General features: G+C 42.1%; 1 protein-coding gene across 1 annotated transcript; it reads left to right on the forward strand.

The window, feature by feature from the left end:
- The first annotated feature begins 67,620 nt into the window (after positions 1-67,620).
- OPRD1 (opioid receptor delta 1) lies at positions 67,621-107,755 on the forward strand. The gene is made up of 3 exons (XM_014063890.2): positions 67,621-68,153; positions 102,237-102,586; positions 105,515-107,755. The coding sequence occupies exons 1-3, from the start codon at positions 67,939-67,941 to the stop codon at positions 106,045-106,047; spliced, it is 1,098 nt and encodes a 365-aa protein (XP_013919365.1). The 5' UTR covers positions 67,621-67,938; the 3' UTR covers positions 106,048-107,755.
- Positions 107,756-144,179: the final 36,424 nt, after the last annotated feature.

Raw genomic sequence — 144,179 nt, forward strand, 5'->3', positions numbered from 1 at the left:
AAGAAGAAGGGGATGGCAGAGAATGAGGTGGCTAGATGGAGTCACTGAAGCAGTCAGCCTGAGTTTGAATGGACTCCAGAGGATGGTAGAGGACAGGAAGGCCTGGAGGAACATTGTCCATGGGGTCATGATGTGTTTGACATGACTTTGCAACTAACAACGACAAAGTTTAACAGGTCCAAATATTTCAGGAGTTCTTCAGGCATTGCACGAAGAACTCTAATTCCAGTAGATATAATAACCAATCTCTCCCCGCCTCCATCATCCATCATTTGTAAATCACAAATTGTTAAGCATATTGATGCAGTTGTTAAGTGAATCATTTGGTCGTTAAGCAAATCTGGCTTTTCCATTGACTTTGCTTGCTGGAAGCTGTCTGGAAGGTTTCAAATGGGGATCACATGACCCCAGTGATACAACCATTCTAAATACATCTGGGTTCTCAAGCAACCACATTTTGACCATGTCAAGGGATGCTACAACAACCATAAATGCGAGTGTCAGTGTCAGTGTCAGTGTCACTTCAAATGGCCACTAAACAAATGGTTGTAAGTTGAGGGCTACCTCTATCCACTAAAAGAGCTAGACTTTCATCCTTAATTGTACCTAGATAGCATTTGACACTGCTGAAAATATGTTCAGTTTTGCTTTGATGATATTGGTTTGCAGAATTTATTCTTGGTTCTTCCTTTAGTTTCTTTTTTAGGTATTCTAGATTTAAATCCCAATCTTGTTAGATGATTAAGAGAAGGAGGAGCAGGAAGAGGAGTGATTATACTTTACTTATTTTTATCTTCTCCGAACAGATGTAGTTTTTAGATGGGTTGGGATGTTCCCAAATTGCACACGATTCTAATCTTAGTCTTCTAGGGCAGTTTATATTTTGTTAAGTTCAACACTCTGTTCTGTTATTCATTGGTAACAATATTTAGTAGCTATAGTTTCTCCATATAATCAAGGAGGATTGAGAAAATCCTTTACATATTCTGCATCTTACTTGATTCCTTTCAATAGGGTTTCTGCCCAGCCCCAAGGATAGATGGATAGATGGATAGAAAGACAGATGGATAGATGGATGGATAGATGGATGGATGGATGGATAGATGGATGGATGGATAGATGGATAGATGGATAGATGGATAGATGGATAGATGGATAGATGGATAGATGGATAGATGGATAGATGGATAGATGGATAGATGGATAGATGGATAGATGGATAGATGGATAGATGGATAGATGGATAGATGGATAGATGGATAATCGATAGATAGATGGATTGATTGATGGATGGATGGATAGATAGATAGATAGATGGATGGATGAATAGATGGATGAATTGATAGAGGGATAGATGGATAGATGGATGGATAAATGGATAAATAGATAGAGGGCTAGATAGATAGATAGATGGATGAATAGATGGATAGATGGATAGATGGATAGATGGATAGATGGATAGATGGATAGATGGATAGATGGATAGATGGATAGATGGATAGATGGATAGATCGATAGATGGATGAATAGATGGATTGATATATGGATGGATGGATGGATGGATAGCTGGATAGATGGATAGATGGATAGATGATGGATAGATGGATAGATGGATAGATGATTGATAGATGGATAGATAGATAGATGGATAGATGGATAATTACTCTTGCTTGCTGATGGGATGGGGTCCTTCAGGCACTTAGCTTATCTGCCTGTTTAGTAGATCCAGCCCTTCCTTCCCTCCCTCCCTGGGAGTCCATGGCCTCTTCAGTCAGCGGTGCAGGGAACTTCAGCCAGGCTCCTTGAAAGACAGAATTTGCAGGGGGGTGGTCTAGCGCCCGGGCTGGCTACAAGACAAGCATTCATTCTTGACCGTATTTGAGATTCCTAAGCTGCAATGGACAACAAAACTAGGGTTGACCCCCAGTGCTTCTCTCCACTAACAGGTGGCCAAGCTAAGTGCCTGAAGGACCCCACCCCATCACTAATTCATATTAGTGGTCCATGAGATTTAAAATTATGAATTTAGTGGTCCCTGAGGTCCGAAAGGTTGATGACCCCTGGATTAGAGAATGGCTTGCAAATCAAGTAGAATCAAGAGTTTCACGCACCATTTATTCAATCATGTGACAATTTCATCAGCGTCTCTTCTCTTGGCAGGGAGAAACAGAGAAAAGCCTTGCCATATAGATATTTCACGGAATCAGGAATGTGCAGAAAAAAATATCTATTTTAGAAATTCCTTGTGGAAATAATGCATGCTAGACGCATAAATGAAATGTCATTTCTGAGTGTACGTTGGAAATAGATTAGATTAACATAATAATCACCCAGTCTCCTGCATCTGTAGTCTTTGAGGGCAGTGAAGGTTTTCTGTCATCCTTCACGCAATCAATGATGTTTCTCTTGAACTGAGCTGGAAGATTTCAATTCAAGGAAACAAATCTCAGGAGAGGCAGTTCCGTGTCTCTGTCTCTTTCTGCGTTGCATCAGATAATGTAATTCCACAATGCTTTCCTAAAGGATTACAGCACACGTTTATCCTTCTTTGGACTGTTTTCTTTTGAAAACAGCCTTCATTGCTGGTTTCTGGTTTCCTACTGACATCCCTTCCTTTCACACATGCACACAGAGAATTGTAAGGTTCCAGCCGTTTCCCAGAGGCACTGAAATGCCAAAGAGAGTGAGACTTGAGATGAGGCTTGCAAAAAATATCAGCTTTTATTTATGGCCGTAGCAAAACCTGGGTGACAAAACTATATCCAAAACATACAAACAAATGCATGTAAGGAATAGCCACCCCCTGCAAGAGTGTCTCAGAGTATTATATACATTTTAGGCAGATAGAAACAAAGTTTACCCCATCAGAGACAAATATTCATTACCAACTGGATCTTTAAAGCATTCTTTTGTTCAAGCTCCTGTCTCTGACTACCGTATTTTTGGAGTATTCCTATAGCCTTGTGGAGGGGGTGGCAGCCCCTGATTGCCAAGTTTTTTTTTTTTTTGGCAGAATGGGGATTTATGAGCCAAGAAAACTCCCTAATTTGGTTCCTTTATCTATGGGGCCTCATATTCCCATGTAACAATTTCTTCTACTAGCTTTCAAGAATGTGCCTAGCTTTGAAGCCAAGAATAGAAGCCAGACGCAGCAGTGAGATAACATTTGCAGTAATGCCATCCAGTATTAAGGTTACAATTTGCTAGGCTAGAAAACAACTAATTTTTGACAGTATACAATATTATAAGCAGAAGCTAATAACAAAGCTTAATTCTTAATAAATGATTTCTAGCAGTATATCATATCAAAAGCAAACAGCAAATATTGGTTTAATCAGTAACAATTGTATAGTAACATAGGAGTTCATAATAAAAATAGCCAATATTGATTCATATTGATTCATATACTCCTTCAGAATGGAACGGGACTCATGTATACATTATTGCATGGCATCCTGGTCACATAATTCATGTATGCTCAATTCAGCACAAACGGCCTATAGAGGTAGTTCCTGACTTACAACAGTTCATTTAGTGGCCGTTCAAAGTTACAACAGCACGGAAAAACGTGGCTTAGGATCGTTTTTCACAATTAACGACTTTTGCAGCATCCCCATCATCACGTCGTCAAAATTCAGATGCTTGGCCATTGGTTCGTATTAATCACCATTGCTGTGTCCCCAGGTCATGTGATTGCCTTTTGTAACCTTCTGACAAGCAAAGTCAATGGGGAAGCCAGATTCTCAGCCATGATGGTGCAGTGGTTAAAGTACAGTTCTGCAGGCTACTTTTGCTAACTGCCAGCTGTCTACAATTTGGCAGTTCAAATCCCACCGGGCTCCAGGTTGACTTTGACTTGGCCTTCCATTTTTCCATGGTGAGTAAAATGAGGACCCAGATTGTTGGGGAAATTAGGCTGATTCTGTAAGCCTCTTAGAAAGGGCTATAAAGCCCTGTGAAGTGGTATATAAGTCTAAGCGCTGTTGCTATTCACTTAACAACCAGGTTACTAACTTATCAACTGCAGTAAGTCACTTAACTGTGGCAAGAAAGGTCATACAATGGGGCAAAACTCACTTAACAAATTTCTCACTTAATAACAGAAATGTCAGGCTCAATTGTGGGCATAATTCGAGGGCTGCCTATAGATGTGTATTGAAGACTGGGGGCCCTGCAGTATTCCAACACATCTTGGAGATGAATGAGTTACTAGGTTTTTTCCTCTTGTAGTTGTGATTTTTGTTTACAGTTTTTTTCCCCAGAATGGAACCAACTGCATTGCTTACTAATTTGAAAAGGAATGCTGCATTTTCATTATGCACCTGCCTTAGGGACATTCAGAGGGCTGCTAGCTTTTCCTAAGGTGTTAAAGACCTCACTTTTCCCCCCAGGCATTTGAGACAGGTAAGTAGTTGTAGACAGGTAAGTAGTTTCCTAGGCTCCAAGATCACTGCAGATGGGGACTGCAGCCAAGAACTTAAAAGACACTTGTTCCTGGGGAGGAAAGCTATGGCAAAGCTAGACAGCAGACTAAAAACCAGAGATAACACCCTGCCAACAAAAGTGTGTATAGTCAAGGCTATGATTTTTCCAGTTGCAATGGATGGCTGTGAAGGTTGGACCATAAGGAAGGCTGAGCGCCAAAGAATGGAGGCCTTTGAACTATGGTGCTGGAGAAGACTCTTGCGAGTCCCTTGGACTGCAAGGTGATCCAACCGGTCAGTCCTAGAGGAGAATCAGCCCTGACTGCTCTTTAGAAGGCCAGATCCTGAAGAGGAAACTCAAATACTTTGGTCACCTAATGAGAAGGAAGGACTCACTGGAGAAAAGCCTCACGCTGGGAACAATTGAGGGCAAAAGAAGGGGACAACAGAGAATGAGGTGGCTGTATGGAATCACCGAAGCAGTAGGGTGAGCTTAAATGGATTCCAGAGGATGGTAGAGGACAGGAAGGCCTGGGGGAACATTGTCCATGGGGTTGGGATGGGTCGGACAAAACTTATCAACTAACAACAACAAAAGTAGTTGCATTCTGTTATTACTGATGATGAACGGATCATGGTTTATCCTTGGACACCAGGGAGTTATGTCTGGTGGATTTGGGTTTGCTTTAATCTTGAAAGCTGTCCAGAGTCACATGTTTGAGATGGGTGCAATATAAATCACATAAATACATAAAAGAGGGAGGGAAGGTTCCTTGAAATATGGAAGGAACTGATAAATCTAACCCCCATGATGAATAAAAATGACAGAAGACAGTTGCATGGTAAAACAAGAGAAAAAATTTCTCCTGATTCACATTTAATGAATCATCTTTGCTGACAAGAAGTCATAATGGCCATGTAACACTTCTCTTGAAAAGGTGTGGAAATAATTCACCATTGTAACCTGGATTTTTTTTTCAGTCTATAGGTGTTAGATTCCTTGATGGTTACTCATTCAAATGTTAACTATGTTCAATGCAACGTTGGCTAGATAAGGCACCTAGGTGGGCATTTCAAAATAAGACATATGAAGAGCTCCTTGTAGAAAGGAGACGACAGGATCTTCACTTCATCATTCCATATAACATCTTGTTTATAAGTTTAATCCAATGGGCGTTATCTTCTAATAAAGCCAATGCACCATTCATTCGGTGACAGATTTTATTTTCCTGGGCTCCAAGATCACCGCAGATGAGGACTGCAGCCAAGAAATTAAAAGATGCTTGCTCCTGGGGAGGAAAACTATAGAAAATCTAAGCATTCTAAAAAGCAGAGAATGGGTCAAGTCAAGGCTATGGTTTCCTCAGTTGCAATGGATGGTTGTGAAAGTTGAGCTGAGCGCCAAGGAATGGAGGCATTTGAACTATGATGCTGGAGAAAATTCCTGCGAGTCCCTTGGACTGCAAGGTGATCAAACCTGTCAGTCCTAGAGGAGCTCAACCCTGACTGCTCTTTAGAAGGCCAGATCCTGAAGATGAACCTCAAATACTTTGGCCACCTAATGGCCAAAGTGGCCATATATATGATTTTTACAACCCCTGGAAAGACTCCCTGGAGAAGAGCCTCATGCTGGGAACGATTGAGGGCAAAAGAAGAAGGGGACGACAGAGAATGAGGTGGCTGGATGGAGTTACTGAAACAGTCAGCATGATGCTGAGGGATGGTAGAGGACCGGAAGGCCTGGGGAAACTTTGTCCACGGGGTTGCGATGGATCAGACATGACTTCACAACTAACAACAACCACCCGTTCATTCCCATTAGTGCTTTTTGCTTTGAGCTTCCACCAATTCTATCCGCAGGAATATTAAAGTCTCCCCCATTTTCCCCTGTAGCATTTTCTCTCTCATTCTCACTTTCATATTTTATTATGAACACACACACACACACACACACACACACACACACACAAACACACACGGTGCAGGTTTTCCACCCATACTAATTCCAGCACAAGAGAAGCCATGACTGGCAGGGTTGATTATTGGAGAGAAGAAGAAACGGAGAAAGATTTCCACTCCAGAGTTCTGCCTCATTTGTTGAGATGTCCAAAACAGCAGAATGCAATCACAGCTAAGATCTCCCTTGGCTCAGGTGGTGATCACAGGGGGCGCATTAAATCTGAGAGCAAGGCTTGGAAGTCAGCCTCTTCAGCAACCTCTTTCTACTGTCAGCAGTTTGAAGCCTCCTTGGAGTAAGTGTTTTATTTGTTTGCTTTAGCTTCTCCGCTCATTCAGATGAAGCGGGAGGGTTCAGTTCATCAGAAGGAGAAAGAAAGCCTTCAGCAGAACTGGTGTGGCAGGACTTGAAAGGCAAGCCACAAACTTGCCAACTGCCTTATGCCAACCCAACCTATGCAGTTGGTTTATGGTTCAGTGACATGTGAATCAGGAAAAGTTCACCATAAGGAGATCCTTGAAACATTCTTCCCTCTTTTCCTAAGCAACTGGCATAGATAGATAGATGATATATAGATGATAGATAGATGATAGATAGGTAGGTAGGTAGGTAGGTAGGTAGGTAGGTAGGTAGGTAGGTAGGTAGATAGATAGATAGATAGATAGATAGATAGATAGATGATAGATAGAAGATAGGTGATCGGTAGGTAGATACATGATAGGTAGGTAGGTAGGTAGATAGATGATAGATGATAGAGAGATAGAGAGATGAGATAGATAGATAGATAGATAGATAGATAGATAGATAGATAGATAGATAGATAGATATCCCTTACAGTACTCTTAATTAGTAATTTTTAAATTTAATATTGTAATCTCATTGACGAACCTCCTTTTTGATTAGGAGAATAATTCACATAGGTTGGTTATATGCTGTTTAGCAAAATAAGAGTAATGTCACTAGAGAGTTATTTTATTGATGGCCAAAGTGTTTGAGCTTCAGCCTCAGTGTCTATCTTTCCAAGGAACAGTCAGGATTGATTTCCTTTAGGATCGACTGATCCGATCTCCCTGTGGTCCAAGAGACTCTCAAGAGCCTCCTCCAACCTCACAATTTGAGAGAATCAATTCTGCTGTGCTCATCCTTCTTTAGGCCCAACTCTCACAGCCATGCATTACTACTGGGAAGAAACCCATAGCTTTGACTATACCAACATTTGTCACCAAGGTGATCTCTCTGCTTTTTAATATGCTTTCTTAATTTACTATAGATTTCCTCCCAAGGAGCAAGCTTCTTTTCATTTCATGGCTGGAGTCACCGTCTGCAGGGATCTTAGAGCCCAATAAAATAAAACCTGTCATTTCTTCGGCTAGTCTAGCGAAGAGAAGGACCAGGGGAGACATGATAGCAGTGTTCCAATATTTGAGGGGCTGCCACAGAGAGGAGAGGGTCAAGCTGTTTTCCAAGGCACCTGAAGGTCAGACAAGGAATAATGGATGGAAACTGATCAAGGAGAGATTCAACCTGGAAATAAGGAGGAATTTTCTGACAGTGAGAACAATCAATCCATGGAACAGAAGTTGTCTTCAGAAGCTGTGGGAGCTTCATTATTGGAAGCTTTCAAGAAGAGACTGGACTGTCATCTGTCAGAAATGGTGTAGGGCCTCCTGTTTGGACAGGGGGTCGGACTACATGACCTACAAGGTTTCTTCCAACTCTATTAATCTGTTTAATCTGTTTATTCGCTTGGAAGTGATAGGCCCAGATGCCGTAATCTTAGTGAACTCACTATAGCAATAGCACTTTGACTTATATACCACTTCATAGTGCTTTACAGCCCTTTCTAAGTAGTTTACAGAGTCAGCGTATTGCCCCCGACCCACAATCTGGGTCCTTATTTTACTGACCTTGGAAGGATGGAAGGTTGAGTCAACCTTGAGCCAGATGAGAATCGAATCCTGCCATACTGCATTCTAACCACTGTGCCACCATGGCTCATATGAAAGAGGGTTGGGAATTCCTCTTGCAACTTCTGTGATTTATCTCAAGAGTAGCATTAAAGACAGGTTACTGAAGTCTACATAGTTGCTGCAGCCTTGATTTTTCCTAGCTGCGTTGGACTGGATGGTTCTATACAGAGAGAGCAAAATCACAAGCTTCACAAGACCCATCTACTTTTGTGATATAGATTGACACGTGTCCCCGCCCTTTCCACCCATGGTACAATTAGATTCTTCATACTTTGAACATTAAACTGCATGATCTGATCTCAGAGATTTAGAGCTGGAACTTTCCTGCAAAAAAAGATTCAAAAGAGGAAAAAGAATGCATTTTTTCTTCTTACCACTCATAATTAACCTGTGGAATCCATTAGCATAAGACCTGGTTATTACAAAGCCTTTGGGAAGCTTTGAAGAAGAGTTGCATGAATCATAGAGGACAAATTCTGCCGAGGGTGAGTAGACGCCTCCAAATAAGAACTGCAAGAGAAGATAAGGGGTGGAATATGGGATATATACATACATACTTACATACATACATACATACATACATACATACATACATACATACGTGTGTGTGTGTGTGTGTGTGTGTGGTATTTGTGCTGATAAATAAATAAAGGGAGACTAGTATAGATCTACTTCAAGCTATTTAGCTCTCATCAGCTAGCCATACCCTTACTGGGATTAGAACCTGTGCTGTATTGCATCTTAGGCAGATGTGTTAGGCAGATGCAATACAGCACAGGTTCTAATCCCAGTAAGGGTATGGCTAGCTGATGAGCGCTAAATAGCTTGAAATAGATCTATACTAGTCTCCCTTTATTTATTTATCAGCACAAATACAACACAAATGTAACAAAGGCAACAGTAAAAATATTGGGTTTCTGTCTGGATGGTCTCTTATGACGAGCCGATGGACAGAGAATGGAAGCAGTGAATTTCCTCCCATATTTGGGCATACCAGGGGTTGTGACTTACACACAAACACACACACAAACACACACACACACATATATGAGTGCATGGAAGGAGAGGAAATATCTGGTTGATATCTGAGCCATTTTTTCTTCTGGAAAAGATACTGATCAGTGAATGTCTTGTTATCTTCATCCCAATATTTGAAGGTACGAAAGAGTCAGACATTGTATCCTCTGGATATTTGGAAGATCAGAAGGGATGCCTTTCCTTTTTTTGGAGAGAACAAAGAGCTTTTTACTTTTTACTTCCAAACAGTGGCATAAAGAGGATTTTGAAAATGAACCTTGATCAACTGGACAGATCTGATCTTCTCACTACCCTATATTTGCTTAGCCAGCCTAATAGGAGAGAGAGAAAGAGGGAGTGAGTGAGAGAGGGGGGAGGGAGAGGGAGAAAGAGAAGGAGAGAGATGGAGGGAGGGAGAGATGGAGGGAGGGAGAGGGGAGTTCAATTTTATTTTAATATGAAAAAGTTGATTTGATTTAAATTCCTGTCTAAAGTCTGAGTTTGAAGTCTGTGATGGGCAATTTCAGCTATAACAGATGCATAAAGTCTAAATGATGGCATATCTCCTGTTTCTGAATACCCCAAAGCATCTGGCTGACCAAAAGAAAATACTGGATTATTATTAAACCTCAGTCTAATTAGGAGGCTCTTCTCTTGTATTCTCAAATCTGGAAACAGTTTAGCAGTACTTTGAAGATGTAGGAAGAGAAGATAGATACCTGTGTTTTTTATAATCTACACTAATGTCCTATTTTCTTCTGAGGAGGAGGAGCTCAAGATGCTGAAGAAACAATTCTCTATTCTCACAGTCCTGTGAGAGAGGTTTTGCTCAGAAATAATGATTTAACCCAGGGGTCTCCAAACTTGGCCACTTTAAGACTTGTGGACTTCAACTCCCAGAATTTAGGGAGTTGAAGTCCACAAGTCTTAAATTGGCCAAGTTGGGAGATCCCTGATTTAACTGGTAAGAAGGGATTTGCAAGTAGGTGTCCCACAACTGAGCCCAGGATCCAAACACCCATGCTTGTTTGTGATTCATAGGGATGGGAAAATCGATTCTCTAGCCCCAAATTACTGTAACTGCCTACCGTAAGTGTCTTTATGGTGCTTGCGACACAGAGAGGCATCTGCATGTCACAACTTCCTGCCTTCTACGCTCCATTGCTTTTCTAAATTACTAAAAAACAGTTTAATGCTGTGAGATGTTTGCTGTTTCAGCAGGATTGGGATTAGGCCTGGGAAATGCCGAAAATTGTGCCAGCACATCAGGGGAATCATTATCAAATGCCACCCTTTAAATATTTCATTCAATCTTTTTCCTACAATCTCCAATGGATATTTCTCACTGGTTTTTAATCTCAGTTTTCCTCCAATCTAGATGAAGATACTTCTTGAGATGGAGAAGGTAGCCTTCATTTTGATGGTTCAGAATAAGCTTTCCTTACAGTACATAGAAATCTCAAGGAGAAATATTTAAATCAAATATGCAACTGCAGAGCTGCAGAACCGAAGGTTTCAATTTTCGCACATGATTTTACAGTGGTAGAGACTAACTTGATTCTGCAGCTAATAACGGCAGCAAGACTGTTGGTGGCGCAATACTGGAAGAAGGAAGACTTGCCTACAATCCAAGAATGGACATTGAAAGTCACAAACTTAGCTGAGATGGCTAAAATATCTGCATATCTTAAAGATCACTCAAATGAGAGATATAAATGAGACTGGAAAAAATGGATTGACTATATACAAAATAAATACGGGACCAAGAAATTCCAGTTAGCCTATGCTTAAGATCAGAAATGATTTAAATTGTTTAAAGTTAGTTCAGCAAGAAGAAGCTAAGCTCAATGCAGAATGTCATTAATTTCTTTATTTCTTTTTTCCCCCCCCAATAGATTTTAGACTGTGTTTGTTAAAAATCCATACCGTGTACGGGTTCTGGGAAGTCGGGGGGGGGGGGGAGGAGGGCGGGGAGGGGGGGAGGGAGGGGCACAAAGAAAAAAAAAGTACTTCGATGTTTTAATGATTGACGAATGATGAAATATTTGTGTTTTAAAAGAAATAAAACCTTTGAATTTTCGCACATGGAGTATTGGTGTTTCATTTCAGAATAACATAGTTGGAAGGGACCTTGGAGGTCTTCTAGTCCAAACCTCTGCTTAGGCAGGAAAACCTACAACACTTCAGACAAATGGTTATCCAACATCTCCTTAAAAACTTCCAGGGTGCACAACTTCTCGAGGCAAGTTGTTCCACTGGTTAATTGTTCTAACTATCAGGAAATTTCTCCTTAGTTCTAAGCTGCTACTCTCCTTGATTTGTTTCCACCCATTGCTTCTTGTCCTGCCCTCAGGTGCTTTGGAAAATAGCTTGACTCCCTCTTCTTTGTGACAGTTCCTGAGATATTGGAAGACTGCTATCATGTCTCCACTAGTCCTTCCTTTCATTAAACAAGACATACCAAATTCCAGCAACCATTCTTTATATGTTTTAGCCTCTAGTCCCCTAATCATCTTGGTTGCTCTTCTCTGCACTCTTTATAGAGTCTCCACATCTTTGTTTACATCGCGTCAACCAAAAGTGGATGCAATATTCCAAGTGTGGCCTTACCAAGACATTATAAATATGAACACTTCAGATGATCTTGATTCTAGCACTCTGTTTAAGAAGCCTAGAATTGTGTTGGCTTTTTTTGGCAGCTGCAGCACATTGCTGGCTCATATTTAAATAGTTTTCCACTTGAACTCCAAGATCCCTCTCGCAGTTACTACTATTGAGCAAGGTAATTGTAATTAATAATTGTAATTTAATAAATTTATATGCCGCCCAATCCCGTAGGACTCCGGGCGGCTTACAAAAACAAGACTAAAACATAAAAAGATAAAAATAGAAAGAGAGGAAAACAAATTTAAAAGCAACACACCATACACTCAATCTTGGTGGGGGCGGACCTCGTTCATGTGGTCAACAGCCCCAGGCCTGCCGGAATAGTCAGGTTTTAGTGGCTTTTCGGAAGGCCGAGAGACTGGGAAGGGTCCGGCTCTCTACAGGTAGATCGTTCCACAGAGCCGGAGCAGCTACAGAGAAGGCCCTCCCCCGAGGGGTCGCCAGCCGGCATTGTCCGGTTGATGGCACCCGGAGAAGGGCCAGCCTGTGAGATCTTATCGGCCGTTGGGAGGTATGTGGCAGGAGGCGGTCTCGCAGACAACCATACAACCACATCCTATACTGTACCTGTGCATTTTGTTTTTCTTGCCTAAATGTAGAACCTTATTTTCTCTACAATTCTCCAAGCATTGACATTGCTCTAGAGCAGTGTTTCTCAACCTTGGCAACTTGAAGATGTCCGGACTTCAACTCCCAGAATTCCCCAGCCAGCGAATGCTGGCTGGGGAATTCTGGCAGTTGAAGTCCGGACATCTTCAAGTTGCCAAGGTTGAGAAACACTGCTCTAGAGAAGGATTCAAATTAGACTGGAATTGTTTCAGTAGAGTTATATCTCTTGAACCCATCTGTATCAGAAAGATTTGCCTGGAATTATGATCACCGTGTTCCAATTCACAAATTAGTTGAAAATAAATTCTTCTCTGATCCTACTGAAGTCTGGTGAGACCCAGCCTTTGCAGCAAACGTCTCATTCCAGAAGGAAATCAAATCTGTGGTCTCACCAGAATAGGTCAATCTGTTACATGGTATGTTCTACTAGCTCTCACTGCTGCTACTGAGTCCAATTATACCCACAGAAGCCAATTATGTGAGGCTTATGCTAAGAAAGTAAATATCAAGGACACAAATTAATTAATCAAAAGATCAGCATTCCATTGGGTAAATAGCTACCAGTCTATGGTGGGGAACCGGACTTCCGGGTGGCAGAGGAAAAAGGACGCCGTGCTAGGAGGAGACTCTATGATGGGGGAACTCTCAGCACTCATCCATTGAATAATTAGGAAAGAAAACCACAAGACTCCATTGATAGAAATCAAGTGTACTTTTACTAATTATAAATGATCAGAAGCGGAGCAAAGCGAAGACTGATTATTTAGGCGCGAAAGCAGATGATATATAGAATAACCCATTCCCCACCCCTTGGCATCCCAGTTACAGTCCAATCATAATTCTCCCAAGTGTCAGGTGCGAGATAGCTTCGAAAGGCATCACCAAGATGGAATGTCGGTGCCATTGGCCTTGGCGGGGAACCTCCTCCACATGCGCAGTAAGACAGGCAGCAGAAACTCCAGAATCTTCCTCCAGCACAATCAGTAATCCCCTCCCAAATACCATGCCCTCCCTCCCCGTTTCAATGGCAGCCAAAGCAGCAGCAAAGCAGAGGCTGACAGGAACTGAACTTCCAGTTGGCTCAAGAATTAAATGGGGAGGGGGGTTTGTGGTTAGGACCTTTGTGGCTCTTTGAGTGTTTAAGGTACCCAACTCCTGGACTAATTAGACCAGTGGGAATAGAGTTGCACTATTCCAGATTATTTTACATGCCAAGTTATGGTAAAGAATGGGGAAAAAAACTCTCTGGGAGTGAAGTGTTCCAACATTTGCCTCATGGATTCATAAACCATTTTTCTGAAGGAGACATTTAGTAGTTTCACACAAGAGATAGACCTTGTGACTGAGTGAAGAGGATGCTTTTGATGAAAGGGCTTCATCCTGACTTTAATCTTGGCTACAATAAGATAGGACAGCCAGTTGTACGAACCAGGCCATCATGATGTAGCTGATTTGTTAACATTTTTTTTTTTAGACATTTTATTAAGATTTATAGGCCGCCCTTCTCCCTGAGGGGACTCAGGGCGGCTTACAATCATAGGGAAAGGAGTGCAATACCAAAAGACAAACAGTGAGTGAGCAAAATAAAATAATAAAACACAACTTGCATTCAACAGTCAACACTCGGGCGGGTAAATTAAGAACCTATCCCCAGGCCTGCTGGGAGAGCCAGATCTTAAGGGCCGTGCGGAAGGTCTGGATGGTGGTGAGGGTACGAATCTCGACGGGGAGATCGTTCCACAGGGTCGGAGCTGCAACAGAAAAGGCTCTCCTCCGTGTAGTCGCCAGTCGACATTGACTGGCAGATGGGATCCGGAGGAGGCCCAGTCTGTGCGATCTAATCGGTCGAAGGGAGGTAATCGGCAGAAGGCGGTCTCTCAAGTACCCAGATCCACTACCATGGAGTGCTTTAAAGGTGGTCATCAATACCCTGAAGCGCACCCAGAGATCGACAGGTAGCCAGTGCAGCTCGCGGAGGATGGGTGTAATGTGGGCGAACCGCGGTGCGCCCACTATCACTCGCGCGGCCGCATTCTGGACTAACTGCAGTCGCCGGATGCACTTCAAGGGCAACCCCATGTAGAGCCCACATGATGTGATATAACAGAATAACAGAGTTGGAAGAGACCGTGGATGTCTTCTAACTCCCTGCACAAACAGAAGACCCTACCATTCTGGGCGAACGGCTGTCCAATCTCTTCTTAAAAACCTCCAGAGGTCCATAACTTCTGGAGACAGGTGTTCCACCAGTTGATTTTTCTCATTCTCAGGAAATTTCTCCTTAATTCTCCCCTTGATTAGTTTCCATCCATTGCTTCTTGTCCTGTTTACTTAATTATTTCACTAAAGCATTTACATACTTGAGCAAAGTATGCAAGAAAAGCAATTGTATTTTCTCAACCTGGGATGAACTGGCTAAGTAACACAGTCATAAGGTAATTGGGTTGTTTGTTTTCTGAGAATCACCATTGCTGTGTAGAAAGTTAGCACCCGGCCCTCTGTTAGAAGAATGAAATAGTTGAGGAAATATTTAAAAAGCAGAATATTATATTTTTCTAAAGGAGAAATAGAGAAACATGCTCTTGGAGACAAATAGCAGCCCCCTAGTCTTTGTTAATAGCCCCCAACCGATTGAGAAAGATTGGGCCAGCCTATCTACAAAACAAAAGACCTCCAGCTCCAGGATGATGGGATTAAGACATGACCCTCCAGGACATAATAGGATTAGTCCTCTGCCCATCTAGTAGCAGAGCTCACCACATTGCACAATCTCCTGAGGACATTGCATCAGCAGCCCAAACTTCAACCAAGTTTAGCTCAGACAAACTTCTAGGATTTGTACCTGACACCATGGGAGTCTGACAACAACCAATATAATATATGTTCTTGCACAGGAACAGGAAGCTCAAGTTCAAAGGCCAAGAGAACGTATAAAAACCCCTCACTCTCGACTTCATGTGGTCAGCTGCACCAGAACCACCCATGTGGTTCTGTTTCATCATTAAACCCTCTTTCCAATCAGCCTTCATGTTTCCGGTGTCTTTCTCCTGGCTTGGAACTGAACCAGATGGATATCTCTTCCAACATCTGCCTTCATCCTTAAACTGAATATCAAATAAAGCAAGGTGATTAAAGCTAGAACATGAATGCAGTAAATGGCAATGAAGGAAGTGATTAATCTTGTGAGTTTGGATGTCAGCCTCTGCTTCGCTACTTGCTTTCGGCTGCCATTGAAATGGGGAGGGGGGTATGGTATTTGGGAGTGGAAGCTTTCAGTACAGGAGTGATTGTAAAAAGGGAGTTTGTTCTCACAGTCTACTGTGCATGCTGCAGATAGTCGATTTGCTGCCAAGGCCAACTGTCCGGCATACCAACCTGATGATGATTTTTGAAGATGTCCCCCACATGACACCTGTGGGGTGTTCGGATTGGACTATGGGATGGGGTTACCAAGGGGAGGGAGTTGGTTCACATATTGAAATCTATGATTACACGTGCTTTTGCCTCAGATCTTTCTTTGCCTAGCTGCTATCTACTCATAACCAGTAAAAGTACTCTTAATTCTGCAAAATGGAGTTGAGTGGTTTCTTTCTTGGATACTGAGGGAGGTTGCCCTGACATTAATCTTGCAGGGTTTGCTGAATTGCCAAGGAAGAGGGTAACAAAAAACCAAACCCAACAGTAAATTAATTTGCTTTGTTGCCTACAAATTCAGACGATGAAAAGTCTTCGAGCAAAACAGGATGAGCACAAATTTCTTTTCCCAACTTAAAGACGATCGAAAGTACAATATTGCATGTTTGCTAATTGTTTGATGGTTGCAGAGTCCTTGCATCAATTTTTAAAAAACAGACTTCTGGGTAAAGAATACCGTAGCAAACTAGCATGATTCGGATGAGCAGAGATGTTGTCATCACAACTGAAGGACTGGAAATGAGAGTATCCCACAAAACCTCTCCAAATAGAGGAAGGAGATCACCCACTTTTGTTCCGGACAGCTGCTCCCCATGAGGACATGATTCAACTTATTGTGCAAATGTGCGTGTAAGAGAATTAATTTTATCAAATGCAGAAAGTCGCAGATATGCTTCCCATCCTCGCTGCTGAAAAACACTAGGAGCATTTGACAGGAGAGTCTTCCTCCTGAAATACAAAGGACATTTTCATCTCTATCAATGCTTGATTTATTTTCACTTCCTTGAAGGAGTGAAGAATTAGGAAGACTTTCCAGCTAGCTAGCTAGCTGGAGGGTATTGATGTCAAGCTCCATTTCTTCATCCATCCCAATAGTCACAGGGGACATGAGTCATTGTTCCCCAGGGCACCACGCAAACTTGGCAGGATCAAACCACAGAGATAGAAGCACAACCTGCTAATGAGATGCCTTGTCATGCGGAGGTGCCCACAACCCATCCCAAATTTTGAATAGAAGTATTGTCAAGTTACACTGCTGAAATCCAAACGCTATAAGAAAAGTAAAGTTTTCTTGAAGTTGAGTTTCAATCCTGGTGGCTTCTTGGCATAGCTACGCAGTTTCCTTGGCAATAATATGGAGTTGAACTATTTTTGCCTTTCAATGTTTTAAAAAAAAATCTCTCAAAAGTCAGATCTCCAAAGCTACAGCCCTGGAGTTTGCCAGGTCTCCCATACAAGTGCTAAGTTGGATTCATAGTCCACATCCACCAAATTGCTTCTCTAATGGTGCAGAATAGAGGAAGGACGCTGGAATCATCTCTCTTTGAAGATGTTCCTGCTGATGCTTGCAGTCTATTTTCCATGGATGGATGGGTGAATGGATGGATGGATAGATGATAGAGCAAGCTAGGCTGATTGGCATGTGTGTTTGCATTGATTCGGATATAGGGAATGACTAGCAGCATGCTGGTACAAATTAAAATCAGCCTCAATAATTAATTGTCCAGCCCTAAGGTAAAGGTAAAGGTTTCCCTGTCAAGTCATGCCCAACTTTAGGGCACAATGCTCATCTCTGTTTCTTGGCTGAGGGAACCAGCCAACTTTTATTATTCTGTTATCTTTATCCAACTTCCTTCACCTGAAGTTTGAGGTTTCCACATCAGATCAAGCCAAACTTATTCATTCAAGCCTGCATATTGGGTGATGGAGTTCAGTGAAGAATATTGGAGCAAAATATTACTTTGTGATAGGACATAACAAGACACAAGTTGGGTGGTCTCAAAAAGATATTCTGCCTTTTCAGAGTCCTAAAAAACACCAGAACAACTAGACACAAGGACATTTTTTTCCTGAACGCCATCACTCTGCTAAACAAATAATTCCCTCAACACTGTGAAACTAATCACTAAGGCTGCATTACTATTACTATTAATCTTCTCATCGTTCCTATCACCCATCTCCTCCCACTTATGACTGTAACTTTGTTGCTTGTATCCTTATGATTTATATTGATTGTTTCCTAATATGATTTGATTGCTTATTTGTACTCTATGACTATCATTAAGTGTTGTACCTTATGGTTCATGGCAAATTATCTTTTCTTTTATGTACACTGAGAGCATATGCACCAAAGACAAATTCCTTGTGTGTCCAATCACACTTGGACAATAAAAAATTCTATTCTATTCTATTCTATTCTATTCTGTTCTGTTCTGTTCTGTTCTATTCTATTCTATTCTATTCTATTCTATTCAGAAATCATCATAGTTGGTTTCTCCAATTATGAGACATGTGCCACAGTGGTTAGAATGCAGTATGGAAAGCTAACCCTGCCCACTGCTAGAAGTTCAATCTTGACTGGCTCAAGGTTGACTCAGCCTTCCATCCTGCCACAGTCAGTAAAATGATAACCCAGATTATTGGGGGCAATATGCTAACTCTGCAAACCACTTAGAGAGGGTAGTAAAGCACCGTGAAGCGGTATATAAGTCTAAGTGCTATTGCTATTGCTCCATTCTATTCCCAGGATTGGCTTTGAAAAGAATAAAAATATTTGAAACCATGAAAAGATCACTTCCAAAATATTTGAAACAACTTTAGTAATACTTTGACACGAAATCTTAATTATACATCCCACTTATTCATCATTAGTTTTTTTTTTTTTTAAATTTCTACAATAAAAAAATAAAAAAAATATTTAGGTATGTCTAGTCTAATGAAAAGAAGGACTAGAGGAGACATGATAGCAGTATTCCAATGTTTGAGGAGCTCCTACAAAGAGGGGGAGTGTCAAATTATTTTCCAAAGCACCTGAAAGCAGGACAGGAAGCAACGGATGGAAACCAACCAAGGAGAGAAGCAACCTAGAACTAAGGTGGAAATTCCTAATGGTTAGAGTAATCAACCAATAGAACAGCTTGCCTTCAGAGGTTGTGGATGCTCCATCACTGAAGGCTTTCAAAAAGAGACTGCATAGCCACTTCTCTGAAATGGTTATAAGGTCTCCTGCTTTAGCAAGGGGTTGGATTACCTCTAAGATCCCTTCCGACTCTTATTATTCTATTCTCTGTATCTATTTTGTTATCCATTCCCAACTTTTTTTTTTTAAAAAAGAGATGATTTCCCAATGAATTGTCAGCAACATATCATTGCAAATGAGGAAACATCATGGGTGCCCCCCAGTGACGTGCAGTCAGGGGAGGCAGGGCCTCACCACTGTCATCATGAAAAGAAAAAAATGTAAAAGGAAAAAGGCTGAAGTAGTTGATGCCAGAGTCACAGTGGATGACTCTGCTTAGTGCTTAACTGTTTAAAAAAGCCTCTAAAAAGTGCCCTCTACAGGAGGAGGCGGGAGAACCACATGCCTCATTTAGTCTATCTTTATGATCACTTGAGCAGAGTTAAGCAAGGGTTAAAAGCCAAACAATTCCTTATGTAGATGAGGCACTTGGTTCTCTTGCCTCCTCCTGTAGAGGGCGTTTTTTTTAGAGGCTTTTTTAAACACTTAAGCAGCGTCATCCATTGGAGATTCTGGCAGCAGCTAACTCAGCCTGACCTCAGCAGCTCTTGCCTTTTTCCTTTTACATTTTTACATTTTCATCATGGCAGACAAGAGCAGAGTTGAAATCCCCTGTGAAACAGCTGGAAAAGGTATGTGGGTCAGAGGGAGGGGGAGGAATTCAAAATTAATGTAATTTGTAAGTAATTGTATTATTGTAAGTAATTTGTGTGTGTGTGTGTGTGTGTGTGTGTGTTTTCCCCGCCTCTGCTGGTGCGTGGGCTGGCACTTTTTTATGTCGGACATAGCGGCAGGGCTTTTGGATGCCCTGGTGCTATGTCCGACATAGCGGAGTCCCGCCTCTATGTCAGACATAGTGGCAGGGCTTTTGGCGTCCCGCCTGTATGTCGGACATAGTGGCAGGGTGCCTTTTGCCGCTTTTTTTTTTGCCCCACCAGCCATAAACCTCACCACACATCACTGGTGTCCCCCACACACACATACATGCACATGTTGTTCTAACATAATTTGTAGGCAACTTCAATTTCTTCTACTGAAACACATTCTATTTGTCTTTGAATCCCACTTATTTTAACTGCTTGTGATATCAGAGGTTAGTGTTACCATGCCTCTGGAAATGTATTTTGACTGGAGGATCTCATTTTGAAATTGAAGAATTTTTTATTCTGATGGATGGGATTCATTTGGATTGATTTAAGCTGAAAATTTATTCTGTTCTGAGGGATGGGATTTGTTTAGATTGATTTAGGCTGAGCATTTATTTTATTCTGATGGATGGGATTTGCTTAGATTGATTTATGCAGAGAATTAATCTTATTTTGATTGACGGGGTTTATTTAGGTTGATTTACACCGATGTCTTCTCGTTGGATTGCAATTTTCTGTTGATAAGAGTTTACTCTGGAAATTGAAATGCTGTTAAACACATTTCTTCTTTGTTGTTTTATTCTTTTAGATTTGGGTTTTCCAACTTTAGCAACTTTAAGATGTGTGGACTTCATCTCCCAGAATTCCTCAGCCAGCCATGGGGAGTTCTGGGAATTGAAGTCCACACATCTTAAAGTTAATTCGAGTCACCTTCACATTGCCACATTTTCAACAAAATCATTTCCCAACCCTTTTACTTTTTACAGCCCTCTGTTGTTACAATTCTTTCTTCTGAGAATATAAAAGAACAAATTTTAAAGGCTCTGGAAATATAAAAGGAATTGAAAAAGAAAATTAAGCCCATTGATTCCCACATTTATCTTCCAGGGGGATTTTTGTTTTCTTTCATCTGGTTCTTCTGAACTTTATTTAGTATGAGTTTTATTGGGGAAAAAAGGTGAAAAAACAATGATGCCTCCTAGGAGGCCATGAAAATCAAGAATAAAGCCATTTTTAAATTATTTTTTTAAGCAGAGAGCAAGATGGGAATCTCTGAAGAGAACCAGGTGGTGGAAAGGATAGAGATGCTGACTTCTTTTGATTATCTTTCTTCCCTAGAACCGGTTTTTAAAAGTTGCAATTTGAGTTATTGAGCCAATCTTTCCATCAAGACCATCAAAGGTGCTTTTCAAAAGGCAACTGGACTTTATTGGAGCCCCCCCCTGAAAATGATTGACTTATCATCCAAGAAGCTTCTTCAGTTTGTGCATGAGAAGCAAAATGTTTTCATGGGGAAGAAAACTCAAGAAAGTCCAGTTGCCTTTTGAAAAGCACCTTTGGGATAATCATGATTGAGAATCTCTCAATTAATCAGAATAGAGCTGGAAGGGACCTTGGAGGTCTTCTAGTCCAGCCCCTTGCTCAAGCAGGAGATCCTGTATCATTTCAGACAAGTGACTGTCCAGTCTCTTCTTAAAGTCCTCCAGTAATGAAGCACCCACAACATCTGAAGGCAAAGCTTTTCCATGGGTTAATTGTCCTCACTCTCAGGAAGGTTCTCCTTAATTCCGGGTTGATTCTCTCCTTGATTAGTTTCCATTCATTGTTTCTTGTCTTGCCTTCTGGTGCTTTGGAAAATAAGTTGATCCCATTGTCTATAGACATCATTCCATTCAAGACTGAGTGAAGCTGTTGATTTACTGACAGGAGCTTGCCCTTATGGCATTTTCACTTCTAACAGTAGTAGCTTCATGTGCCAAAATGCTTGGCAGACTTTGTCAATATGGATTGAACACCTAGCTGGGGAGTGATATTGGCCTAGATATCTTGGAGTGATTCCAGCAGCCAAAAGGTGAAGAGATAATCTGATAATTGTACCTTCAAAATGACACTAAAGTTTCTTTAGTTTGTCCCATTGCTTAGACAAGACATTCTCCATTAGAACATCCTTGATTTAACTTCTTGTTAACAAATGTTGAGTTGAGATCCAAGAAGGTATGAATGAGCTGTTAAAGTGGCAGTGTGTGTGTATGTGTGTTGTGTTGCAAAAACCTTTATATCCCAAAGGTGCTTTTTCAAGAGGCAATTCTGATTTTTCTTTGAAGACATTTCGCTTCTCATCCAACAACCTTCTTCATCTCTTCTTGGATGAAAAGCAAAATGTCTTCAAAGAAAAATCAGAAGTCCAGTTGCCTCTTGAAAAAGCCCTTTTGGGACAATCATGGCCTGGATGACTGAGAATCTCCGTGGACAATTTGTTGTTGTTGTTTTACCATCCTGAGAAAGGGACTCGTGAGCAAAAAAGACTCAAAAGAACCTCACCTTAGTTTTATTTAGGACAGATGAGATTGAAATCTAGCCAAGTTTTCAACATTCTGCTAGTCTAATATAATGCAATAAAACATTTCCTAGAATCGAGATGCCAGTACTTTGAAGGCCAGGTCAAGAAGCAAGTATGGCAAAGTTAGAGTTACTTAATAATAAACTGTTCCTACTGGAAAAACAGCTGAGGTTGTAATAAGTTCTGCCAAAAATTTGCCCTAGTTTTTACAAGGATTTGTATTGATTGCCTCAAATGATTCCCCTTTGAGCTATAGAGTTGGTGCGTAAGTGCACCAGCATGCCAATGTCCCCATTTATTTGTACCTGTTTCCTGTGTTCTTATTCATGTTTATTCTTATTCCTGTTATCTTGTACGTGAGTGACAAACTAAATAAAATAATAAATAAACAAATCACAGGGCCAGAAGGGACCTTGGAGGTCTTCCAGCCCAACCCTCTGTCCAAGTGAAGAATCCAATTTCAATAGCCCCTTACCCCCAGGGGCACAGTCTCGATTTATGCCCAACCTTTATTTATTTATTTTGCTGCAATTGAGTGCAGGAATCTTGAACCCCAGATCTATTTATTGTTTCATTTGAAACCCTCTTATCCATCTCCATTATCCTGACAAAGAACTATGGACCTTCACCGGCCAATTAATATGGGAGAGCTATTGCTTTGGAACAAGTGTATCCAGCTGTGTGTACAGATAAGGGTCAGTATGACACTGGAAGTCCTTTACTCCCATTTTACAGCTCCAAGAGTATTTTTCAGAATGCTTCATCCAAATTTGATACTAAACCTACTCCTTTGTATTAGTAGTAAATGTAAAAGTTCCCCTCGCACATATGTGCTGGTTGTTCCCAACTCTAGGGGACAATGCTCATCTCTGTTTCAAAGCCGAAGAGCCAGCGCTGTCCGAAGACGTCTCTGTGGTCGTGTGGCCGGCATGACTAAATGCCGAAGGCGCATGGAACGCTGTTACCTTCCCACCAAAGGTGGCCCCTATTTTTCTGCTTGCATTTTTACATGCTTTCAAACTGCTAGGTTGGCAGAAGCTGGGACAAGTAACGGGAGTTCACTCCATTATATGGCACTAGGGATTCGAACCGCTGAGCTGCCGACCTTTCTGATTGACAAGCTCAGCGTCTTAGCCACTGAGCCACCACGTACCATTTGTATTAGTATCTGGTTTTAATTTTTTCAGGGAAAAGGTGCAGGTTAGGCCTATCAAGTCTTAACGTTGCACTTAAACCTAATGAGACTAGTCTATCAGAGCAACCTGTTCTACCTAGATATGGGATGGAGCATTTGTCAGAAATGGTGTAGGGTCTCCTACTTGCGTGGGGGGTTGGACTAGATGACCTACAAGGTCCCATCCAACTCTGTTTATCTAATATTGCTTCCACTTTCGCCTTTCAACCCCAATCCAGGAGCCTCGACAGGCAGTCGCTTCCGTGACTATTTTGTGTTAAATTTAAATTTACCAACAATTTATTTCTTTGTCAGTAAATGTAAATTTGAGGTCGTACTGTTATTATCTCCTACTGTGCCATAAAACTTGGAAGTCAATGCCTTTTTTCCCCTCTTTTCACCCCAAGCTTTCTGTTCTTCTCTTTTTCCTTCCCCTAGGTTTCCATTACTTTTTACTTTTTTTTGTAATTTATATTTTGATAAAATTAATAAAAATTTGATGTGGCAGAAGTCCAAGGGCTGCCAAGAGAAGGCCATCTGGTGCAGGCAACATAGATTTTTATCACTGTGACTTTTTGGGAAGTTTTTAATACAGTATCTCAGTCAGTGGTGGGTTTCAAAAATTGTTCGAATCTACTCTGTGGGTGTGGCCTCCTTTGTGGGAGTGGCTTGCCACCCATGTGACCGGATGGAAGTGGCTTGCCCCCCATGTGACCGGATATGAAGATGCCAATGACACTTGTCAGAACCACCTTAAATTACCTCACACACAGCACTGGCCTGCATAAGAATATGATGTACACCTGTTTTATAAAAGGCATCTTTGGTTTGCGTTAAAACAACTTCAACACATGCAATGTTCTGATTGCACCACAAACGCAGTAGTCGTCCTTACCTTTCACAGAGGCACTGAGTTTTATAAATATGAGCATGACAGTGTAGAATAATCATATCCAAGGACCAGTGGTGGGTTTCAAAAAAATTTGGAACCTCTTCAGTAGGTGTGGCCTGCTTTCCGGGTCCACTGGTGGAACCTCTTCTAACCGGTTCGGTAGATTTGACGAACCGGTTCTACCGAATAGGTGCAAACTGGTAGGAACCCACCTCTGATCTCAGTGGTTAGAAAGTGCTAAGGTGTTTTTTTTTTCTTTCCCTCGACAGAATACAGAAGATGGCACAGACAAAAGAGAGTTGTGTATAGAGCTTGCTTTTAGAAGCTTACCAAATGGGCAAAGAGAGCTCTGACCCAGTCAGATACCTACTTATCCTACTATCAAAAAATAATAGAATACTTAGCTCAGCAGATACATTCACTTCCATCCTCTGAACTGTGAAAAGCAAGAGAGAAAGGCATTGAACTCTGTCTGAGAAATGAATACCTGTTTCACTCCATCTAGAAAACATAGCAACACAAATGGGACGAGGTAGAAATTGAGGTGGTTATCAAAGAATAAAAGAATATTAGTTTGGCACAGTGGAAATGCCTTGCTATTTGGCTTTGGAAAAATTCTTCCTTTTTTTTTTCTTTTAATTTTTTATTTCCATTTTCATAACATACAATGACATGTATACTATACATAGCCAGTATCATATAGTATTAAATAATGATTACATCAGTTCCTCTTGTCATCAACGTCCCAAAAAAAGTTAACACCCATTATTAGCTCTTCTACTCTCCATACACCTCTTTCTTCTACCTCTCTCCTACTTCCTATCTTCCCTCCCTCATCCTTTCCTACTCTACTTCCCCTTCCTTTCTCCTTCTCCTCTCTCTACACTCCACTCCTCCTTATCATCATCCTCCTCATCTTCCCCCCTTACCCTCTCTCCTATCCCTCTCTTCCCATCTTTCTTCTCCCTTCTGCTTCCCACTCTTCCTCTCATTGGTGTATTTCCGCTTCCATATCAATATACGTAACATATCCTAGTTTTAAAGAGAAAAAAAAAAAGAGAAGACAGTATACATGTGGAATCAAATTACATTAAAATCTAACACCTCTCGTCAAACCTGATATATATCCCTCCCTCCCCCCCTCCCCCACCTAGCCTTCCCTCACCTGACTTCCCAGAACCCATAGACGGTATAAATCTTTAACAAAAACAGTCTAAAATATATTGGAAAAAAGAATAGAAAATTGATAACATCTTTACATTGAACTTAGCTCCTCCTTGCTAAGCTAACTTTAAACAATGTATATCATTCCTGATCTTAATCGTAAGCTATCTGGAATTTCTTAGTCCCGTATTTATTTTGTATATAATCAATCCATTTTTTCCAGTCTCGTTTGTATCTCTCATTCTTCCTGAAGTAGAGGCAGGGATGGGCTGCTGGGGGCTTGCACAAGTTCGGGTGATCCTCTAGCTAGGATTCTGCCCAGTTTGGTGAACCCCTGATGCCACCCCTGACTGGCCATGCTTATGGCTGTTTTTCTCAATTATGACCTTTGTAGCATCCCCATGGGGATATGATCAAAATTCAGATGCTTGCAACTGACTCATATTTATGATGGTTGCAGTGTCCCGGAGTCACCTTTGGCTAATACTACTGTTGGAAGAAATGTCCATCTGGGTTCAGTTCCAAGTGGGGAGAAAGACACTGGAAACATGGAGGCGGTTTGGAAGGATGGTTTCATGGTCAATAGGACCACATGGGTTTGGTGTCCTGGGCAGCTGACCACATGGAGTGGAGAGTGAGTGTTATTTATACTCTCTCTTGGACCTTGCCCTAGAGCTTCCTATACCTGTGCAAGAACTTTATCCTATTGGTTGCTGTAGGGGTCATGTGCAAGTCCTAGTCTGAGATAAGCCTGGTTGAACTGTGCTGGGTGATGTAATATCCCCAGGTGCTAGATGGCCAGAGGCAGCCAGTTCTGACAGGTTCTGGAAAACCGGTAGCGGAAATTTTGAGTAGTTTGGAGAACCGGCAAATAGCCAGCTGCCTCCCAGCCTCCCATCTTCTTTTGTTGCCCTGAACAGGAGAACGGAGCTGGAAAGCAGGTTAGTGGGGAATGGGGATTTTGCCATAACCTTCCCCCAGGAGTGGGGAGGGAATGGGGATTTTGCAGTATCCTTTCCCTGTCACATCCACAAAGCCACTCCACACCCACAAAGCCACACCCACAGAAGGGGTATTGAAAATTTGTGAATCCCACCACTGGGCAGAGGGCTAATCCTATTATGTCCTGGAGGGTCATGTCTAAATCCCATCACCCTGGATCTGGAGGCCTTCTGTCTTGTAGATAGGTTAGCACCAGTCTTTCTGGGGCTATTAACAAACGTGGGGGCTGCTTTCCAAGAGCATGTTTCTCCTTTTCTCATCCAGGGAAGTATAATATTCTGCTTTTTAAATATTTCCTAAAATATTTCATTCTTCTAGGAGAGGGCGGGGGTGATAACGTTCTAGACTACCATCTGGCAAGACTCCAGTACAGGGAATTACCTGGGAACTGTCAGGTACAAAGAATCGGGAGCACACCTGATATTCCAGTTAAGCTAATTTATTGTTCTTGCCTACACCCAAGAATCTAGTTATGGCCAGTGCTAAATGGCACTAGATAAGAGTTAATGGAATTCAAGAGGGATTGGACTTTTGATCATTTATGGGAATGTAAAGACTCTAGGCTGATTGCTCTTTTGATTCTGCCCCTGTTTTTCTCTTACAGGAATAGCAAATTTTAGGCTGCTGTTTTCAATTCAGTTTTTATTACAGTCACAAACCAGCATTTTATGCTGGTATTTTCTGGTCATTTGACGTAGGTGGAGAACCTGGCAATGTGCCAAGGTTAGAAAAAAGAAAGAAGGAAGGAAGGAAGGAAGATTGCTGCATAATCAGCACATGAAATTACATAGAATGTCCTTGTAACCATTTCAAGGAATGATTTCTAATAAGACTTGTTTTTTTTTTTTTAAAGCAGATACCCGAACATTCATTCTTGGCCAATGAAAAAAGATTCTGTTCCCCAGTTCACAGAACAGCCATTAGACGGAAATGATTCCTTGCTAACTTCTATCTTAGGAGATAAATTGTTTGTAAACGGGAAAGAGTTCAGTTACTGGAATTCTTGTAACCCTCTCTCTCTTTCATTTCAGTAAATCATGTTAAGAAGACTCTGTCTGAGCTCAACCTTGGAAAAGAATTGCTGACAGTGCTTTGGGTAGGAAAAGAGAGAGGGGAATAATGAAAGGAAAGGAAGAGTACAAAAGCGTGCTTGAGAATTTAGCAGATTGCTAAGGCTAAAGTTATCTCAAATTATCTCAAGTCTCAGTAATTAATCCCAATAACTGTGGAGCTGTAACAGAAAAGAAGGGGTCAACCTGTTCTCCAAAGCACCTGAAGGCAGGACAAGAAGTAATGGGATGCAATCCATATGTGGTACCTTGCTCAATAGTAGTAACTGTGAGAGGGATCTTGGAGTCCTAGTGGACAATCATTTAAACACGAGCCAGCTGTGTGCAGCAGCTGCCAAAAAACCCCAACACAGCTCTAGGCTGCATCAACAGAGGGATAGAATCAAGATCACGGGAAATGTTAATACCACTTTATAATGCCTTGGAATGGCCACACTTGGAATACTGCATTTGGTTTTGGTCGCCATGATGTAAAAAAGATGTTGAGAATCTAGAAAGATTGCAGAGAAGAGCAACAAAGATGATTAGGGGACTGGAGGCTAAAACATATGAAGAACGGTTTGCAAGAACTGGATATGTCTAGTCTGATGAAAAGAAGGACCAGGGGTGACATGACAGCAGTCTTCTAATATCTTAGGGGTTTCCACAAAGAAGAGGGAGTCAAGCTATTCTCCAAAGCACCTGAGCGCAGGACAAGAAGCAATGGGTGGAAACTAACCAAGGAGAGAAGTAACTTAGAACAACGGAGAAATTTCCTAACTGTTATGAACAATGAATCAGTGGAACAATTTGCCTTCATAAGTGTGAATGCTCCAACACTGGAGATTTTAAAGAAGATGTTGGATAACCATTTGTCTGAAGTGGTGTAGGGTTTCCTGCCTAAGCAGGAGGTTGGATTAGAAGACCTCCAAGGTGCCTTCCAACTCTGTTATTCTGTATTCACCAGGTGACAGCAGGAGCCACTAAATTGGTAGGCAACTTCTTACCAAACCTGGAAATGGTCCCATTTATCTCTTCAGACCTCCTAAATAAAAAGTAATACAAAAAGCCTTCCTATTGTCTGGCTGAAGCACCAGGATCTCGATCTCTCTCTTCCCATGTGTTTTCTAGTTTGGAGCAAAAGGTTTTTATTTTTCCCACACTATTCATTCATTGAATTTTATTATTTTACTGACAATTTTTTCATATGTTGGTGCATTTGTGATTACAATATCACAAGTAACTCTGTAGTCTACCCAGAAAACTTTGCACTGGTGTAATATCTTGGTGGGTGTTTGTATTTTTTTTGTTTATGGTTTTATGGTGTTACTTTTTGAAATCATTTTAATTGCTTTACAATTTTAGAATTTATTTTTATTTATTTATTAAATTCATTAAATGTATTTGTTGCCAGAGTCCTTTGGTTGAATTAGCAGCTATGGACAATGAATGAATGAATGAATGAATGAATGAATGAATGAATGAATGAATGAATTAAAGAAAATGCAATAATAATTCTTAAAACATAGAATAATTGAATTGGAAGGGACCTTGGAGGTCTTCCGGTCCAACCCTCTGCTCAAGCAGGAGACCCTATCATATCAGACAAATGTTGACCAGTCTCTCCCTCCCTCCCTCCCTTCCATCTCTCTCTCTTGAAAGTCTCCAATGATGGAGCACCTGCAACTTCTGAAGGCAACCTATTCTATTGGTTGATTGCTCTAAGCATTAGGAATTTTCTCCTTAGTTTTAGGTTGCTTCTCTCCTTGGCTTTTTCCCACCCATTATTTCTTGTGTTGCCTTTTGATGCTTTCAAAAATTTGTTGTTGTTAGTTGCAAAGTCATGTCCGACCCATCGAGACCCCATGGACAAGGTTCCTCCAGGCCTTCTGGTCCTCTACCATCCCCGGAATCCATTTAAGCTCATGCCGATTGCTTCAGTGACTCCATCCAGCCACTGCATTCTCTGTTGTCCCCTTCTTCTTTTGCTCTTCATCATTCCCAGCATGAGGCTCTTCTCCAGTGAGTCCTTCCTTCTCATTAGGTGGCCAAAGTATTTGAGTTTCCTCTTCAGGATCTGGCCTTCTAAAGAGCAGTCAGGGTTGATCTCCTCTAGGACTGACTGGTTTGATCGCCATGCAGGAGTCTTCTCCAGCACCAGAATTCAAAGGCCTCCATTCTTTGGTGTTCAGCCTTTCTTATGGTCCAACTTTCACAGCCATGCATTGCAACTGGGAAAACCATAGCCTTGACTATGCGCAATTTGTTGGCAGGGTCGAAAATTCTTTGATTCTTTTTTTGCATTTTGTTCCTAATAATTTTCTCTCCAGTCTAATTGGCTTCCATTATGAATGGGGTTACACAATCCTTTTCTCACCTGGTCCCCCCCCCCCAGTTTTCTTTTCCTCCAAGGCTGATTTTTCTGGCTCACATTTATCAGAAAACTAAAAATTACAGCTTCTGAAGGCAGTCAGCCAATGACCACCCACTGCGTGTACCTCCTCCAATAAAGGGTCGATGGATTACAGACGGATCCATTCTTAGCCCTTCATTCCTCCTGACATTTGTGTTTGGACTGAATGCAAATGAATTTTGGGGATTCATTTCTCATTTGTTCTGAAATGCATGCATACCTCGACTGAAAATAGCAGCTGTCAGGATTTTCCTAACATAACTCTGAGGATAATGTGCTGTTATGCTTGAGGAACGGCTGCTCATAAAGCTGAAAGTTTTGTGGCTTTTTGTTGAAATATTATCAGGCCAAAATTTACCAGTTTTAACATTTGCATGTGAACTTTTCCCAAATACAAAGGTGTTATATATATATATATTAAGTTTATACACTTAAAGTCACAACCCCTGGTATGCCCAAGTATGGGAGGAAGGTCACACTTCCACTCTCTGTCATTAGGCTTGTCACAAGAGACCATCCAGACAGAAACCCAATATTTTTTACTGTTGCCTTTTTGTTACATTTGTTATATTTATGCTGATATATATATTCTCCACCCTTTCCATTTTCCCTGTTTCCAGATTTATTATACTCTAGTGTAGCGGATGGAGCTTTTTATGATAGCCCTCAATTAATCCTCTTTCTCTTTGCCTGTGTTAATAAAATGCTATCCATACTGAGTTTCAAGCACTTTATTAGGGGGGAAAAAAGCTGAGAGAAGAAGTAACATATTTGTGATAGATGGGAAATCTTCCACGGCATTCACAGTTCTGAATTAAGCAGCATGGAATCCCATTTTAAATGCACAGGGGGGGGGGGGGATCAGTCATGGTGAACATTTGCAAAGGACACCTGGACAGATGTTAATCCTGCTGAAAAACCCACCATAGGATTCTTGCCACTTATTTCTGAAGAAGAAAGAAGGAAGGAAGAAGGAGGGAGAGGAGGGAGAGGAGGAGGAGGAAGAAAGGAAAGAAAGAAAGAAAAAAGAAAGAAGAAAAAAAGAAGGAAGGGAGGAAGGAAGAAAGAAAAAAGAAAGAGAAAGAAAAAGAAAAAAGGAGAAAGAAAGAAGAAAGAAAGAAAGAAAGGAAAGGAAAGGAAGGAAGGAAGGAAGGAAGGAAGAAAAAAGAAAGAGAAAGAAAAAGAAAGAAAGAAAGGAGAAAGAAAGAAGAAAGAAAGAAAGAAAGAAAGAAAGGAAAGAAGGAAGAAAGGAAGAAAGAAAGAGAAAGAAGGAAGGAAGAAAGAAAGAAAGGGAAGGAAGGAAAGGGAAGGAAAGGGAAAAAAACTACAGGCTTAGTATAGTTAAATAAAATACAACTTCTAATATTAATCACCATCTAGATTCTAGAGGCTGTCAGGAGTAGACCTGGCCTAGAAATGCAGCAAAACAAATAAAAGCAAATCCATAATTCAGCTACTTAATTCTGCTTTTCCTGAGACGTTCCACAGAAGACAAAACAAAATACAGCCCATCAAAGCCTCCTATTCCATTAGCGCCGTAGCACCAGAATCATGGCTCCCGGTATGTCAAAAATATAAAAACTTAACAGGACGCCGGATTGCTTCAGGTTAACTCGGCTCTGATTTAATTTGCTTTCAGATTGTGTAGGGAAAAGAAAGCCCAGTGCTCAGCCTCATTCAAAAGCTCTTTTTCCCCCCTTCTTCTTCTTTTCTATTTCTGGCAAGCCCACACGGATTTTTACCCTTTGAGTTCCATCCTTCTATTCAACGCTCCCCCGCCGTCCCAGGTCTCTCAGCCAGCAGACGGATGAATCTGGGAAGTGGGTTTCTCAGTTGCCATGTTACCCTGGGTCTGATGGGGAAAACGTTCTTGGCTATAGCTGAAATCTCACCGGGCACAGCAGGGGAGTAGCTGGTGGATTTGATTGCCAAGGAACAGGTTGTAACTGGGGAGAAGAGAGAAAAAGGAAAGAGAAGGGCTGGGGAATGGAGGCACCACAGATGTCAAGGTGAGTTGCTTGGAGGAATGGACCCCGCCAGTAAGTGCTACACATGCTCCCAGGTTCAGCTGACAGCTTACTCACACAACATACGGGTAGTCCTCAACTTATGAGCCCAGTTGAGCCTGTTGCTAAGCGAGATGTGGGTTAAGCGAGTTTTACCCCCATTTTACGACTTTTCTTGCCACATTTGTTCAGTGAATCCCTGCAGTTGTTAAGTGAGTAACAGGCTTGTTAAGTAAGTGACTTTGGTTTCCCCATTTGCTTTGCTTGTCTGAAGGTCATAAAAGGTGAACACGTGACACCCCCACCCCCCCAGGACGCTGCAGCTGTCATAAATATGGAAAGAAAGAAAGAAAAAAGAAAGAGAAAGAAAGAAAAATGGAGGAAAGAGAGAAAGAAAGAAAGAAAGAAAAAGGGAGGAAAGAGAGAGAGAGAAAGAAAGAAAGAAAAAAGAAAAAGAAAGAAAGAAAAAGGGAGGAAAGAGAGAGAGAGAGAAAGTAAGAAAGAAAGAAAAAGGGAGGAAAGAGAGAGAGAGAAAGAAAGAAAGAAAAGAGAGAGAGAGAGAGAGAGAGAGAGAGAGAAAGAAAGAAAGAAAGAAAGAAAGAAAGAAAGAAAGAAAGAAAGAAAGAAGCATCATTTTGAGGGTAGAAGTTGAAACAATTTATGTCCAGGATGTGAGGGGTCTGTAAATATTTTCACAGCCCTCTTTTCTTTTTTTGTTCCATTGACTTAGAATGGTCTTTATACAAACTGTCACAAGTCAAGGACTATTTTTATATGTGTAAAATATTTCTGTGGTTACACTTTGAGGCATCTTGTGATGAGTCAACCCTCCTCAGTTCTCTTAATTTGATCAGGGTTGTCTAAACCAACCAAACAAATGAGATTTTGTCTGCCTCAGTCATGCAATTATTGAACCAAATGCTCTGATCATTTCCCTCATATGTGAGTTAAACAGAAGTTAAGACCAGATTTAAAATTACGTACTTACACTGGCTTTCAAAACAAATATGTTGCAGGCCAGCATTAACATAAGCTTTATTATGGTCTTCGACCGTACATAAAATTGATAAAAAATACATCAAAATTAATGAAACATAAAAAGGGGGGAGAGGAAGAGGAAAAGATACATTTTTAGGAGCATAAAATACATAGCTTTTCTATGCGACTTAAATTCAACAGAAGATTTTTTAAGGCACAGGTAGATACTACAACACCCATGTTACATGGCAATGGGCCATTCTGATTGCAGATGGGAACTGGAGTTTCCCTATTCCTCATTCTTGCATACACAGGCAACTTCTCACCACAAAAGGAATTGAACATTCTCATTCAACTTGAAAGATTAGATCAATTTTCATGGGAAATGCCCCCATGAAAAATATTGTGACATTGTTGTGGTTCGGAGACCTATCCCCATAATAAGATGGCCAAGAAGGTCTGGTTTGTATGGATGTGCTTTTTGTCATCTAATAGAATAACAGAGTTGCAATAGACCTTGGGGTCTTCTAGTCCAACCCCCTGATCAAGCAGAAGACCCTATACCAGTTCAGACAAATGGTTGTCCAGTCTCTTCTTGAAAGCCTCCAGTGATGGAGCACCCACAACCTCTGGAGGCAAATCATTCCACTGATTAATTGTTCTAACTATCAGGAAACATCTTCATTCTAGGTTGGCTCCCTCCTTGATTAGTTTTCATCCATTTGCTTCTTGTCTTACCTTCTGGTGCTTTTGAAAATAGGTTGACCAGTTTCTTCTTTGTGGCGTCCCCTCAAATACTGAAATACTGCTATTATGTCACCCCTAGTTCTTCTTTTCACTAGATTAAACATACCAAATCCCTGAAACCATTCATTCTTCATGTGTTTTAGCCTCCAGCCTAATCATCTTTGTTGCTTTTCTCTGCACTCTTTCTAGAGTCTCAACATCTTTTTATATCATGATGACCAAGACTGGATGCAATATTCCAAGTGTGGTCTTATATTATAAAGTGGTATTAACACATCACATGATCTTGATCAGTGGTGGGTTTCAAATTTTTTTAGAACCTCTTCTATAGGTGTGGCCTGCTTTGTGGGAGTGGCTTGCCAGCCATGTGACTGGGCGGGCGTGGTCAACTTGTAAAATGTGGTGAAACTCACTTAACAACGCTCTTGCTTAGCAACCTAAATGTTGTCTCAGGAACTCTGGCATTTGAAGCACGCAACTCTTAAAGCTGTCAAGTTACAAGACCCTTGCACCCCTAATCCTTTAGAAAAAAAAACCTCAGGGTGTTCAAACTGGACAGCTTTAAGACTTGTGGACTTCAATTCCCAGAATTCCTCCTCTCGCTCTTCATCTTAACGATGTGGTGAAGGGTGGGGGGGGGGAAGGAGCTGGAACCGGTTCTAAATGGCACTGTAGATTTGTGGAACCTCTTCTATAGAAGAGCTTAGAACTGGCAGGAACCCATCCCTGATCTTGATTCTATCCATCTGTTAATACCACCTAGAACTGTGTTAGCTTTTTTTTTTGAAGCTGCAGCACACTGCTGGCTCATATTTCAGTGATTGTCCACTAGGACTCCAAGATCCCTCTAAGCAGTTACAACTATTGAGCCAGATACTGCCTAGTCTATATCTGTGCATTTGGTTTTGCTTGCTCCAACAGATTGCCTAGCTTCCTCTGCTTCAATGCAAAGTCCAAAGAAAATGGCAGGTTTTAACTTTCCTCCAAGTGATTTTGAAATCTGTGAAGTCAAATTGGAGACTAACGGAGCGAGGTGGAAGACAAGGAAGAAGAAACAAATGTAGTGTATCTCGACCATTCTATTTCTGGGCAGTTCAGCCATGCAACCTTCTCCCTGTTATTTCTTGGAGTCTTGTTTCTCGGGGCATCTTGAGCTGGTGGCAGACTCGGACGATGAGGAGGTTGAGGAGGAACGTGGGCCAGCTCTGGAGTCTGGGGAAGGCTCTGGGTCGGAAGCAGAGATAGAGGCAGGGCTGTCCAACATTTCCCAGCCACTGGAGAGGCATCTGCCTTCGGAGGCTGAGATAAGTGGGGAGGAAGAACAGCTGGGTCCTGTTCCAGATGCATGTATGCGCAGAGCTGTTAGGAGAGGAGAACAACTGAGGACAAGGAGTTGACTCGGGAAGAAAGGCACACGTGGATGCTGAATGCCCTCTCCATGAATGGGGAATAAATAGAAGGAAAGGGGAGTGGTGGTTGTAGGAGACAACAGTTCGGATTTCTGAAGATTTGGCTCATCCTGTGTCACGCCTCAGAGACTGCTTGCCAGAACTTAATTTATGGCTTTGTGGCTGGGAGCTCACACCAATTATCACATGGAACTGATAAAGTCTGTTACTGTCATTAACTCTTGGAAGGACTATTACCTGGACTTTTCAGTGTGTGGATGCCATTAATTCACAGGAGATAAATAAAGAGAGGTTTTCTGGGACAAGGAGTCTCTTTCTTGTTTCTGCTAAGCTGGGTCAGAACAGTTTGCTGCCAGACAAGAGGACTGCTCTGTAGGCACCAGGCTTGCAAATTAGAAACTGGAGTAGAAACCTCTTCTTGATAAAGTCTAAGCCATTGTCATCCAATGAATCTGAAACTTACGACCTACAGCAATTGGTCTCCCGGACCAGCTAGCAAGACCGAAGTGTTTCTAAGAGTCAAGTTGTCTGTCTACTTGAACTGCTCAAAGAGTTAACTCCACAACTTCTGGGGCATTCGGAGAATGAAGCCACGGAACAGAAAATTTCTTTGGCAGAGGAAGAAACTTTCTGAAAATTGGAAGGTACAGACATAACAACATAACGGTCTTTGACGTTGCTGGCAGATGGCTTTCACATAAAGGAAGCTCAATTCAGCAAATGTAAATTCAATCTTTGGTTGTGTTTTGATGCTCGAATTCCAAGCTTGACATTCATGTTTTTCAAGCAGACCTGTCAGCACCGGGAGGCAAAATGTGAAAACTGTCCTAGATAGTCAATTTGAAGTGTTTTGAAAGGTCAGCAAAATGATCCTTTCAGTCCAAGCATTATTATCCTTTTCAACTAGAAATGATAATTTCTTTGGAAGCAGCTGCTCAGTCGGGACCTTAGTTGCTTTTGTTTTCCAAGACAATTCTATCTTGGTCTAGGGAAAAAAAAGAATCTGGGAAGAGCGTCACTAATTTCAAGGAAATGTTTGGCAATGTTGAGATTTAATGGCACCAAGGCAGAAGTTAAATAGCAAGTATTTGACTTAGCCTATTCAAAAGAGGGTGGCTCGGTGACTAAGATGCTGAGCTTGAGGATCAGAAAGGTCGTCAGCTTGGCGGTTCGAATCTCTAGCATCATGTAACAGAGTGAGCTCCCGTTACTTGTCCCAGCTTCTGCCAACCTAGCAGTTCAAAAACCCGTAAAAATGCAAGTAGAAAAATAGGAACCACTTTTGGTGGGAAGGTAACCGCGTTCTGTGTGTCTTTGGTGTTGAGTCATGCCAGCCACATAACCATGGAGATGTCTTTGGACAGCGCTGGCTCTTCAGTTTTGAAACAGAGATGAGCACTGCCACCTAGAGTCGGGAACGACTAGCACATATGTGCGAGGGGAACCTTTACCTTATTGAAAAGGCTCATTTATAAGCCAGGCTTTATGTAGGTTGGAGAGTGATGAGTTCTTCATTTCTGCAAAACACATGGGAGTTCATACATATTTGTATTTGTATTTGTATTTATTAATATTTGTATGCTGCCCTTTTCCCCAAGGGGACTCAGGGCGGCTCACAATTCAAGGGGAGGGGGAGACAAACCGAGTTACATATAGGACAATACATCATTAAAAGCACAACATTCATACAATTCGGGTACGGTGAAGGTCTTTAGCCCCAGGCTGTCGGGACAGCCAGGTTTTAAGTGCTATGCGGAAGGTCTGGAGGGTGGTGAGGGTACGAATCTCCACGGGGAGTTCGTTCCATAGGGTCGGAGCTGCCACAGAGAAAACTCTCCTCCGCGTAGTTGCCAGTCGACATTGACTGGCTGATGGAACTCATATGCCTCATATGAAGTATTTTCTCTTTGACCTTACTCAACATCCTACTTTTAATGCCCTTGGAAAATCTGGTAACATCTCAAAATCTGAAGGAATCTCTTTCTGTGAGTTGGAGGACCTGATTCGATGACACGATGTAGGAGAAGAGCAGAAGTGCTGGCCATTAGTTGGATAGATTCTTTTGCATAAGCTTTAATTAATTGTTTATGCTGCAGCTTACACAAATAATCTTGATTTTACACACACACTCAAGAGTTTGGCTGCTCCGTTCACTTTGAACATCACATGCTGTAGATCTCATAATTCCTCTTCTAAATAGAGATGAAATGTAGGAGAATTGTACCCCATCAAATTAATACTCTGGGAATTGATATTCTGCTTTGTTTTGTTATTCTTATCGTGAGATATGAAATGCCAAAGGTTGGGCAACAATAAAGTAGTTTGCTTATGAATAATGCTATAAGCATGATTTTTAATCATGTTGATTTTTTTTTATTTTTTATTTTTTACTGCGGGAAGAGTTTTGATCAACAATCAAAATAAATTATGACTAACAAACTTTTGGTATTTTTCAACCAAATAAAAAAACCAAGAAAAAGAAACGATTGTTTCTTTTTCCTTTAGAAGGACTATCACTATGGTCAACCAAAAAGAAGTCATAAAATATCCATTTATTTTGTTTTATATCACACTGTCCTTCTGCCCAAGCTTCAGGAAAGAAATCAATAAAACAGCTTTGCTCTTAAAAATAAGATTGGCTTTATTATTTTAATAGACTCTGAATATATTCACTCTCTTTGACGATGGGGAGAAAGCTATTGTTGGAGTAGTCCAGTTTGCCTTACACTTGCCAAACACTTTAAACATTTTAAAGAAGATATTGCACCACGTTACTTTCTTGGAGACAAATTATTTATCACCAGATGGAGAATGAAGATGCTGAATGAATAACTAAGACCCCCTCCCTTGGTGTAGACCACCTGGCATCCAATCTAAATAAATCCCATGTGTGTAATGAACTAATGAACTGTTTCTATGGACAGCTTGCTATCCACATAGAGGGCATTTTTTAGAATAAACAAACATTAAGGGACATGTTCCCCAGATGTTAAAAGTTTAAAAGCAGGCAAAAATAGATCAGAGTCTGTAGAAGTTTTCTCATGAATTGCTTCAACTTGGAGCAGACTTGACAATTGTTGACATTGACTTAAGACACACCATGGCAAAGGTTTTCTATCAAGAGATTATGGAGAAACTTCATTGTTTCAACATTTATCCAGAAGAGGCCAGGTGTTGCCTTTGGGTTCTGTTGCCATGAACATCTGTTAAGAGTTGAACTCAAATGCCAATGTTTTTGGAAGTCAAGAAAAAGTACAGGTCTAAATTTGAGAGTGTTGATTGATTAGGGCAATTTTCAAATACTGTACTATTCTCTAAATGCATGACTATTAATTCAAGGTTAATTCAAATACTTTTGTAGCTTTTGATGGCCCTATATATGATTTTTACAACCCCTGGTAAGCCCCAATTATGGGAGGAAGCTAACTGCTTCCATCATCTGTCAATCGGCTCGTCACAAGAGTCCATCACGACAGAAACCCAACATTTTTACTGTTGCCTTTGTTATATTTGTGGTTTTTTTATTTATACTAGTCTCCCTTTATTTATTTATCAGCACAAATAAAAAAAACACACACACACAGACACAGACACACACACACACACACACACACACACACACACACACACACACACACACACACACACACACACACACATATATATATATATATATATATATATATATATATATATATATATATATATATATGTTATATTTATGCTGTAACAAAATGTAACAAAAAAGGCAACAGTAAAAAATATTGGGTTTCTGTCTGGATGGACTCTTGTGACGAGCCTAATGACAGAGAGTGGAAGTGTGACCTTCCTCCCATACTTGGGCATACCAGGGGTTGTGACTTTAAGTATATATATGTATGTATGTATGTATGTATGTATGTATGTATGTATGTATGTATGTATGTATGTATGTATATATATATATATATATATATATATATATATATATATTCATATATATATTCATATATATATATATATTTCTGAGGTTTTCGCGGGTGTTAGTATGTAGGTCTTTGGTTATTCGGGTTTTCTCCCGCGTAAAATTGGAGGTGTCTTGGCGACGTTTTGACGAAGTCTCATTCGTCATTTTCAGGCTTCATGCTTCCAGGAGCAATGTGAGCTCTCGGCTGTTTCTTCCTTTTTACTGCCAGTCAGGGTTTGAGCTGATTGGGTGGGATCTTGGCTGTGTTCTGATTGGGTGGAGGTGTTTTCTGATTGGTTGGGGGTTTGTGTTTCATGTAACGATAGGAGGGGTTTACAGTGGCTAATGGTGCAGTTGCAGTCTGGCTTCTGGTCCTTCTGAGTGTGGGCCTGGTGTCATTCATCATGTTAGGGACTCATTTATCAATAAGGGCAGGCTTCCAAATGGCTGGCAGGCGGGAGGTATCGTCCTGCCTATTCATGCTGTGTGAGCGTTTTTCTATCTCGATGGCTTCTCTGATTATTCTGTTGTTAAAATGTTCAGCCTTGGCAATAGTTCTGGTCCAACACCTTAAAGCCACAGGACATAAAATTGACTTTCAAGACCAGACCATCAGCTGAGCATAATTACCTTCTGTAATTATGTAGTTGTTCTTGACGCCGAGTAGCCCTTCGACAGCGTGCATCCCGGAACAACTCACTGTTGATTTCTGGATCACTCTCACTTGTCTCCTCCGCACTGATCTAAGGCTCAGGCTCCACCTGGTGGCCAACCAGTCTCTCTGCGCCCTGCTCAGAGTCGGAACCCTGTTCAGGGTCCCCCACATCCTCCAGGGCCGACTCATAGGGCCCCTCGCTGTCGGAGTCTGGTGGCAGCTCCAACAGCTCCTGCCGGGCCACAACATACATACATACATACGTACATACATATATTTCTATGGTACTATTTAAAAAAAGTGGTGTTATTAGCCATCAAACTTCAAAAATTCAAAAACCATCAAAAATTCTGTACACTTTCCCTTAAAGGTTTCCACAATTTTGGCCACTACTGTACATCATGTGCAGAGAGAGAGAGAGAGGGTGGTGGTGGTCCTTTTAAACTTTATTTTAAAAGCACACATAGAAGGGTGAACAATGTGACTGACATCCCCTCTGTGGTTGGTTGGCCTGAACTCAATCAGCTGCAAGTAATTATATCAGCTTGATCAGTAGGTGCAAATCCCCCGTGTATGACGAAGAGGCAGCTACCAGCCGCAACTCCACTGGTATGTCAGAATAGTGTGGAAGGTCTGATGGGACCGGTCAAAAGCCTAGAGCTGGGGCAGAATTTGTCTAGGAGTTCCACGTTCTGCTCACAAACTGCCAGAGGTGCTTGTCGTCATTGTTGGCCCTGCAAATCTCTAAGCTGCAATGACAATGATGAGACAGAAGTGGGAAGAGCTTTTCTCCTCTCCAAATTATCGCTGCTGCTGCGCGTGGTGCCTCACCCCACTTGACCTTTAAAATAAATGTTCCTCTTTTTCAGCATCTTTGGCAGCTTCGGGGGTCAATGGAAAGCAAAGAGTTGCATTGAAAACACATCTTCCCCATTGCTCTTCTGTTATCACTAGCTCAGTAGTTGCGTTTCAGGCAAGGTTTTGTTGTATTCCTCTACTGTGGCTTGACTGGAAGCATATTTGCTCCTTTCCAACAGCAATGGTCTTTTAAAAAAATAATAGATCCATGGATGCCGGTTACTAAGATGTGCTCTGTTGCTATAACTCTCCATATTTATTTATGACTTGTTTATGAATTAAATTTAGATATGCAGATCTGCAAACGTAGATGCGTAGTTATAGAAGAGAATGTGCTGACAGAATCCCATTTTTAAAAAGGCAGAAAACTCTTTGCAAACTCCATCCAGTCTCTTCGATTCATAACTTGTCACAACATGGAGAAATACTTCGAGGAAGGGGACGTTCCATGAATTTCATCCATGCACAATGATGATAAGCGCACGTGCGCACACACACACACACACACACACACACACACACACACACAAAAGGATAAAGAGGAATCGGTGTACTTCAAGACATGGGGAAGATTTTATGATTGGTTAGAGAAAGACATACAGAAAAAAAGCAAGGGGAAGATATGGAACCCAGACGATATGCCATTAAGTAGAAAAGTGGGGGGAAAGGGTAGAAAATAGAAAAGAAAATAATAGTATATAAACATATATTCAAAGGTAAGATATAAAGGGGGGGAAACATAATCAGGATAGATTTCAGAAGGAAAGGGAACAAGAAATGATACCCAGCTATTTTTGGGTTTGCGGAAATGCCACCCCAAGAAAATAAAAATTAAGAGTTGGAAGAGACACCTACAACAATAGAAAAAAGAAAGGAAGAGAGGAGGAGAGGAGAGGAAGAGGAGGGAAGGAAGATAGAGGGAAGGAGAGGAAGGTGGAAGGGAGAGAGAGAAAAGTAGAGAAAGTAGGAAGGGGAAGAGGAAGAGTAGGAGTAGGGGAGAGGTAAGGAAGAAGGAAGGGAAAGGAGAGAGGAAGAAAGAAAGTAGAGAAGGGAGGGAGGGAGAAAAGAAAGAGAAAATAAGGTGGTGTCAAAACAGGCGAGGGATGGTAAATAATGCAACCTAAATGGTATATTATAATCCTGTAAATGGAATGACAAATGCATAAGAATGATGAATGTAAAAAAGAATAATAAGTATGTGTCCTACTAGCAAGAATATTATCTATCTATCTATCTATCTATCAATCATCTCTCTCTCTCTCTCTCTCTCTCTCTCTCTCTCTCTCTCTCTCTCTCTCTCTCTCTCTCTCTCTCTCTCTATCTATCTATCTATCATCTATCTATCTATCTATCTATTTATCTATCTATCTATTTATCTATCTATCATCTATCTATCTATTTCTCTATCTATCTATGTATCTATCTATCTATCTATCTATCTATCTATCTATCTATCTATCTATCTATCTATCTATCTATCTATCTTCCTGTAATGTGTTTTTTTTAATGCTCAGCAAGACGTAGAAAGGGAAAGAAAGGGAAATGGGATTTGTGAAAGCAACTCAAAAGAGAGTTTTATTTTATAGTCTCCATCTTTTTCTAAAAGACCAAAACCTAGAATGGACTTTGAAGAGAGCAGAAGGAATAATTACTAAGACGTTGTAAATGAGATACTCATTGTGTTGATTTTGTATTGCTGGGATCAATATCCGGTGCCAACAAATGGAATGATTAATTCCATTTGTGAAAAACAAAAATGATTTGGCTGTTTTTTTAATACTACGGGCAAAATAACACATATTTACTCCAGTTGACTTTTATTACGGAAGCAGAATGAGAACAGGAATATGAAAAGGGGAAGAAAAAGGCCAGTCCATAAATTCTGCTGGAAGGTCAGCTGCAAGCTCCTCCTTTGACTTAGCAACTCCAACAGTAGAGAATATATTGGGTTCTTGGTGTTCTCTGAGCTGGCCTGTTGTTCTGCAGAGGCTTCATTGCTAGGTTAGGTAACCCCGTCAGAGCCCAGGAGAATGGAATTGCCTGCTTATGGTTGGTAATCAAACATCTGCAGAGGAATAACCAAACTCAGGGAATACCAAGGATCCAAGTATTAGGAAGTACTTAGTGTTCATTATGTAAGATCTAGTGACTGATTCATTCCTTCCTTCCTTCCTTCCTTCCTTCCTTCCTTCCCTTCCTTCCTTCCTTCCTTTTCTTTCCTTCCTTCTTCCCTTCCCTTCCCCATCCTGTCCTGTCCTATCCTTGCCCTGCTCTCCTTTCTTCCTTCCTTTCTGTCCCTCCCTTCCTCCTTCCCTTCCCTATCCTCCCCTCCCCTATCTTATTGTATCCTATCCTATCCTTTGCCCTATTCTCCTCCCTTCCCTCTCTCCTTCTTTCCTTTCCTGCTCTGCTCTGCTCTTCCCCTCCCTTCCCTTCCCTATCTGATCCTATCCTATCCTATCCTATCCTATCCTATCCTATCCTATCCTGTCCTGTCCTGTCCTGTCCTGTCCTGTCCTGTCCTGTCCTGTCCTGTCCTGTCCTATCCTGTCCTATCCTTGCTCTGGTCTCCTTCCTTCCTTCTTTTCTGCCCCCCTCCTTCCCTCCTTCTCTCCCTCCTTCTCCTTCCCTTCCCTTCCCTACCCTTCCCTATCCTATCCTATCCTATCATTCCCCTGCTCTTCTCCTTCCCTCCCATCCTTCCTTCCCTCCCTCCTTCCTTTCTTGCCCTGCCTTTCCCCTCCTTCCCTTCTCTTCCCTTCCCTTCTCATTTCCCTTCCCTTCTCCTTTCCCTTCCCTATCTGATCCTATCTAACCCTATCTGATCCTATCCTATGCCCTGGTCTTCTCGCTCCCTCCCTTCCCTCCTTCCCTCCCTCCTTCCTTTCTTTCTTGCCCTGCCCTGCCCTGCCCTTCCCCAACCCTCCTCCCCTTCCCCTCCTCCCCTTCCCTATCTGATCCTGTCCTGTCTTATTCTTGCCCTGCTCTCCTTCCTTCCTTTTTTTCCACCCATCCATCTCTCCTTCCCTTCCCCTCTCCTCCCTCCCCTCCTTCTCTCCTTCTCTCCCTCCCTCCTTTCCTGCCCTTCTCCTCCTTCCCTTCCCTTCCCTATCTGATCTGATCCTATCCTATCCTACCCTACCCTATCTTTGCCCTGCTCCTTCATTCCTCCCTCCCTCCCTCCCTTCTTTCCTTCCCATCCTTTCCCTTCTCATCCTTTCCCCTGTCACATTTCAAATTGATTTTTTAAGCTGCCCTTGAGACATGGTGGACTATAATTCCCATCACTACGAATGGCCATGGATGTCAAAAATTTTAATCCGATATACAGAGAGGCCGCTGAGCTGAGGAATGATGCTCTCTGCTATCCCTCGTTCCCTTCCTTGTTTTTCCTTGGCTTTCTTTCTACTGTGCCTAAATCAGCTTTGATGATTTCTATTACATACCCAGATTTTCTTGTTTTGCTGGCCTCCTGCTATTTATAGCCCCTCCCTGCGGACCCAAAGAATCGCATTAAGCAGCCCATATGGAGCAATGAGATTATTTCAAAGCAAAGGGGATTCTGGGCTTTATCCTACAGCTTTGCAGTGGCATTTATTTTTTTTATTTTTGGGGTACCATAAACTTCAGCCTATGATGGGGGAAAAAGTTTGGTTCCCCCCCCCCGAAAGACGGAGCGGCATTCAAATGCAACTTCCTTTATGTTGAGCTGGCAAATGAAATCCAGCCAATTTGACTGTGAGCAGCCTAGTTTTTAATTTTCTGTGTTTGCTGACAACAAAGTCGGCATGGTGCTTATTTTCCCATTGCTGTGCTGAAATGAACCCGTTATTAGAATGCAAATGCTACCTTTGGAGACGGAGGTGGGGGTGGGGGGGACGTTTTGTGAGGGTAGCAGAGGTGATTACAAGCAGGATATCAGATTCTGCAAAATGGATCCCCCCCCCCCCCCAGGTAGCAGCTTTGAGGCCTTGGGATCCTTGAAGCTGCTTGCCTGCTAAAGGCCCTTCGATGGCTGTAGGCAATTCTGCAACCTTGCCCAGGAAACGCTTTCTTGAAGAGGCTTCTGAGAATAGTTGTTCTTTCCACGCATGTTGAAGGCAAGAGAGAAGAAGAAGGGGGAAAAGATATGGAGACCGAAAGAAACAACTGTTCGGTCAAGAGAATGGGGTGGCAACCTCGGAAAGACCAAGATACTGTTTGTTCCAGGGATGAAATTCAGCAGGTTCTGGAGAACCGGCAGCGGAAATATTTCTACCCCATCCATCACTTTCTTCTCCCTTTCTCCTCCTCCTCCCTATCTTCCCTCTGTCACCCTTGTCTTCTCTACCCCTTCCTCTCTCCTTCTCCTCTCTCCCCTTTCCTCTTCTTCTTTTTCTCCTCCTCTTCGCACCACCACCCTTTCTCCAATCCCTCTCTTCTTCCCTTACCTCTCTTCTACTCCACACTCTTCATCTCATTTACTTGGTGTATTTCAGCCTCTGAGCAGGCTCCATTTTATGTTGATGGTATTTATAATTTCATTTCAATAAACATCTTTAATGTTAACATACAAAATATAATTGCTATATCTATCTATATCTATCTATATCTATCTATATCTATCTATATCTATCTATATCTATCTACATCTATCTACATCTATCTACATCTATCTACATCTATCTACATCTATCTACATCTATCATCTATCATCTATCATCTATCATCTATCAATCATCTATCATCTATCATCTATCATCTATCATCTATCATCTATCATCTATCATCTATCATCTATCATCTATCATCTATCATCTATCATCTATCATCTATCATCTATCATCTATCATCTATCATCATCTATCATCTATCTATCCATCATCCATCATCCATCATCCATCATCCATCATCCATCATCCATCATCCATCATCCATCATCCATCATCCATCATCCATCATCCATCATCCATCATCCATCATCCATCATCCATCATCCATCATCCATCCATCCATCCATCCATCCATCCATCCATCCATCCATCCATCCATCCATCCATCCATCTATCCATCTATCTATCTATCTATCTATCTATCTATCTATCGTCTTTCTTTCTGTTCCTCTTTCTTGAGTATGAAAGGAAAGGAAGTCCAGGAAGGAGTCTTCTTGATAGCATCCCACTTGGTAGCAGTCTAATAAACTCCCTCCAATTTAGAATAGTCTCCTCCCTGTTGAAAGAAGTTAAGTTTTTACTTTTCCAGCAAGCCTTCAGGATGGAATGTACAGTTCAACTGGAAACAGCTGAATCAGTCTATTATAGTTTGCTTGAATTTAGAAACCATGTAGAGATTACATGGGTTGTTTCGCTGAATATATGTTATTGTAGGTTTTAATCACTATTACGAGCTGCCTAGCATTAGAGTAGGAGACATGTAAAATCCATTCATGGTGTAGACAAACTCCAAACCCCATATTAGCTCAATACTAGTATTAGGTTAATGTAGAGTTGCAAAACTTTGTGCATAGCTAGAAGGGCTCCAGAGTCTTCAAAAGATAAGAGGATCACTAAAGAAGAGGATCAGTAAAGAAGAGAAGCATTGAATCAAGGAGAGAACCAATCTAGAACCAAGGAGAAATTTCCTGACAGGTAGAACAATTAACCAGTGGAATGGTTTGCCTCCAGAAGTTGTGGGTGATCCAACAATGGGGGTTTTTAAGAAGAGATTGGACAACCATTTGTCTGAAATGGTATTAGGCTTTCCTGCTTAGAGTAGAAGACCTCCAAGGTCCCTTCCAACTCCGTTATTCTGTTGTCATCTATATGAATGATGGCAAACATCGAGTGCTGAAAAGGGAGTACGCTCGTGCGCTCGTCTGGGAACCCAGAAGAGGAGCTGCCCAGGGCGCATGCATGCACCAGAACATGATCTTCCAGTATTCTCCATGCACATGCGTACCGGCCAGCTAGTCTTCCAGTTACTGGCATGCATGTGCGCGGGATGATCAGCTGGCTGGGGCGCATGCTCACACCGGAAAACAGAACACCAGCTCTTCCAGTTTACAGCACTGCATGCGCGCCAAAAACCCAAAAGAGGAATGGACGATGCCACATGTGCCAGGCGACATAGCTCCACATGCCACTTTGGGCATGTATGCCACAGGTTCGCCATCAGAGATCTATATCAACATCCAGGCCTTGGCTGTCCATTGGTTCCTTTTCTTAGGCAGGAAGGAACATTAGAGCAGGGGTCTCCAACCTTGGCAACTTTGGCAAAGCTGGCTGAGGAATTCTGGGAGGTGAAGTCCACAAGTGTTAAAGTTGCCAAGGTTGGTGGCCCCTGCTGTAGACCTTCAAACCAAACAACGAAGTCAATAGAAATTTCTATTGACTTCGTTGTTTGGTTTGAAGGTCTACAGCATTGGGTCTTCATTTCTTCTCTTGTTCTGCCTTGTAAAGCTGGTTGTTCCGTCAGTTTGACTTCTCAACATTACAGGTAGTTGCTGGACAATGCAGCCTCCTTTGAAAATTTCATCTGAATGGGAGAGCAGAAAAGCACAAATGTAAGGAAGGCTCCTTCATCAAAGGACTCCTTGCAGGCATGAGATAAGAGGAAATACAAGGCATTGCTGTAAAGAGGAAGGCACTGTGGGAAAGCATGAAAGGTTTAATATCTGACTGGATATAAATTCTTAATTACCATTCTGACTTGCTCAGAAGCTGTCGACCGTCTATTATATGTTACCATTTCCTGGAATACAATACATATACGGTTTCAGGCCATGTTCTTCCTTGACTCTGGGGAGTCTCTGGGGAACCATGGGTTCTGGTTTCTGATTTCCAGCTCACTCTGGATAATTGTCCTCATGGCCTGAGTCTTGACAGATGCAGTCTATCGTAGACTATTAGTTTTGTCCTTTCCGTAGCTAAGGCTATATTAGCTATCTTATGTCCTTGAAATATCTTGGGAGTGCAATTCCCTAAGTCCCTAACAGTTGGCTATCCTGGCTTGGGTTTTAGTTCAAAACATCTGGAATGTGCCTTTTTGCTCTCCTATCCAACACTTAAGCCACATTCTGTAGTCTGGTGATACAAGATTCATTGTCTTGGGATATGCTTCTGCTGTGGATGAAATATTAAAGGACAAAGGTGATAATTTGCAAAGTATAAACATTTCACTATCTTTCGGGCCGTGATGAGTATCTAAAGCATCCTACAAAAATCACAACTGCAGTTTTCCACAGAGGTATTAAATCATCCTCTCCTCTTGCATGAAAAGTCTTTTCCATCAAGGACAATAAATTATTTTCTAGGTAATATACCCTGGCGATTAATAGCCACACACTTAATCGTTCCAGTGATATGAAAATGCTTTGTCAACAAAGGCCTTTTCAAAAAATCTGTATTAATGATGGAGTTCAATCCAGAACTGAGAGGTCATATTTCAAAGTTTTTTTCAAGCCTATAAGAAGAGCTAGTTTGATATAGTGATTATGGCACCAGACTGGAAACTGGCGTCTAATCTTGCTTCAAGCACAAAATCAGCTGGGTGACCTTGGGTCTTTGAAGAGATGACCAGGCTGATGTGTTTGACTCTGCCAGAAGGCAGAGTCAAACACACCATCAGTTTGGAGTCTCTGCAAAGTAGAGGCCTCGGTCCAACCCACCCTTGAAGTCCAATGACTTTTATTCAGTGCCAAATTGCCTTGACCGTTAGTAGATCAGATTCTTGTGTGTAGGTAGCATGAAATAAACTTGTAGTACTTTTGAACTCTATCCTGGTTCCTGACTTCTTGCACCTGACATCAGCCCTGGGAAGAAGGCAAGGGCAAAGTACTTCTGTATGCTGGCTGGAAAATTCTGGAGTTGAAGTCCATACAGGTTAATAGCAATAGCGCTTAGACTTATATACCGCTTCACAGGGTTTCACAGTCCTCTCTAAGCGGTTTACAAAGTCAGCCTATTTCCGCAACAATCTGGGTTCTCATTTTACCAACCTCAGAAGGACGGAAGGCTGAGTCAACCTTGAGCCCATCAGGATCGAACTGCCAAACTGTTGGCAGTCAGCAGGATTAGCCTGCAATGCTGCGTTCTAACCCCTGCACTACCATGGCTGTAAAGTTATTAAGGTTGAGAAAAACAGCTATTGTCTACATTGGTCCTAGTTTGGTGACGTTTTAAAGCAGAGGCCAACAGCAGCTTTCAATCTTTTAACAGATTAACAGACTTGGAAGGGACCTTGTAGGTCATCTAATCCAACCCCCTGCCCCAGCAGGAGACCCTACATGTTTTCTGATAGAGGGCAGTCCAATCTCTTCTTGAAAGCCTCCAGTGATGAAGCTCCCACAACTTCCGGGCAACTTCTGTTCCATTGGTTGATTGTTACTGTCAGAAACTTTATCTTTATTTCTAGGTTGAATCTCTCCTTGATCAGTTTCCATCCTTGTCTGGCCTTTCAGGTGCTTGGAAAATAGCTTGACCCTTCCTCTCTATGGCAGCCCCTCAAATATTGGAAGACTGCTATCATGTCTCCCCTGGTCCTTCTCTTCACTACACTAGCCATGCCCAGTTCCTGCAACCGTTCATCGTATGTTTTAGCCTCCAGTCCCCTCATCATCCTGGTTGCTCTTCTCTGCACTTTTTCTAGAGTCTCCATATCTTTTTTATAGTGTGGTGACCAAAACTGGATGTAGGATTCTTCAGCAGACAGCATAGCATCACATGAAGCAAGGAACTTTGGAGGACAATCATTTTGGCAGTCAAGGATCCCAGCTGACCCCCCAAAAAGAATTCTTGCAAGCTGTGAAAAAATACAGAGGAGGAAACTCTCATTTGCAACTTCACCACTTAGAAACAGCTGTTTCCATTTCACAGGTAAAACAGACGAGACTGTTTCCAGATGCCCCAATGAAAACACCCAGATTGCAAAAGTCTGGCTCCAGAGAGCCTTCTCAATTATAAATTAGCTGAAGAAAGTTTTGAGGGGGGGAAAAAATCGAAGGGAGAAAAACACATTTGCAAACAAACAAATGGAAGTGCAAACATCTGAATAGCTAACGACTTTCCTTTCTTGCACTAAGAGGAAAGTTTCCTCCCAAAGGAGCGAATTTGAAGCTTTCTGACTATGAGCTACATCTTATGCAATAGTTGTCAAGGCGGCTTTTGCCACCCCTTGAGCTGTGCACAATGAGGCAGCAATTTTACATCCCATGATGAGATTTTTTTTAAAAACTCCTGTATGCTTCCAAGCAAGCCAACAAAATTAAAGGACCAGCTATGTCACACCTGAAGGCCAAGAACATTCCTGGGGAATTCGGTGACCTGATTTTACTTTTTTCCCCTCTTTCAATTTCTTGAGAAATCCTAGAACTTTGTGTCTTACACTGTTCTTTAGGTGTGGGGGGGAAAATCATATTGTGAGGGGAAAAACACGATCCAGGAATAAATGTCTTTCGCCCTACATTATCGACAGTGGCCAGAAATACAAATAATTAATTTGCTTTCCCAGCCATTGCCCTATTTTCTGTTAGTGCTTTTTTTTTTTTTACTCCGCTCTCATTTGACAGACATGCGTCCTCGTTGCTTTTTGGCTTCAGATGTGTTTAAATAAATTGCTGCTCTCGGAAAGCAATCCTGTGGGGTCTCTAGAAGAAATCCCATGGTCAAAAAAAAAAAAAAGCAATAGACATATACTGCTTCATAGTGCTTTTACAGCCCTCCCTAAGTGGTTTTACAGTCAGTCTATTGCCCCCCAACAATCTGGATCCTCATTTTACCCATCTCAGAAGGATGGAAGGCTGAGTCAACCTTGAGCCAGTAAGAATTGAACTGCCGAACTGCGGCTAGCAGTCAGGTGAAGTAGCCTGCAGTACTGCAACTCTAACCACTGCACCATCTCAGCTCTAAAGCTTCTTATCCTAGGCCCACTTGAACTTAAATCAAGAGAGCCAGAAGAAGGGATGGTTAAACATCTGTGGAGATTCTCAGTCATTCAGTTGTCTCACAGGTGTGTTTTTTGAAAAGGCAATTGGACCGTTTTCCCTTAAGGAAGAAGGAGAAAATATATTGTTTCTCACCCAAGAAATCTCATCAGTTGTTATTTGCGGGAGGGGGGTTGGAAGGACAGGTACTGACAGTGGAGCCTGGATGGTGAGGAGATGGAGGGGTAGGTTCTGAACCCATCTTTCCATTTCCCCACCATTCTTCCATCTCCCCTCCATCCAGTCTCCACTTTCAGTACCTGTCGCCTGCCACCATATGCATGCTTGCGCTGCACTACCTTATGGTGACAGAACTCTGCCATGAACTCTGGGGAGGGAGGGCGGGAGGGGGAATGCTTGGGGGAAATGAAAGTAAATTCTGTATCTCACCGAGATGCTGCTTCAAGGTCACCCAGCTGGGGAAAGAAGGCAACTGCGTACCAACCTAAGCTCGAAGTGACCTTTCTGAAAATTGAAATGTGTTTGAATATTAGTAGCTTGGGTTGGCAGTTAGGCTGTTAGTTTGAGCAATTTGGTTGCAAATGTTTCATCACCGTTGGAGGAGACATCATCAGTGTGCTTTGAGTTGTGCTCGTCTGTCAGAACAACACTGGTATTTAAATACCTTTTTATGATATGCAAATTAGTCTGAATGTTGTTTGTTCGGCTATTTCTGAGTCAAGGTCTGATTTGTAGATTTGTAGATTTATTTATTTATAGGCCGCCCTTTTCCCTGAGGGGACTCAGGGCGGCTTACAATCAAAAAAGGAAGGGGAGTGTAGGACAATACCAAAAAGAAATGTGCACAAAGTAAATTAGACAATAAAACTCAACATTCACTCAGCATTCGGGAGGGGCGAAAATAAGATTATCCCCAGGCCTGACGGGCTAGCCAGTTCTTGAGGGCTGTGCGGAAGGCCTGGACGGTGGTGAGGGTACGAATCTCCACGGGGAGATTGTTCCATAGTGTCGGAGCCGCAACAGAGAAGGCTCTCCTCCGAGTAGTCGCCAGTCGGCACTGACTGGCAGATGGAATACGGAGGAGGCCAACTCTATGCGATCTGATGGGACGCAGGGAGGTAATTGGCAGAAGGCGGTCTCTCAAATAGCCAGATCCACTACCATGGAGCGCTTTATAGGTGGTGAGTAGGACCTTGAAGTGCTTGATTGACTCAGTTCTGAAGTCAGTCAGTTCTGAAGAAGTTCTGAAAAGTTCTTGCTTGAACCTGATTGGACATGGTGGGGGCTGCAATGGGAGGCAGTTAAGATGGGAAAAGTTGAACTTATGGATTTTGGTGCACGATTCTCAGTTCTGCCTACACATTACTGCACTTGACTTCTGATAATATCCTACCTAGCAAATGGAGCCAAAGACCATTCCTACTTAGAGGTTAAGGGGCAGCAGGTCTCACAGTACCAATCCTTCCATCTCCCCCATCTTCCAGTCATAATTGATGAAGTTTCTTGGATGAGAAATGAAATGTTTTGTTCTAATTCCTCAAGGGAAAAAAAACAGTCCAGTTACAATAAAGTAGAATTAGTCTATCTGGCTGAATTCCCTGCCTGGTCCACCTGTTAATGTCAGCAGGTAGCTAAGCATAGGGCCTTCTCAGTGGCAACCCCTTGATAATGAAATGCACTTCCTAGGAAACACCATCAGTTCTACTATGTCATGTTGTAAACATCAACCGAAGACGTCATTGTTCATTTGTTGGCAAACTACAGGATTTTAAATGAATTCTTTATTAAGACCACACCTAGAGTACTGTATCCAGTTTTGGTCACCACACTATAAAAAAAGATGTTGAGACTCTAGAAAAAGTACAGAGAAGAACAACCAAGAAGATTAGGGGACTGGAGGCTAAAGCGTACGATGAACGGTTGCAGGAACTGGGCATGGCTAGTCTAGTGAAGAGAAGGACCAGGGGAGACATGATAGCAGTCTTCCAATATTTGAGGGGCTGCCACAGAGAGGAGGGGGTCAAGCTATTTTCCAAAGCACCTGGAGGCCAGACAAGGAATAATGAATGGAAACTGAACAAGGAGAGATTCAACCTAGAAATAAGCAGACATTTTCTGACAATGAGAGCAATCAACCCATGGAGCAGCTTGCCTTCGCAAATTGTGGCAGCTTCATACCTGGAAACTTTCAAGAAGAGACTGGACTGCCATCTGTCAGAAATGGTGTAGGGTCTACTTGGGCAGGAGGTTGGATTAGATGACCCAAGCTTCCTTCCAAGTCTGTTAATCTGTATCTGTATCTGTATCTAACTTGTCAACCTTCCCTTGTTACATCATACCTTTCTATAGGGGCTCACTTTTCTTGTTGATTGTTTTTATCAAATTGTTTTTGTGGGAAAGGCTTGGGTGTGAGTCCTTTTCTTGCATATCATTCTGGAGTCCTCCAGAAGAGATAGCAGTATAACAATAACATAATCCTTACTTAGTGTGGGAGGAGGTGTAGCACCACTGCCTGGCTCCTGACTCGCAACTCCCAAGAACCGAAATGTTCTCCTCATTATCAGGGACAAGATCTGCTGTGCACAGAGGATTTCGAGCTTAAGATGGCAAGTCAATTATTATTAGCACAAAATGTATCCGTGTGTACAGAATTTCAGCACGAACTGTGCGTGGGCGGGACATTCATCTTCTCCCCCCCCCCAGTTTATCTGCATCCTTGTGTCTTGTCTTCCTTAGCATGTGCAAGCTTTGATTTCACGCCACTCAGAGGATGCCACAAACACATTCAATCCTGATATGGTTATACAAGGATTACATCAAGATAGTCTCCCTTTTTTTTTGCACTGGAGAGTACTTAGCAACCTTGGCTGATCACAAGAGCCTAGTAGTGATGAACCCATGGTTAGCATTGGGCTGGGACTACAAGGCAGTGAGACCTGTACATATCTGTACATTGGAGAAACAAAACAGCCACTTCACAGATGCAAGGCAGGAGATAGGAGAATAAGCCCATCCGGACAACAGCAATCCATCAGCTTTTGAAAGACAAGTCACTCTTTTGAAGACACCAATGCCCACATTCTGGACAGAGAGGACCAGTGGTTGGAAAGAGGGAATGAAAGACACCATCTACGTTAAAATTGAACAGCCCTCTCTCAACAGAGGGGGGAGGGATAGGGCACCACCTATAAGTCCTGTTTACAACACAGACCTTTCAGTAGTTCCAAGAAGGTTCCACACCCATTTGCACTATTCAGGTCAGTGTGGGATTCAGCCAGTTCGCACCTATTCGGGAGAACCAGTTGGTATCTTTCTAAGTAGTTCAGAGAACCAGTTGTTGGAAGAAATCTCATTTTGTTTTTTTCCTCTTTACAGGGCTAATCCTGTAAGGAAGGCAGGAAGGAAACACACTGGTGTTGTTTCTAGCCTAATCTTTATTGTCCTTGCTTACAGAAACTGCCTCTCCGGTTAACCCTTATTACATTGTCACAGCTAAGGTGAAGCGCCCATTGACCTGAGTGACCTTGAGTTGGCCAAGCCCACCCAGTCACATGACCACCGAGCCCCACCTACCCAGATAGTCATTAGGGCAGAGAACCGGTTGTTAAATTATTTGAATCCCACCACTGATTCAGGTGACCCTGAGGGCACAGATAAAACTCCAAATGGCCTCAGCAACTTTCATAAAGAATTTATTTATTTATTTATTTATTTATTTATTTATTTATTTATTTATTTATTTATTTTTGTTTATTTATTTATTTATTTATGCCATTTGTATGCCGCCCACTCCCTAGGGACTCTGGGCGGCTTACACACAAAATAGGAGACATATAAAAATTAAAAATAAGAATACAGTTAATTAAAAAATTCACATCATGCATACGCTTAGCGTGGGGCTGGATACTCATCAACAGCCCCAGGCCTGCCAGAACAGCCAGGTCTTGACAGCTTTGCGGAAGGCCGGGAGAGTAGTGAGGGTCCGGAGCTCTATGGGGAGATTGTTCCACAGGGCCGGGGCAGCAACAGAGAAGGCCCTCCCCCAAGGATTCGCCAACTGACATTGACCAGCCGATGGCACCTGGAGGAGGCCCAATCTGTGCGATCTTATCAGTCTTTGGGAGGTAAATGGCAGGAGGCGGTCTCTCAGGTAGCCAGGTCCTAAACCATGTAGGGCTTTAAAAGTAATGACTAGCACCTTGAAGCGTGTCCGGAGACCAATGGGGAGCCAGTGCAGCTCGCGGAGGATAGGTGTAACGTGGGTGTATCTAGGTACACCCACAATCGCTTGCGCGGCTGCATTCTGGACCAACTGCAGTCTTCGGATGCTCTTCAAGGGCAGCCCCATGTAGAGCGCGTTACAGAATAATAATGACCAGATGACTGCAAGGAAGACAAATCCTTCCATCCTCCATCATTCAGTCAGAACTGTAGCAGCTTGAGAAACGAAACATCTTCAAGGAAAAACAAAGTCCAGTTGCCTTTGAAAATGCATTTTTGAGATTGGGAGGTCACCACGGGTATAAGCCAGACTGTGGATACAGAATAGGAGGAGACAATGCAAAGCCGTATTGTGGCCAAGAGATCCATTTTAAAGGGAAGTAGTTTTATTGGAAGAGTAGTTCCTCCAGCTTTTACATTTTGATACATGATTCTGGAATTTACCTGATGCTATCACATCTCGTAGAGGACAATGTCCCAGTGATGGGTTTCTCTCCTGAGGATGAAACTTTCTTCTGGCACCATCAATGAAGGACTCCATCTCCAAGGTGCTACAGAAAGGTGTGTCTCAGGAGGAGAGGGGAGATAGGAAGGTGGGAGAAAGGGAAGGAGGTAAAACTTTCTCTAGGGAGCTGTAGTAAGAAAGTAGAAGTAGAAGAAAGAAGCATGCAGAGGAACTGAGCTTTTTTCTGAGTTCTCCTGGGACCCGAAGCAGATTTGGCAGCTGTGCAAGCTACTGATTGGCAAGGTTTTTGCTTTCATTGTGTTCTGTTTTATAAGTTGATATGTACAAAGAAAATATTGATTGCCAGTTCTTGAGCGTGAAACAGTTTATATGACCAACAGGCTACCTTAGAAACTTTTTCCTGCTTGGAGAAGAGAAACAGATGGTGAAATAGATAGGGACAAAATCAGCAAGACGTTAGCTGTATACGTGAAGGTCATAGCAAGCTTTTATTTGGACAAAAAGTCTTCCTCAACCAAAGGGAATGCAACTTTGCATGAAATTCAAATATGTTATTGCCTCATAACGATAAGCATAGCTTACCTGCACTTTTCTATGGAGATTCTCAACCATCCAGACCATGGTTGTTCCAAAGGTGCTTTTTCAAGAGGCAACTGAACTTTCTGGTTTTTCTTTCAGTGCTCAGAGCTGGAGAGGTTTCTTGGATCAGAATTGAAATGTCTTCGAAGAAAAACCAGAAAGTCCAGTTGCCTTTTGGAAAAGTACCTTTGGGACTTATCTGGACTTCAAAATCAGATGACCATTAGATGGCAGCAAGGTGATTTTTTTGGGGGGGGGGTAACCCTTTGCTGCCATCTAATGGTTTTCTGAGTTTTTGCAGTCCAGCTACATACTACCCTATATACCTAACAATGTATAAGAGACACATGAATTCACAGCAGCTAAAACTACAGAATTTTGTGATTATGTCATGCCTAACAAATTTATGGCAGTATAGGCTTTTGTGGTTCTGCAAATCTAGTTCTGCAGATGCATGCAAAAGTATCCTGAGCGAGTAATTGAAATATACCCACAATTTGATTAATTGGAGGATTATATACCAAGAAATTAATACATAGCAGGAATTTAATGGGCTGTGAGAATAACCTTGGGAGACAGGAGATAGAGTTGCAGCCTAGGCAATGGTCAGGCAAAAGCTATTTAGCCCACAGAAGGAATGGGAGTGTGGAAAGCATGCCAGAAGGGACTCATCCTAATTCTCTGGAAAGTAAAGATAAAGGAGAGAAGTGTTTTCAGAGCTTGCAACATTCTATTATTGTAACTTACAATAAAGTCTTAGTACGGATGGTTTTGGTTTCTTCTGGGCTATCTGAAAGAATTGACATCAATCTTGCAAGCAATTCTCCTTTTTCTTGCTTCTACTTTCCAGAGAACTAGGGAAGGTTCAGAAGTGGTATTCAGCAGGTTCTGACCAGTTCTGGAGAACTGGTAGCAGAAATTTTCAATAGTTTGAAGAACTGATAAATACCACCTCTAACTGGCCCCACCCCCATCTATTCTCTGCCTCCCGAGTCCCAGCTGATCGGGAGGAAATGTGGATTTTGCAGTAACCTTCCCCTGCAATGTCCACCAAGCCACCAAGTCATGCCATACCCACCAAGCCACACCCACAGAAACAGTAGTAAAAAAATTTTTAATCTCACCACTGGGAAGATCCCTTCTGAGGTACTTCCCAGCACTGATGATGTTATCTAGTTTGGCTAATGAAATGTCTGTAAGAAAACAAGCAAGCTCAGAGAGTACCAAAGACCCCCTCATGTCATCCTTGAGCCAGGGGTGAAATTCAATTTTTTTTGCTACCGGTTCTGTGGGTATGGCTGGGTGGGTGTGGCAGGGGTAGGATACTGCAAAATCCCCATTCCTACCCGACTCTGGGGCCAGCCGGAGGTGGTATTTACCTGTTCTCCGAACTACTCAAAGTTTCAACTACCGGTTCTCCAGAACCTGTCAAAACCTGCTGAATTTCATCCCTACCTTAAGCTACTAATATTCTCCTTTATTAGTACTTCCCACACCTCTCTTCTTTCTATGGGCTGAGAAATCTCTTGTTATTTTCTTTCTCTTTTTTTGGTTATTGTTATTATCTAGGCTGTGGCTCTTCCTCCTCTCTTCCATGGTTTCTCACAGCCCCTTATGAAGAAGTACGGGCTGTGATAATTGCCTACTGATCATACTTAGAAATTATTTTCTGAACAGCCACATCAATAACTATTATTTTTGGCAGCACCGTCCTAAACATGCTTCCTTATAGGGAGCCAACTGAATTTTTAAGTACCTGGGGGTGAGACTGAATACTGTATTACCTTAACTACTGAGAAAATACACAGAGGCAACTGACAATTGGCAAATTTTGTAGAATTGCAGCTTTTGTTGGCACTGGGGGCTGATTTGATACAGATGACTGCATAGGACTCTCAGAGAAAATGCAATATATAAAGCACAAATATACTTTGTGGGAAAAGGGGATTATCTTTACAAAAACAAACCCCTTATTAACTTTGGAACTTTCTGCAAAAAAGCAGCTGTGTTTCTCCGATGCGGCAAACACATACACAAATTTATATAGCTGTTTGAAAGGTAATATATTTGTTATGGCACAGGCTTTTCTCCATTGGGAACAACTATCAGATAGAAGAAACAGGCCTCTGGGTAACAGCTATGTATCTTTATGACAAGAAGAGATATAAATGCTAAAGGATCAGTATCAAGTGCTTTTTTAATTGTCGCATTTGCAGAGGTTGTCAGGTCACAAAGCTGATAGGAGATAATTGTATTTTGTTCATTCCTTTTCTCTCTGTCCGTGATTTCTCACTCAAGTATGCATGTTCTTAACACTTGAAACACAGCACTTCATCGAGATAATAAACTAGTCCATGAATTATCATTATCCATTAAGGAAAAATGTGTATAATCAAGGCTATGTTTTCCCCAGTTGCAATGTATGGCTGTGAAAGTTGGACCATAAAGAAGGCTGAGCGCCAAAGAATGGAGGCCTTTGAATTCTGGTGCTGGAGAAGACTCCTGCGAGTCCCTTGGACTGCAAGGTGATCCAACTGGTCAGTCCTAGAGGAGATCAACCCTGACTGCTCTTTAGAAGGCCAGATCCTGAAGAGGAAACTCAAATACTTTGGCCACCTAATGAGAAGGAAGGACTCACTGGAGAAGAGCCTCATGTTGGGAAAGATGGAGGACAAAAGAAGAAGGGGATGACAGAGAATGAGGTGGCTGGCTGGAGTTACTGAAGCAATCAGCATGAGTTTAAATGGATTCCGGGGGATGGTGGAGGACAGGAAGGCCTGGAGGAACCTTGTCCATGGGGTCGCGATGGGTCAGGCACTACTTCGCAACTAACAAAAACAATTAAGGAAATGTAAGGCTCTGATTGTTTTGAAGGCAAATACATGAGTCCCAGAGTAACGTTGCAGGATCCAATCTGGGTGGATCACTGGGACCAGAGGTTTAGTCTTCTGGATGGGCTGCAGCATGAGTCCAAAACCTTGGGAAACTAAACCTCTGGTCCCGGTGATCCAGCCAGGTTGGCTCCTGTAACTCTGATTATTTTGGTTGAAAATAGAAATATTGAACTTGGAGAATTAACCCAGGATTGGAATCTCTACCAACATCAATGATAAGGAGGTGGCACTGACCATTCTCTTGGTCCACATTCTCATCTTTATATTAATATTGTTGTGCAGAACTAGCTAAATGGCAGCAATTATGCGATAGAAATTATACATTAACAATGTCAACCACCTATAATGAGAATTTATATAAGATGTTTTACAGATGGCATTTGCCACCAGCAAGATTGGTGAAGATGCTCAAGGACAAATCAGTTAAATGTTGAAAATGTCACCAGACACCTGGCTCATGCTATCATGTGTGGTGGACATGTGTAAAAGCAAAAATAATAATAATACTGGATTAAAATACATACGTGGTTGGAAAGGTTGATACAACAACATATAGACTTAAAACCTGAAATATTCCTATTGGGGATTTTACCAAAAACTTATAGTAAAGAAAATGTATATTTGATCATTCATATTATAGCAGCAGATAGAATTGTACAATTGATTTGCACAAAATTGGAAAAGTGAAGAGATTCCCATAGAGGAAAATGTGATTAGGAAAATATTAGAATATGCAGAAATTAACAGATTAACACTGGCAATTAAAGAGAAAGAACAAACTGATTATTATATTATATGGTTAGAGAATAAATATAAGAATTAGAAGTAAAATTAGCTGTTTAAAAATTCATCAATAGTTAACATAATTAATAGAGTTAAATAAATTAAGAAGAGGGTTGTTATAGTATTAGATATTTAAAGTATTGGTATTAAACTGGAATAGATAAATAATGAATATGATTGTAAATTTGAATTGTTATCGCACAAAATATTTGTACCCCGATGACACACTGTTTAATAGATGATGGATTGTTTATATTATAGCAAAATAAAAATGTAAATTAAAAAAATATTAATATTGTTGTGGAATATTTTACCCAACCTGGAAGAAATTGAACAAGCAACGTTTTTCTCTCTTCAGACTGTTTTGTTTTCATGCCATGATTTCGAAAAGAAAAAAAAAAGTGATAATGAAATTCTTTTGTGCTGCATAACATTTGCAACTCACATAGTCCCAAGTTCAGGTCTTCGCTCCTGGGAACTGGGGAAAAATTCCCTGATGAGTCTGTGGAGAGCAGCTTCCAATCAAAAGGAAATTGAGGTAGGGAATTAGACATCCCGAAGCGTGGACTTCAGAGGCTTCTGAAAATGTTTATCAAAGTGTTATATCTAATGTGAGAAGAAGAGGAAACACAGAAAATTATGAAGGAATGGGTTATATTTGACTTTGAGAAGAGACATTCCAACCGAATAAGGTGTTCTGACTTAGGCTCCCCCAAAAAGCATGAGGCAGAGTCCTAGTCCCGACAAAACCCCTTTTATTAAACGAATGTGAATTTCTCTCATTCACATTCAGCAAGGCCTGGCAAACAGTCTTTCAAAGGAATATTTATAACTACAGACCTCATCTATTTTGAAAAGTTGCCATGTGAATATTTTCCAAATGAGGTGCTGTGCAAGGAAAGACTGGGCACAGAGTCTCTGAGATTCACGGACAGATCTTCACACTCCTGAAGTGAATCTAATGACTGAATGAACAAATTGTTTCCACTCCCCTTTCGCTCCTCTTTTGTTTCCTATGGGAGGGGCCAATCACCTTCCACCTGTGACTTTACTCCAAAGTCTACCCTGATTTCTGAGTTGTTCTTTTCTTCTGGCAGCTCTGCTCATGCGCACACTGGGAACAGGCTCCAGATGTTCCTCTGCCTCACTACTGTCTAACTCCGTAGGTACCTGATCACTGTCAGATGGCCTTGGCCCCGTCTTTGCCTCCGATGCAGAGCCCTCGTCCAAGCCTTCCCCAGCCTCCAGGATTGGCCCATGCTCCTCCCCAACCTCCTCACTGTCTGACTCTGCTGTCGGCTCCACTGGCCACTGGCGGGCCACAACACAAGGTAGCCCTGTTCAGGTACCTCACAAAATGTCATAAAGAAGAATGTCAAAACCTGCTCATCTCAATGCACAGAATATTGGATTTAAATTACTGGAAGAAAGTTTCCAGCAGAATATTTTTGAAAATCTTCCTATTAGTAAGAATAGTTTGAACCATGTATTCAGAGAGCTGATATGCTTTCCTTCATGGGATTTATGTAAAGGTAGTCCTTGAATTAGTACTACAATTGAGCACTATATTTTGTTGCTAAGTGAGATGTTTAAGTGAGTTTCACCCCATTTTATGAATTTTTTGCCACAGTGTTAGATGAATCACTGCGATGCTTAAATTAGTAATGTGGTTAAGTCAGTCGGGTTTCCCCATTGACTTTGCTTGTCAGAAAGTTGCAAAAGGGACATTACAACCGTCATAAATATGAGTCAGTTACCAAATATCTGAATTTTGATCATGTGACCATGGGGATTCTGTAATGGCCACATGTATGAAAAATGTTCATGTCACTTTTTTCAGTTCTGTTCTATCTTTGAACAGACACTAAATGAAGTGTTGTAAGTTGAGGACTTTCTGTATTTTCTTATCTCTTTATGTCTTCTTTTTATGGTATTAAGTGACGAAGTGATTTAAGTTTCTAGAAGACTCAAAGTTGTCTGTTCAAACAGAAGATAGTTATCGACAGTGGTGGGATTCAACCGGCTCGCACCTATTCGGGAGAACCGGTTGTTAACTTTCTAAACAGTTTGGAGAACTGGTTGTTGGAAGAAATCTCATTTTGTGTTTTTTTTCACTTTGCAGGGCTAATCCTGTAAGGAAGGCAGGAAGGAAACTTTCTGGTGTTGTTTCTAGCCTAATCTTTATTGCCCTGCTTGTCAGCGTTCTAAATATCATCCAGAATTAAATCAGAGTCCAAGGCATAGCTTTCATCAAGATTCCAATTTAATAAGAGAGACATGTTGGTACAATCTGTGGAAACCGAATCTGAAAGCTTCCGGGGTTTCTCGCCCAGTTGAAAATTCATGATCTTGCTCCCACACACCCAAGTCCATCACATGGTCCAATCTTCCACTGCCATGCTGGCATTTCCACCCATCTAGTTCCAGTCAGGTGCAGAGGTGTGGAGACAAAGAATCACCTTGGGCTTCTAGGAAGGAATGTTTTATTTTGACAACAACACATTCTACAATTTTACTCCTTACTATTCCCCCTCCCAATTCCCCCACTAATGAAACAGCATAGTAAAGAAAGAGAGAGAGTGTGTGGCAGGCCAAAGATCCTCAAAGGAATATGACTGCAGGCCTGACACTGCTTACAGAAACTGCCTCTCTGGTTAACCCTTATTACATTGTAACAGCTAAGGCAAAGCACCCCTCAATCTGAGTGATGTTGAGTTGGCCACGCCCACACAGTCACATGACCACTGAGTCACACCTACTCAGCTGATCATTAGAGTAGAGAACTGATTGTTAAATTATTTGAATTCTACCACTGGTTATTGACTGTATCGATCCAGAAAGTTTGTGATTCCTACAGGGGAAGAGGGTTCAATTCAAGAGTTTCAGTGGAGCTCTTAAACCATAGAATTTTACCCTCCCTCTTTTTTCTCTCTTTCCAACCCATGGCAAAGTGGGATGATTGCCACAAATCCCCTTGGGAGAGCCCCTTGGGAGAGAGTGATGCAACAGGTGGATAACGACTACAAAACTTGGAGAGGTGGAAAAGTGGAAGGCGAGAGGATTACGATGAGACAAGCAGATAAATAGTCAGAGGTTTCTTTTATTGAATCAACACACAAGAGAACAATCATGCCTTGTTCTTGGTTTAAATGAAAGCAGAGGATAGTTTTGTGCCTGACGTTGCGATATAATGAACAGCTTCACATAAATTGGTTTTAGAGTTTCAACTTTATTTTATTTTAGTTTGTCTTTGACTGTCTCCGACGATCATATCGGTAGCTTAAACAGGTTTGCTTCTGTAGCAGAGGGACGCCCCAAGGAGAAGCTGAAGAATGAGAGGGAGGGAAGGGAAGCACTTCCCCTCCTATTTGTTCACTGCTTTTATCTTATTCAATATTGCAATGGTGGTCTCTGGGCTAATAAGTAAAGATCTTTTGCGCTCCTCTTAGGTGAGAAGACGTGTTCAGTTATATAACTTGGCTAGAATGAGAAAGCAAAACTCTGAGTAAACAAGCTCTAAGAGTTCCCTTTGGCCAGAATTGTCTCCTGTTCCAAATACAATGGATTTTGGAGTGAAAGAGAATATTTGAAAAACCCCGGATTTTACGATTGGAGAGACCTAACTTCAAATCAACAGAAGAACGAATGAGATGTTCTCGGAATTATTATGCCTGTGGGTCTAAACCACCTGGATGGATTGTCATGGGGACAAAGTGATAGTGTAATGACTACCATAGAGTCAAAGATCATGGGGATTCTAGCTTGTCATGAGCTAGGAAAGGTAGGATGTTTAAACTTCTTAAAAGTGCCAGAAAAGAAAAGCCTCTGTCAGAGGAAGTTAAAACTTCGGGGTTCTGACCTAGGCTTCCCAAGATCACGAAGCAGACTCCTTGTCCCGATAAAACCTCTTTTATTTAGGATAAAGGGAATTCCTCTCCAGCAAAGTCCTGGCCAACAGTCTTTCATGAGATTTCACAACTACAGGTCTTTATCAGGCTTCGAGAGTTGCCAGCCGATATCTTCCAAATGCCACGCTGTAGCAGCAATTCCTTGGCAAGAAGTCAGGAACAGATCTTCACCCTAATGAACTGAATTAATTGTCTCCCGCAAACTCCCCTCCCCTTTTGCTCCTCTTTATTCTCTATGGGAGGGGCCATTCACTGCGGACCTGTGCCTTTACTCCCGAGTCAGCCCTTGTTCCTTAATTGTTCTCTTCTCCTGGCAGCTATGTGCATGCGCACATAGGGAACAGGCTCCAATTGTTCTTAAGTTTAAGTTTAAGTTTTATTTTATTTATATGCCGCCCTATTCCCAAAAAGGGACTTAGGGCAGCGAACAACTTAAACGGGAAAGGGAAACATACAAGTACAAAATAGACATTTAAAATGACCAACAACCACACTTGTCGAGAGGGGAAGGGAGCTCATCAACCCCAGGCCTGCCAACACAGCCAGGTTTTAACGGTTTTTCGGAAAGCAGGGAGAGAGGTGAGGGTCCAAATCTCTGTGGGGAGTTCGTTCCAAAGGGCTGGAGCTGCAACAGAGAAGGCCCTCCCCCGGGTCGTAGCCAGATGGCATTGGCTAGTGGATGGAACCCGGAGGAGGCCGACCCTGTGTGATCTAATGGGTCTTTGGGAGGTAATTGGCAGCAGGCGGTCTCTCAAGTACCAAGGTCCAATACCATGAAGGGCTTTATTAGTGATAACTAGCACCTCTTCTGCCCCACTGATCTCCAACTCCAGTGACAGCTGATAACTGTTGGACAACCCTGTCCCCATTTCTGCCTCCAACACAGAGCACTCATCAGAGCCTTCCCCAGACTCCAGGGCTGTCCCATGTTCCTCCCCAACCTCCTCACTATCTGTGTCTGCCACCAGCTTCTCTGGCTGCTGGCGGGCCACAACATTCAGTTTGCCATCTGCTAGGAATGGAGAACCACGAACCTTCGAGAGGCAGCCTTCTCACAAACTGATTTTGCCTATCCTAGTTGGCCTCTGCTTCCTTTGGGACAGAAAATTGGATCGTATCAGATTGTGATGAATAGAAATGCCAGCTGAGCATTTCCGCAGAGCAGAAGATGACATGAAGAAAAGGTAGAAATTTATCTGAATATAAATACAAGAGGATTAGGTTAGGCAGACATGTAAGGCAGAGAGGTAGGAAACTTCTGGTATTCAGGATAATGCCTGAACATTGACAAGATATGTTGACAGTTGCATTTAGCATCCTCTGGGGTGGGTTAGTGTTACTCAACCTCTAAGATGTGTGGCCTTTAACTCCCAGAATTCCCCAGCCAGCCATCTTAGAGTTGTCAATGTTGAGAAAGACTGCCCTGGAGTGTCATTGGCTGCCCACTCAGTGTAAACCTTTCCTCCAATTTCTCTGTTTTCTTAGTCTCCTGACAAAGCTTTATTCCTTCAGTACAATGTTCTAAAATACTTACAAGCCTCTAGAGTTTGTGATGCTCTCTGAGCTTGGTTTTTTGCTTGCAGATGTGTCCTCACTGAAGTTGGTAACATCAGTGGGAGTAAATGTGAGCTTTGCTGCCTGTTTATATGCAGTGGCTCGCCCTGCCAGTTTTGGTGGAGGTGTAATTTCCTCCTTGTGGTTCCTTGATTAGAGCATTATTTCCTTCCTGATTGTTTGTCTGGTGCTCATTTCTGATCATCTGCATGTAGGCTGCTAGAGGGGTGGTGGTGGTACTGTAATCCTTTTGTTTCCTCTTAGGTTTTGTATAGACTCTTTTGAATGATGTGTAAATGTAGTTTATCTCTATCTATCTATTGATGGCAGTTGTATGTATGCCCACCTGAGAATAGCCTCGTTCTAGGGATCAGAGCTGATTAGTCCCAGCTATATTTAGGAAGAGAGGGGAGCTCCTGGAAATTAAATCACATATTGCTCAAGCCCTGTATGGCCTGAATCTTGTGGACTTTGTACATTTGTGTTGAAGGTTTTTGGATACTGTTCATGAAACAGATCATGCTTTCTCTCTGGCCTTGAACCCTGGATGTCAATAAGGGCTTATGCCCCGAAGACTGTAGTTGGGACTATAGCTTAGTCTGGTGCCTTTAACTGATTCACAATCTAATAATGCCAGAAGGGGCAGGAAAATAATTATGTAAGACAAAGTCTTCCCAAATTTTAATGTGCAACAACATCATTTGATGCTTCCTTTTCTTTAGTTTTGCAGCCCTGACTATGTTGTTGTTGTTAGTTGAGAAGTCATGTCTGACCCATCGCAACCCTATGGACAACGTTCCTCCAGGCCTTCCTGTCCTCTACCATCCCCCAGAGTCCATTTAAGTTCATGCTGACTGCCTTGGTGACTCCATCCAGCCACCTCATCCTCTGTCATCCCTTTCTTCTTTTGCCCTCAATCGTTCCCAGCATTAGGCTCTTCTCCAGTGAGTCCTTCCTTCTCCTTAGGTGGCCGAAGTATTTGAGTCTCACCTTCAGGATCTGGCCTTCTAAAGAGCAATCAGGGTTGATCTCCACTAGGACTGATAGGTTGGATTGCCTTGCAGTCCAAGGGGACTCACAGGCATCTTTTCCAGCACCATAGTTCAAAGGCCTCCGTTCTTTGGCGCTCAGCCTTCCTTATGGTCCAACTTTCACAGCCATACATTGCAACTGGGAAAACCATAGACTTGATTATACACACTTTTGTTGGCAGGTTGTGCTAATGAGCTTGTGCTAAATTATTGTATTCCTTGCCCATTTCAGCCGTAGTCCAGCCTTGCCCCTCTGAAAACACTCCACTGCATAAATTATACCAGGAAGCAAAATAATTTAGATTCAATAGACAAAGTTGGAATTTTGGGAACATATTATGGACACTATCACCACCATGGATTTGCCTTATCACAAAATGATGGCTTAGATGGGGTGTTTTCAGGCACAAATCACCTGTTTATCAGAAGCCAAGCAAGTGAAGGATGTCTTTTTTTAACTTCAATGGAAGGGGAAAATGGCTTTCAAGGCCTTGAAAATGGCTTCAAGGGATGCTTCACTTCAATAAAGGTTCAAAGGAGAACCAGCTCAAACCACTTCTTCAGAAGACAATGTGTCTACATGGCTTTCCTTGTTCCCCTGGCTTTGCTGGGAGAGATTATGAATTGAGGCAAGTCACATTGTGTCTCCGCTTCAATAAGGCATATTACATCACCTTCACAACATGAAGCTACTGATAGAAGCCTGATCGTTTCCAGTAACAATTTCTTTCTCAAAGAAAGTCCTCATAAATTCATGTCAGTAAGAACAAAGTAGGAACTTCTCTCTTAATGAAAATGAAAGTAACGACTGTTACTGCAAATGTAATAACTACAATTTGTTCAACGAGTTATCATTTAGGAAAATCCTGATACTGTATAGAACATTAAAAGCCCATCCAGGGAGTAACATCAGACCTCCAAAACTTCAGTAAGGGCAGGATCATTCCCTACTTTTCCTGAGGTTGCAAGAATGATGCTGAACTATGGCCTTTTCATACCATTTTTCAAGAAGCAACCATGCTACTTCTCTTAGACATCAGCTAAAGTGTTGTCACGTCTTCAGAATCAAAAAATTATGACAGAGATGAATGATGCCTTTTGAGTTGTTTGTGATCTTGATACCTGTGAGGTGATGCTAGCAAGCTCTCTACTTTTCTAGGAACAGGTTACCTATGTATCTTTGATTCACACTAGGTTATCTATGTATCCGTGATTCATGGGTAGCCTGGAAAAAAAGAAAGAAAAAAATGAAAGCTATCCGATGTTATTGGGTTATGCCATGATCAATTATTGGAACGTTTCTCTCTCCCTCTGTCTTCTCATCTCTTACCTCCATTTAAACACAATTAACAATCTTTAATAGCTGTCTCCACCGGCAACAATATTGTGTGCGTGTGTGTGCGTAGAGACCCACTTCCATAATAGCATCAATAGCTCCCTAAAAACACATTAGCCAAGGAGACAGCATTTAAACGATGGAAGCAAGCAATGGGAAGAATTCTCTCCATAACAACCCTTAAAGACTGTGATTGACTGCTTCCTTCCTTTCATCTGCATCTTGTACATTGTTTCCAGTGTCCAAGAGAGATGTCAGATTCCCCCCCACATCTTTTTTTTAAAATAAGAAATCACCATCATTAGGAGAGCTTGCGAATTCAGTTTCCTGTGCTCAGCTGCTTGGCAGCAGATAAAGGAGGGAGGCAGTGTGTTGCTGGGTATATACAGAAGAACTGCTAGAATAGATGTCAGATTCCACCGGCTAGTGCAACTGCTTTTGAGTGCTCCTACTTCTGCCTTGGCTGCCCAGTACCCCCTTTCTCTCTGATTTGAAGTTTTGGGTTTATTTGAATGTGCTTTGCAAGGGAAAGAGTGAGCCTATCCAAGAGGAGAAGAGCTGGTTCTTTTCAGCACCACCAAAAGGGGACAGCTCCCACGAAGTCTTTGGACTGCAAGCCTTCCGATCCTTTCGTCCTACCACAAACTGGACTCTGGAGCCACCTGGTATCATGGAGCTGTCCACCATACCCGGTGCTGAAATATTTTACAACAGTACCTTCCAGGACTTTAGCTCAAGTTCTCTCACAACTTCTAATGCCACAAATCAATTGCCAATGAAAAATACTACTTCAATCGTCATCGCTATTGCTATCACCGCCCTGTATTCCGTCGTATGTGTGGTGGGACTTTTGGGGAATATCCTGGTAATGTACGGCATTGTCAGGTAAGAAAAAAGGTTCCAAAATAACAAGCCCAGCTTGTTCTTTGACTAGATGAGAGGAAGTTTTGCATCTATGTGGCTTGGCTGGATGCCATAAGGGTCATTGGAAATAAAGAAGGCATGAAGTAGATGCTTAGGGAGATTGGGAGAACTATGTGCAGCATGAACTTGTGACATAAACTTGTAATGTAATGTAGTCTGTGTGAAAGAATGAAAGAAATATCACTTGCATGCCAAATGAATGAATAACCGGGATTAAAAAGAATGCTGGTTCTGCATTGAGTGGAAATAGAGGGATTGTTTGAAGTTGAAGGAAATTTAGAGACATCTGTGCATTCAGCAGTGCACTGCCATGTGGAAGTTAGGCTAGAAATGGAACATTAAAAATGTGGCTTTTGTGACTCAAGAAATGATGTCCTTGACTGCATGCATTTTAAACTGAAAAATGAAGGTGCATCCTATGTTGCTATTATTATGGTTTTAGAAAATTGCCGTGGCTGATACATCTCTGGAACAATGTAGATTTTACAGTGCTAAGAATTCTGCTACAAAAATGCAATGACTTTTCAAACAGAGGTATCTTATCAGGCAGAATAAACTCTAAGATACATTCACTGTCAGTTTGTGAAGATAAAAAACATCATTTTCTTTCCATTCCTCTATCAAGAGAGACATGTATGTGCCTGTATGTGAGATACCAATTTTTCTGGAAACGCAAGACGGGTTCAACATGTCAAATAAACAGATACCGTGAGCATAAACATCAATGCGTCTCAAACAATATGTGCTTTGTTAGCATGTCAGCATAGCTTCCTTCAAATATGTTGGACTACAAGTCCAAGAATTTTAGGCTGCCTCGAAATTATGGAAACTGTAGTCCCTCATACCTGGTTGGGGGAGCGGGAAAGAATATTTAATAACTTGGCTTATGAGAGGTCATTTTTTATTGTACAGATAAATTTCCAAGATGCCTGATATATCTTTGTTGGAGGTAGTAGTGTGAGTAGAATAGAGAACAGTGACATGGAATCTTATCAAATAAATTCAGATCCCTGGGGGGGGGGTCATTAAAAACTTCTTCAATCACTTTGGTTTAGGTCTAGTGAAACTGCATTCCAGCCATTGGTCCCAATAGAGAAATATTTTTAATCCTGACAATTACCAACTACGAGTCTACCATCAAGTCTCTTTTCGTTCTAGAAATGCAGAGTTTAAATCTGGGAATCCTTCACAGAGTGTTAGCCCCTTTATTTTTGTGCCCAGAATTGCAACCAGAAAGTTGCTCAGGAATTGCATTTCCACTTCTTTCCTTCCACCCCTTTTTATTTTTTTTTAACTCAAATGCTGTAACCTCTGGTTAGGTCTAGCCGAGCAAAGCACTGACCTCTCAGAGCATCGTTTTATTTCAAATGGGCATATTATGCAAACAAACAGGCCCCATTTTGTGAACTGGGCTGCTCACTTCAGAGGCTGTGTGAGTCAGCATTCACACATTAATTTGAGGAAAAAGTGCCAATGTGGGTTTTTTTGCCCCCCCTTCTTCCTTTGTTGTTTCTGAGTCATGCAAAGCAGAGAAATGGTTTGCTTTCATGCAAGCAATTCAAAAACCCATCAACAGATTCCTGCCTCCTCCTTCTACTTGGCAAAGACAAAGCAATGGCAAAGTCATCACTCATATGCAGTGCCCCTGAACCCAGGAGACTCGGAAGTTGGCACGCCAAGGAAATTGTATTTTGGGTTCAGGATACCAAAAACCTGTTTCTGGAGTAGAATACTGCAAGAGTGTAATTGTGCCTATCAACCCCCCCCCCACATTTTCTCATTTCGCTTCCCAATGGTTGACTGAAGTGATACAATAGAATAGGAAAGTAGTTTATGTAAGTATAATAACGTGGAGCAATCACAAAGAACATTTAGGTTGACTGAATGAAAATATTCCATCTGTTAGCATTGGCAAACCCTCCCCAGAAAATTCCTTCACTGTTTGCCAGCCTTTATACAATTTCCAATGTTGTCCTAAACTTATGAGATCTGATAGCTCGATGCTGATTTTCGCCAATGGGAGCCGCAGAATCAAATATTCTGGGGGAAAAAACTCTTGGTGCGAATTGGTCATGAAGTGCAAAAGAATCATACGTAACTATTGTAATTTCTAGCAGATTTGGTATAATTGATTTCAAGATTTGCAACCTGCATCTCCTTGATTAAGACCAAAATACTAGCCTCTCCTAGTAGGGCTTAGTTATTTCAGAAGATGGAAGATTTCTGCAGAAATCTGGATGACAATTAGATAGCTTCAAAAAGATGCTGAAAAAAAGATTGCAGCTCAGGATTGAACTATTGGTGCTCTCTGAACCTGATTGTTTTCTTGCAGATGTTTGATTGCTCAACTAGTGGTTCCTTGATTAGGCTATTGTTTCATTGTCTTTAGACTGGAATACAAAAAGTAAACAATACTCCAGTCAAGGAGCTACCAACTCAGATAAACTATCAAACAACATCTTATGAACCACCAAGTCCATTCCCACCTAATACAATACAATAATACAATAGCAGAGTTGGAAGGGATCTTGGAGGTCTTCTAGTCCAACTCCCTGCTTAGGCAGGAAACCCTATACCATTTCAGACAAATGGCTATCCAACATCTTCTTAAAGACTTCCAGTGTTGGAGCATTGACAACTTCTGGAGGCAAGCCGTTCCACTGATTAATTGTTCTTACTGTAAGGAAATTTCTCTTCAGTTCTAAGTTGCTTCTCTCCTTGATTAGTTTCCACCCATTGCTTCTTGTTCTACCCTCAGGTACTTTGGAGAATAGCTTGACTCCCTCTTCTTTGTGGCAACCCCTGACATATTGGAAGACTGCTATCATGTCTCCCCTAGTCCTTCTTTAATCAAATTAGACATACCCAGTTCCTGCAACCGTTCTTCATATGTTTTAGCCTCCAGTCCCCTAATCATTTTTGTTGCTCTTCTCTGCACTCTTTCTAGACTCTCAACCTTCTTTTCTCCATCGTGGCGACCAAAACTGAATGCAATATTCCAAGTGTAGCCTTACCAAGGCATTATAAAGTGGTATTAACACTTCACATGATCTTGATTCTATCCCTCTGTTGATGCAGCCTAGAACTACACTGACAGAGCAATACACTACTATATAAAATAATAGCAAACTCCACTCCCTCCTAACAGTGATGATGTTATCTAGTCTGGTATTGAAACATCTGCAAGAAAACAACCAAATTCAGAGCACCAAGGGTGGAGAGGCAGAAAAGCTAACTCTTTGCTGTCATCTGGATTGTTGCCGCCCAGAGCTGGTAGCCTTGCTGAATGTCTATGCAAGAGTTTGCCTAAATTATTAACCACATTACTCTAACTGCTGTGCCTGATGCGGTTTATAAAAGTTTACAAACCTTGGTTTGTTCATTTGGCTGTGAAATGCCAAGAGATTAAGAACTCGTGTTGTCATTTTCTTTTCCAAGCTGAACTGCTACTCTTGATCTTCATAGTTAATTTGGAGCCAAATTATCTTACAAACTTTGTTTCCCCTCCTGACAAAATTACCATGTTCTTTAAGTCAGCCACAGAAACATACACATATTACTGCTTGGAACAATTGATTTGGAAGGCAAAATAAGACTTGGAGCACGGCTGGATGTGCACGTAGCACCCATCAGGAACTAACAAAACGTGTCTACTCTTAGAATTGCACAGCGCAGTTGTATTTTGCCTTTCAGCCAGACTGCTACGTAACCCTAACCCTAACTAAATTTGTTTCGTGGCTAAGACTTAGACCTGGAATCATAAAACTGGAAGGTTCCTCCATCACCAATTAAGTTTCAGCTTTCAATTGAGATGGGACTCTTTCCAGAATGGCCAGTGGAGGAAAAATGATGAGGAAAAGAACATTTTTTTAAAAAAAAAAAAACCAAACACCACGCGGAGGCACCAGTTCTAAAAAAAAATACTTCATCTAGTGCAGTGGTTCTCAACCTGTGAGTCAGACCTCTTTGGGGGTCGAACAACCCTTTCACAGGGGTCGCCTAAGACCATCGGAAAACACATATTTTCAAAAAAATACAGAAAACATAAAATAATTTCATGGTTGGGGGTCACCACAACATGAGGAACTGTATTAAAGGGTCGCGGCATTACGAAGGTTGAGAACCACTGATCTAGTGATTTTTGGAGATTTTATAGAGAGTTCATGGATTGGAAGCAGTTAGATGATCTTGGAGAACAATCAACATAAGTTGGTCCCTGATTGTCATAAGAAACAGCACGGCAGGTACAGTGACTGGTACATTACTTTACTTCAGGGGTGTCAAACTCAAGGCCCAGAGGCTGGATCCACCCTGCGGGGTACTTAGATCTGGCCCACAGGGCCACCCTGGAAACAGCAAAGGACTGGCTTGCGGTGCTTCTGCCAGAGAAATTAGTGACTCAGTTGTTGAGTGAATTTGGCTTCTCCGTTTACTCTGCTTGTCAGAAGGTTGCAAATGGTAATCACATGATCCCAGCACACTGCAACCATCTTAAATCTGAGTCAGTTGCCAAGCATCTGAATTTTGATCACATAATCATGGTCATAAGTGTGAAAAACAGTCAAAAGCCATTTTTTCCGGTGCCACTGTAATTTTGAACTGTCTGTCCTGACCGAGGCTTCCCGAGAGCATGAAGCAAACTCCTTGTTACGACAAAAAACCCTTTTATTAATTTACTGTGAATTCTGCTCATTCAAAACCAACAAAGTCTATTCAGGGAGGATTTACAGTCACAGACCTTATCTGGCTTGGAGAGCTGTCAGGCTGATATCTGCAAAACATGGCAAGGAGTCTCAGAGAGTCACGAACAATTAAGTGAACTAATTGTCTCCTGCAAACTCCACTCCCCTTTCGCTCCTCTTTTATTTCCTCTGGGAGGGGCCATTCATCATCCCACTTTGGCCTTACTCCCAAGTCGACCCCTGTTCTTTAGCTGTTCCCTTCGTCTGGCAACTCTGTGCATGCACACACTGGGAACAGGCTCCAGCTGTTTGTCTGCCTCACTGCTGTCTGACTCTGAAGGCAGCTGATAACTATCAGATGGCTCTGGGCCCCTCTCTGCCTCCGACACAGAGCCCTCCTCAGAGCCTTCCCCAGATTCCAGGACTGACCCAAGTTCCTCCCCAACCTCCTCGCTGTCCGAATCTGCTGCCAGCTCTGCTGGCTAATGGTGGGCCACAACACTGTCTCTGAATGAACTGTTGTAAATCGAGGGCAACCTGTATTCATTCAAAGCAGTGCATTTGATAATTCCCTGTATATTGAATTACACTCCCGTTGTATTAAAAAAAAATCAAAACCAAGAGCAATTTTTGGGAGAGGTCTTATTATATAAATAGATTAAGTATGCCAATCATGTACAGATCTGAATCTTCTGTTGTATTTTCCCCCCTTTGCCGATGTGCACTCTCTCACTTTCTTGCTCGTGTAAATAAATTAGCATCTTAGTAATTAATGATGGAAAACACTTAGGCAGAAAATTCCATTTCATTAAACATAAAAGGCCAAATCCAGAAATGTATGACAAGCTGCCAATGACTGAGAGTTTCTATAATTGCGCATGGAAACAGGGTTGTGGCACCACAAGGTACCGTAGTCCAGGATGTCCAATGAATCAAACTTCCAAATTTGCATCATTGCCGTATTGCTTTTAGGTAGTTTGTTTGCTAAATAAACAGTAGCTTGACAATAATTAGTCTTCTACCCATGACTCTCATTTCTTTGACCTGTTCTAAGCGGAGCAGCTTTAGAGAGCAGATTAGAGACTGTGCTTGGTTCAGAAAGCAGCTGCTTCTCCTCAGTATAATTCTATTTATATTTGGCGGTTCATCAAAATCACAGAGCAGATAGCAGCAATAATAAAGCAGTGACATCAAATAATGAAAAGTTATTGCTAAAGCCAACATAAATAAACACTGGCAAAGGAAACAAGCCATCAACCAGTCATCAATAAACTCTCTTAAATACACAGGGAACAAGGGAATCTTAGGCAAATTTCTTTGGGGAAGGTACCATTCTGACATGGGGTACCGCCACAAAGAATGTTCTCTGTTTTCATCATGTGAGGCACTGGTTCCCTTAGAGCGGGTATCAGCAACCCAGAGCTCCACAGCCGCTTGCGGCTCTTTCATCCCTCTGCTGCGGCTCCCTGTTGCCCTGTCGCTGCAGTGGCGATGTCTGGAGTCTTAGAGCAGGAACGAAGTGCCCCTGCATTTGCCGAAACAGCGTTCCACCTTCGGTGCAGTGCATTTGCTGTTGCTGCCTCTAAGGCCTGCTCTTGCAGTGCCTTGCGCAGCACAGAGAGGTTTAGTGTGCTTCACAATGGGGGAGATAGGGTCCCCTCCTTCTGGAGCCCATTACAATGCTGAGCATTGTGGTCAGCTTGCTTTTGCCTCCCAGTTGTCAGTTGCTTTTCCTGCAAAGCCACCAGTGTTGTGATGCCCCGCCTCCCTGCTGGCCAGCTTGTCTTTGGCTCTCTGCTAACCAGCTGATCATGCTCCTAGACTTGTCAGCCGGAAGATAGATGGATGGATGGATGGATGGATGGATGGATGGATGGATGGATGGATGGATGGATGGACGGACGGACGGACGGACGGACGGACAGACAGATATAGAGATAGAAATATAGATAGAAATATAGATAGATAGATAGATAGATGGATGGATGGATGGATGGATGGATGGATGGATGGATGGACGGACGGACATACATACATACATACATACATACACAGACAGACAGACAGACAGACAAACAAACAGACAGATATAGGGATAGAAATAGAGATAGATAGATAGATAGACAGACAGACAGACAGATATAGAGATAGAAATAGATAGATAGACAGACAGACAGATATAGATAGATAGATAGATAGATAGATAGATAGATAGATAGATAGATAGATAGTCATGTGACTGGGTGGGAGTCAATGATGTTGAGTTGGCCACACCCACCCAGGTTTTTTGGCTCCCAGTGTTTTCTTTTCTGTGGGAAACGGGTCCAAATGGCTCTTTGAGTGTTTAAAGTTGCAGACCCCTGCCTTAGGGCAATAAGTCAGACTGTCACCCCCCAGGGTAAGTATATAGGCAACTAAAAGTTCTGAAGGTCAAGCCTAATCTAGTATCAATGTTTTGTCTTTCCATATAGCATATAGGATATAGTATCATAGGATGGAAGTGACCTTAGAGGTTTTCAACCCCCTGCTCAAGGCAGGAGATCGTATACCATCCGAGTCAAATGGTTGTCTGGTCTAATGTCAGCATTCTGAGTAATGCACCCATTGGAAGCAGAACTCTGAGGCAGGTGGATTCCTCTAGGAACATGTTTATTGAATACATCATATTGGCACAGCCGGTGAAAACCAACTCTGAAAGTTCCTGCGGTTTTCACCTAATTAAAAGAATGAAACTCCCCCCCCCCCAATATCATCTGTCACATGGTCAATGAATACAGCTGGCAGGCTCTTCTCTTCCTTCACCAGCCAGCTGTTATGATGACTTTGGTTCCCACAAGAAAGCTTTTTATTTTTGATTTTTATTTTGACTGTAAGCAGGGCTCTATTCCCCCCCCCCTACTTTCTTTCTCAGGCTTCGTAGCAACTTTGAGGCAGCCCAAGGTGGCCTCAGCCAGGGTTAGCTTGAGAGTTGACATCTATTTTTGAAACCCTCCAGTGAAGGAGCACCCACATCTACAATAGGCAAGCTCATCCATTGATGAATAGTTCTCACTGTCAAAACATTTCTCCTTATCTCTAGATAGGATCTCTCTTTAACAAGTTTCCACCCATTGCTTCTTGTCCTGCCCTCTGGTGCTTTGGAGAATAAGTAAATCCCCCTCCCTTCTGTGAAAGCTCTTCAAATACTAGAAGACAGTTAACCCTCAACCCCTTCAATCCTTCTCTTCAATAGGCTAGACATACCTAGCTTTCTTAAACGTTCATCACATGATTTAACCTCCAGACCCTTTATCATCTTTGTTATTCTCCTGTGGCACTTTCTAGGGTGGTGAAATTATTATTATTTTTACTTCCAGTTCTGTGGGCGTGGCTTGGTGGGCATGGTGTGGCTTGGTGGGTGTGGCTTGGTGGGCATGGCAGGGGAAGGATACTGCAAAATCTCCATTCCTATCTCATTCCAGGGGAAGGATACTGCAAAATCTCCATTCCCATCTCATTCCAGGGGAAGGATACTGCAAAATCTCCATTCCCATCTCATTCCAGGGGAAGGATACTGCAAAATCTCCATTCTCATCTCATTCCAGGGGAAGGATACTGCAAAATCTCCATTCCCATCTCATTCCAGGGGAAGGATACTGCAAAATCTCCATTCCCACCCTACTCTGAGGCCAGTCAGAGGTGGCATTTGCCGGTTCTCTGAACTACTCAAAATTTCCACTACCGGTTCTCCAGACTACTCAAAATTTCCACTGCTGGTTCTCCAGAACCTGTCAGAACCTGCTGGATTTCATCCCTCGGCCTTAGCATCTCTTTTTTTATATTATAGTGACCAGACCTGTATAGACCAGAACAATAAAATCTCAGTTTACACCCATTATAATTTCCAGTTGATTTTCAAAATATGCAATAGCTTGGATGAGAAGTACCCTGCTCATCTGCTAAAATCAGGAAAAGCATGTAAGAAACTCGTTTGTTCTCAGGTCTGTCTTCTGCTAAACAGACACCAACGCCAAGCTGTAGGATAGTGAGAAGTTAATGATTAGCATTATTACAGAAGGTGCTTAGTCTACCATTTGCCATGGTAGTTAAAAGTCTAATTGCATTTACTCAGGGTTAGCTTCTTTGGTGGTTTAGGATCTTCATGAATGCAGCTTCATTTACGGTTCAGCAAATTGGGAAAGCGCAGGATATAGGTTAACACAGGAACCAAATTAAGCATGTTTGCAAACGCTGCTCTTGAGTAGCTCCTGTGAAACTCTTGCTTTCTGGGAATCTTAACAAGAGAAAAGAAAAGAAAAAGAAAAGAGGAAAGAAAAAAGGAAAGGGAAGGAAAAAAGAAAAGAAGGGGGAAAAGAAAGAAAGGGGAAAAGGAAAGGAAAGAAGGAAAGAAAGAAAAGGGAAGAAGGAAAGGAAAGGGAAAAGAATAGGGAAAGGAAAGGGAAAATAATTCGATCAGTGTTCCATCGCTCAGGCTGGGGGGTCAAATTTTATACCCCTCAGAGAGGGTTCGCAACTTGGGAGTCCTCCTGGATCCACAGCTGACTTTCTTTTTTTTTTTTTTTTAATGTATATTTTATTATGTTTTCATTCTATACAATCACATATTCACTGTGCTTGATCAGGGCATATAACATTGAATAATAAACACGACCTTCACTTATATAGAAAATGTCCTCTACAATACAAACCCAGTATACCACCTTGGCCTGCCATACACCCTCTTTCAACCCCCTCCAACTTTCATTCTTCCTTCTCACACACCCCTCTACGCCTACTTCCCCTCCCCTTCTTTCTAACCCTATCACTCCCTCTCCATTCCCTCCCTCCCTTCTCCTCCTCCTCTCTCTCACCCTCTCCACCCTCCTTCTTCTTTCACTCGACTCTTTCCTTCGGTATCTATTACCTTCCAGTATATTCGGTTTGTACTATTTTCGCACTAACATTGAAAAGCCACAGTATACAAATACAATCATGGAATTTAACACATATTGTATTTCCCCCCTCCCCCCTCCCCCTAAATCCCCACCTCCCTTCCCTCCCCCCGACTTCCCAAAGACCATACTTGGTATAATTTTTGAACAATCACAGTCTGAAATATCTCTACATTGAGCTCAGCTTCTTACTGTTACCCAAATTTTAAACAATTTAAATTATTACTGATACTAAGCATAAGCTATCTGGAGTTTTTTAGTCCCATATTTACTTTTTATGTAATCAATCCACTTTTTCCAGTCTCTTTTGTATCTCTCGTTTGAATGTTCTTTGAGATATGCTGAGATTTTGGCCATTTCGGCTAAGTTCATAACTTTCAAAGTCCATTCTTGAATTGTGGGTAAATCTTTCTTCTTCCAATACTGCGCCACCAAGAGTCTTGCTGCCGTTATTAAATACAGGATCAAATTAGTCTCTGCTACTGTAAAATCAATGCATATACCCAGTAAAAACAGCTGGGGGGTAAATTTTATCCTTCTTTTAAAGATGTTTTGCAGGATCCACCATATTTTTATCAAAAATGCCTTAACATTACGACATGTCCACCATATATGAAAATATGTAGCATCACAAGAACCACATCTCCAACATTTAGGTTGAACATTTGGATACATAGAGGCAAGCTTTTTAGGATCTAGGTGCCATCTATAAAACATCTTATAAAAATTTTCTCTCAAGTTTTGTGCTTGTGTAAATTTCACATTTCTTACCCAGATTCTTTCCCATGTTTCAAGCATTATTGGTTCCTCGACATTCTGAGCCCATTTTATCATACAATCCTTAATCAGTTCCGTTTCAGAATCCATCTGTACTAATACATTATATATCCTCTTTATATGCATTGAGCTTTGATCTCTTATTTGTTTAAACAAATTATCCTCAACTTTTACAAAGCCAGTTTTTTGATCTGTTTTCCACCTAGCTTGTAGTTGACCATACTGAAACCACGTTTGAACTACCTTCTCTTCTTTAAGTACCTCTAAAGATTTTAGTTCCATCACCCCTCTTTCTGAGATAAGAAGTTGTCTATAGGTGGTTCTATCGTGTTTTTGTTCTACATTCATATTTTCAATTGCATGTCTAGGAATTGCCCACATGGGCACTTTATCATTTAGTTTATGTTGATATTTCTTCCAAACCCGCAATAAAGCATTTCTTAAGATGTGATTTTTAAATTTCTTATCCGTTTTTTTGTTAAATAACAGGTAAGCATGCCAACCATATAACAAATCATATCCCTCGATATTCAAAATTCTGTCATTAGTTAGATGAATCCAATCACTAATTGCAGATAATGCCACTGCGTCATAGTATAATTTTAAGTTAGGTAATTTCAATCCTCCTCTTTCACGTGCATCTTGCATTATTTTCATCTTTACCCTCGGCTTCTTTCCTGCCCACACAAATTTGTTGATACCCTTCTGCCATTGTAAAAGATTCGCATCTCTTTTAAGTATTGGTAACATTTGAAAAAGAAATAAAAATTTTGGTAAAATGTTCATTTTTACTGCCGCTATTCTACCCAGCAAGGACAAATGCAGTTTTTCCCACCTTTTCAACTCCAACTGTGTACTATGCCAAAGTGATTCATAATTATACTTGTATAATTTCCCATTTGAGATTGAGATATTAACTCCAAGATATTTAACTTTTTTAACTACCTCACATCTTAGCGTCGCCCCCAGTTCTTCCTTCTGTTTGATAGTCATATTTATAGCTATTATTTTGGTTTTTCCTAGATTTATTTTAAATCCCGAGACTTGACCATATTGATTGATCGTATTCAATAATACCCTACTAGATTCCTGCGGTTGTTCCAATATTATAACCAGATCATCCGCAAATGCACGAACTCTATATTCTTGCTGTCTAATTTTGATCCCTTTTAGACCGCCCAGGCCCCGTATCTTATTCAACAGTATTTCCAAAGTTATAATAAACAATAATGGGGACAGAGGACAGCCCTGTCTTGTACCTTTTTCAATTTGAAAGGAGTCTGTCAGACTTCCATTGACAATGATCTGAGCTGTTTGCTGCTGATATATTGCACCAATTGACCGTAAAAAGCCATCTCCTATCTGCATTTTTTGCAATGTCTTCAGCAGGAATTGCCAATTAACTCGATCAAAGGCTTTCTCCGCATCCAAAAATATGAATGCGGCCGGGATTTGATTGTTCTTTCCCAGGTATTCTAAAGCGTTGATAATTAATCTAACGTTATCCTTCATCTGTCTGCCCTGTATAAAACCAGTTTGATCGGTATGTATCAGTTGCTGAGTTACCCCCATTAGCCTATTTGCTAATATTTTAGTAAAAATTTTATAATCTACATTAAGTAATGAAATAGGTCTGTAATTTTTTGGTTGGGTAAGGTCTTGATCTTCTTTGGGTATCAACGATATGAACGCAGTCTTCCACGAGGGAGGCACTTTCCCTCCCGATTGAATTTTATTGAATAGTTCTCTGAGGGGTTCTACCATTTCTAACTGTAGATATTTATAATAAACAGCTGTTAAACCATCTGTGCCTGGTGCTTTCCCTAACTTTAATTGTTTAATTGCCTGCAAAATTTCCCCAGAGGTTATAGGTTGGTTCAGCTTATGCCTATGTTCTTCTCTGACTAGGGGGATTTTCTCTTTATCTAGGTATTTGTCTATATCTCCGTCCTTAATTTTATCCCCTTTATACAACTCTGTAAAAAATTCCCGAAATACCTTTTGAATCTCTTCCTGTTGAAACACTTCCTTCCCTCTGTGACACAATTTGGATACATTTCGAGCTTTCCTTTTTTTTCTAATCTGATAAGCCAACCACCTACCGGGTTTATTTGCATTGCAGAAAGTATTATGTTTAGCATATAATAAGCTAGTAGCTACCTGGTCAGAGATCAGCATATCAAACTGAGATTTTAATATAGCAATTGTTTCCCTAATCTTTGTATCTCCTGGATTCAATGTTAATTCTGACTCTTTCCCTTTAATTTCCTCTTCCAATTCTTTTCGTTTTTGCCCTTGTTTGTATCTATGTATTTTATTTATATTCATTAATACTCCTCTCATATACGCTTTGCTTGCATCCCATACATATTCCAAAGATGTACCCTTGTTCATATTGAAGACAAAATATTCCGATAGCAATTTTTTACAATCATTAACATACTTTTCATATCTAAATAAGTTTTCATTCAACCTCCAGGACCTTCTTGCCTGGGCTACCCTTCCCAATTCCATCCAGACTGGATTATGATCTGAAAGAACTCTCGCCATAATCTTTGTCTTCTTCACCCTACAAAGTAAATCATTTGTAATTAGTATAAAATCAATCCTTGAAAGAGATTGATGTCTATTGGAAAAAAAGGTAAAGTCATATTCTTCTGCATGCCTCTCGCGCCAAGCGTCTCGCAATTCAAAGTCGTCCAGCATGTCAAAAAAGGGTTTGGGTAACTTAGCTCGAAATTTGGTGTTCGGGCGAGCTGTCTTCTTATCTCTTTTGGTGTCGATCACGCCATTCCAGTCACCCATTAATATACAAGACTCAAAATCCCACTGTACTAATTTAGCATGGAGATTTCTATAAAATCCATCTTGTTGTTGATTAGGAGCATAAATTCCCAAAAGTAACGTCTTTTTCCCTTCTAAGATTAAATCTAATGCAATATATCTTCCAAAGGGATCTGCTTCAATTAGCTCAGCTTTAATGTCTTTTCTTAAATATATTACTATGCCATTTTTCTTTTCCATGGCTGAGGTCGCAAAATGTTGGCCCAGTTTGGGGTTAAACAAATATTTTTGATCGGTTGATTTGATATGAGTTTCTTGCAAGCAAATTATGTCATTCTTAAACTGTTTAAGATAATGAAATATTTTCTTTCTTTTCTGTGGAGAGTTCAATCCGTTAACATTCCATGTCAAAATCTTAGTTGTCATTTTTGGTTGCCTGAAGCTTTTTTAGAGCCTCCCGCAAGGCCTGTCTCACCTTTGGTTTGGCTCCTCCCACAGCTTCTGAGCTTGTTGCAGTAGCTCCTTGGTCAGTGGCCAATGATTGTTGAGATTGTTGCATAGTAGCTTGTTTATCCGTTTGTCTGGTGGTCTTGCGGTTGGATCTTTTTTCCTTGACTCCTTGCCCTTCCGGAAGAGGGAGATGATACATTTTATCTAATGGTTGTGTGGTTTGCTGTTTATCTTGTTCGTCTCGTGGTTTTTCACCATATCCCGAAGGTTCAGGGTATCCCATCTTCAGAATCTTATGATAGAAATCACGAGCTTTCCATACAGAGCTGAGACGATATCTTTGTTTGTCCATTGTAACTATAATACCGAATGGGGCATCCCATCTGTACTGTATCTGGCGCCTTCTGAGCTCTTCCACCAGAAAAGCATAATCTCTTCTGGCTCTTAGCATCTGAGGCGGTATTTCTTTCAGAACAATCAGGTCCTGTCCACCAATTTGAAGCTTAGTATTGTAGGACTCTTGTAGTATCATATTTCTAGATTCTCTTGTAACAAAGTATATTACCACGTCTCGGGGAAGTTGCCTTTGTTTTGCCGCCCATGAGTTAACACGAAAAATCCTGTCAATCTGCCAATCAAAATTGGATCCCGGTTTTCCCACCAGACGGTCAAAAGCTTCAGAAAACATTTGCTTTAAGTTCTCCTGCTTTTCTTCACGCAGCCCCCTCACTCTTAATGCAACTCCATCTGCTTATACTGTATCATAATAATTTGTTTTTCAGCATTATCAATTTTTTGTTCCACCACTTCAGTTTTGGATATCAGGTTAGTTTTAGCTTCATTGAGAGTTTCTAAATTATCTTCCATTCCAGAAATATATTCTGTTATCACATTTACAATTCCCATCATATTATCATTCATTTTAGTGACCCTGGTATCAAATTTGTCATATAGAACTTCCATCTCATTCCTTATTTCATCTTTGAAATCTTTAATCATTTCTAGATTCTGTTCTCTGAATTCTTTAAACATTTCTAAGTTCTGTTCTCTGGATTCTTTGAACATTTCCAGAAAAAATTCTTTTGTTAGTACATCTCCACTAGGGGGCATAGATGGTGGGGGCTGCAACTTTATGCCAGGTATGGGAGACGTTTTCGGAGGTAATTTAACAGAGGTTGATTTGGATGCCATTATATTTTGGTTTTAATTATTTATTCTAAATTACTAATCCACTGTGCTATGTGGAGAAAAAGAAATTCCTCCCCCCGCTTTTTTCCCTTCTTTTTTTTTTCCTTTTTTTTTTTTCAAGGGGTTTTACGGAGGATTTCAAAAGAGAAAGTCCGTTTAGAATGTTTGGTATGTGTCTGAATCAACAAAGAGTCTTGAAAGCTTTAAGGGAGTAGCTCTAATTAAATTATAAGAGATTATTTCTTTACTTCTGTAGCAGGAAGCCGGAGATAACAGATGCAGAAGCTGTAAACGCCATTTTGAAGACAATTAAGCAAAAGAGGTTTTTATAACATTGAAGCTGGTATTTCAGATAGAGAAGGTTTAAAAGTTCACAAGTTGGTCTTTGCTCGTATTGTTTTTTAATAGTCTCTTTTCTAAAGATTGTCCTGAGGGGGAGGGGATCCTGTCTCGTGCTGTGAATAACAGCTGCGAAGTTCAGGTCGGAGTTGAATGACTCAGCTTTGGGTTGACCCTCCCCCTCCGTCCACAGCTCACAAAGAAACAAACTGTGAACTTCAAAGAAGATTCTTACCAGCTGAGATTCCTCACTGCTTTTTTCTTGTCTGAAAAAAGAGTTATCTTCTTGATATTGAGTAGATAACGATCCTGAATTCTGGGGGCAGCTCTGTTAAGCTGCCGACCGGCGACAGGCCACTCCCCGGAAGTCGATCCACAGCTGACTTTCGACCATCATTTGACGGCTGTGACCAGGGGGGCATTTGCCCAGGTTCGCCTGGTGCGCCAGTTGCAACCCTACCTGAACCGGGAGGCCCTCACAACAGTCACTCGGACCCTTGTGACCTCTAGGCTGGAATACTGCAATGTGCTCTACATGGGGCTGCCCTTGAAGAGCATCCGGCGACTTCAGCTAGTCCAGAACGCGGCCGCGCGAGTGATTGTGGGTGCACCTCGGTTCGCCCACATAACACCTATCCTCCGCGAGCTGCGCTGGCTACCTGTTGATCTCCGGGTGCGCTTCAAGGTGCTACTTGTCACTCATAAAGCCCTCCATGGTAGTGGATCTGCGTACTTGAGAGACCGCCTCCTGCCAATTACCTCCCTGCGACCCATTAGATCGCATAGTTTAGGCCTCCTCCGAGTTCCATCTGCCAGTCAGTGTCGACTGGCAACTACACGGAGGAGGGCCTTTTCAGTAGTAGCTCCGACCCTTTGGAACGATCTCCCCGTGGAGATTTGTACCCTCACCACCGTCCAGACCTTCCGCACAGCCCTTAAGACCTGGCTAGCCCGTCAGGCCTGGGGATAAAGATAATTTGTCCCCACCCGAATGATGAATGAATGTTGCTTACTATTTTACTTTTATGTATTGTTTGTGTCTATTGTCTGTACCCTCCCTTCCTTATTTTATGTAAGCCGCCCTGAGTCCCCTCAGGGAAAAGGGCGGCCTATAAATATTAATAAAATCCTAAATCCTAAAAAAGGAAAGGAAAGGAAAGAAGGAAAAAGAAAGGAAAGGGAAAGAAAAAGAAGAAAAGGAAAGAAAGAAAGAAGAAAAGAAAGAAGGAAAGGAAAGTGAAAAGAAATCAAAAAAAGGAAAGAGAAGAGAAGAGAAAAGAAAAAGAAAGGAAAAGGGAAGGGAAGAGAAGGAAAGGAAAGGAAAAGAAAAGAAAGGAAAAGAAAAGAAAGGAAAGGAAAGGAAAGGAAAGGAAAGGAAAGGCAGCATAGCTCTTTGCACCATAATAGCTTAAGAGCTACAACATACTGAATGGGGAACGTAGGAGAATTTAGCACAATAGGACTAGAATTAAGGCATTGCCAGATTTTAAAACGATATTTATTGATTTGGGGCCATCGTAACTGGAACACAGCAATCAGCCCACAAGGACACTTAGTCCCAGCTTTCAGTGCAATTGGTATCCACATGGAGGAAAATAAACCCACCCTATAAAGTATTGTCTAAATCGAAGTCATAAACTATCTGCACATTCCCTGGTCAAAAACCTATTAACTTTCTTTCTGGTTTAGCCCCCAGATTTCTTGCTGGTCTAATTTTCAGTAAGAACATTACTGAACATTCACAAGCCTTCATCGGTAGTCTTAACATTTGAGAGCATCAAAACTGTATCATCTGCTAATAGATTTAAAAGAGAACTCTTCCAATTTTTATCTTGTAAATCTGATGTCTGGATCTATTGCTAGCTAGGTTGAATAATAATGAGGATAATGGGTAACCCTGTTTAGTACTTCTTAAAATTGAGACAAAATCTGAATCATAAGTGTTAACTTTTAGGTGGTGTGTGTGTGTGTGTGTGTGTATCTTTATACATACATTATATATCGTGCTATATATATATATATATATATATATATATATATATATATATATATATATATGTGTGTGTGTGTGTGTGTGTGTGTGTGTGTGTGTGTGTGTGTGTGTGTGTGTGTGTGTGTGTACAAAGAACATATGGCTAGTAAAGATTTATTAATTTGTATAATATTTAGTAATTTCCTTATAAGGTTAGATGTATTTCAATTTGGAGTAAAACCGGATCGATCCATTTGAATATATTTACTTATAATCACTTTTCATAGGTTCACTTACTTAAAATCACTTTTAATAAGTTCCCATGCTTGCTTGTCAACTAGCTATATTAAAGAATTAAAAGAATTTGCGAAGGTGTCAGGGCTATCAGTAACTTTCAGAAATCGTATCTAATGTTTTCTGCACAGGCACCCCAAAATCCAGAAGATGTCTATGATTTTGGGGATACCAATAGTAGAGAAATCTTGGGAATATTTAGGCATTGCTATTATTAATAATAATAATAATAATAATTAAGAGTATTAATGTACTGTTTACTAATAATTATATGCCAAGCAAAAAGAAAGAAAAATTACTGTTCTGCTTTCAAGCAAAAATAATGGTAATAAATACATGTACAGAAGGATATTATAGAGACCTCCAAACTGCTGCACCATCCCCATGGCCACGTGATCAAAATTCAGACATTTGGCGGCTGACTCATATTTATGACAATTGCAGTGTCCCAGAGTCATGTGATCCCTTTTGCAATCTTCTGACAAGCAAAGTCAATGGGGAATTCAGATTCACTTAACAACTGTGTTATTAATTAACAACTAGGAATAGCAATGACACTTAGACTTCTATACCGCTTCACAGTGCTTTACAGCCCTCTCCTAGCGGTTTACAGAGTCAGCCTCTTGAACCCAACAATCTGGGTCCTCATTTTACCCACCTCGGAAGGATGGAAGGCTGAGTCAACCTTGAGCCTGGTGAGAATCGAGCTGCTGGCAGTGAGCAGAGTCAGCCTGCAGTACTGTATTCTAACCACTGCAGTGCATCACCAGGGCCAAGGAAAGGAAGGGAGAAATTCCAATAGCACTTAGACTTATATACAGCTTCACAGTGCTTTACAGCCTCCTCTAAGCAGTTTACAGAATCAGCCTCTTGCCCCCAACAATCTGGGTCCTCATTTTACCCACCTCAGAAGGATGGAAGGCTGAGTCAACCTTGAACCTGGTGAGATTTGAACTGTCAAATTGCAGGCAGCCAGCAGTCAGCAGCCAGCAGAAGGAGCCTGCAGTACTGCACCCTAACCACTACACCACCTTGGCTCTATAACTGCACTGATTCGCTTAGCAAATGTGTCAAGAAAGATCATAACATGGGACAAAACTCACTTAACAGCTGTCTCGCTTAGCAACATACGTTTTGGGCTCAATTGTGGTCGTAAGTCAAGGAGTACTTGTGCTTTACACACACATATGTGCGGTTCCAGTTCCTTTATACTGTAGTAGTTCTTTTTTCTGTATTTTCTATATATTTTTTTCTTTATATGGAACTTGGGGTTACGTTAATGTAGTTGCCTGATGTTATTTGTTAAATATAGTGCAATAAAAATAATGGGAAAATAATCTGTGATGGAGCAGTCAGGGGTATGACCTTTCAGCACAATTTTTCCACTATTATGAATTTGAATTTTCATTGCTTCCAAGGGCATGGCTGCTTGAAGCTCATTGGTATTGGGGGGAGTTGTTGGCATCAGAGGCAGCTAAATGTTCCTTGAATCTTCAGGATTTTGTCCCCCCAACTCCATCCTTTTCCCCCCTTTTCAAAATACAACCTTAGAAAGAACTTTGGTGAAAGCGAGGTTGCCTGATTCCCTGCATTTACCGGTAGCAGTAATAGATTGGGGACTGACAGCAGAATTCAACTTTTTATTTATTTTTTTAATTGATTCATATGGAAACTCTAGATAGCTAACAACATGCAAAACAATTTTAAAAACAGCAATTAGGAGCTTTCGAAATAAAAATCTACAGTGGTGAATGGCATAGCATAGCATAGCATAGCATAGCACAGCACAGCACAGCACAGCACAGCACAGCACAGCACAGCACAGCACAGCACAGCACAGCACAGCACAGCACAGAACAGAACAGAACAGAACAGAATAGAATAACAGAGTTGGAAGGGACCTTGGAGGTCTTCTAGTCCAAACCCCTGCTCAGGCAGGAAACCCTATACCAGTGCCAAAACCCTCTTTTCTAAAGACTTTTCTAAAGCTTGGGGAAGGTGAAAATGGCCTCCCCTGGCTCTTCAGAAGGGCAAAAGATGCTGATGGCTGGCGTGCCACCAAATATGGCTCCATGTGCCACCCATGGCATGCGTGCCATAGGTTCGCCATCACAGCTGTATACCATTTCAGACAAATGGTTGTGCAACCATCAAGCAGAACAATCAATAGAAACCTTTCAATAGGCCATTTAACCTCCCTACCCGAGATCCTGGAACATATCCAGATCACCAACTCTTTACAAATCCTGAGAATTGCCATTTTTGTATTGAAAAAGCAGGGGTTTTTTGGATTTTATGTCTACTTTGGTTTGGAGAACACCCACTGAAATCGCAGCAGTCCAAAAGGAAGGTAGGTAAGATCTCCCAAAGAATGGAACTCCAGCACTCTTCCTTTCTTGTATTCTCCATCCCTTCCTTTCCCTTCTCCCCGAGAAATCAAAATGAGCATTGCAAAATAAAATCAATGAGGCATTTTTATTTAATGTGCATGGTGAGAATTGGATGTGGAATCCAAATGATTTGCTCCTGGATAAATCCTAGACGTGACCAGGTTTTCAGTCACAAAGTCCAGCAGTATTTCCTTTCCATTTTTCCAACTGCACACTGATGTCTTGATATATGTAAAACAAGGGAGGTGTTGTTTAGATGATCAAACAACTGTAGGCATTTCCTAATTCTTCTAAGAGAGGTTAGGAAAGGATGCGCTTGTGTCTGGTTTGGAATATTTCCAAAACAAAGTTAGAACAGAACAAGATCAAATCATGTGATTTGAAAGACCTTCAAATTTTTTACATCAAAACCATAAATCATCCATCCTTTTTGAAACATTATTCTGGCCGATCCAATAAACTCGTGATGATATTATTGAAGAAATTATAATTGCATTTTTAAAAAAATCATAAGCAGCTACATCACTCAATTTGAAAAGAACCAAGAATTCTACTCATAAAGTTGGCGGTATCTTGAAGCGTCATTTTCCCCATTATTTTTTTTTGCTCCACTTCTTTAAAGTTTTGTTCAGATTGTGGCAAATATCCTAAAGGTAGAAGAAGCTAAGCTTTCCACAACTGTTAAGACAAAACAAGCTTCTTGGATGATATCAATCCGTATAAAATCACAGTGTGACTTTTCCTTGATTGAAGGCTGCATTGGGTGTTTGAGTCCAGGGGTGGGATTGAAAATTTTTAGCAACCGCTTCTCTGCCCAGTTGCTGGGTGGCTGTGACCATGGTGGGCGTTTTCACCCTCCCTAGGCTCTGGAGGGTTTCCTCGAGCCTCTGGGAGGGTGAACACAGGATAGTTTCTGGATTTCCAGAACTTCAGGGGGGAGGGTTCCCTCCCAGAGCCTCCATGCAGGCCCTGCACTTACTTGGCATCCAAAATGGGCCAAGTGGAGACTCCTGGGAGGGATGGAGCAGGATGGGAGAGGCCAGCCAGTCCTTGGAATTACCGCTCTGGCAAACCAGATGTAAAATTAGCATCCAGTTCACCTGAACCGGTACGAACCGGCTGAGTCCCACTCCTGTTTGAATGACACGGCATAGGATCCCATTGGGCTACACTCCCCAAAAAATCACGAATGGCACCAGAACAAAATATAATTTCACTTCAACTTGCATCTGGTTAAAATCAGTATAGTAAATGTGATTATTCTGTGGTGATTCGTTTAAATATTTTTCCTGGCACATTCAAATATCAATTGTTAAGAATTTTTGAAAGTCTCAAGGGCTGCAGTTTACGGTTTGGAGGGAGCTCTGTAGTGTTGACGAGTAAAATTTTGCAGTTCAGCCCTAAAGGAGCCTTCAGCTTTTCAAGGCCTACTGAAATTTTACTCCTGAGGGTCAACTATTGTCTACCCTCAAGCAGAGATAGAAAGGCTCCTTATAGCTAAAGATTTAACATCAGCTCAACTTCATTATTTCAGACTTGGTCTGGGAATACTGACCAAGGAAGCTTCGGGCATTTCTGTGGAATGTTGCATTTGGCTCCTGTCTGACTTCATTTTTGACCATTCTGCCTGACAGTATTAATACTACTTTATAATGCCTTGGTAAGACCACACTTGGAATACTAGCTAAATAACGGTTATTGTCATTTTTTACTGAGGACACATTGGCACACATTAAAAATAAAATTATGTTGCCTGCTTTTAAAAGTGTATGCATACAAACACACATATACACATGCTACCTACACAAACTCACAGACACACACACTAAGGTAAAGGTAAAGGTTCCCTTTGCCCATATGTGCTAGTCTTTCCTGACTCTAGGGGGCGGTGCTCATCTCCATTTCAAAGCCGAAGAGCCAGCACTGTCCGAAAACGTCTCCGTGGTCATGTGGTTGGCATGACTCAATGCCAAAGGTGGACAGAACGCTGTTACTTCCCCCCCCCCCCCAAAGGTGGTTCCTATTTTTCTACTTGCATTTTTATGTGCTTGGCAGAAGCTGGGACAAGTAATGGGAGCTCACTCCGTTCCACGGCGCTAGGGATTCGAACCGCCGAACTGCCGACCTTTCTGATTGACAAGCTCAGCGTCTTAGCTGCTGAGCCACCATGTGGGTCATCACTGTTCATCTTGAATACCTATTGGAAATTGAAATTGCATTCAGGTTCGATTGCCGTATTATAAAAAAGATGTTGAGATTCTAGAAAGTGTGCAGAGAAGAGCAAGAAAGATGATTAGGGGACAGGAGGCTAAAATATATGAAGAACGGTCCGTGGCTGAACTCTAAGATTTTGCCACACCTTGTTTGCTTTTGCTACCGAGTGCTTCATTTTTAGAACTAAGGAGAAATTTCCTCACAGTGAGAACAATCCACCAGTGGAACAGTTTGCCTTCAAATGTTGTTGGTGCCCCATCACTGGAGGCTTTTAAGAAGAGACTGGACAGTGATTTGTCTGGAATAGTATAGGGTCTCCTGCTTGAGCAGGGGGTTGGACTAGAAGTCCTCTAAGGTCCCTTCTAACTCTGTTATTCTGTCATTCTGAATGGGTCAAGAGAAAGTGGAAGATTAAGAAACCTACCAAGTTGAGAGGTAAAGTTGACAGGGGAAAAAAGGCAGTGCTGTGGGGAAAGCAAGAATGGCTTGCAAAGACATTAAGATGTGAAAGAAGAGGGGATGATGTGGGCGTAGATTAGATTTTTAATGTCTCTCTTTCATTTTCTCTTATCTCTTGCCTTTACATTATTTTGCTTTACTGTTTCTGACTGTTTTGCTGTGCTTTATATAACTGTTGCTTAGCCTGAAAGGCAATAGCATGATATCTATGTTTATATGCATGTAATCTCTTTTATCCTTGCTATTCATAGACTCTTATCTCCCAGTGCTTCTTAACTGAGAATGCCCTGGTGCTTCCCAGCACTAATTTTCTTAGCTCAGGAAGCGATTGAAATGCATAAATTAGCTGTGTTTGGAGCAATGTGCTTATCTGTCTTTCTCCAGAAGTCATTCTCTCTCTCTTGCTCCCTCTCCCTCCCTCCCTCCCCCTCTCTCACACACACACATACATATGGGAGAAATCGGGGCCATCTTTTCTACTATGAAACCTGAAAGGCAAATTAAAAAGTATCCAGCAACAAGGACCTAAAGCAGGAGTTTCCAACCTGGGCAAGTTTAAAACTTGCGGACATCCACTCCCAGAATTCCCCAGCCAGCATGTTGAGAGTTGAAGTCCAGAAGTCTTAGAATTGCCCAAGGTTGGACACTCCCATTTTAAAGTTATTTTCATTCATTCTCTTCTAGCCACCAAACCCTCCAAAATGCACAGCCTGCTATGAAACAAAAGATTAAGTGAAATAAGATTCAGAGTGTGCGAAAGAAAATAGAAAAAAGGATGGCTTGATCTGTACACAGATGTTGGAACCGACAGCCTGGGATTCGACAGTGCCCTCTCTGCATATCATTGTGGATAGAAACTAATTCTCTTCTAGTGCGAGTGGGTGTGTCATACTATTAATCCTCCAAGTGGCAATTGAACGTTGATTGCTGAAAGCCTTAGCAAAGGGATGCTAGAAGCCTTTGTCCTACCTCATGTGATTGGAGTCAAACCATCTGCCTAGAAGTGGACTAATTTAAAGCTTATCCCCATCGGGATCCTATCCCCCACGCTTGCCCATGGACTGAACTGTGCTAGGTTTTGAAGTATGCACGGTTTCCCAAGGTTTACAAATGCCACGTTCGTCAAAAATGGTTGAGCTAAAAAATGTAATCAAAAGAGAAATTAAGGAATTCAAACAATGCATTTTCTTACGGAAAACCAGTGTATAAAGCATATGTATATAGGGACGTGGTGGCTCAATGGCTAAGACCCTGAGCTTGTCAATCAGAAAGGTTGCCGGTTCGGCAGTTCGAATCCCTAGCACGGCCTAATGGAGTGAGCTCCCATTACTTCTCCCAGCTTCTGCCAACCTAGCAGTTTGAAGGCATGTAAAAATGCAAGTAGAAAAATAGGGACCACTTTGGTGGGTAGGTTCCATGCACCTTCAATGTTTAGTCATGCCGGCCACATGACCACGGAGAACTCTTCGGACAGCGCTGGCCCTTCAGCTTTGAAACGGAGATGAGCACCGCCCCCTAGAGTTGGGAATGACTAGCATGCATGTGTGGGGGAACCTTTACCTTTATGTAGGGAAAAGGTACAGTCAAAGATTCTTTACATTAAAAAGAAGGTTTTACTATGTGCCGGTTACGGGAAACGTGCAAAACGATGCTTATGCGTGGTTGTTTTTTAAAGAAAGTGACAGACTGATAAAGGGACATGATGAAAGTGCTCTAACCTTGGAAAGATGAGTAACCTGTCAATCCTGAAATGAATACAAGCTTCTAGTTTTCTTTAGGGCTAAGATGGATCTTCTGTCACAGGGAAGGACAACTCCAGCTACTTAAGTGTTGCAGGTTTGATTGTTTTAATCTGTCATGAATTCAGCTGGAGAGGAAAAGGCACATTTAGTACAGTGGTGAAGGTGCTGACCTAGAAACCAGGAAACTTTTCATTCTAGTCCTTCCTTAGTCATAAAAACTAGTTGAGTGACTTTGGATCCATCACCAGGAGACTGTGAGTTAAGCATGAAAGCCATCTAGGTGACTTTGGGTCAACTGCCAGGAGACTGTGAGTTCTAGTCCTACCTGAGGCATGAAAGCCATCTGGGAGACTTTGGGCCAATCATCAGGAGAATGTAAGTTCTAGTTCTGCCTTTGGCATGAAAGCTGGCAGGATGGCTTTGGGCCAATCATCGGGAAACTGTGAGTTCTAGTCCTACCTGAGGCATGAAAGCCATCTGGGAGACTTTGGGCCAACTGCCAGGAGAGTGTGAGTTCTAGTCCTACCTGAGGCATGAAAGCCATCTGGGTGACTTTGCGCCCACTGCCAGGAGACTGTGAGTTCTAGTCCTACCTGAGGCATGAAAGCCATCTGGGTGACTTTGGGCCAACTGCCAGGAGACTGTGAGTTCTAGTTCTGCCTTAGGCATGAAAGCCATCTGGGTGACTTTGGGCCAATCATCAGGAGGCTGTAAGTTCTAGTTCTGCCTTTGGCATGAAAGCTGGCAGGATGGCTTTGGGCCAATCATCAGGAAACTGTGAGTTCTAGTCCTACCTGAGGCATGAAAGCCATCTGGGAGACTTTGGGCCCACTGCCAGGAGACTGTAAGTTCTAGTTCTGTCTTTGGCATGAAAGCTGGCAGAGTGGCTTTGGGACAGTCACTCTGTCTCTACCAAATTCACCTCCCAGAATAGTTGTCATGAGGAAAATAGGCCGAGGAAGGCGTATCAGATATGTTTACTCCCTGGAGTTACTTACAAAATATTAGAGATGGGATGAAAATATAATAAATCTAACAAATATCAGGAATGGGTCATAATGCAAATAGTTCTTGGCTTATGACCACAATTGAGCCTGAAATTTCAGTTGCTATGCCAAACAGTTAGACTGTTTGGGGGAGAAGGGAGGATGTTCCCTGAATTGCCAATATCTCAGGAACGGTAGGGAAGTTTTCAACAGAAGCTGTTTTATATTTTCCCAACTGTAAGTTTGAATATATTACTGAAATAAGCCAGGTAATGCAAAAGTTATGTGACTAAGATAATACACCCAGCTCTCAGAGAAACTTTCCTGCTGCTGAAAAGGCCAGCATTCCTTCGGCACAGCAATTTAATGAGCATATTCATGAGAACAAGTAAAATTAGGTTACAGTCACAAATCCTCTTTTTTAAAAGAGAGAGAGAGAGAGAGAGAGAGAGAGAGAGAGAGAGAGAGATTTACTCATCTTTTATTTATCTTCCCGACTTCATCTTTATCTTCTCCACTTGATTTATCCTACAGAAGATCAGTATCGTTTCAATCCTTTCACCATTTAAGCTCTGAGTATTGATTGGCCTTTTCTTTCTTTCTTTCTCTCTCTCTCTCTCTCTCCCTCTCTCTCTCTCTCTCTCTCTCTCTCTCTCTCTCTCTCTCTCTCTCTCTCTCTCTCTCTCTCTCTCTCTCTCTTTTGACAGCTTATGAAATATATACAGTGAGTGCAAAAGATGGATTTCTGTTCTTTAATAACATTTTGCAGAGGTCTCACTGTAGGAAGATGCTTCCTTCTGCAAAACACTGAAAACAAGGGAAACATTTAAACGAAAAGCAAAGTCAGGGGGTTGATGAACTACGGGGAAGTAACTTTCCAAATATAGCAAAGCTTAAGTCAGTCAGTTCATCTCCCACAGAATAAATATAAGTTCTTTAAAAAAAAAAAAAGCCCATTTAAATATCAAAACAGGTTTATTGAAGGATCAAGCAAAGTGTAACAAAATCTGGAAGACAGCAGCCAGGTAGTGAGTTATGGCCTCATCTGGTATGTCCCATTTGTATTGTGGTAGCGCAGTGGTTAAAATGCAATATTGGAGGCTAACTCTGCCCATTGCCAGGCGTTCGATCCTGACTGCCTCGAGGTTGACTCATCCTTCCATCCTTCCAAGGTTGGTAAAAGGAGGACCCAGATTGTTGGGGGCTGACTCTGTAAACTGTCTAGAGAGGGCTGCAAAGCACTGTGAAGCTTTATATGACTCTAAGTGCTATTGCTATTTCATATTCCATCTCATCTGATCTCTCCAGATTCTTTAAACATGCTAGAACATCTTCTTTAGCTCCATTGTGTGAACCCAAACATTTTTTTCTGAATATCTGAATGGATTATTTTCCTCCTAAGAGCATACACAGAACATCAGAATTGGAAGAAATCTTGGAGGTCTTCTAGTCCAACCCCAGTTCAAGCAGGAGACCTTATACCATTTCAGACAAGTGGCTGTTCAGTCTCTTCTTAAAAGCCTCCAGTGATGGAGCATCCACAACTTTTGAAGGCAAGCTGTTCCGTTGGTTGATTGTTCTCAATGTCAGGAACGTTCTTCTTCGTTCTAGGTTGCTTGTCTCCTTGCTTAGTTTCCATCCATTCTCTTGCCTTCTGGTGCTTTGGAAAATAAATTGACTCCTTCTTCTTTGTGGCAGCCCCTCAATATTGGAATAGATCCCACAGATTAGGCCTCCTCCGAATTCCATCCGCCGGCCAATGCCGACTGGCGACTACCTGGAGGAGAGCCTTCTCTGTGGCTGCTCCGACCCTCTGGAACGAGCTCCCCGTGGGGATTCGAACCTTCACCACCCTCCAGGCCTTCCGCAAAGCCCTTAAAACCTGGCTGTTCCGACAGGCCTGGGGCTAAAGAGTTTTTGCCCCCCTTCTCAAATGGTATGGTTGTTGTGTGCTTTTAAATTTTGTATTGTTATGTCTCGTCTTTTTATTCCACTGTCTGTACCCCCTTCCCTGATTGAATTGTGAGCCGCCCTGAGTCCCCTTCGGGGAAAAGGGCGGCATATAAATGTAATAAATCCAATCCAATCCAATACTGTTATTGTGCCAACCCTACTCCTCCTTTTCACTAGACTAGACATACTCAATTCCTGCAAATATGTTTTAGCCTCTTGCTCCCTAATCATCTTATTATTCTTCTCTTCATTCTTTCCAAAGTTCCAGTGGTGTCTTTTTACATCACTAATGAAAATCTCAGTGAAATCTCAGTTGTGTCTTTTCAAATCTCTAGCTGCCATCCAAGGGGCCCATGGTGAACACATGAGCAAGAAGAGTTGAGGATGCATCAGAATCAGTAAACTAAAACTTTGGGAGGCCAAGGATATGGGAGAAAACTAGCTACCATAAAAATGAAGTGCTCAGTAGCAGAAGCAAGCAAGACAAGGCAAGGCAAAATCTTTAGCTCAGCCACTGACCAGCACCAATTCGTGTTAGAATGGTGAAAGGTCACAACTGTTCTGCAAACTACGAAAAAATAACGACAGTTAGAATACTAGCACAAAGCTCATGTTTAGCTATCGCTAAAATAAAGTTATGGAAACTGCAGCCTAATGATTGTCCAATAAAAACATTTATCTATACCTGCTTTGGAGAAAGGAACAAAAATGAAAGTTACATACACAAGGTGTAATGTCATTCTAGTGCTGAAATCTACATGCAAAATTAGAATTAGTAGATAATCTGGTTTTCCCGGCATTCTGACCTGAAACTACTTATAGGTACTTAATCTGGGCAACAGCAGACAAAACATTCATGGACCACTAGGTTATGTTTTTCCCACCCACCACCCACCCCCATGGCAGGAGGTGTTTTACTCCTATATGGAGTGAATCTTTCAGAAACATCTACCCCAACATTTTCAAATTGGATGCAGACCTGCATCTTTGTTGGTTCTCCCTTTGGAGGATGAACATCTTTTGGGGGAGCGATGGGGTTGGGAAAGCAGATGCAGAACTATCTGCCATTCGTCCAACCCTTTGGCAGATATTCCTTCAAGCAGAGGTGGTATTCAGCCAGTTCTGACCGGTTCTGGAGAACCAGTAGTGGAAATTTTGAGTAGTTCAGAGAACCGGCAAATACTACCTCTGGCTGGCCCTGCCCCCATCTATTTGCTGCCTCCCGAGTCCCAGTTGATCGAAGGGAATGAGGATTTTGCAGTATCCTTCCCCTGCCATGCCTACCAAGCCACACCCACCAAGCCACACCCACAGAATTGGTAGTAAAAAAAATTGAATCCCATCACTGCCTTCAAGGTTTAATAGGAAGCGTAGAAGAGATGGACAAAGCATTACAGCCCCAATTCCTCTTGCGGCTCCTACCAATGTGTATTTATGGGCATCTGTTATTCCCACTTATTCCTCCGTTCCATATAAACAATACTATGCCATATCCTCACCCCACAGCACCGCCAGAGATTTCAGGCCAAAATGCAGCCAGTAAATCACTGCTGTTTTATAGAAGCCTGCCAGCCATAGATCAAAATCAGGGTGACACATCATCTCTAAAGAACGTGCTTCGCTTATGATGGCTCGAAGGTATTTTTCTCGTTCTTTTCCTGCATTTCTTGGGGATGGTGGCAAAAGGCATTTTCAGTGGCATTTTATGTGCAGCTGGAAATGTGATAGGATTTGATCAATGCATTTCAAGAGAGAGATTTTGCTATGGTGATATAGATTTTATTTCCACAATGGACCTGGCAGGATCTGTTAAGGGCCAGGGAGTCTATAGTTTTATGGAAGAAGTAGGGAATACGTCCTCAGATATTATTTTTGAATGGGAACAATGTTGTTCTGACCCAGTTCCCCAAATAAACCCTCTGGTGAACTCAAACATTCCTTTATTAGGAGCTCCAGCAGCCCCAGCAAAAAGTTTCTCTCTCACTACAGGCTAACAAGTCCGGCTGGTTGGGATATGAATAGTTGAATTGAATTGAATTGAATTTATTGCACTTATATGCTGCCCTTTTCCCCGGAGGGGACTCAGGGCGGCTCACAATCCAAGTCAGGGAAGGGGATACAGATAAGGGATAAAAAGACAAACAAAACAATACACAATTTAAAAGTACACAACAACCATACCATTCGAGGGGGGGGGCAAAAGCTCTTTAGCCCCAGGCCTGTCGGAACAGCCAGGTTTTAAGGGCTTTGCGGAAGGCCTGGAGGGTGGTGAGGGTTCAAATCCCCACGGGGAGCTCGTTCCAGAGGGTCGGAGCAGCCACAGAGAAGGCTCTCCTCCGGGTAGTCGCCAGCCAGCATTGGCCGGCGGATGGAATTCGGAGGAGGCCTAATCTGTGGGATCTAATCGGTCTATTGGAGGTAATTGGCAGCAGGCGGTCTCTCAAGTACCCAGGTCCAATACCATGAAGGGCTTTATAAGTGACGACTAGCGCCTTGAAGCGTATCCGAAGACCAATAGGCAGCCAGTGCAGCTCGCGGAGGATAGGTGTTACGTGGGTGAACCGAGGTGCACCCACGATCGCTCGCGCGGCTGCATTCTGGACAAGCTGAAGTCTCCAAATGCTCTTCAAGGGCTGCCCCATGTAGAGCACGTTGCAGTAGTCCAGTCTAGAGGTCACAAGGGCTCTAGTTGTCTGCCATATCTATTCTTCTCTGCCCCCTGCCTTTTATCCTTAGAGCTAGAGTGAGGCTTCACTAGCAGCGGTGGCTCTTCCTTCCCAAGGATCGGCCCACAGATTTCCACTGCTCTCCTCTCCTCTGCCTTCTGCACATTCATGCATTAAGCACCGGACCCAGCTTTTCATTACTACTGATTCGGCGCGCAAAAGTTTTTCAGGATGAACCATTGAACTCTCATAATGGTTTATTCCAAAATAAACAGCCTAGAAAAAGAGCTCTTACCTCACAGGAGGTGGTGAGTTCGATCCTAGGTAGCAGCAGATATTTCTTCTGCTGCTGCTGCTGTGACTGTCTGCTGTGAACTTCATGTAGGCATCAGGGAGGGCATCTGGCCAGCATTAAATGAAAGGCAGGTTTTAAAAAGGAAAAGCACCAACAGATCGAAGACAAATAATTGAAAAACCCCTTTCCCTTTTTCTTCTCTCACTCAGTAATGATCTTCTCCCTGTTCCCATTCCTGAATTTTTTACTCTCTAGCCGGCACAGCGATGTAGGGCAGAATACACACGTATTCTCAGCTGTGGATTTATTCAGAAGGTCAGTTTTTTCCCCCCAGGGTGACTGGAGAGATTTCTGAAAGCAAATCCGGCGCAATGGTGAAATAAACAAATAAAGCGGTAGAAAATAATGATTTTTCCCCCACAAAGGGTTTAGTAGTCCTGTGTTGGCTCCTCTAATGGCGCTTTCTCAGATAAAGGATCGGCAAAGGTGGCTGCGGGATGATGACCTAAAGAGGTTGAACATCGGCAGTAAAAACAACAGGAGACTCTGCCTCCTTACAGCAATATAGTCAACATAAAAAGGTATCCTAGAACAGACTAAAAATCAGCTGTAAAAACAGAATCTCTTGCTCGAGAGATAGAATGTTTTCAGGAACAGGAAGGATGGATGTCAGCACCATATAAACAATGAAACAATCCTGGGTGAAGCATCTTTTGCTGCTTACATTCTTCAGAATAGCATAAAATTCTTTATTGGCCAGGTGTGATTGGACACACAAGGAATTTGTCTTTGGTGCATAGGCTCTCAGTGTACATAAAGAAGAATAGAATATAATAGAAAATAGAATAGAATAGAATAGAACAGAACAGAATAGAATAGAATAGAGTTCTTCATTGGCCAAGTGTGATTGGACACACAAGGAATTTGTCTTTGGTGCAGATTGCTCTCAGTGTACATAAAGAAGAATAGAATAGAATAGAATAGAATAGAATAGAATAGAATAGAATAGAATAGAATAGAAAATAGAATAGACTAGAATAGAACAGAACAGAACGGAACAGAACAGAATAGAGTTCTTTATTGGCCAATTTGTCTTTGGTGCAGATGCTCTCTGTGTACATAAGAATAAAATACATCCATCAAGAATAAAAAGGATACAACACAGTGATAGCCAAGGCTACTAATAAGCTATCAAATCGTACTAGGAAACAAATAAAACAATATAAATTGAAAGATACAAGCAACATGGTTGCAGTCATAAGTGTGGAGAGACAGATACTAGGAAGGAAGAGAAGAATAATAGTAATACAGTCTTAGTAAATTATTGACAGTGTTGTGGGAATTAGTTGTTAAGCAGAGTGATGGCATTGGGTGGGGGGAACTGTCCTTGTGTCTAGTTGTCTTGGCGTGCAGTGCCGTATAGTGTCGTTTTGAGGGTAGAAGTTGAAATAATTTATGTCCAGGATGTGAAGGGTCTGTAGATATTTTCACAGCCCTCTTTTTGACTCGTGCAGTGTACAGGTCCTCAATGCAAAGCAGGTTGGTAGCAATTGTTTTCAGAAATCCAGATCTACATTAAATGCATGGTTTCCCTTTTTTTTTTTTAGTATATTTTATTTTCATTTTCATTTTCCTACACTCACATGTATACACCCTACAGTATTAAACAATAATTGCATCAATTCCTCTTGTCGACAATGCCCCAGAAAATAAAAGTCCAATATACCTCTTCCATTCTCCATATACCTCTTTCTTCCACCACCCTCCAACTTTCTATCTTCCCTCCATCATTCCCCTCTACCCTACTTCCCCTCGCCCTCTACCACTCCTCTCTCCAGATCCACTCCCCCCCTTCCTTTTCGCCTCCCCCCCCACTCTCTCTCCCATCCCTCTCTACCCATCTTTCTTCTTTCCTACTCCTCCTCCCCTCGGTGTATTTCCACTATATGTTAATGTATTTGGCTTATCCTATTTTTAAAGAAAAATTAGAGAAAAACAGTATACATGTGAAGTCACATTGCATTGAGATCTAACCTTTTTTAATCATCTGATTAAAAGCACAAGGAAACGAGCATGGGTACCAAATACAGTAAATGACATGTAGATCAAATACTACTAGATGGGAGATAGCACAGAAGAAAGGAGACATGGATAATGGTGAAGACGCAAGCAAGGGTATTTGGTGAAGAAGCTATTTAGGTAAGGCGGGTATCAGGCCGTCAGAGAAACAAGGAAAAACAAAACTAGAACATGCATCTGGAAGATATCCTAGGAAATGGCAGTCATTTATGATAGTTGACAGTTTCTCTGCAAGCAGGAAAGGTACCTCAGAATTTATAGCTAATCAGAACTTAAACTCTTCGTGTTGTCCTTCAGCATGGCCCTCTCTGATAAGTTGGCTTGAATTTCTTCTCATCTCTTGCCTTCACATTCTCTGTTAGAGACAGATCCATGTTTACATTCTCGGCATTCCTGTGCTACCCTTCAGATTATGTCCACCAAACTAGACTATTACAGATTAACAGAGTTGGAAGGAACCTTGTAGGTCATCTAGTCCAACTCCCCTAACCGAACAGACCTACACCATTTCTGACAAATGGCAGTCCAGTCTTTTATTGAAAGATTCCAGTGACGAAGTTCCCACAACATCCGAAGGCAACTTCTGTTCCATTAGTCGATTGCTCTTACTGTCAGAAAATTTCTTCTTATTTCTAGGTTGAATCTCTCCTTGGTCAGTTTCCAGCCATTATTCCTTGTCTGGCCTTTGGGAGTTTGGGGAAATAGCTTGACCCCCTCCTCTCTGTGGCAGCCCCTCAAATATTGGAACCCTGCTATCATGTCTCCCCTGGTCCTTCTCTTCACTAGGCTAGCCACGCCCAGTTCCTGAGACCGTTCTTCGTAGACTGTAATCTTCTAGCCGTTAAGTGAGCCCTGATACCAGGAAAAGATTCAGGAGGAGCATTTTTTTCCGTCACTTGACTTTAATCAAAACTATTCTGTTTTACCTCATGTTGTTTTTGCTGATTTAATAAGAGTGTGTGTGTGTGTGTGTGTGTGTGTGTGTTTGTGTCACAACCCCTGGTATGCCCAAATATGGAAGGAAGCATACTACTTCCTTTCTCTATCGGCTCATCCCAAGAGACCATCCAGACAGAAAGCCATTATTTTTACTGTTGCCTTTGTTACATTTGTGTTGCATTTGTGCATTTATTTATCAGCACAAATGTAACATTTACATATATATATATATATATATATATATATATATATATATATATATATATATATATATATGTGTGTGTGTGTGTGTGTGTGTGTGTGTGTGTGTGTGTGTGTGTGTGTGTGTGTGTGCAGACACAGACACACAGACACAGACACAGACACAGACACACACACACACACACACACACATATATGTTATATTTGTGCTGATAAATAAATAAAGGGAGACTAGTATAGATCTATTTCAAGCTATTTAGCTCTCATCAGCTAGCCATACCCTTACTGGGAATCGAACCTGTGCTCTATTGCCTCTTAGGCAGATGTGTTAACCATTGAGCTACAGAGCTTGACTCCTTATCAGCCAGGCCAGGGTGAAAGGTATGAGAGCTAAATAGCTTGAAATAGATCTATACTAGTCTCCCTTTATTTATTTATCAGCACAAATATAACAAATGTAACAAAAAGGCAACAGTAAAAAATATTGGGTTTCTGTCTGGATGGTCTCTTGTGACGAGCCAAAGGCAGAGAATGGAAGTGTGACCTTCCTCCCATATTTGGGCATACCAGGGGTTGTGACTTTAAATAAATAAATAAATAAACAAATAAACAAATAAACAAACAAACAAATAAATAAATAAATAAATAAATAAATCCAGGGTAAGTTGCAATTCATCTCATTCTCCTTATCTCTTCCCTGTAGATACACCAAGTTGAAAACTGCCACCAACATCTATATTTTCAACTTAGCCCTGGCAGATGCCTTGGCCACCAGTACTCTGCCCTTCCAGAGCGCTAAGTACCTGATGGAGACCTGGCCTTTTGGGGAACTGCTTTGCAAAGTCGTCCTCTCCATTGACTACTACAATATGTTCACCAGCATCTTCACCCTCACAATGATGAGCGTAGACCGGTACATTGCCGTTTGCCACCCGGTCAAGGCCTTGGATTTCCGGACTCCGGCTAAAGCGAAGTTGATCAATGTTTGCATCTGGGTTCTCTCCTCTGTGGTTGGAGTGCCGATCATGGTCATGGCTGTCACTAAATCGCAAGGCAAGTGGTCTGCCATTCCATTCCAGTCATTTCCCTGAAGACCACCCAGTCTGGGCAATGATTAGGCTGTGGTTCGCATTGCTAAATTGACACAAGTATGTGCATGTGTGCATGCATGCATATGTGCACACATGCGCGTGTGCATGCCCCAATCCCCAAAATGCAATGTGAGCCCCCCCATGCGCGCATGCGCCCTGCCCCCTTCCATTCCCTGTTTTGGTTTCCAGGTTGGTGTGGGCAGCAGAAATGGAGGAGAAAGGTAGGGTGCGTTTGGGGGGGGGCACCTCTGGACATCAGGGAAGACCTCGCCCCCTGCACTTGCGTGGTAGAGACCTGAAGACCAGCCGGCCAGCGGGAGGCACAGACGCGTGCATGGTAGAACTGAGCTGGGGCAATGGCTGGAATGCCCGCAGAGAGGGCACTGCGTGCTACCTGTGACATGCATGCCATAGATTCTATTCTATGAGCTGCGGTGGTGCAGTGGTTAGGGTGCAGTACTGTAGGCTCCTTCTGCTGACTGCTGGCTGCCTGCAATTTGGCAGTTCGAATCTCACCAGACTCAGCCTCCCACCCTCCCAATAAAATGAGGACCCAGATTTTGGGGGGCAATTATGCTGACTCTGTAAACCGCTTAGAGAGGGCTGTAAAAGCACTGTGAAGTGGTATATAAGTCTAAGTGCTATTCAGTTTATTTCTCAGGGATGATTCCATTAAATAGGAAACAGGCTTACTTATGGGGCTTAGGTGCTGAGGTGGCACAATGGTTAGAGTGGAGTACTGCAGGCCACTTCAGCTGACTGCTATCTGCGGTTCAAATCTCACCAGCTCAAGGTTGACTCAGCCTTCCATCCTTCCGAGGTGGGTGAAATGAGGACCCAGACTGTTGGGGGCGATATGCTGACTCTGTAAAACGCTTAGAGAGGGCTGAAAGCCCTATGAAGCGGTATATAAGTCTAACTGCTATTGCTATTAGGAAGGAATGTTCATATTTTGATAAAAATATGGGCTTGTAAATAACACCCCTTTCATGTACAAGTAGTCCTCAGCTTGCAACAGTTCACTTAGTGACCATTCAAAGTTACAACATCACTGAAAAAGTGACTCATGACTATTTTTCACACTTATGACGGTGGCCACATCCCCATGGTTATGTGATTTGCATTGGGATGCTTGGCAACTGACTCACATTGATTACGGTTAAAAGGTCCCGGGGTCATGTGATTACCTGTTGTAATGTCCTGACAAGCAAAGTCAATAAGGAAACCAGATTCACGTAACAGCTGTATTAGTAATTTAACAGCTGCACTCAGAGAACCGGTAACAGAAAATTTGAGTAGTTCGGAGAACCGGCAAATACCACCTCTGGCTGGCCTCAGAGTGGGGAGGGAATGGAGATTTTGGTGTTATCCTTCCCCTGCCATGCCCACCAAGCCATGCCCACCAACCGCACCACGCCCACCAAGCCATGCCCACAGATCCAGTAGTAAAAAAAATGTGAATTTCGCCACTTAACAAAGGTGGCAAGAAAGAACATTAAATGGGGCAAAACTCAAACATTTCTCACTTAACAACATAAATTTTGAGCTCAATTGTGGTCGTAAGCTGAGGACTACCTGTACTGGCTTGGAAATGATATCAAGAATTCTACGTTCATTCATGAATCCTGTTCACACAACATATTGAAATGAGTAGGGATAAGAAAACCATACAAACTCAAAACCCCAGTCAATTAATCCAGGCAGAAAAAGTAGCTATAAAGAGATCAAGCTTATGTGGGGCTAATTGGGTATCTCCCTGATCCCATACATGCTACTAACTTGATAGGTAGCTATCTCTGAAGCTTTGTCAACTGAGACAAAGTCCTAGAGAAGTCCTGTGAAGTCCTAGAGAAGCCCCATGAAGCGCTGTGAAAACAAGGTTGCTCTAGGCACTCTATCTCTATGACTGGTTTGCTTTGTACTGTCTCCGACTCTGCATCCATAAGGAGGAATGAAAAAACAGCAGAAATTGTGAGAGGGTGCCCATCTCCCTTCCCAGCTATTTAAAAAAAGAAAGAATCTGGAAGGTGGCACTGGCCCTCCAACTTCTTTTATAGCGGCTGAGAAGGCAAGCATGATTGTTGTTTTAACTGGCCCACTCGTCCTGAATTGTGTCCTGCCAGCACTTAAAGGTCACTTAACGGACTAGGAATATACTCCCAATGTTGGGAAAGATGGAAGCAGAAGGGGAAGGGAAAGGCAGAAGTTGAGATAGCTAACTAGTGTCATCAACAAAAGGAAGGTGAATATGGAGAAACTGAGACAGTGGAGGACAGGATCAGGGGGCTGGTGTGCTATGGCCCATGGGGTTGTGAAGAATTGGACACAGTTTAGCGTCTGAACAACAACATACTCCCAAACTCCCATCAACATAGCCATTAGTCATTGTTGATGGGGTTGTTGTCAAACGTGGCACGACATAACCACGAACGTCAAAAGCGCGCCGACAACACCACGGCGCTAAAACCGCGATGTCAAAAGCGCGCCCACAACAGCGTGCCCACAACAGCGCGCCGACAGAAGCGCGATTTAACTTAAGGTAAGGTTTAGGGTTAGGTTTAGGGTTAGGTTTAGGGTAGGTTTAGGGTAGGTTTAGCGTTAGGTTTAGGGTTAGGTTTAGGGTTATTTTTAGGGTTATGTTACAGCGCGCTTCTGTCGGCGCGCTGTTGTCGGCGCGCTGTTGTCGCGCGGTTTTGACGGTGCGGTTTTGTCACCGCGCTTTAGTCACACGCGCTTTAGTCTACCGCGGTTTTGTGGTGGAACCGTTGTCAAAAGCACCATGCAGTGATGTCTTCCTACGTGCAAATGAATAACAATATTGTTGGCCACTGAGCTATGGTACTCCTGTTTGTTCACCTCTCATCTTTGTACTCTTCTTTCTTTTATGCAGGTGGCATTACAATCTGTCTCCTTCAGTTTCCTGAACCTCAAATTTACTGGGACACGGTCACCAAGATCTGCGTTTTCATCTTTGCTTTCTTGGTTCCCATCTTGGTCATCACCATCTGCTACGGGCTCATGATTCTCCGCTTGAAGAATGTCCGTCTCCTCTCAGGCTCCAAGGAGAAGGACCGCAACCTGCGCCGTATTACGCGCATGGTGCTCATTGTGGTCGCCGCCTTCATCATCTGCTGGACTCCCATCCAGATCTTTGTCATTGTTTGGACCCTGGTTGGCATCGACAAGAAGAACCCTTATGTCATGGCCAGCCTGCATTTTTGTATCGCCCTGGGCTACACTAACAGCAGCCTCAACCCGGTCCTTTATGCTTTCTTGGATGAAAACTTCAAGAGATGTTTTAGGGAGTTCTGCCTCCCGTTCCGATCACGGATGGAGCAAAACAGCTTTAGCCGGGCCCGCAACAGCACCCGAGAACGTGTTTCTACCTGCACCCCATCAGAAGGTCTTCATAAGTCGGCATGACTAGATATGGACAGCCACAAAAGAGGCTTCAGCAGAGGAGGCAAAGGGGAAGACCTGCACTCTGAAGTCACCCAGGTCACCACCACGGAATTCTAGCCTGAACTGATTCAAGGAGCCATTCAGGAAAAGGCACCACCACAAATCTGGTGAACTTTTCCGAGTTATTTAGGACATCCCTCTCCAAGCTGATGCACGGGGACTACAGTTCTCCAAACTCTTATTGAGCACTTCCAACATACCTGGAGGACCAAATATTTGGGGAAAGACACACTAGGTGGGGTTCCCCGCCCCCATTCGACCTATGACAAGCCAAATTTGTGTTCCACAAAATGATCTCCGCTGGTTCAATTGTTCTATGGCTGCAAATTTCTTAGGAAATCTTTACCTATTTTTTTTTTTGAATGAAGTCTCAAAGAGGCATTAAGTGAATGCTGGGTATGCGTGCCTATTCATGCCCATGTGTACATATACATTTATGGATCTCTAAAATCAATGCCTTCAAATGGTTTGAAGAACTCACAGCTTCCGCTTCTGCTTCCCTGAAGATATTTTTCATTTTAGCTTTACCAATCAGCCTCTGGTTGATGGCTTCTTCCTCCCTTCTCTCACCAGTTACATTCATTGGGCAAACCAGTATCAGAACCCTCTTTCAGAGTTGCGATGGCTCAATGGAAGCATCCGAAAATAGCTAAATGGGATATTTTTTAAACAGCCATTCCTTTTTTAAACCAAACTTTCCAATGGCTACCAAATTTAGTTATCCGTTCAGAGAAAGAAAGAATAGCCTTTGATTTGTCAAGTTGGAGCAACTCAAATCTTTGCCTCTGTAGCAACCGGGAAAGCAACGAACCGAAGATACAAAATTCTACTGATAGTGACTTAATCTCTGTGTAATAAGTGTTATTTGGCAGTGCAGGTTAGATTCGTTTCAGTGGTGTTCCTTCTATATTGCCTCTCAAAAGGCCAGGAGAAGAAGGAAACCAGGGTTCCGTAACCAGAGTTGGTTTCCTGGTTCCAGAGAACTAGGAACTCTAGATGGAAAGAGGTTGAACATCGGAAACCAACAAAAATATTTCATCCCAGGTTTCCCCATGATCCATGGCAAGTGTCCTCCTTACAGAGTCTCAGTTTCCTCAATGTTCCATATAAATAGATGCGGTGGCCCAGTGGCTAAAATGCTGAGGTTGTCGATCAGAAAGGTCGGCAGTTCAGCGGTTCGAATCCCTAGTGCTGCATAACGGAGTGAGCTCCCGTTACTTGTCCCAGCTTCTGCCAACCTAGCAGTTCGAAAGCACATAAAAAATGCAAGTAGAAAAATAGGAACCACCTTTGGTGGGAAGGTAACAGCGTTCCATGCGCCTTCGGAGTTAAGTCATGCGGGCTACATGACCACGGAGACGTCTTCGGAAATGAATATCAGCACGGTCCCCTAGAGTCGGCAGTGACTAGCACATATGTGCAAGGGGAACCTTTATCTTTACAAATTCAAACCAGGGTCTTGAGCAGCACGAAACCCTTCCTTGTAAACATGTCTTGGGTGTTTTTCCTGACTGTTCTGTTATACGTACCTCCAAAAGACTCTGCAACACGTTGGGCATCTCTGCTCAGGAACTCTGTCGTGGAACAAAGATGTAACTTGATTGTTCTTCACTGTAGATATGAACGTGTGACCAGTACTCCGGTGTTACTCAGAAGGCAGCTCCTTGGGCCTTAGACCAGTGTTTCTCAACCTTGGCAACTTGAAGATGTCTGGACTTCAACTCCCAGAATTCCCCAGCCAGCATTCGCTGGCTGGGGAATTCTGGGAGTTGGAGTCCAGACATCTTCAAGTTGCCAAGGTTGAGAAACACTGCCTTAGACAACCAAGATTACATGAGGCAGAGCTGAAAGATAGCAGATGAACTTGTGTTCTGTTTGGCAACTTCCTGGAAGCATTTTGTTGGCCACTGTGAAAACAGAATGCTGGGCTGCATAGACATTTATTCTGGTTCAGCAGGTGTGACTTACATTCTTAGACTGCTTAAGTGTTGAGTGTTCAGCTACTTCTGTATTGCTATTATTGCCTTACCCATGTAGAAGCTGCAAATCAGGTGGCCCTTTCCATTCCCCATACAATCTCTAATCCATTTAGGGCTTGTTGTCTGGAACAGGCATTGATGTGAAATCATTTGTCAAGTTAAGGAGGATTCCTATTTCAGTGGCTCAATAAATTGCAGTCAATGAATTGTACAATATTTCCTTTTTTATTAGGTTGATCGAGAATTGGGCGTTAGCGTTTTCCTTTCAGTTCTTTGACGGGAATGGCTTCCAAATGAATCTGCCGACAACTTACCTTGAAAATTATTTCAAAAGAGGTTGCAGAATGTGTTGTTTTTGCATGCAGACGTTGCCCTCGACTTATCACCATAACTGGGATCAGAAATTCTGTTGCTAAGAAAGGCATTGGTTAAACACGTCACACCCAATTTTAAGTTTTCTTTTTTTGCCATGATTATGGCAGAGTTTCGGATAAGGAGTTTGCAAAATGCTGAGAAATAACTCCCTTCTTTGTAATTTCCCCCCCATTCGAAACTATTTATTAACGTTGGCCACACTCATAACTATCTTCAGTTGCTTTCAGTGGCATTAAGGTGCCAGTCTGGCAGTATTGGGATGTTATCCTGTTCATAGAACATTTTCAGACGATAATAATCTCCAATATAACTTGTTATAGTAGCAGCGGACACCAATAGTAACAGAGGCTTGGTTACAGCACTAACAGGGTATGATATTATGACATGATAGCAGTGTTCCAATATTTGAAGGCCTGCCACAAAGGAGAGAAGGTCAACTTTTCCTCCAAAGCACCTGAAGTCAGGACAGGAAGCAATGGATGGAAACTAATCAAGGAGAGAAGCAACCCAGAAATAAGGAGAAATTTCCTGACAGAACGATTAATCCGTGGTGGAACGGATTTTCTTCAGAGGTTGTGGTTACTCCATCACTGGACATTTTTAAGAGATTGGTCAGCCATTTGTTTGAAATAGCACAGGGTATCCTGCTTGAGCAGGGCATTGAACTAGAAGACCTCTAAGTCCAACTGGAAGATCTCTAAGTCCAACTCTGACTTTCTGTTAAAGGGCTTTATAGAATAGGATATTGGTTTACATGCATAAAAAACAGATTGTTGTTTTGCATCAGTGATGGGATTCAGCCGGTTCGCACCTATTCGGGAGAACCGGTTGTTAACTTTCTAAGCAGTTCGGAGAACCGGTTGTTGGAAGAAACTTTATTTTGTTTTTTTCCCACTTTACAAGGCTAATCCTGTAAGGAAGGCAGGAAGGAAACATTCTGGTGTTGTTTCTAGCCTAATCTTTATTGCCCTGCTTACAGAAACTGCCTCTCCGGTTAACCCTTATTACATTGCTACACCTAAGGCAAAGCGCCCATCGACGTGAGTGACGTTGAGTTGGCCACGCCCACCCAGTCACATGACCACTGAGCCCCGCCTACCCAGCTGGTCATTAGGGCAGAGAACCGGTTGTTAAATTATTTGAATCCCACCACTGTTTTGCATGAAATGTTTCATCCACTTAGAATGCAATGCTTGGAATAGAGTTCAATGTGGAAAGACAAGGAAAGGCTTTGCCAACATCTTGGGGGTGGGGAGGAGAAATAATGGCAAAACACTTTTGTTTCATTGCCCAGAAAATGTTTATGGTTGTGCCCATATGGATGCATGGAATCCATTTTAACCCAGAGGTGTAGTTATCATGTTTAAGGACAGAGTGCATCTGTTATTCAGGTCTAGAGGCAAGATTTTAGACTGACATTTTGTAGACCAACTTTGGGGAGGGCAGAGGTGTTAGAGGACAAAGAGTCAGCCAGTACCCATATTTCCTTTTTGTTGTTACCACTGTACAATTTACCCTTCTCCGGTCTCCTGCTATTCAGAGTAGCTTGATGTTCTTCAGAAGAAAGAGAACGTGTGTTCCATCAAAACCGTGAAGATCGGGAGGAAGGACTGATGCTTGGGATTGATCAGGTCATGATAAAGAAATATTTATGAATGGCTTTAAATTTTCAGGGCCAGAGGAAATGCGGATGAGAGTTCTGAAGAAAGCGGATGATGCTGTGGCTAAGACTTTATGAATAATCTTTGAGTAATGCTAGAAAATGGCTCAGCGGGGGACATGGGGACAAATCACACTGACACTGAATCCTGGGGACATTCTAAAGCAAATCATAAAGCAATTGATATATAAGCACCTCAGAAACAATGCACTAATCATTATCAGAAGCCACCACGGACGTGCCCTGCAGGATTAATCTGGAAATTGGATAGCAGGACAATTAAGCAAAAAAACTGCATTCGAAGAATATTCAGGAACAATTCTTCCACCAGTGAGGAAGATAACAAGTAGGGGAACTACTGTTTAAGATTCAGCCCAGTTTCTGTTATTTCCAAAAAAAAAAAAAATTTGCATGAGGAGATGGAGGGAAAATTTGCAGTAACACCAAACTGGGAGAAGAGAAACAACATTTAAGGGATTGTGAAGGGTTAGAAAAATGGGATAAACATAATAGAGACAAATGCAAAAAAAAAAACGTGTTTAAAAAGCAAAACTCAAATGCACAGGACTGAAGAGGAAATAACTAGACTGGTGATAAAGAGTCTTTCTTTTCACAAAAACTAAAGAAGAAGAAGAAATAAGGGAGAATAATGGATTTAATTTGCAGAAAGGCAGGTAGATGCCTATTAGGAAAGGTGGATGGACAGTAAGCAGTTTAGCACTCAAAGCAATTACACAGAAAGGTTACTCTTGGGTTGTACTTGAATAGAGGCTAGAGCAAAAGTGTTTGTAGTGTGGGGGGGAGTCAAGATGGTTTTTACTGGCCCTTTTCAACAACATCCCTTCCCCAATGTGGACTCTCCCCTTTTCATTTGGATTCCTATACTGAATAAGGGGTTGAAGTAGAAGCCCTAAATTGTTCCTTTCAAATGAATGAATGGATGGATTGAATTGAATTGAATGAAGTGGATGGATGGAGGAAATGAATGAATAAATGGAGGAAATGAATGAAGAGAATGCATGAATGGACTGAATGAAAGGAGAGAATGAATGGAGTGAATGAATAAATGAACTAAGTGAATGAAGTAAATGAATGAGTGGATGGATAGACTGAATGGATGGATGGACTGAATGAATGGAGAGAATGAATAAATAAACTGAATGAATGAAGTAAATGGATGAGTGGATGGAGAGACTGAATGGATGGATGGACTGAATGAATGGAGAGAATGAATAAATGAACTGAATGAATAAATGGAGTAAATGGATGAGTGGATGGATAGACTGAATGAATGAATGGACTGAATGAATGAATGGACTGAATGAATGGAGAGAATGAATAAATGAACTGAATGAATAAATGGAGTAAATGGATGAGTGGATGGATAGACTGACTGAATGAATGGAGAGAATGAATGAATTAATGCTTGGGGAGGGGGTTGAGAGAAGCTTGCTACCAGCTGAGCAGTCTTGTGGAGATCAGCCAAACCCCTCACCTTCAAAATCCAAGAATGAACCAATTTCTCTGTCAGACCTGAGAGCCATCTTTTGCATTGGGCCTTCAGGGATGCCACATTTTCTACGGTGGGAAAATGGGAGGGGGGGATTATATGGAGTATGGGAGATATATAGTCATAATAACATTCCTTTCTCAGAGAGTCAAGGACACCTAGCCCAACACATGCAGTGGCATTACTGGGAGGTATCTCCAGTTGGGACGGTGCCTGATTGGACCATGTGATGGACATGTGGGTGCTGGGCAGGGACTTGAATTTTCATTTGGGTGGGGGAAACCTGCTAATGTTCAGATTCATGTTTCCCCAGATGTGCCAATAGGACATCTCTAATAAAATGGAACCTTGAGGAAATTCAAGCCTCAGAGTCTTCTTTCCTTTGGGGTGTTACTTGGAAACCCTGACTTTCTCGGTTCTTTCACTGACATGGCCAAAGTGGTCAGGAGAGTTATTTAGTCTCAGCCTTGAGTAACATATTGCTTTTCTTGGAACACAGTCTGACTTCTCACAGTTGAGAGCCACAAGCCTGGTCAACCAATTCAGTGGATAAAGAAACGAATGGAAGCATCCCAAACACACACAAAAAAACCTGTGCCACTCATGTGCTAACCGCTCACCCCACTTGTGATCTAATTGACAATATCACACCAACAATATCTAGGCTTTTAAACTTGAAAACAAATACCTAGAAATACTTGGATGGGGGATATTAGTGCCGTGTTTTTCATCCTCAGCCATTTTAAGCTGTGTGGCTGGGGACTTCTGGGAATCAAAATCCACAGCTCTTAAAAGTTGCTGAGGTTGAGAAACACTGCAATGGGGAATTCCAGTTTTATAGACTCAGTTAGGAAGTTGAAACAATTTCCTGGAAAAAGGTCCCTCCGGTGAGCCATGTTTCCATGTGACTACCAAGAAAACTGCAACTGAAGGTGACACAAGGACATCTGAAGGCATCACTGTGCTGGTGTTGATAACTGTCGCCTTGCGGCCAATCCTACTGATCTCCAGAAGGTTATGCAGGGATCAGAGTGGCTGAATGCCTGGTTAGGAGACTCCGTGGATACACATCAATGTGTAGGCTGGCTTAGGAAGTAAATAAACCTTTCCTGAGGAAGCTAGCACAAGGCACTTCTGCAGCACTGCGGAGAAAATCAGGTGGGTTTAACAGGAGTTGTTCCGTTCAGTTGAAGAGGCCTTTTACCTTTTAAAGAGATATTGTTCTCTTGAGTGACTGCATAAATTATTCACTTCACTCAGGAAATAAAGTCAGGCCTGGCCTTTTACGAAAGCAGGAAAGAAAAAGCATTGTTGAAATCTCATCAAAGGGAAGAAAAACAAATCCTTTCTCCATCCTTTTCTCTAGCCTCTCTTCAGTTTCAAACCAACTAAACCTGAAAATTGACTCAGGAAACCCACAGTCCGAAAACTTGCAGAGAGTTGGCATGTAGGTACCTGGAGATGTTATCTTCCTTATCATCACCCTGATATTTCTTAAGTCATCAGATCAATGGCCAAAGGTTGATAATGGTTGGGTTGGTACAATGCAAAATACATAAGCTTTGGGAAATGAACATTCTTATAATATGTCAACACATTTTCCCAGGCAAACGACAAAGCCCACTTGCCAACCATATCTGGGCTCAGAAACTAAGCAGGATTGCTTGTCAGAGGATGAGCAGAACATGCCAGCACTGTGCAAATTTAGAATTTAAAAAGAAATGAAAGAAGAAACTAGAACAATTTCAGTTCTGTTGCCAAGAAAAACTTCGGTGGTTCTTCTGTAGGGATTTGGCATCACTGGAAGGAGTTTTTAACAGAGATTTTATGTTATGGCATTGGGGTGGGGGGGCAAAGATCTGGATGTAGAATGGATTGAGACAGTCATGAATGGACTGTACAATTTCAGCTCTGTGGTGGTGCAGTGGTTATTGCGGGTGACTCTGCTTACTGCCAGGAGTTCGATCTTGACCGGCTCAAGGTTGACTCAGCCTTCCATCCTTCGGAGGTAAAATGAGGACCCAGATTGTTGGGAGCAATAGGCTGACTCTGCAAACCGCTTAGATAGGGCTGTAAACCACTATGGAATGGTACTGTATATAAGTCTAAGTGGTATTGCTATTGCTATTTGAAACTGCAGACTATACGCGAGATGAGCAAATTTTAATGGGCGCCCGCTGTTAAATAAAAGGAGAAACATATCCATAAGTGCAAACTGGAGTGTGTTGTGCACTGAATCTTATCAGAATGATTGTCCTCTTCCTGTCCAAGAATAAAATGCCTGCAGCAATTTTTTAAAACTAGCAGAGAAACCTAGTAATTGAGTTGTATTTAAGAGGATGAAACAGAGTTAAGTCAATTTGCTTAAACATGACACAATTGGAAAAATAGATTGGCTGAAACGTTTTCTTCCAAGCAGACTTTTTTAGCTCTCTCTCTCTCTCTCTCTCTCCCTCTGTGTGTGTGTGTGTGTGTGTGTTTGTGTGTGTCTAAGAACACTCAGATAAAACATCTCCCCTTGCAGCGCCTTCAAAGGCATGAGTAATTTATTTAAAGTAGTGCTATGTAATCAGCCCTTTTTTTTAACAGCTCTCCAAAAAGAATTTAGTAGACTAATTTTCTATTAAAAGCAAAACAGAACAGAACGTAAGCGATGGAACAGATGTGTAAAGTCTCTGATAATGTTGACACTTCTATTTTGCATTGTTTTAAAATGAAATCAGTAAAAAAAAGGTCAAACCCTCGAACCTATGTATGGACAACATGTACAAAAAAGAATGGGGCTACAGTCATGGGGCTGTGGCAGCCATCTTGACTTTTGTGATGCCCCCAATAGATTCAGAGTGGTATTCAGCTGGTTTGGACCAGTTCTGACATACCAGTAGTGGAAATTTTGAGTAGTTCGAAGAACCGGCAAAGACCACCTCTGATGCTTTGGAGAATAGTTTGACTCCCTCTTCTTTGTGGCAACCCCTGAGATATTGGAACGCTGCTATCATGTCTCCCCTAGTCCTTCTTTTCATTAAACTAGACCTACCCAGTTCCTGCAACCGTTCTTCGTATGTTTTAGCCTCCAGTCTCCTAGTCATCTTTGTTGCTCTTCTCTTCACTCTTTCTAGAGTCTCCACATCCTTTTTATATTGTGGTGACCAAAACTGGATGCAGTATTCCAAATTTCTTTGGTATGTTTTTATGTGTATGTAGTTCTTGACTTATGATCAGTCACTTGATGGCCTTTCCGAGTATCAATAGAGCATCCAAAGTTACTTATGACCCATTTTTGAATTTATGATGCCCTCACTTTCCCTGTGAACCAGTTGCCAAACATTTTGGGTGTTTGGCAACTGATTCACTTTTAAGACTATTTGCAGCATCCCATGGTCACATGACTACAATTTGCAGTGCCCATGGTCACATGACTACAATTTGTAGTTCCCACGATCACATGATTACAATTTGCAATTCCCGTGGTCACATGACTACAATTTGCAGTGGTTTGGGGTTTTGTTGCCAATTTCCAATGTTTACTTCCAGTTTCTGGGGGGGAAAACCACCACCACTATTGAGGAAAATTGATTTACTTAAGGACCATAGCGTTCATTTAGCGACGGCTGCAAAAACTGTTGAAAAATCGGGTCCAATCAGGTGATGCCTCAACTTATAACTGTAGTCATTTGTGACTGTAATTCCAGACCTAATTATGGTGATATGTTGAGGAGTGATTGCATTTTTTTTCCCCTAGAGTGCAGCTGCATTGAATCTATGCCATTGAATTAAGGATGGGATGAATTAATAATGAGATTCACTGGAAAACAAGATAGGACAGATGTATGAGTGATGCAATGTGAAAGTCAAGCGAATGATTTTTGCCATTCATAGCTGAGCAGAGAAGCAGAAAATTACCTTCTGTTTTTTTTCCCCTGGAGATATATTCCTGTGTCTTCCCACGGTCTTTCTCTCACCACCACTATCTGGAGTTGCAAGTCTTTTAATTCTCCAAAAGAAAACAGCTCACCATGCATGGTCAGTATATATTAAAAATCCAAAATTGATGATAACCATGCTCAGGTCTCTGCAAAAAAAAAATGCAATTACTGTACCTTCAATAGACAACTTTGAGAAGATGACTCATTGCTTTCTCTTTTCATACATTAATAAGCACTCGCCAAAGGATCTTTGAGTGTGGAAATCCATGGACCTGTTGCCATGGGCAACAATGTCCAGCCATTCAAGCATATAGTATGCTTTAATACTTCAGGTCCCCACTATTAAATTGACACAAACCCCTGGATGTCCCAAAGGTGCTTTTTAGCAGTTAGACTTATATACCGCTTCATAGGGCTTTCAGCCCTCTCTAAGCGGTTTACAGAGTCAGCATATTGCCCCCAACAACAGTCCGGGTCCTCATTTTACCCACCTCGGAAGGATGGAAGGCTGAGTCAACCCTGAGCCGGTGAGATTTGAACAGCCGAACTGCAGAACTACAGTCAGCTGAAGTAGCCTGCAGTGCTGCATTTAACCACTGCGCCATCTCGGCTCTTTTTCAAGAGGCCACTGGACTTTCTGGTTTTTCTTTGAAGACGTTTCGCTTCTCACCCAAGAGGCTTTCCACTTGCTGCCTATGGCAACTCGAGAGCAGACTAGAAATGCTTTTGCAAGTTGACACGTAAGTGTGGGAAATGGTCATAAGTCATTTTTTTTCTAGTGCCATTGTAACGTCAAACAGTGACTAAATGAATGGCTGTACATCACTGTCTGTAACTGGGTCTATTCATCCTGCTTCCAGTTATCCTCTTCTTTTTCTTTCCACCGTTCCCAGCATTAGTGTCTTCTCCAGGAAGTTGGATCTTCCCATAATGCATTGGAAGTACTCAATATGAGTAGGCCCTTGTAATTTGTCCCTTAAGTGAGAATTCTGGGATAATTTGTTCAAAGATTTGCTTCTTTATTATTACAGTCATTCAACTCCAATGTTTGTTTTCCTAGCTGGCCATGGTATTTTTAGGAGTATATATAGAAGAGAAGATTTGGGGCTCAAGGTTGAACTGTAAGTTCCTTGGTGCTCCCTGAGCTTGGTGGTTTCCTTCTAGAGGTTTCATTTTCATGTCGATGTTTCATTGCCCAACTAGCACTGATTGTCAGCGTTACAAATATCATGCAGAATTAAATCAGAGTCCAAGGCAGATCTATCCTTAAAGTTCCAATTTAATAAGACATACATGTTGGCACATCTTTGGAAATCCCAATTCTGAAAACTTCCTGGGATTCCACCCAGTTGAAAGTTCATGATCTTATCCCCACACCCATAGATCCATCACATGGACCAATCTTCTTCGGCCACGCTGGCATCTCCAGCTGGTTCCGGTCAGGTGCAGAGATACGGAGACAAAAGATGACCTTGGGCTTCTAGAAAAGAATGACAACAACACATTCCACAATTCTACTCCTTTCTATTCCCCACTCCCAACTACTACACTCATGAAACAGCATAATGAAATATTATGTGGCAGGCCAAAGATCCTAAAAGGAACATAATTACAGGCCTGACACTGATGATGTTACCTAATGTGGTAATGAAATGTCTTCAAGAAAACCACCAAGTTCAGGGAACACAATGAAACCCACCATCCTCAGGAGTCTTCCAAGACACCAATAGTTCTCCTATTCTGCTTCTTGAAAATCCAGTGTGCTTACTTAATTCCAACCACAATGCAAATTCAGAAGCATATTTAGTCATTGGAACTAACTGTAATGAAAAATCTATGGATATAAGTCTAACTTTAACCTCCGCTTTCTGTCAAAATTCAGCAAGCAAAAAATTTTATGCTAAATATTGCCTTGCAAAGGGTCAAGAATCAGTTTCCTGTTTAAAAAAAAAAGACTACGGAAATTCATAGGATAGAAAATATTGCAAGTCACAGTGACTTAAGAAGTGTGCTGCTCTTTGATAGCAATAGCAATTATCAATCTGTGTGTGCCTGTGGGTTAAATAATAATAACTAAAAGTCACAAAAATCATTTTCGTAAAGGCAATGCTGAATGACAGTGTGCTATATTGCAGTCTTATATTAATACTCTCATGATTTAAAGCCGACAAAAACTGAAATTGTAATTTAAATGCAAATGAAAGCTCTGAAATAATGCAACAAAATAGTTTGTATTAGTTTGGCACTTTCTGGGTTTAATCTACCTTTAGAAATTATTTATTACTTCTGCCACTTCTGTTTATCAAAGCTTTCCCTTGCTACATTTTCTTTATAATGCAAACTACCCCAAGTCTGATGAGATTAGACAGAACTAGGGTTTAATCATTATACATTACTCTTGAATGCACAAAGTGCATGTTCACAAGAAAAATATGAAATGGCTCATAGGTGCAGAATGAACTATATTGGTTTAAATATCAATCACCTAAAAGAACAACAAAAATTCAGTGTAGTTTCTAAAGTTTCTATCTAAGGAGGAACGGTTGATGAGAAATATTTCATGTCAAATCCAAACGGCCTCTATTTGAAATTATTCCACTTTGTTAACTAGTTATTACAGATTTCATAGACTCATAGAATTGGAAAGAAACATGGAGGTTATATAGTCCAACTGCCCTACTCAGTGGAGGATCTGATAAGCTATTTTGGAGAGATACAGAGATACAGATTCACAGAGTTGGAAGGGTACCTTGTAGGTCATCTAGTCCAACCCCCCACCCAAGCAGTCCCTACACCATTTCTGACAGATGACGGTCCAGTCTCTTCTTGAAAGCTTCCAGTTATGAAGCTCCCACAACTTTTGAAGGCAACTTCTGTTCCATGGGTTGATAGTTCTCAGTGTCAGAAAATTTCTCATTATTTCCAAGTTGAATCTCTCCTTGTTCATCCATGATTCCTTCTCTGGCCTTCGGGTGCTTTGGAAATTAGCTTGACCCGTTCCTCTCTGTGGCAGCCCCTCAAATATTGGAAGACTGCTATCATGTCTCCCCTGGTCCTTCTCTTCACTAGACTAGCCATGCTCAATTCCTGCAACCGTTCATCGTATGTTTTAGCCTCCAATCCCCTAATAATCTTGGTTGCTCTTCTCTGCACTTTTTCCAGAGTCTCAACCGCTTTTTAACAGTGTGGTGACCAAAACTGGATGTAGTACTCTAGGTGTGGTCTTACTAAGGCTTTAAAGAGTGGTATTACTACCTCCCTTGATCTTGATTGTATCCCTCTGTTAATGCCACTTAGGATTGGAGAAGATGGCAAGCAGCTTCGGTAATCTTTCCTTGAAGAGAATATAAAAGGAACCTATTTTAAGGTTGATAGCTTCTACTGCAGATAGTCTTTGATTCACAACCACAACTGAGCCTGCATTTCTGTTGCAAAGCAGGACGGTTCTTATGTGAATTTTGCCCCCGTTTACGACCTTTCTTGCCACCATCGTTAAGTGAATCACTGCAGTTAAGTTAGTAGCATGGTTGCTAAATGAACCTGGCTTCTTCATTGACTTTGCTTGTCAGAAGGTCACAAATGGCGATCACATGGCCCTGGGACACGGCAACTGTCATAAATACATGCCAGTTGCCAAGCATCCAGATTTTTGATCACGTGACCACGGAGAGGCTGCAATGGTTGTAAATGTGAAAAATGGTCAAAAGTCACTTCGGTGCCATGTTTATGTTTATGTTTATTCAATTTTTATGCCGCCCTATTCCCGAGGGACTCAGGGCGGCTAACAAACAGAGGGGAAGGGGAGTGCACACAAAAAAACAAAAAGACAAACAAATTTAAAACACAACAACATTGGCAATAATTCAAGTGGGGCTGGGAACTCATCAGCCCCAGGCCTGCCAAAACAGCCAGGTCTTAGTGGCTTTGCGGAAAGCCGGAAGGGTGGTGAGGGTCCGGATCTCCACGGGGAGATCGTTCCAGAGGACCGGAGCAGACACAGAGAAGGCCCTCCCCTGCGGAGTTGCTAGTTGGCACTGGCTGGTAGATGGAATTTGGAGGAGGCCTAATCTGTGGGATCTAATTGGTCGTAGGGAGGTAATTGGCAAGAGGCTGTCTCTCAAGTACCCAGGTCCAATACCATGTAGGGCTTTAAAAGTAACGACTAGCACCTTGAAGCTAGTCCGGAGACCAACAGGCAGCCAGTGCAGCTCGCTGAGGATAGGTGTAACGTCGGTGTACCAAGGTGCACCCACAATCACTCGTGCGGCTGCATTCTGGACAAGCTGAAGTCTCCGAATACTCTTCAAGGGCAGCCCCATGTAGAGTGTGTTACAGTAGTCCAGTCTTGAGGTCACAAGGGCGTGAGTGACTGTTCTAAGGGCCTCCCGATTCAGGTAGGGTCGCAATTGGTGCACCAGGCGAACCTGGGCAAATGCCCCCCTGGCCACAGCCGTCAAATGATGTTCTAAAGTCAGCTGGGGGTCCAGGAGGACTCCCAAATTGCGAACCCTGTCTGAGGGGCGTATAATTTCACCCCCCAGCCTGAGAGATGGAGTACAAGGCCAATCTTTGGGAGGGAGCAGTAATAGCCACTCAGTCTTGTCGGGTTTGAAAGCAAGCTTGTTCATACCCATCCAGACCCTGACAGCCTCCAGGCACTGACACATCACTTCAACCACCATTGTAGCTTCAAACTGCCGCTAAACAAATGGTTGCAAGTCAAGGACTACCTTTATCTGGGCCTTTCTTCTGTTTTTGTTTTTTTGAAGATAAGGATCATATTATCTCTGCCAGTCTTTCGATACCGGGGATCAGTTCTCAAAGATTATAATGAACATGTCTGTGTTTGCCTCTGTTAATCCCTCCAGAACCCTGAAATGTAATTTATCTAACCCTGGAGATCTGAATTAATTTAAATTACTAAGAGTTCTCCTTGGTTTAGTTGGAGTTGCAGCTCCGTGCTTCTGATTACAGCTTCATTTCCCTTCTGAGAAACTACAGAGAGTATTGGGAGTTGTGCTCTTGGGAGTTGAAGTCCACACAAATCTTAAAGTTGCCAAGTTTGAAAAGCACTGATATAATAGATTTCCTATGCGGTGTCCTTGGTGCTTTCTGAGTTTGGTGGTGTCAGGGTTCCAAGTGACACCCCCAACGAAAGAAGACTCCGAGGCTTGAGGTTCCTCAAAGCTCCATTTTATTAGACATGTCATATTGGCACATCTGGGAAAACCCGAATCTGAAAGTGTCCAGGTTTTCCCCACCCAAACAAAAGTCCAATCCCTTACCCTTCAGGTGTTCTGGAACCAGACCTCTCAGCCAGCCAAATCACTAACACCAATGGCACAAAATGCTGAATTCTCCATCAATACACCAATACCAATATCGTACCAATATCAGTATCAATACCAATATCAAATGCCACCACAATAAAAAAAAAGATGTTGAGAGAAAGAGAAAGAAAGAGTACAGAGAAGAACAATAAAGATGATTAGAGGACTGGAGCAGTGGTGGGATCCTCCCAGTATAACGGTTCGGTGAGTGTGTGTGTGTGTGTGTGCGCACTTGGTACGCACCTGGACCTGATGCGCACTGTGCATGTGTGCGCAGTTTTACCAAAACCTACCTTCAACATTACTGCTTGGGCAGCTGAAGCACAGCAATCGAGTCTGCCACGCTAATCAGCTAAGAGGCTATAGGTCAGTAAAGCGCAGGGTCGGGCAGGCAGGCCCAGCTGATCATTGGAGAGAAGAGTTCACTCTCAGCTGATCTTTGGAGCTATAGGTTCACCCAAGCCAGTCCAAACTGACTGAATTCCCACCCCTGGACTGGAGGCTAAAACATAGGATGAATGGTTGCAGGAAGTGGGAATGCCTAGTCTAACAAAGAGAAGGAGTAGGGTTGACATGATATGAGGTCTTCTAATATTGGAGGGGCTGTCACAAAGAAGAGGGGGGGTCAACCTAGTCTCCAGAGCACCTGAAGGCAAGGCAAGAAGTAACAACCCAGAATTAAGGAGAAATTTGCTGGCAGTTAGAACAATTAACCAGTGGAACGATTTGCCTCCAGAGATTGTGGGTGCTCCATCACTGGAGGTTTTTAAAGAAGTGATTGGACAGCCATTAGTCTGAAATGGTATTAGGGTCTCCTGCTTGAGTAGGGGGTTGGGTTAGAAGACTCCAATCTGCCTTCCAACTCTGCTATTATGTTATGTGCAAGATTAAAGTTGCCATATATAGATGGAATTTCCTGTCTCTTATTGTAGATTAAATTTGTTCCTGAGGAAGCTAATAATACTCGAAATTGCTCATTGTAGTACAGAATTAGATGAAACTGCTTTGCATTGGCCAATCACCTATCAAGTGTCAGACCTGGAAGCCATTTCTGTCTTTGGGCCGTCAGGCCTGCCACGTTTCCTAGTGTGGGAAACTGGGAGAGGGGATTGTATGAAGCATGGGTGATATATAGTCATAATAACATTCCTTTCTCAGAAGGTCAAGGCCATCTTGCCCTGCGGCTGGAACTGGAAGGCATCTCCAGTTGGGGTGGTGCTGTAATTGGACCATGTGATGGGCATGTGGGTGCTGGGCAGGGACTTGAACTTTCATTTGGGTGGGGAAAACCTGGAAGCTTTCAGATTCAGGTGTTCCCCAATGTGCTAATATGACATCTCTAATAAAATAAAACCTTGAAACTCAAGACTCGGAGTCTTCTTTCATTGGGGGTGTTACTTGGAACCCTGACATTAACCCGAATCGTCATTAAAACAATTCACCAGCTCATTGGATCCCAGGGTGCTGTCCATGGTCCTGAGCCCCAAATGCCGACCTGAAACCAGGCGGTGTGAAGACTCAGGGAAGACATCAAGATCATCTTCAATCACTGATTGTACTGTTATGGAGACTAACTTGATTTTGAACCTAACAACGGCAGCGAGACTGTTGGCGCAATACTGGAAGAAGGAAGATTTGCCTACTGTTCAAGAATGGACATTAAAAGTAACAAACTTAGCAGAGATGGCTAAAATATCAGCATATCTCAAGGATCATTCAGATGAGAAATACAAACTGGAGTGGAGAAGATGGATTGACTATATTCAAAATAAATACGGGGCTAAGAAATTCCAGATAGCTTATGACTGAAAAAGCAAGGAATGATGTAATTTGTTTATAGTTAGCTTAACAAAAGAGGAGTTAAAGCACAAATGAAAGAGGAAGCCAAGTTGTTGTTTTTTTAGTTTATTTTAGAATATGATTGTTAAAGATTTATACTCTGTATTTGCTCTGGGAAGTCGGGGGTGGGAGGTTGGGGGGAGAGACAGGCTCGGGTGGGGAGGGTGGGGGAGGGAGGTAAATATTTGTAAAAGCTTTTTAAAATTTTCAATTAAAAAAAGATCATCTACAATTGATCAACATCCGTTGGGCAAAGAGAAAATGTCAGCTGGAACGTATGTGATTTGATGAGCATTGATTTACCTAAAGGCACATGCACTGCACACAAAGGGTAATGCAGGATGCTCACAACTGAGCCAATCAACCATTGGAAAGGCTTTGGGAAAACAAAAGTTACTTTGGAGCAGGGGTCTCCAACCTTGGCAACTTTAAGCCTGGCGGACTTCAACTCCCAGAATTCCCCAGCCAGCTGAATTCTGGGAGTTGAAGTCTGCCAGGCTTAAAGTTGCCAAAGTTGGAGACCCCCATTTTGGAGGGTAAGAAAAGTGGAACGTAAGTTTGCAGTTATTTGATTCAGCATGATGTCATTATGTGGTTATACATTCAAGGCATCTAATTCAACCATGGCCCAGATGTCAAGAGCAAACAAAGCTGTTAATTTGGCTCCTGAGTATGCATCCAAATTTGTTTTTTGTTATGTAAATCGTCAGGCTATTGGTTCAAAAGTTATGTTTGCCTTTTTCTTTTTTTCTTTTTCTTTTTTGTAAGAAGGAACAAATGGGGATTGTCATCTGGCTTCTTTCTGGTCTATAGTGGGTTGGATTCAAGCCCAGCAAAACAATGAACCATAACTCAGCAGCAGTTCATCTGTTGTGCAAGCTGGAAAGCTGTACTTCAATCCACCAGGATTCAGTGAGGAAATGAGAGCAAAAGAAATTTGCCTGAACCCCTGAACAATGCTTCTAGTCCATAGCGAAGCTGTGGGGTGAGTGCAGTGGTGAAATTCAATTTTTATTACTACCGGTTCTGGGTGTGGCTTGGTAGGCATGGCAGGGGAAGGATATTGCAAAATCTCCATTCCCACCCCACTCTGGAGCCAGTCAGAGGTGGTATTTGCCAGTTCTCCAGACTACCCCAAATTTCCACTACCGGTTCTCCAAACTACTCAAAATTTCCACTACCATTTCTCCAAACTACCCAAAATTTCCACTACCAGTTCTCCAAACTACTCAAAATTTCCACTACCGGTTCTCCAGACTACTCAAAATTTCCACTACCAGTTCTCCAAACTACCCAAAATTTCCACTACCGGTTCTCCAAACTACTCAAAATTTCCACTACCAGTTCTCCAAACTACCCAAAATTTCCACTACCAGTTCTCCAGACTACCCAAAATTTCCACTACCGGTTCTCCAGACTACTCAAAATTTCCACTACCAGTTCTCCAAACTACCCAAAATTTCCACTACCAGTTCTCCAAACTACTCAAAATTTCCACTACCAGTTCTCCAGACTACTCAAAATTTCCACTACCAGTTCTCTAAACTACTCAAAATTTCCACTACCAGTTCTATGAACTACTCAAATTTTCCACTACAGGTTCTCCAAACTACTCAAAATTTCCAATACCAGTTCTCCAGGCTACTCAAAATTCCCACTACCAGTTCTCCAAATCCATCAGAACCTGCTGGATTTCACCCCTGGGTGGGTGTCAAAAATCTAAGTATCAGACCAACCTTCAACTTAATAACAGTTTGTTTAGTGACCATTTGAACTTGCAACGGCAGTGGATGAAGTGATTTATGACTATTGCCATTGCAGCATCCGCGTAGTCATATGATCAAAATTCAGCTGCTGAGCAACTGACTCATATTGATGAGGGTTGCAGTGTCCCGGGGTCATGTGATCACCTTTTGTGACTTCCTGACAAGCAAAGTCAATGAAGAAACCAGATTCACTTGCCAACTGTGTTACTAACTTAACAGCTGCAGTGATTCACTTAACAGCTGTGGCAAGAAAGGTCATAAAATGGGGGGGGGAATGTATTTAGCAACATTTTGTTAATTTCTCAATGAGGAAGAGAAATTTTGGGCTCAATTGTGGTTGTAAGTCCAGGATTAGCTGTAGGGAATATCAGGTAACTTTTTATGCTAGTGACTTTAAGTTAGTCCTTTGGAGCCAAGCTCAAAGTTGCCACCGAATTTTAATATACATTTAAACACAGTGAGTCTAGAGGAGATCAACCCTGGCTGCTCTTTAGGAGGCCAGAAGACCTGAAGAGGAAACTCAAATGCTTTGGCCACCTAATGAGAAGGAAGGACTCACTGGAGAAGAGCCTCATGCTGGGAAAGATTGAGGGCAAAAGAAGAAGGGGACGACAGAGAATGAGGAGGCTGGATGGAGTCTGTGATATAATGACATCACCCTGCGAACAAAAGTGGGTATAGTCAAGGCTATGGTTTTCCCAGTTGCAATACATGGCTGTGAAAGTTGGACCATAAGAAAGGCTGAGTGCCAAAGAATGGAAGCCTTTGAACTCTGGTGCTGGAGAAGACTCCTGCAAGTCCCTTGGACTGCAAGGTGATCAAACCTGTCAGTCCTAGAGGAGATCAACCCTGACTTCTCTTTAGAAGGCCAGATCCTGAAGAGGAAACTCTCAAATACTTTGGCCACCTAATGAGAAGGAAGGACTCACTGGAGAAGAGCCCAATGCTGGGAACGATTGAGGGCAAAAGAAGAAGGGGACGACAGAGAAGGAGGTGGCTGGATGGAAGCAGCCGGCGTGAGCTTAAATGGACTCCGGGGGATGGTAGAGGACAGGAAGGCCTGGAGGAACGTTGTCCATGGGGTTATGATGTGTGGGACACGACTTTGCAACTAACAACAATAAACACAGTGAATTCAGGGATAATGTAGAAAAAGATATGATAAAGAACGTTTGGTTCAAAAGCTTACATAAGTAAAAGGGGCTGAAATGGCTTGCAACCTTGTCCTTGCATGTATGACTATTGCGGCACTCCTGAAGTAACATGATCAAAATTGGCAACCAGCATGTATAATCACACGACCACCCCAAGATGCTTGCAGCATCTCAAGGTCATGTGGTCATCATTTGCAACATTCAAAGTCAGTTGAGGGGGGGATATGATTCACTTAACGACTGCTTTATTTAACAACAGACATTCTGCTCCTGATTGGGGTCATAAGTCAAGCACTCTAAAGGTCTGAGTGACTGTAAGCAGAATGTCTTGATTTAAGAATGGCTGTTTCCTATCCCAAAGGGAAATAATGTGTTGGATATGTAGATACAGTAAAAAAATAAATAAACATTAACACGTTTTCCTTAGCTTAGACCAGTGTTTCTCAACCTTGGCAACTTGAAGATGTCCGGACTTCAACTCCCAGAATTCCCCAGCCAGCAAATGCTGGCTGGGGAATTCTGGGAGTTGAAGTCCAGACATCTTCAAGTTGCCAAGGTTGAGAAACACTGGCTTAGACATTTTTCATTCAGAGAATTTTCTTTGTTTTTATTTTAATTAGGTATCAGACTTCTAAAAACAGATGGGCAGGTTTTTAAACAAAATATAGAATTATAAGGTAAATGTTCCCCTCGCACATATGTGCTAGTTGTTCCTGTCTCTAGGGGGTGGTGCTCATCTCCGTTTCAAAGCCAAAGAGCCAGCAGTGTCCAAAGACGTCTCCGTGGTCATGTGGCCGGCATGATTAAACGCTGAAGATGCAAGGAATGCTGTTACCTTCCCACCAAAGGTGGTTCCTATTTTTCTACTTGCATTTTTTACATGCTTTCAAACTGCTAGGTTGGCAGAAGCTGGGACAAATAACGGGAGCTCACTCCATTACGTGACACTAGGGATTCGAACTGCTGATCTCGCTGATCAACAAGCTCAGCGTGTTAGCCACTGAGCCACCACCTATAGAATTATACCTGACTGAAAAAGGATTCCACATATTTGCCAACACTTATGGCTGTAGAATACACAAATCAAAACAATAAGATGGCACCGGTCCATTGTATCATCCCAGACACCGCAAGATGTTTGAGGTTCTTTTTTACATTTGCATACACATCACCAGATCTTGTGAGAAGGCTGGGAAAGGAATACATGAGACAACAAACAGAAACAGTCAAGAGACAGTGGATGATTCATGAATGGCAACTTCACCCAGGTGGAGCAAAATCTGGGAGTTTTGTCAACATGTTCAAACAGATTCCACCTTAATTAGCTACCTATAAATGAGGCTGGGAAATTCCCCTTGCAGTTTCCAGGATTCTGTTTTTATCTCAGGCTAATATTAACGAGAGAGGCTGTTTGGTGGAATGGTTAAAGCATCAGGTTTGAAACTGGGTTGTTAGAGGTTCTAATTCCACCAGAGGCATAGTGGTGGGTGACCTTGGGCCAATCATTCTCTTTCAGCCCCAGGAAGGAGGCAATGGCAAACCGCTTCTGAAATCTTGCCAAGAAAACTGCAGGGATTAGTTCAGATCCTTGGAGTTAGGACTGACTTGAAGGCACCAAAAATAAAACTTTAAAAAGACGTTCCTGAAATCCATACAGTTTCTGTTTCTTTGGCACTGCCCAACTGTGTGGGGCCTCACCTACATATTTGTTAGTTTCTGAGATGGTTCCACCTATATTTTGACATCATGTTGGAAGAAATGTCCATCTGGGTTCAGTTCCAAGTGGTGAAAAAGACACTGGATTCATGGAAGTTGCTTGGAAAGAAGGATTATTGATGATGGCAGGACCACGGGGTTTGAGGTCCTGGGAAAGAGGAAGAGAAGAGATGCTGAAAGCACCTGGGTTTTATACCCTACCTGGGTTTTTGAATTTGAGCAGGTATTCTGATTGGTTGTCAGACTCCTTTGGGGCCATGCAGGGGTAACTTTGTAGGTTATCTTTTGAGTCCCAGGCTTGGTTGAGACTTTGCTGGGCGTTGATGTAATGAAAGGGCTTTGGGATTTCTATTATGGCTCTGCCTGAAGGAAGTAGATCTTTGTTATGTAGAATACACTGGCTCTTAATGGCGCATTGACAAAGGTGGGGGGGGGAGCTGAGTTTCTGCCTCCCTTTTAGGGGAAATTTTCTGCCCTTTTAATATTTCCTAAAATATTTCATTTTTCTAGCAGAGGGGTGGGTGCTAACTTCCTACAATCACAAGATTATCACACAGATGGTTAACAAAACAAAAAAAAGTCAGTGAGACATCCTTCCTAGGATAATTGACTGGAGACTATTTCTCACCAATGGGCTGGACCAAATTTAAAATTAGACACATTTTGATAGGCTGGAGCATAAAATACTGCCAACTGTAACCCTTACGACAGCTACCACGGTTGGGGATTGATCAATTCAACCATTTTCTAAATGAGGCGGCAACGACTAGAGAGGAATGATGTATGGGAGAACGGGTGAGCAGAAAGATGCTGAGAGAAATCTTATACAGCTTGCTATAAAACTCTTAATCAACCAATGCAACAGCTAGATCACTGGGGTTTTCAAGAAGAGATTGGACTGCCATTTGTCAGAAATGGTGTAGGGCAGTGATGGCAAAGCTTTTCGGCACCGAGTGCCCAAACTGGAACACGCGTGCATGTACGTGCATGTGCCAGAGCACCAGAAATCCAAAGATGATGTGCGCATTCCTCTTTTTGGGCCGTTTGTGGCCTGAGAAATGGCCTGAAAAACAGCCTGTTTGGGGGGAGTTTTTTGGGCCATTTTCCGGCTGTTTTTCAGGCAGTTTTTGGAAGTTTCCAGTGCTCCAGCACCCACGAAGACCAGCTGGCGTGTCAGAAACTAGAAGAGAAGCTGGCAACAGTGTGTGTGCCCACAGAGAAGGCTCTGCGTTCCACCTCTGGCAGACATGCCATATGTTTGCCATCATGGGTGTAAGGTCTCCTGCTTGGGCAGGGGGTTGGACTAGATGACCTACAAGGCCCCTTCCAACTCTGTTAATCAGTTAAATCTGTTAAATCTTCCCAACTGTTTCTGGCCAGGCTGTCCTAAAAGTTAAAGTGCATGGCCCCTCCAAAAGAAGGTGGCACTTTAATGAAAAGAAGGACTAGGGGAGATGTGATAGCAGTATTCCAATATCTCAGGGGTTGCCACAAAGAAGAGGGAATCAAGCTATTCTCCAAAACACCTGAGGGTAGAACAAGAAGCAATGGATGGAAATTAATCAAGGAGAGAAGCAACTTAGAACTGAGGAGAAATTTCCTGACAGTTAGAACAATTAATCAGTGGAACAGCTTGCCTCCAGAAGGTGTGAATGCTCCAACACTGGAAGTCTTTAAGAAGATGTTGGATAGCCATTTGTCTGAAACGGTATAGGGTTTCCTGCCTAAGCAAGGGGTTGGACTAGAAGACCTCCAAGGTCCCCTCCAACTCTGCTATTGTATTGTATTGTACTTCTGTCCTTCGCAGCTTGAAATTGTTGTTTCCAATTAATAGGAGTAAAATATTTGCTTCTCTCTTTTTATTCGATGTTACAGCTTCGTTCAGGAGCATAGAGCTGATTCCTAATAGTGAAACAATAGCTGAATTCATAACATTTGAAAACTCTCCCTAAATCAATGCTGATTTGCTCCCGTTGGTGGACCAATAGCTTTTTACAGAAAGAAACAATAAGTTGGATCCATGTCTGTGGATCCACATGTCTGATATCCACAAACTTAGCCCGCAGTGACTGCACAACTGCAAAAATGCCAGGACCGACACCCCTTAAGTTCCTTGGAGCTGTTTCTATTTGTTCCCAAGAGAAGGCTGCCAGTCTAGGGAGATTCCTGTATTATAGGCAGCATATAATAAAGTAGTTAGCTTTAACTCTTTGTGTGGGGGTCTGCTTGTTCATGTTTGTCTGTGGGTTTGCTCATGAGATACAGGTGAGTTGATTATAATCTTCAAAGGTTGGCTACCAGGCTAAAGCTTCTATAGAGTTTGAGGAGCCAAGGTGGCGCAGTGGTTAAATGCAGCACTGCAGGCTACTGCTAGATCAGCAGTTCAGCGGTTCAAATCTCACCGGCTCAGGGTTGACTCAGCCTTCCATCCTTCCGAGGTGGGTAAAATGAGGACCCGGATTGTTGTTGGGGGCAATATGCTGACTCTGTAAACCGCTTAGAGAGGCCTGAAAGGCCTATGAAGCGGTATATAAGTCTACTGTTATTGCTATTGCTATTGCTATTCCCACAGGTTTTTTAAAAAAAAAATATTTTGCAGGAGAAATGACAATGTAGCACTCAATACAGCAGGGTTATTTCTATCAAATAACTCCAGATGGAGGGAGACAAAGACAAAAGAGATGATGAAAAAGAGAAATGGGTTCAAAATCTTTCCCCCGTCAATTTTGTTCCCCTTAGACAGGGGTGGGCTTCAAAAATTTCAGCAACGGATTCACTGCCTGGTTGCTGGGTGGGCGTGGCCATGGTGGGCGTGGCCTAGTCAGCTACTGCACCACAGCGGGGGGGGGGGCGCTTTCCTCAAGCCTCTGGGAGGACGAAAACTGCCACAAGCACACCATTTTTAAAGCTCTCGTCAATTAAATTAATAGAGTTTGCAATCTAACAATTAGCCTACTGCAATTAGGGGGGGGGGGAATCCTAAAAGCAATAAAAGAAAAATGCCTAACATTCATTGTATGTTTGAATCTCTAAAGGTATACAGATTCTATTCTGACATTCATTCGCAAGGCCATGTCAAAAATGTCATAAAATGGGATGTGACTCATTTAACAACTGCTTTGTCAATTGCAATCTTTCTAGGGAGCTTCTGACAAGCAAAAGTCAATTGGGGAACTAGACTCGCTTAACGATTGCACGGTTTATTTAACAACTCTGGCAATTCGCTTAACAACCATGACAAAAAGGCCTTCTGGAGGCCAGAAACAAGCTCATTTACGGCCTTCCAGAACTTACGGGAAACCCGTTTTCCCCCTTCTCCGAGCCTCCACGCAGGCCTTGTACTTACCTTGCATCAAAACGGGCCGCACGGAGACTCCTGGGAGGTGAGGGATGGGCAGGGCCAGCCAGGGTTGGGATTTGGAAGTTCTCTGAACTGGCCATAATGTTAGCTATGGGTTCTCCTGCCCACCTCTGCCCTTAGCTGACCCAAGTGATTCACCCAGAATTGCTCATAATGCAGTATGTGAGATGCAGGTGCAGAGATAAATCTGCAGCAGGAGGAAATGTCAACACTATATCAATGGAACTCACAAGCTTCCCTCCCCCCTTTCTCTCTGTTCCTACACACTATTTGCAATATGGTCTATTTGATTTTAGGACACCAGTCATATCATCTTATTGCTTTCCCTGCCGTTTAACGGAATGGTTGATGGGTATTAATGTGGTGTGTAATTTACAAGCTACTTAAAATGTATAGCAGCTTTGGGCAAACTGAAAGGTTATTGTCAGATGTTTGATTGTCCAGGTTTTCTGTTGCCAACCGGAGGACTGCAGAGTGAGATCAGAGTGAGGTTTTGTGTAAAGGCAGAAGGGATTGGATATGTTTATTATACTACAGGAGAGGAAGGTGCGAGCAAGAGATATTGTGCCTTGTTTAGAGAAAGAGAATAATCTGGCAACTTGCAATTGTTTTGCCCTCATGGAATTCGCTCTACTCTTATGTAGCTGGCATCTCTAGCTACATAAACTGGAGCTCAAATTATTATGGAGATTTAGCAATAGCAATAGCACTTAGACTTCTATACCACGTTACAATGCTTTACAGCCCTTTCTCAGCAGTTTACAGAGCTAACCTATTGCCCCCAATAATCTGGTTCCTCATTTTACCCACCTCGGATGGATGAAAGACTGGGCCAATTTTGAACTGGTGAGATTCGAACTGCCAAATTGTAGGCAGCCGGCAGTCAGCAGAAGGAGCCTGCAGTATTGCACTCTAACCACTATGTCACCACGGCTAATGAGAAGAGAGGACTCATTGGAAAAGTCCCTGATGTTGGGAAAGATGGAAGGCAGAAGGAGAAGGGGACAGTAAAGGATGAGCTTATTAGATAGTGCCATCGACGCAACAAATATGAATTTGGGCAAACTCCAGGAGAAGTAGAGGACGGGGGCTGGTATGCTGTGGTCCATGGAGTCGCAAAGGGTCAGACACAACTTAGCAACTGAACCACAATAAAAAGCTGTTACTTGTCCTTTGACATAGACAATCTCCGTCTATCTGAATTCCATCATGCAGAGCTAGATTGCAAGCAAAATACATTTGGGGTGGTGGTGAAAAAATAACAAAACAGTTATTTCTGACCTTTAAAACAAATTAAGACTAGAAGAACTGGGGAAATTGTTGAAGCTTAAACGTACCAGCAGATGGAAAAGGTTCCCATGGAAAGGTGACGTGGGCAATTTACATCTAATTGTGCGAATAAGATTAATGCGTCACTGTTTGGGAGGAAGCTGCTATATTTTGTCGGTGTCATTTTTAGATCATTTAGTGTGGACTGTAAAGTTTTTGGGTTTGCCTGGTTTTTGATGGGAGGGGGCACTTTGTTTTGAATGCCACCTAGTGGCCACAGAGGTTGGGCAGCCATGATAAATGCAAATAGAAAAATAACCACAGCCCAAAAATAGGACACCTTGTCGGCCCCTCCAACAACCAAATCAGAGGAGGAGGAAGTGTGGGACTCAGGGTCAGCATCAAGGCAACCTGAGAGCACCAAGGGGGAAGAGGGGATGGAGCTATCAGAGAGAGAGAGACAGAGGTGGTGCCTGGACTGTCCGTCAGCCCTCAGATGGAGAGTCAACAGCCCCCAAGTCTGGAGGTGGTATATGAATCTGGGATGGGAACTGAAAGTCTATGATTTTCACTGATTTTCAGGTACATGAAGATTTCTTCCCTTAGATAGATGATAGATAGATGATAGATAGATGATAGATAGATAGATAGATAGATAGATAGATAGATAGATAGATAGATAGATAGATGATAGATAGATAGATAGATGATAGATGATTGATAGATAGATGATAGATAGATAGATAGATAATAGATAGATGATTGATAGATAGATAGATAGATAGATAGATAGATAGATAGATGATAGATGATAGATGATAGATGATAGATGATAGATGATAGATGATAGATGATAGATGATAGATGATAGATGATAGATGATAGATGATAGATGATAGATGATAGATGATAGATGATAGATGATAGATGATAGATGATAGATGATAGATAGATAGATAGATATAGATAGATAGATAATAGATAGATAATAGATAGATGATTGATAGATAAATAGATAGTTAGATGATAGATAGATAGATAGATAGATAGATAGATAGATAGATAGATAGATAGCTATAGCTATAGCTATAGCAATAGCAGTAGACTTATATACCGCTTCATAGGGCTTTCAGCCCTCTCTAAGCGGTTTACAGAGTCAGCATATCACCCCCAACAACAATCCGGGTCCTCATTTTACCCACCTCGGAAGGATGGAAGGCTGAGTCAACCCTGAGCCAGTGAGATTTGAACCGCTGAACTGCTGATCTAGCAGTCAGCTGAAGTAGCCTGCAGTGCTGCATTTAACCACCGCGCCACCTTGGCTCTTAGAGAAGAAATAAAGAATATGTCATTAAACTCCTCAACATGCAATGGCATTCCACATTGCTACTACAACCACCTGCCTTTCCAGCAAGTATTCAGGTATAAACAGCAGCTCACTGTCCTCTGTTGTTTATGTCTTCATCCTGCTCCAGACAATAAAGCTCCAGCCAGAGGTTTGCAGCATCTTTTGTATATAGAAGCTTGAAAGGCCCTTGGGTTTGCTGAAGGCGCAGACAGACAAAGGGAATTTTGGAGCATGGGAAAGCTTTAAGCATAGAGAGGGAAGCAGCCATTGAGATCATCTGTCTGTAACCTCTGCATTTGAGCACAGTAGTCTCTACAAAGAATCATGCATCCCATGGAAACCTTTAAGGCAGGGACGATGACAATTTGCCACAGCCAACTCACCACAGCCCACTTGCCATGGCCAATTTGCCATGGCCAACTCACCATGAGACAATTTACTACAGGGCAAGAGTTACACTAATATCAAAGAAACGGTGGACTAGATTCATTAAAGAAAGGGGGCAAAAAGGAGGGACCGAATGAAATGTGAATGACAAAAATTAAAATATTTTTTATTTATTTTAAATAATTCAACTGACTTGTTAAATTGTCCCACAGCGAGTTGGCTGTGGTGGTGGTGGTGGTGGAGGTGGTGGTGGTGGTGGTGGTGGTGGTGGAGGAGGAGGAGGAGGAGGAGGAGGAGGAGGAGGAGGAGGAGGAGGAGGAGGAGAAGGAGAAGGAGAAGGAGAAGGAGAAGGAGAAGGAGAAGGAGAAGGAGAAGGAGAAGGAGAAGGAGAAGGAGAAGGAGAAGGAGAAGGAGAAGGAGAAGGATTGTGGTTATGGCTGTTCTCTTTTTTAACTGGATGCAGCGTAAGGTATTTTTTAATTTACGTGTGCTTAGTCTATGTCCATATTATAATAAACTTGCTAAGTAACGGAGCTACTTAAGATCATTTTTCTTTTCTATCCTGCAGGGATGGAAGGACTTAATGTTAGCCATTAAAAAGATTAATAAGAAAATTAATTAGAAACTAACATTGGACATTCTAATGCTAGTCCATGCATACCCCAGCGATACCTTCTCTGCTCTTTGATAACAGTAATTATAATAATGCAAAGGGCAGCTTTAATTGGAACAGCTTATGTCCTGTGATGATATCTTTAACACCATTGAACAAGAACATTTGCCTACCCCAAGTCCTTGGAAGGACTCAATAGGTGGATTAAAATGCCATGTCCAGTTTAAACATCTGGTTGACTATGCGAAGAACCATAACAATGATAATCACCACTACCACGATCAATCTCTTTTACCAAGGGAAGCAGTGCCTTTAGCTTGGTTGGCATTTCTCCAACGTCCACTTCAAAGGAGAGGAAAAGTTGGATGTGCATCCAATGAGGGAATCATATTTCTTCCTGGGCGTGGGGCTGGTAGTGAGAGGAATACTTGGGGGACTCCAGAACTGGCCCATGTTCCTTCCCAACCTCCTCACTGTTGAATGTGTTACCAGCTCCACTGTTGGGCCACAACACATCCTAGCCAAGAAATCATTTTAGCAATGTTATCTTAGTCATTGGCAGCAGCACTAACAATCTTCAGTGCCTTTATTAAAACCTTGCTCCAGTTAGGCTTCATTGTCGCTTCTTCTGGCAATCTTATTTGTCTTTGCAATTCTCATCCTCTCGTGCAGCACACCTTAAAAGGTACTTGGTTCTATATTGCATTTTACCCACCAGGTATATCCTTCAATAAGAACTAAATACCTCCAGTACAGAATTTAATATACGCCTTTCTGGGAGGAAAGAAACCGAGAGTGGGCAATGTTGTTTATATGATTAAAAAGAAGAAGGCTGCCATGCTCTCCTTCCCCCCCCCCCCCCTTTGGCACTAAAATATGTTCAGATGTTCACTACAACATTGTTAGCTCTGACCATGAAACAACAACCTCCCCATGGCAGTTTTCCAGGAACAAAATTAGCCAGATGGCCAAGAATAGGAATTTCCAAGGCAGCCAAGTAAGAAGGACCTTACATGAATTAAAAAAAATATATTTGTAGTTCAATGTCTGGCTACCAATGCCACAGAAAATGCTTGTTTAATCCCTTCTTTTGCTTCACAGTTGAGAATTTGAAATAGGGATAAAGCAGTGGGGAAATTCATTTTTGTTTACTATTGGTTCTGTGGGTGTTGTTTGGTGGGCATGGCAGGGGGAAGATACTGTAAAATCTCCATTCCCTCCCCACTCTGGGGCCAGCCAGAGGTGGCATTTGCCGGTTCTCCGAACTACTCAAACTTTCTCCTACCGGTTCCCCGAACTACTCAAAATTTATCTTACCGATTCTCCGAACTACTCAAAATTTCCCCTACCAGTTCTCCAGAACCTGTCAGAACCTGCTGGATTTCACCCCTGAGACAATGATAACTGAAGGTACATCTTCACAGATTGGGAGATATGGAAGGTGGAGGCAGGCACAACTCCCTGGTGGACATTTTCAGGCACAAATGTGAGAGTGTGAGAGTGTCTCAATCCAGTTCCCTTTAGGAAAAGCACCTTTGCGGAGAGGGAAAGAAGAAAGGAAAAAGGAGAGAAAGTAAGGGAGATGTAGTAAGAGTAGGAGAGAGGGTAGGAATGGGAAAAAGAGAGGAGGAGTGGGGGAGAGAGAGGGGAAGAAGAAAAGAGAAAGGAGAGGAGGAAAGAAGTAGGTAGAGAAGGGAGGTTAGGAGGACAGAAGTAGTAGTAGGGTTGTTGTAAAATAAGATGGATGTGCGGGATGGCAGGAAAGCGACCCCGATTATATTTTTAATTTATATATAAATTAAAAATATAATCGGGGTTGCTTTCCTGCCATCCCGCACATCCATCTTATTTTACAACAACCCTACTACTACTTCTGTCTATATATATATATATATATATATATATATATATATATATATATATATATATATATATATATATATATATATATATATATATATATATATATATATATATATATATATATATATATATATAATTTATTGGATTTTTACAACCCCTGGTAAGCCCCAATTATGGGAGGAAGCTAACTGCTTCCATCATCTGTCAATCGGCTCGTCACAAGAGTCCATCACGACAGAAACCCAATATTTTTACTGTTGCCTTTGTTATATTTGTGTTTTTTATTTGTGCTGATAAATAAATAAAGGGAGACTAGTATAGATCTATTTCAAGCTATTTAGCTCTCATCAGTAAGGGTCCCAGTAAGGGTATGGCTAGCTGATGAGAGCTAAATAGCTTGAAATAGATCTATACTAGTCTCCCTTTATTTATTTATCAGCACAAATAAAAACATATTATATATATATATATATATATATATATATATATATATATATATATATATATATATATATATATATATATATATATATATATATATATATATATATATATATATATATATATATGAAAATAAAACTTTTTTTAAAAAAAGGAAAAGCACATTTGCCACAACTATGACCTGGATGATGGAGAATCTCCATAGACAAATATGAGCAATTTTAAAGACCCTGGATTAGGAATCAGGAGAACAACAGTTACAATCCTGTTTTGGGCATTGTTGGAAGAAATGTCCACCTGGGTCCATTTCCAAGTGGGGAAAAAGACCCTGGAAACATGGAGACTGCTTGGAAAGATGGTTTTTAATGGTGGGCAGGACCACATGGTTTGAGGTCCTGAGGGGGGAAGGGGAAGATATGCTGAGAGTGCCCTGGTTTTATGCAATCTCTCTAGGCTTTTGAATTTGAGCTTGTATTCTGATTGGTTGTCAGACTCCCATGGGGCCATGCAGGGGCAACTCTGTAGGCTGTCCTGAGTCCCAAGCTGGGTTGAGCCTTGCTGGATGATGTAATCTTCCCACGTGCCATGTGGTGAGATGGGTAGAGGGTTTTGGACAATTCCTTCTATGGCTCTGCCTGAAGGAGGTAGATCTTTGTTATGTAGAATAGACTGGCTCAGGCCTTAATGGCCCATTGACAAAGGGGGGGGCTGAGTTTCTTCCTCCCTTTTAGGGGAAACATTTTGCCCTTTTAATATTTCCTAAAATATTTCATTTTTCTAGGAGAGGGGGGGGGGTGCTGACTTCCTACAGCATAAAGCCAACTAGGGTAGCTGGTCCCACTTTCAACCCTAGGAAGAGGGCAATGGCAAGTTGCCTTCTTATACTAACCGTTCATATGAAGAATGGTTGCAGGAACGGGGTATGGCTAGTCTAGAGAAAAGAAGGACTAGGGGTGACATCATTCCAGTATTTGAGGGACTGTCATAGAGAAGAAGAGATGAACTTGTTTTCCAAAGGCAAGACAAGAAACAATGGATAGGAACTAATCAAGGAGAGAAGCAACCTGGAATTAAGGAGGAGCTTCCTAACAGTGAGAACCATTAACCAATGGAACAGCTTGCCTTCAAAAGTTGTGGGTGCTTCATCGCTGAAGGTTTGTAAGAAGAGACTGGACAGTCATTTATAATAGAATAGAATTTAGCTGAGATGGCTAAAATATCTGCATATCTTAAGGACTACTCAAACGAGAGATATAAACGAGACTGGAAAAAATGGTTATATACAAAATAAATATGGGATTATATACAAAATAAATATGGGACTAAGAAATTCCAGATAGCTTATGATTTAGATCAGGAATGATATAAATTGTTTAAAGTTAGCCTAGCAAGGAGGAGCTAAGTTCAATTTAAAGATGTTATCAATTTTCTATTCTTTTTAAAAATATATTCTAAAATGTTTTTGTTAAAGATTTATACCATAAATACCATCAAAACAAACACACACCACTGAATATGAAAAGGTATGTTTAGCCTTCTTCCAGAGAAGAAAGGCAAAGTTGTGTTTCTTTCTTGCCATAAAATGTGCCAATGGACAAAAATTGGCCTCTATTCATAGGATTCTTAATGGAGTCTCTAGGTTCTAAGACAATATCCCATTGAATGCCAATTGCTGGGAAACAGCGACAGCAGCAAAGTGGACATTATTGCCGTCAATCTCCGGTGTAAATTTTCTAGAAGCACCTGGAAAGCCATTGTGCACAACAAGGAGTGATTGAATGCACCAGCCTTCTGAATAGCCATAGCCGTTCTTAAAGGTGGCCTTGATAAAATCATAAGGAGTATCCTCTTAAGGAAAGAAGTTCTGAGCCCAAGCCTGGGGGAAAAAAATCTGAATTCAAGAAGATCTGTTAAAAGCCACTTGCAGATACAAGAATCAAAATCACCAGTGGAAAGCAACATTTCAAAACGGAGCTACAGTGGTTCCTTCCTTTGCTTTCTCCTTCCTCTTTCCCCTTCTTCCTTTCTCATCACTTCCTTTTTTTTTTTTTTTTTTTTACTTTGTTGGGAGACATGTTCATCTGGGTTCAGTTCCAAGTGGGGAAAAAGACACTGGAAACAATGGTGGCTGTTTGGAAAGATGGTTTTAATGATGGACAGGACCACATGGTTTGAGGTCCTGGGGAAAAAGAGGGAATAACATGCCTTGAAGATCTTGAAGAAAAAAGGGCAGAGATGCTGAGAGAGTCTGAGTTTTATACCCTCTCTTAGGCCCCGCCTTGAAATTTCCTATTCCTGTCCAAGAAGTGTATCCCATTGGCTGTCAGACTCCCAGGGTGCAGGGGTCTTAGCTAACTTTGCAGGCTGTCTGTGTCATAGGCTTGGTTGAGTCTTGCTGGGTGATGTTATCTCCCCAGGTGCCCTGTGTTGAGTTCTGTTGCTAGATGGGTAGAGGGCTGATCCTATCATGTCCTGAGGGCCATGTCTTAATCTCATCACCCTGGAGCTGAAGGGGGGGGGGCAGATCCAGTGGTGGGATTCAAATAATTTAACAACCGGTTCTCTGCCCTAATGACCAGCTGGGTAGGTGGGGCTTGGGGGTCATGTGATTGGTTAACAGAGAGGTGATTTCTGTAAGCAGGGCAATAAAGATTAGGCTAGAAACAACACCAGAACGTTTCCTTCTTGCCTTCCTTACAGGATTAGCCCTGCAAAGTGGGAGAAAAAAACAAAAGGAGATTTCTTCCAACAACCAGTTCTCTGAACTGCTTAGAAAGTTAACAACTGGTTCTCCTGAATAAGTGCGAACTGGCTGAATCCCACCACTGGATAGATCTTTGTTATGTAGAATAGACTGGCTCAGGCCTTAATGGCCCATTAACAAAGGTGGGAGGGCGGGGCTGAATTTCTGCCTCCCTTTTACGGGAAATGTTCTGCCCTTTTAATGTTTCCTAAAATATCTCATTTTCCTAGGAGAGAGGTGGGTGCTTACTTCCTACAACTTCCTTCTGTTTCTCCAGCAAGCCTCCCCACATCCCACCCAGAGATTTCAATTCAAGCATTGGCCCACCAATGGTTAATTTGTTTATTTATTCGATTAGCCATTTGGGTTGCTCTGTCTTTCATAGGCCCAGAAAAGCAAGCCACACTATTTACGATGAATTTCTTGCCTGCAGGTTGCAAATAGCAACCTCAATTTCTCTCTAGGTCATAGCACAGATTCTGCTTCTTAAGGCAAAAAAATCTTCCTAAGCGCTTTTCTCCTGGAGTGAAAAGGAAACCAATAGCAAGAATAAATTATTTATTACTTTTTTTATATCATCCTCAAACCAACGGCCTCCTCTGCCTGGAAGTAAATAGATAAGAAATGAGAGTTCAAGTGTGGAGTTTTTTATTTTTTCATTTTCATAACATATAGCCACATGTATGTTATTACATAACCAACATCGTATTATATTATTAACTGTTTACATCAATTCGTCTTACCATCAACTCCCAAAAACAATTATCGGCTCTTCTGCTCTACATATACCCTATTTGTGTTTAATGGCCGGATGCCTTTCCTGTCACCAAGGCGGAGTTTTGTTCGGCAGATATATTCTCAGTGTGCCCAGAGAGAGAAATATCTGCCTCTACCTAGGATCAAACTCACAGCCTCCTGATTGTGAGGCGAGAACTCCACCTCTAGGCCACCACACTACTCCTGCCATGCAATACATCTTTGGAAACCACAGCTCAACAGAGCATTATTATTTTTTCAAACACTGACTGCTTTTTTTCTGATCAGTGTCCACTTTTGGGTAAGATCCTTGCTGCGTGCAGTTTGCCAAGTTAAAGTAGGTTAGGGATCCAAGAATAATGTCCCCCCACCCCCTTGGAGGAAAAATATCACACATTTGCCTTTGAAAAGTCATTTGGAAAACAGCATCAGGGAACAGATGAAAATAATTTAATTCTGTGCATACTCGTGTTCATCTACAGAGAGCCTAATTCAGTAAGTAATTATCACCCTTAATGATTCATCACTTGTAATGCTGCCTCTTAAAAACAATTACTTCATTTATCCGCCCCCCCCCCCCCCCATATCTTGGCTTTTCCATCCCTCCAGCTCAAATCCTGAACCACCTTTTCGAATTCCAGATATTTGTCATTATGGGACATTTGGTGTGTTTTAAAAAGTTCCCGCCAGCTTCATTAAAGCCACTTGGTTCACAAAGCAAAACAGCCGAGGGGACAGAATGGAAAATGGATGATGATTATTAGGCATCAAGATTTTAAGAATAATGGTGCAGGTGGAAGCCGGTGGGGGGAAGTGTTTCTATTGCCGCCTGAGGAAAGATGGGTTGCCTTTTATAGAAAGAACCAGAGAGATAAAATGTCACAAACCCTGTTTGGATCAAAAGTGTTGAGTCATAAGCAAAGTGTGGCAAATTTACACACTCCCCTCATCTCACAACAGACATTGAACGAGGCCTGCTGGATTCTATCAAAGGTCTGCCTGAAGACCAGTTCATAAAATTCAGCCAACGGCTTCAAGCAGCTCAACAAACCTCCCTTTGAACCCTTAAAGCAGGGGTGGCAGAGGTGGGTTCCTACCAGTTCGGCTGAGTAGGTAGTAACTTGGCCTGCCACGCCCCTGAACTGGTTCTTTCATTTCTTTTTTTAGTACTCAAGTCCGTTCGCGTGTGTCCCTGAGAGAACCGGCAGTAGCAGCAGCAGCCGGACCCCACCCCTGAGGGGTGGGCTGCCTGGGATTCGCACAAGTTCAGGCGATCCTCTAGCTAGGATTCTGCCCAGTTTGGCAAATCCACAAATGCCACCCCTGGCTGGCCCCACCCACATCACCCTGCCCCTCCCAGGAATCTTCATGTGGCTCGTTTATCATGCCAGGTAAGTGTAGGGCCCGCGTGCAGCTGTGATGGGTTCTAGATCCCGTTGCAACCGCTACGGTGCAATGGGGCCGGGCGTCCACCACATGCAGCACGCGCATGGGTACTTACTGTCTGTGATGCTCCACGACGGTTCCGCGACGCTCCAGCTGCTCGGCGGAGCATTGTGCAGGCGCCGTACGCTCTGTGCGCGGAAGCCACAATCAACTCAAATACAAGTAAGAATGGCGGGCAGGCGGGTGGGCCCTCCGAAGCATCATACTGGAATTGTACCTGGTGCTCCCAGCAGGCACCAGTACGCCTGTACTGGGGCATACCAGTAGTATCCCACAACTGGAGTGGAGACTTGGGAGGGTGAAAAATGGGCCTACCGGAAGTTTGGGAAGTCTGGAAATGGGCCCATTTCCAGCCTCAGAAGGGCCTCCAGAGCCTGGGGGAAGCAGTTTCCCTCCTCCCGGAGGCTCAAGAGAAGCCTCCAGAGCTTGGCCAGGGCAAAAATCCCCCCACCATGGTGCAGGAGACCAACTAGGCCATGTCCACTATGGCCATGCCCACCCATGCCCAATGGGGTAGTGAACCCAGATTGACAGGCACAAAGAATCAGGACCATACCTTAACATGCAGCTCAAAAAGGACTTATTTCTTAGCTTATATAGAAGAACCTGATCAACTAAACATCAACACTAAATTGACACCAGATAAGCATTAATGGAATTCAAGGAGGTTGGACTTGGATTGTTTGTGGCAACATAATGATTCTAAGGTGATGATGCACTTAACTCCACCCCCAGCTCTGCTTGCTCTTCTCCTACAGAGATTTCTGTACCTTGCATAGACAAATACCTCTTCTAGCTAACGGAATTGCTCAGAGAAGGCTTCAAATTTTCATGAAGAATCACCACCTTACAATCTCTTGAAAGCAGGCAACCACCCCATTGTCTCCTCCCGCAAAATTTCCTTTATTTCAAAATACTTTCTATTAATGACTATTTATCAGATAGTTAGCCAGATCGGTGCAGTGGCCTAGAGATGAACATTCGCCTCTCACTCAAAAGGTTGAGAGTTCAATCCCAGGCAGTGACAGAAGTTTGTCAGACTGATGTTTATCAGGGCACAAAGAGAAAGTATATGCTCTGAACCCCGTGTAGGTGTCAGGAAGGGCAGCCAGCCAGTAAACGCTTAGCTCCATTCCGTTGACCCGACCCCACTTCAAAGCAAGGATTACAGGGTCATAAAAAGAAAAGAAAAAACAAGATAGTCAATGAATCATTCTTTTATTAGAATCACAGGCCAGCATTACAAACAAAAGTGTTAAAAACAATTAACCATAATTTTAAAAAATACAAGGAATTGTTTCCCTTCTCCAATTAGGTAGCATTTTTTTTCACCCCAATTTTCTTTGGGTACCACAAAGTGTTTCTCATCCTCACAGTTCCTTTATTTATTTGTGCAATTAAAAACAAGAGATGCAGCCAATTCATCAGCCATGTTCATTTTAACTCGACATAATTCCGTTTCATTATCTTTCCAATAAGACCCCATGTGTCCATGCCACCCAATTACAGAGCCTGCTTAGAATTCTAAAAGAAATCCATGCTCAAATTGCTTCACTTCTGAGGAAACTACCACCTTGTTGATGCCAATAGCCAAGAAAAATAGAACAAGGATCGATGCCTTTAGTTCAGATTGAAAAACAGTATGGCTTTTTTTAAATTAAAAACTCAATATTGAGCAGAGGGTTTATTTGCAGGAGAAGCCTAACACTGCAAAATATGTTTCGTTGCTTATGCAAGACATTTTATTTCATCTTTCTAAAAGAATGACAGTTTGGACTTTTTTTTTGAAATCCTTGGCCTCGTTTCATTTGAATAATCATCTTAAATAAAGGGAAAGGGTCCCCTCGTACATAAAGTATGTGCTAGTCGTTCCCGACTCCAGGGGGCGGTGTTCATCTCCGTTTCAAAGCCAAAGAGCCAGCGCTGTCCAAAGACATCTCTGTGGTCATGTGACCGGCATGAAGGCACACAGAACGCTGTTACCTTACCACCAATGGTGAGTTCCTACTGGTTCAGACCGGTTCGGCTGAACTAGTAGTAGTTTGGTGGCATCTTGTTTTTTGCTTCTGCGTAGAACAATTTTTATCATACTGCGCATGCGCATGCTATGCATATCAAGCACATACACGCCCACGAGCAAACCGGCAGTAGGGATTGCCAGAACCCACCCCTGTTTTCCACCAAAGGTGGTTCCTATTTTTCTACTTGCATTTTTTACATGCTTTCGAACTGCTAGGTTGGCAGAAGCTGGGACAAGTAACGGGAGCTCACTCCGTAACGTGGCGCTAGGGATTCAAACTGCCAACCTTCTGATCGATAAACTCAGTGTCTTAGCCACTGAGCCACCGCGTCTCTAATCATACGGTACCAATTTTCTGATGTGCCAATACTTATATAGTGAACACACAGCACCACCCACATATATGAGGAATTCCAAAACATGACATTTGCAGATTTATTTTATTTTGTTTTGAGGTGGGAGGGAATGATTCACGATGAGGGAGAATGCTGGGTGTCTGCAGAACATTGTGTGGTGGGGTTAGATTAGAATAATAGGCATAGTTAGATATTTCAGTGCGGCACTGAAAAAAACAATCCTTCTATTTATGTG

Source organism: Thamnophis sirtalis, unplaced genomic scaffold (genome assembly GCF_051295495.1).
Source record: "Thamnophis sirtalis isolate CommonGarterSnake01/CBP01778 unplaced genomic scaffold, rThaSir2_p1.2 scaffold_13, whole genome shotgun sequence".
Lineage (NCBI taxonomy): Eukaryota > Metazoa > Chordata > Lepidosauria > Squamata > Natricidae > Thamnophis > Thamnophis sirtalis.

Bases quoted from the DNA above. Each gene is read 5' to 3' on its own strand.
- OPRD1 (XM_014063890.2), top strand. From the start codon at position 67,939: ATGGAGCTGTCCACCATACCCGGTGCTGAAATATTTTACAACAGTACC. The intron at 68,154-102,236 runs GTAAGAAAAAAG...TCTTCCCTGTAG, and splicing joins GTAATGTACGGCATTGTCAG to ATACACCAAGTTGAAAACTG. The intron at 102,587-105,514 runs GCAAGTGGTCTG...TCTTTTATGCAG, and splicing joins GGCTGTCACTAAATCGCAAG to GTGGCATTACAATCTGTCTC.